The following is a 144179-nucleotide window of genomic DNA, read 5'->3' as shown; positions in this document are numbered from 1 at the left end:
CTTCCCGCCTTTTCTAGGGATAGAATTAACAATTAATGTATAAATTTAGATCATGCGAAGTCATTTACTACCACTATCTAATAATAAAATTCGATTTGATTGCTTATAAAACTAGGCTTTCAAAATATCTTTCTCTAATTCACTAAATGAATCTTTAATTGATAAAATATTACCATTGTTCATTTTAGAATCCTTTAATCCAGTATCCTAATAAGTATGTTCTTTATATTCTATGAATTACAGGCTTGATTTGAAACTTTCTGATAATTTTGAACTTGTCAGGAAAAGAGAGTATAATATTTATAATTTTTAATACATTATTTATTATATGTATTTATTAAACTCCCACATGAAGTTTTTCAGTTGAGTTTTATTTATAATTTTTTAAATCGAACGATATTGTGATTATTTGACAATAAATGCCTGTCATTTTCATTTTTAATAATGAAAAAAAAATTTAAAAACTATGAACGATAATTATAATTAAATAATAATACATTCACGAGCAATTATTTGTTATTTCCTTCTAATAAACACAGAGATTGTTCGTACAATTTTGAATGATTTTGGCATATTATAAATTAGGCTCATGCATATGATTTTCGTACTTTCTCTGGCTAATGAATGTCAATCTTAATTTCAAAAATAATTTTTTTAAAATTTAACACAGAAAATTTCACATTCCTTTTCAATAATCCAGTAATATATTTTTTTCTGTGATTGTTGAAAATCTGAAAAGATTTTCCAAATATACCAGACGCGCAAATGGCCGCGGCAGATAAGATATATTTAATGATTTATTAGGAATCAACAGATTGGGAATGGTTCCCATGATAATTGAAGATATTAGATTTAGTTAAATTATATTATAATCCCGTTTTGAAGTATCACAAGGACTCATTTGAATTGGAGCTTAATCGGAATATATTATTGAACCATGGATGAGACGATAAGGGTTGCATTTAAAATCAAGCAATATTATTTTTATTACTAGCATTTCAATGTGACATGAATCAAAACAGAACAAAAAAAAATAATACTGATTTCGCAATTCCTTTTTTCTTTGAGGTAATAATACCATGTGTGTAATTTCACGTAATTAAAATTGAAACAATAACGAAAATAAGTAAACAAATAGCAATGAAGTTTCAGCAAATGGAATGACTATGGAAAAGATAGATGATACGCGAAGTTAATAATAATCCAAAGACAAAAAAAAAAAGATCAGGGGTAGAAAAAGATCTTTGAGTCGATCAGCAAAACAGTCAATTAAAAAAAAACCCTTTTTCAACTATTCTTAGATTAGAGGGGGGGGGGGGAATAAAAGTTCCACTTATTTCAAAATAGTTTCAAAAAGATAACAAAATTTCTAGATGGATACAGGATGGATTATTGGATGCAGGACTTTTAGTTTTGCTTCGTAAAGTTCTTTAAAATAATTAATTATATTTTGCAAATTTCACAAAATTCAATCAATTGAAACAGAAGATTAAAGCAGATATCATTAGAACGACTATAATTTGTTCTAGATGATGATTCGTCGATTTTTTTCTATGGTTAAACTATTCTGTGTTAAACTATTAAAATATTTACAAATTTAAAAATTTTTACATTCAATTTTAAAATTGCATATGAAACTGCTAGGAGAATATTTTAAAAAATAGGCCAAGATGTCGATATCTGTAACATATTTACAACGCCTAATCCTTCCCCGGAAAGTAATTATTCTGTTGTTTGTTGTAATCGCTAAACTCTTCGGTAAATACACTTCTTGGACCGATTTCGAGATTCGGAAAATGACATTTATATTCTTCTACAATTAGGCCGGTGAAAAGATTACATGCAGCATAAATCGTCAGCAAAACCAAATGTCCCTAGTTGCCGAAATATATCATCTTTTAGAAAGCATATAAATGCGAACAAAGAATTTAATTTTCTTTCTAGGCATTCCAGTACTTCTCTGAGATATCTTTAATGTTCGGTTTCTCAAGTTTCTGTTTCCTTGTTTATAAAACTGGAGCTGCAAATGTCGACCAATCAAAGTGAATAATATTATACGCGAATAGCAAATTTCTTTGAGCCTATAATGATTGGATGATCTACAACTAAACAAATATTTGCGTTAGATAGTTTTTCTGCAATGAATAAATTTGCGTTTTAGAAATCAATATTATCATCTAAATTTATGATTAATCCCTTTAAATTGAAAAACAAGCATGTATTTGCAAATTTTGTAGACAGAAATGTGAAACTTAGTGAATTTATTGATGAATGCAAGAGAAACATTTTATGAATTGATACATTTCCACTAATCGGAACGTATAATTTTTTACTATCAACCTCCACAGAAACATAAGCCAAAGTGTTTTCATATAATTGCTCAATTTATTTAATGAAATTTTGTATTGAAAGTATATATCTAGGTGCAATACTTCAGAAAATAATACTTTTTTCCATTTTGAGGGAACATCTGTATATTGATTACTAACTGTTTCTGAGAAATGTAGTTTTAACTTTGATAAAGAGCATAAATCTAACGAAGAGAATTTTGAATTCGTTTTAAATTTAAACCATTTTAGAGTAAGTATTGTATTTAGATTTTAAAAAATAAAAGTGGAGGTTCATGGTTTAACAGTATAAATCGTAAACCGAAACAGGTTTATTTCGACTAATAGGGCATGTCGTGGTTTACAAACAATACTACATTAAAAAAAAATTTTTTTTAATTTCTGTACATGATGCTCTGAGGTTTAGGCTTTTAAAAAGAATTTCGTAGAGTTAAATACTAGTTGAAATATTACCACTTTTTAAAAGTTAATGATCATAATCCTTTTGTATCATCAAATGAACCGAATATTAAAGGATTCTTTAAAAATATATAATAATTTAAGGAAATAACTCAAACTATAATATCAATAAATATATCGTAAAAGCGCATGGCTATATTTTCAATGTGAATTAAAAGTTTTTAATTAGTAATAAAAAATATTTCACTTTTTTAAAATAATGGATTCTATTCAAACTAATATCAATAAAAAATTGTGTGCATATAGTATTAATTCTTCTATTTTCGTTTCAGATTAATTTTAATCCAACTTCCATTTAAAAACACAAAAAAATGTGTAGATATTTTTATTCTAAAAAACTCAATATATTCAAATATGATACACAAATATACTGGAATATACTTGAAGTAAGTATGAAATTATAGTTCCTTCTTTCTGGGGAGGGAGGGGGGATATTATTCTGCTGGTGGAGCGCTATCGTCAGTTGATAAGTGTTTTCTTAACTCTGGGTAACTGATAAGTCCGTCATTGTTATCGTCATAGGCGAAGAAACTGTCAACGATATCTGAAAGAAAAATATAATTATTATCTTTACATATGACTAAATAATTTTTAAAAAACTATACCATTCGCAAGGTAATAGTACGATTTTCATTTTGAGAGTTGAAAATTGTAATAAATTTTATTAATTTTAAATTTAAAAAAATAAATGAGTACTCAAAATAATTTTATATTCCTATTTTTTTAAGTACTTTCTTCTATGTGAAATATACAAAGAGAATGTTTTACAGTCGTCACAAAATTCCATCTCGAGATTTTGACAAATTTCCATGTTTCAGATCTCCCCGAATTTGAAATGCACATTTTTAGAATTATTTCATCTATATTTCGCTCTATTTGTCTGTGAACACAAATTAAAAACACCGATGCACTGAGGACTCACTGAGTGCTTAAATTAAATTATTCTAAACCTCGCTCATATCTACTGTTTGGAAAAAATATGGTACAATAATTCAAATACCTAAAAATATGAAAGTGTCTTTAATAATAATAATAAATACATAAAAAGAGATAAGCTTATTAAAGTCAGGTTCGTGAACCGATTCCACCGAAAAACGGTCGTTAAGCAGTCTGGTGCACGTTAAATCCGTCCGGGACAAACGACCTCCAGCTGGTGTGGTGTGGAGAAGGGGCTGCCAGCTCAGGTGTCGTCCTCATCATCTGACAGCGGTTCAAAATTACGAGGTTCGTCACAAAATAGCCCTACTGTTGCTTTAAAACGGGACGTTAATATAACTAAAATAAAACTAAAACTAAAAAAAAAAAAAAAAACTGAAATCTGATTTAAGTGCAATTTGTGAATGAGATAGAGAAATAAGTAATGCCTGTAACAATATGAATGTTTACTTAATGAGATCTTTAAGATAATTAAATTTCCACGGAACCATACTAATCAACCAGGAGGAGTGGTCTCCGAAAACTTTCTCACTAGGGATTGCAATATCGGACCAAAAGTTCAATACAGGTATTCGGTATTTTTTAGATCTCAATACCGGGATACCGGTTTTAATACCGGTATTAGAAATTTTAGAAAAAGAAAGAAAACACAGGTGTTTCTTTGTTTTATTTCCCAGTTTTATTAGAGAGTGTAAATATCACAAAAATATTATAGCAGTACATAAAGAATCACAAAAAAGTAAAGGAACATCTTATTTATTTAAATAAAAAGAAGTGTAAATATCATTACTCAGTCTGTGGTACTATTACAAATTTTTGAAATGTGATCTTAAAAAACATAATGCATCAATTATGCTGTCATTAAGCCTGAAAAGTAATTTTGTGTAAAAATTACCAGTAGTCGAAAACGCTGTTTCGGCATCTACGTTAGTTGGTAGTACTGTTAGCAATGCGCGATATACTTTTTCTAAGTATTTACCTCTAAATCCCTCAACTTCAAATAAATCGATTACTCGTCGGATGGTTTTCGATATAGCTGATTTCTGTATTGTATTTTCTTTTGTTGAATTTTTTTATCGCTAATTTTAATTTTTGTTCAAGAGACAATTCCTTTCACATTGGTGCCATCATAATCTCCGATAACTATTCCGAATTCTTCTGAATGTGGATAGGTTTGTGGGTAAAAAATTTTAAGAAAATTTACTATAAACGTGATCAGATTTGAATTGGTTAGTCTCTTCTTTTTCTTTTTTAAAATCATTATAATTATGTAAATACCGTAAGGCATTTTCGATTTCGATATGCCTTTCTTCTGTGTGATTTTTCAGTGTAATATATAATTCTTCAAATAGTGATGTGTTCGGTTGTTTCAGTGACTGCAACATGAAATTTATTGTTGCATTAACTGTTAATAAATTAGAATCTCTCCGGCATAATGCCTCAACAGTCAATTTTATTGGAAATAGAGTTGATGCAGGTATGGATATTAAATAGAATTCACTATCTGAAAAATTAATTTGCAGGTTTAAGTCAATTATTGCTTTTTGGATTGGTTTCCTCAGTTTCAAAAATCGTTCCATCATTAGGAGTAAACTGTTCCAACGTGTTTTAGAATCTAATATTAAGATATATTCTGGTTTTTTTCATTTATTCTTCATTATTTAATGTTTATATCCCTATATTAAATAAAAATTGCTCTGAAATATTTTACTGTACATTAGTACCTTTCTCCTTCTGTATTACTAATTACCTGTAATGTTTACGTCTCATAAAACCGCGAGTTTTCATTGTTAAATGTAAACATCTCCTCCTTTCATCTTTTCTCTCACTCCTATTTTGTCGAATTAAACCCATCCTAACGCATGCGTAAAAGCACGGAGGGTTTTACAATCCGTTGCCAAACAGTATTTTATCACTTGTCTTGACTGTATGATGCAACTTTGTATTCACAGTCTAATTAATTTCGCCCATTAGGGAGACGTAAAAACAAAAACGTATACTATTTTGCTATGGTGGCGATCCCTGAACATATAGTGGAGACAATTTAAAAAATTTCTAGTAAATACCGAAAAAACGGTATTTAAACTTATGAATACCGGTATTAAAAAATTGTACAAATGGCTTAAAATACCGGTATTCGGTATCCCGGTATTGCAATCCGTATTTCTCACCTATTCTCTAATAAAAGTGTTATCCTAGAGAACGGCTTGCATGACATTGGCATATAATATTTATTAAATATTTGGCATGAATTTAGCATTTTTACTGAATCCATCGTGGAATCCTTGGCGAGATTTTTGGCGATTAATCCTGTCATAATTATATCCGAAAACGGAATTTGCACGCTAAACGCGATTTTCACAGCCAATGGAAAAAAAATTACACACAGAACTATACTTGTAATCACAAATTCACATACCAAATTTGATATATTTAAGTCGTGTTTTCGAGTTATCGCGAGTTCGAGCTAGACTGATAGAATTCAGTGCACATATTTTGCATCTCTGGTGCAGATGCCAATCAAATTTTGAGCCAAATTTAATGAGGGTTGGCCGTGTAGTAATCTGTACTTTCAAAAGCATGTTAAACATGCGTGTAGTGATCTGTACTTTCAAAAGCATGTTAAACATGCGTGTAGTGATCTGTACTTTCAAAAGCATGTTAAACATGCGTGTAGTGATCTGTACTTTCAAAAGCATGTTTAACATGCTTTTGAAAGTACAGATCACTACACGGCCAACCCTCATTAAATTTGGCTCAAAATTTGATTGGCATCTGCACCAGAGATGCAAAATATGTGCACTGAATTCTATCAGTCTAGCTCTCTTCGTTTTGCTGTTATAGTTATATTAGAACAGCTGGGCAGACATACTTCCTTTGTATGGATTTTTCTGAAAACTTGATAGAAATCTATTAATTAGATGTAAAGGCCATATGCCAAATTTTTTGGTCTAGCTTAAAGCATGTTTGAGTTATCTTGGTCAAAGACAGAGAGACGGAAGACATTTTCCAAAAATATATTTTTTGAACTTGTGGAGGTTTAAAACATGGAAATTCATCAAAATCTCGATTTCGATGGTTTTTTTTTTTTTTTTTTTGACGATTACAATATTACATGAGAAAATAAAAATGCATTGACCCAGAGCGATGCAAATTCGATATATAGTCTTAATACTAAATTTATAGAATTCAGTCAAAATTCAGACGAGATACGTCAGAATGAATATCGGTCCTGCCTTTCTTTATACCAGTGATCTTCTTCCCGCGCTTTTGCGATTTTATTTCAATCATAAAACCAATTCTATATTTTTATATAAATGAATGGACATAAATCATTTCAGCTTTACAGGTCCTGAATCATGAATAGAAAATCTGAAGCAATTTATTATCTTAAATGCAATATCAAAAAGAACAATTAATTTTAAAAACAATATATCACCCTCAATATTTGAAAATGTTCAATGAAAATAAATACTTACTTTCCTTTTCCTCTATAGACATGGGCTTCTCAGTTTCGTGATGCTCAAGCGCATGAGTCATGGCTGCTAGCAGTTCGTGACCATCTAGTTTCCGGTTGTCATCGAAATCATGCATCCTATAATCAAAATTCATTTTATTAACAGAAAATCTTAGCTGCAGTTAAAGATCACTCAAGTAGACAGTGCGTAGAAAGCTTTATTCCTCTTTATATTTAAATTCAATTTCGTCCTAAACAGATTTCTTCGTATTTTCAACTAGTTTTTACTTGCTCACATATCGGGTATAAAGGAATCTCCACATTTTAGAAATCCTTGAGTTCTAAACACTTCTAAAATACAAAATCGTTTTTCGAGAACTACTATTAACGGCGTGCCAGGGATTAATCGCCAAAAAACTCGCCAAGAATCACACGATAGATTCAGTAACGATGCTAAATTCACGCCAAAGATGAATGTGTCATAACTGTTAAACGCCAATGCCATGCAAACTGTTTTCTGGGATAACATCTTTATCAGAGCGTATGCGAGAAAGTTTTGGGAAGACCACTTGTTCTAGTTGTAAGAACATGTCAAGACTCTTTTCTTCTAGCTCTGATAAACTTCAGAATTTTAGCTTCGTAATATCTAGACATGGAAAAATCACAAGATCTTTCATTTTCCTGTTTATAATTACTTCATATTATGTGCACAAAATCCCACTATTAGACAACAAACATTTTACTAATCTTATTCCATGAAAATGATTCGCTAGAACGTATATGAATTTTATAATTTTTGGTATTCCGTTTTAAATAGCAATTAATATTAAGAAATCTACACGTTTTATTACATCAAGCATTAAACCAAAGAAATATTAAATATTTAGGATCGACAAAATCTTTTAAATGTCTTCTCTTAAAATTAGTATATTCTTAAGTTAAAATTTAATCTTTTAATGGTTAACAGTATCTATTTGGAAATTTAATATTTCTATGTTTCCAAATTCTGGAGTGAGAACTTTAAGTAAACTTTACATATATGTTACAAATAGTGTGATTAAGAATGACTATTTATGCAAAATCTTTAATATTAATTAATTAATTCTCAATCAAATTATGGTTGGAAGTTCTAAAAAAAATCTTAAAGAGTTAAATATAAGGATTCCGAAAATGTACGACGTAAATTTATATCCTCTTTGCTTTCTTTATATACAAGAAATAAATACAGGCGGAACTGAGATTACAACAGCTATTATTAGAATAAAACCCAAACTTATCTCTGTGCTAAAAATACTGCAAAATCAAATCGGTGCTATGTATTTTTAATACTGCACTTCTAGTTGTTGTTTTTCTTTCACTGTCCGACTTTCATTTAATCATTTACCATTGAAAAAGTATTGATAATAACAAATACGCATTCATAATGCAAAAAAAAAAAAAAAAAAAAAAACGTGTTTCTAAAAACCAAAGATGCATTTAAAAAGGAAAAGCTATTTCTAAAGGAAAAAAAACTGAAAAAAAATAGGAAAAGAAGGTAAGAAAGAGTATAAAATAAGTTGTCTTACCTCAGAAAATAAAAAAGAGCTTCATTGGTCGAGATTTCTCCCGTATCCTGTAATTTAGTTATCTTTTGAACATCTTGTTTTATGTGGCTAAAAAAAATATAAAAAAGAACAAAGTTTTAGTAAAACACATTCACATAAAGTGTAAATCTTACTTTAATAAAATCACTTTCGCATTTAAAGCTACAAGAGAGATATTTTGAGACAGTCAACGCCATTTAAAGCTACGGTCAGATGACGAACTCCGGACGCAATACACTCACTCTCTTCAAATGTCCAGACCCGTAAGGATGTCTAGAATTAAGATTAACTTATTTTTTACCAGCCGCATTTGGCGACCAATTGGCTCGCCGGAATAACTGATTATATTTCGTTTCAATTAAATTGTTTAGATATAACTTATCATCATCCGTCAAATTTCTAAACATTAAGCTGTTAAAAGAAAGATAGATTAAAATAGATTTTAAATTGTCTCGCATACTTTTTTGTTCGTCGTGAATATGAATTTTTCTGATGGAGATTAATCCCAAGACTTCATAGTGTTATTAAAAATGTAAATATACGGTTCATGTACTTCTAAATTTCACAAGTATTGTAATTTCGCTTTTTCATTCGTCTTGTGAACTGCACGGATATTAAACAGAATTCTCTATCCTCAATATTCAAAAACGATTAAATATTTGATGAAAAACAAAAACGGTTTGAATTTTGGGGCAATAATGTAATCTATTGATGGGAACTAAGCAAAAAAAATTAAAAAATTAGCAAAATTTAGAAAAAACTTGCATGATTATTAAATTGATATAATTAAAAAGAATTTTTTTAATTCTAAAATAATGTAACATTATTTTGTGCAATAACTTTTCCTGAAGTTATCGAGGAAAATTACCAAAATTCATCTTAATTTTTATTAATTAAAATTTAAAAAAAAAATCGCTCCTGGGTACACATTTTTAAAGTATAAATATACCAAATCTGGAAATTCTAAATAAAATGTTATGGCTCTACAGAAAGACAATCATCATTAATATTAATAGAAAAAAGTAAAATAACCTAATTTAAATAATATCTCAGGAAAATATGACAATGAATGTAAAATCAATATGTTCTTATATGTCCTTATAATGTCAATTTGTTAACACTGTAATAAATATTATAAAAGGTTATTCTTATGCCTTGGATAACTATATTTCATTCATCTATGTGATGATAGTAACTTCGTAGATATAAGAAAGTGTTTCTTAACCAAAAAATTCACCCTCTCCTCTATGAATCCTTCAACAATCAATCTGTTTCTCTTCCATCAATCTTTTATAGTCTTTCCATTTACTCTTCAATTATTCCTTAATCGATTCTACAGTCACAAAGATTGACTCTCTGATTCTTAAGGAGGATGGAATTAGAGGGCTCCAGTATCCAGTGAGGCTCCTAGTGTCCCGTGAGATCCAGAAACTACTGAAATCTTTTATTGCCTTTTTCCTTTCTTCTTTCTCAAACTACTAATTAAAAAATTGAAAACATCCCACAATCTGGATTTAAAATTTCTGAAGCATGCTTTCAAGGGGAATTCTTCGAGAAAAATAGTCCAAACTTGTAGCAGTACCAGCTTTATTGTAGATCAAATACAGTCTGTTATGTTATAGGTGTACCCGCCTGAGATGGATACGTCTAGAGGACAATGCCCCTGTCTTTAAGCTGGCATTATCCGCAGATGGTTCGAAGAGCATGACACAGACTTTACCTCACTTAATTGGTCTGCACAATCAGCTGGGTCCTATACCATCAAATTATAAGGAAATGGAATGTGCAGTTCATCGGATATAGTTTCAAATTCCTCATACCTCTTACTAAAATCTTATAGAATCAATCCCAAAAAGACTCCATGCAATATTAAGGGAAAATGTGGTCCAACATTGTATTCAGAGGGTGGTCATAATAATTTGATGTAACGTTATAACTAAGCATATATAATTTAAGAAAATATTAATGCGCAAACATACTTTTTACATCATATTAAAATTTAAAAATTTATCTTTCCAAAGATATCGATTTCATTCCGTAAAATTATTTATCTAAATTTCCATTGACTTTTAAGATATTTTTATTTTCTCATATACGAAATATAGTGGAAGTATTGCAATCGTCAACAAATTTAAACTCAAGATTTTGATTAATCTTCACATTTCAAACTTTCGGAAAACAAATTGTTGGCTTCATGTCTGTCTGTCTGTAAACAAGATAACTCAAACACGGCCAAATACATTTTGATCGTAGATTTCTATCAAATTTTGAACTAAATTCATTCACCGGAAGACTTTCTGCCTGGCTGTTTGAGTGCAAGCGAACTCGATACCTACAAAACGCATGGAGCTAATTATATAAAATTTGGTACACAAGTTTAATGTAATAAACTTACAAATACTTATCAAATTACAAGCATAAATAACTACTTATCAAATTTTGAACCAAATCCATCAAACAGTTGACCATCTGTCGTACTGCATGCATTCAAAAGCAGATTTAAACCATGAAATCTAGTATATTGTCGTGTGACTACAACTGCGGTTTTTGTGTCCAATTTCTGTGTCAATCGACTACTGGAAAACTGCTGGATTTACGCCAAAAATCTATATTTCGTAACTATCGTTCACCAATGTTATGCAAGTTATTCGTAGTCTAACTCAAAGTCCACAATTTTATGCTGAAGAAGGACTTTATTAGAGAGTATGCCAGAAAGTTTCAGGGAAATCACTCCAACTGATTAAAATGCTTTAGTATAAAATTCGCCGACGTCCTGGCGTAGGGGTAGCGCGTCTTCCCCATCACCTGGGCGTCCTGGGTTAGAGTCCCGGTTCGTGCATGGTTGTTCTTCATCTGTTCTATGTGTGAATGTGCCCCCCTGTAAAAAGGGGTTGTCCAAGCGAATGTGATGTGTGAGTAGCTAAGACGTACTCTTGGCCCTAGTTGGCGCTCCTGAAAACAAGAGACGCTGCGTCTGCTTAAAATCGCTGACTTCGTCAGTGAGCTTCTTCATGGCAACTGCCATTATAAACAACAACAAATATAAAATTCACATTGTGGTAATGGAGCCAAATTGTTTTCTTTACTGCTCTTAATACTTCATTTTTTTTTTTTTTCATTTTGATGATTGTTACGAATTGGTATCAAAGGATTGAATGTATCAAAGGTGTATGTATTCACTTTTATCTGTATATATTCCATATTCTGACTTATACAATGGTCTCTTCTATTAATACTCGTACAAAAAGTAAATGCTTGAGATCTCTGGAGTTTTCTTTTAACAAGGACTAACATGATATGCAAGCACAGATGCAGGGTGAGAGTCCCCTACAATTATAAAAATATTCGGCTTATTTTTTCATATGGAACAGATTTTTATTTAGCGCATGCTTTTAACAAAATGTTTGAATGTTGTGACAGTTAGAATTAAAATTTAACTTAAGTAAGCTGTGATGATAGTTTTTTTAAAGTTCATATGTTTTTAAACACTGTTGATCTTTTTTGCAATATTATTGGTTGTGTAAATATACATTAGCACTCTTCTAGCTTGATTTTTTATTTTCTTATCATCGTACACTGAATATTTTTATTAAGTTAGAGAACTTTTTATTGAATACCCTGTGATATATATTACGTAAATCATAAAATATATTTTGTAGTGAGTACAAAGAAAACTTCAATGATGAATGATTGTTTTTTTTCTTTTTATGAACCTTTTTTCAAAAAGCATTATATTAGGTTTTTTGAGGTTTAATCGCTTACAGTTTAAAATTAAACTTCAAATCATAGGTGAAATAATAGAAAACAAGAGAAGCGTATAGCATAATGAAAACACCTGCGCAAGGCTTCTAAAGCAGAATAGTTATGTAACTATTAAAATTTGAATTTTAAAAATACTTTGCTGAAGAAGCAATTAAGATTAAATTACCTGCAAAATATTCAACTAAAATCTTTCGTCGTTAATAATTAAGACCTTATCGTTATAATAATTATACCTTAATTATATCTTACCTTAATAATAATAATTAATTAATTATTAATTATACCTTATTATCGTTAATAATAATCATGGAACTTAAAATCGGCCAATTAATAATAAAATTATAAATATAGTACATTCAATATAGAAAATATACAATTTTTATTCTAAATATTCTAAAATAGGACGAAAAATTCTCCTGACGATATTCCTCCTCCCCCTCTAAATTTTATTCTAATTAATATATATAAATTTCTTAGAGAGAAAAGACAAACTTATAAGTAAAACAGTGATAATATAGAACATTTTATAAAACATCGAAATGTACTGGCGAAATAAGACAAAATTTGGAACTGTCCAGAGTAATCATTGGCTCAGCTACATTAGTTAAAAACCATTAATAATAATTCACTAAAATTTTCTCAGAATAGACAACTCACACAATAGACAAATGCATTCATGATTCATTTCTGAAGTTAAAAGTTAACACAATACCTATATGAACGCAAACGCAAGTTTTTATAATTACTTTTGTACAATAATAATAACTTTTAAAAAGTTATAATGATTTATGACTTTCGAAAAGACAAAAATATTTTTCCCAGTACTTGTCTGAATAGACGTTTATCCTTTTTCTGAAACTACAGGAAAGATTGTAAAATTCTAGTAACTTAAAAGAACGCCATACTTCCTTTCATTGGAAAAGTAGCTGTTTTGAAGTTAACTTCGAAGCAATGCAATCATTTTGAATGACGTTCAACTATTCTTGAATGTATCGTATTTCTTTTGAAAGCATAACCAGCATTTAGTTCAAAACCATCGTATATGTTTGTTTTTCATCCCACACATGCATGCAGTTTGTCTAGTCAATAAATCAAAAAAATCCCGTGGAAAAAACATTCCTCAAACATTTTTTCAGAATGAATAATGGTAAAATCCTAGATGGACCCACCTCTTGGCGATTTATTTGAAATCTCGCCAAGTTGACTACTAAATGAATATTTGTTATTATTATTATTTTTCAATTAAAAAACGATACTTAAAGGCCAGAAATAATAAATAAAATAAAATAATATAATAAAAAATAAATAAAATAAAATAATGTAATAAAAAATAAATATAATAAATAAATAAATAATAAAAAAATAAAATAAAAAATAAATAAATAATAAAAATAAATAAATAAATATAATAAAAAATAAAATTAAATAAATAAAATAAAATAAATCCGTCTAGGTTGTCACATTGGCGACGTTATCGCCACTCGTTTGGCGAGAATTCAAAAAGACGCCAAGAGGTGGGCTGTGCTAGGATCCACCCTGAATGGTAATCAGAACACGCACTAGTGTAACAGTCAGCTTTCACTTCGTTTCTAATTTTGTCTTTGCACTATTTGTGATTTTGGTCCATTGAGTCAATAATCATAGTCATGTGAAAAAATTAGCTAAACATGAACTTACTCCATTTAATGTTATGTCACTTATCTTCGTTTTCGTCTATTTAACCAGCGTGAGTGATTCCTCCAAAACTTCCTCGCACACACTCTAATAAACGTGTTGCGAGATTTTGGAAATTTATCTTTGGCATGAGGTCAATAGTATCAGCAAATCAAATTTATGCTTCAGACGCGTTTTCCCCAACCGACTGAAATAATAATTAGACACAAAAGTACACTTGTAGTCGACAAAACCCCATACCAAATTTGAAATATTTGTCATTGTGTCTGAGTTACCACTGCGGCGAATTTGGGATGAGCGAGGATAGAACCTGGGACCTTGCGTTTCGCAGCCCAGTAACATGACTACGATACAAAAGCAATTGCTCGGATAGCGTAGCTGTTAACTGGTTTATAAGCTTTCACCACACCACGTTAACATGCTTCTTAAAGTACAGACCAACAGACGGTCAACTCCTCGTTGGATTATCTCAAAAGTTGGTAAGTGTAAAGACTAGATGTTTATTCTATGCATCGAAAATTTTATCTGTTTGACTCCTTTCGTTTTGTAGTTATTGTGTTAAATTATATTGGAACAGACAGACAAACAGACTTTCTCTGAGCAGATTTTGTTCAAAAATTTTCTTAGAAATCAAATTTGATGTAAAGACTGTATATCACATTTTATCCGTCTAGATGAAAACGTTTTTGAGTAATCTTTGTCACAGATAGACAGATGGACATTTTCCAAAATGGTGTTTCCCGAGCTCTGAGATGTCTAAAACGCGGAGATTCTTCAAACTGTCGAATTCGAATTTTTTTGGCGATTATTATACTTTCTCTATACTACGTATAATGAGAAAACAAAAATCTCTGCTTTAGATCAAGAATGAAAGAACTGCATGTTTGGCATATTCCATTCATCAAAGTTATTATAATGAAAGAAAATAAATGTTTAATAATTTTAATGAAAAACTTTTAATATCTAAACTTTGTATGAATGTGGGTTGGGTACTGTACTGACTTAAAAAGAAAGTAATAATAAAATCCAGCAGGGGTGCCTCTCGAAAATTTCTCACATACTTCCTAATTCCTTTCATCATAAAAACTGTCGACTTTCAGCAAGGTCATCAATACCAAAGTGCGCAGATTTTTATTTTCAATATCCCAATTATATAGCAGTTTTCAGTTTCAGAATGTAGTGAATAAAACCGAAGATGCTTTTGGGTGCCTGTTTGTGACCGATTAAAATCAGAATTTGACACAGAACTATGATTTTAGAAATGATTAAATTTCAAAATCTGTTTAAGTCAATTTGTTTTTGAGTTAGCTTGCATCTGGAAGTACTGATCGAAAAGTGCTCAACCCTTTGATAATTCAAATTTTGATAAAAATATGCTCTTTAAATACTAAAACTGTGCAACAAAATTCATTTATCCCGGTCATTGCGTTTTTAAACTATCATGTTTACAGACATAAGGAAGTACAGATCGGCAAATGGTCAGCCACTTGCCAGATTTGGCTTCTAACTGATACAAATCTTCTTTTTAAATGCTAAATCTATACACGGAATTTCATCCATCTAACTCTTTATACTTGTATTTATCATGTTTCTTTATACTTGGACAGCCAGACATACATACTTTCTGTGGATGGATTCCGTTCAAAATTAAGATAGGAATCTACAAATTTATTGTAAAGGTCAAATACCAGCTACAAATTTGAGCTAGATAAATTCAATTGTCTACATCAAAATGTTTTTGAGTTATCATATTCACAGATAGACAGACAAACATAAATCCAAAAATATGTTTTCTGAACTGGGGTAAGGTTGAAACAAGGAAATTCATCAAAATCTCGAATTCGAATTTTTTTGACGATCACAATACTTTCTCCTTTATATTTCAAAATATATAAAAGAAAGCAAAATAAGAATGTAACAATAAAAACTAATGAAGTCAAAATTAAAATTTCTAAATCCAGATAATTTGAAAAAAAAGGACGAAAAATTCTTAAATTTCACCTTAAAAGAAACAACATAGTAACCCTAGAAGGCGAGTGGAGACAACGTTTCTATGACAACGTGTTAAGATAACGTGTTACTAATAATCACGTGATTATTCTACAGCCTAACCCAACGAAAGGGGTTTCAACACTTTTTATATAGCAACATGTATCCCAATAGTTCATGCAAATATTCTGAAAAGTTAAATATATCTTCTAAATATTCATCAACCAAAAAATCATTCCTAATTCAATAGGAAATTATGTTGTAATCAGTAACATAAAATGGAACATAAATTAATTGTACTCATCCATTCATCATAAAAATATTTTAATTAAAATTAAGTCATATATAAAATCACAAATATGTTTTGAAAAAGGAAAATGTTTAAAATGACGAAAAATTATTATTTGATATCTAAATGTTAGGCACAAATCTAAAATTGTATTTAATTATTATAGAATATTTTATACATTATCATGCTTCACTTTTTAAAACAATAATATAAATTTGAAAAATGTTCACAAAATTTTATGCAGACACTACTCCATTTCTTAACTCATTTTTAAACAGATATTTATTCTATCATAGTAATAGCATATCATTTCAAATATTTTGAATAATGAAAATAATTATTATAAATTATAGTGAATTAAAAACTGGTTTTCTTAATTCAACACATATAGCTTCACTTCTTGATAACTATATCAAATAACAGTGGTAAATAGAAAAAAAATTTCAAAATCAAAGTTTTTTTTTAAAAAAAAAAAAAAAAGATCGAATCCTTTATTTTGCTTTTAGCTAAATTTTTTACATAGGTGGCAAAATTTGCAGTGAGTCTCTTATTAAAATTAATATTATGTCACCTATGTCAATTTTAATACCCAATTCGAAGAAAAAAAAATTTCATCTAAGTTTTTAAAAAATTTAAAGTTCAAAATGTGTTTCTTTAATTTGATAATAAACGAAACTTACTCACTCCAGATCTCTAATAATATCTGATGCGCCCCATCTTTTTCTAAGTTCTTGAAGTTCTGGTGCCACAGGTCGGCCAACATGACACATCACAGTACAACACAAAACGAAAACGAAAACGAAACATAATATGACGTGACCTCTATGAAAGGACATTTTTCTGAAGATGAACGTTACACAGAGACACCAAGGAAATGGCCACTAATAATGAACAAGAACAAGCTGATATGAAGAATGAACGCCGCCTTTCACCACATTGGAATTGTACAAAACAACACCCGCATGAAGACAGCGCAGGGAAGAAAATGAAGTCTACGTAGTGATGGCGTTATCTCCTTTTCGCTTGGGATGATAGAAAGTTAATGGAAACATGCATGATAAGATATTCCCCATCGAATAAGCAAACAGCAGCGTCATGGGTAAATAAAAAAAATGAAGCAAGTCGGTCTTCCGTTAACTTTCTACACCTGCTGATAGAATAGAACTGTGTTCGGATTCTTAAACGAATAGCGAACGCAATAGAATTCGTTTGTTTTAATTCTGTTAACTTCCTGCTCTTTAGTTCGTCGAGTTATTTATCTTCTCTTCTTACTCGAGTTTCACGGAGGATTTTTTATTTCATTTTCTACTTGTTAGAACTTTTTTTTTGACTCTGTAGAAACTTTGAACTTTGTATTTTCTTTCTTTTACTTACTGCTTAAAAAGCATGGAGCACTTTCATTTTATTTCTAGAGCGTTCTTGTTACATTCTTATCCAGAAGTTTTTCCATTCAATAGAAATAAAAAAAATATTCCCAGATTGCAGTTCTTTAAAATGGTTATTGAAGGAAAATTCTCCGTCCAAATATCTCCTTGAATGCATTTTAAAATAGCCAGTAAAAGGTATCTTGCTTTTAAAATCGTAGCAACTATTCACAAAAATAACAATAACTGTCCGATATGGTTATTATGAAATTTTTATCTCTATAAAACATCTTTTTCACGTTTTTATTAATTAATTTAAACTTAAAATGGAATTTAAGCTAACAATTTTTAGTTAGTATAAAGCTAAAACGACAAGTCAAATATAAAAATTATTTATTGGAAAAATCTTAGATTATTTATTAAATTATTCTCATTAATCTTAATAAATATTTTTAATAATTGTTAAATTAATTACTTTTATTAAATTTAACTATTTTATTAAATTTATTTATTAAACTACTCTATCAAAATCATTTTTTTGAACTATTCAAATGTCTGTTAACTATACACTTCAAGTACTAATCAGATTCTTGAAGTAAAAGCCACTTGACTGTTTCAAAATGTCTTACTGATCATTTTGAACTTTCTCTTGTGAACAAAGTAAAATGTTACAGTTCCTAGAGAAAATGTAAATGAGTCACTTTCAAAATTTCAAATCTAAATCGTATGGATTGTTGACTTCAGAGCACAATGAATTATTTGACGAAGTAAATAATGAATTATGTCACAAAATAATCTGCTAAACAACCTGGAAATTCCCAATTTGCCTGAACAATGTTGGTATTTTGCTCTTTGTGATAGCTTACAAGAACGCTCCAGATAGTTTCTTTTCTCTATCCGTGGAACAAATTCGAAAATGTGATAACTTATTCTTTGGGCTAACTCAATTACAATCAGTAATTGATGAAGCAATCCTTAAATTTATTTTTAATTTTTTTCTATCAACATAATTTTTTATCTTCTTCTCAGAATAAGGTGTTAGTAAATAACCTCTTTTCGGTTTATACCTCAGGTTTTATATTCCTGAGAGAGTCATAAATTAGTGCTTTGATCCTTTCTGTCATCATAATTTCATGGAATTAGAGTACGAATAATAATTTCGATGCTTTAAAATAATTATAAATCTGTCGCGCGACTCGCTGCAAATACTACCGGGTTTGTAAATCTGCTTTCTATTTTTGTAGATTCAGTGCGGCAAACAGAAGTGTAATTTATTTATTGAAGAACAATTCGTTAATCAAGAACAATTCGTTTTTCCATCATTTTACTTACAACTAGCTGGCTCACTGGGAATACTAATTGTGTTTAATTTCATTTAAATCTCTAATGCATAGTTTGATGGTCATGCTTCCCTTCAACAAAATGATTTTTAGCATCAAAGCGTCATAGGCATTAAAAAATATTATTTTAATAGCCTTATACCTGTTCCGTTTATCGGGTACATGAATCTTGTAAATAAAATAAAATCAAGATCCTATTAAAAACATAACTTTCCAAATAATCTGCCTTCTAATTATACATTGTTTTTTCGCGATATTATAACTCTACTCTGTACTTATAAATATAATATTTGTTCCTTGAATTTCAACAATGGAAGAAAATTAATGGGATTAAATATTTGATGAAAAATGAAATTTATTTGAATTTTATTGTTAAAATAAAATGTATTTAAAAAACTGTGCAAAAAATATTTTTCGACAATCAGAATTCAGGGTAAATGTCACAATTAAATTGTAATATTAAAAAGATATTTTTTTAATATTAAAATGGTTTTAAAAATAATTCTTATGCTGAAATTTTTCCTAAAGAAGTCACAGGAGAACGTCAAAAATTTGCTTCATTTTTAATAAGTTAAAATTTCAAAAAAAAAATCATTTCAAAGAGCACATTCCCATTTTCCACAGTATACTCGTACTAAATTTAGAAACTATAGGTCAAACAGTCTGGCTTGTAGAACTCCAACAGACACAAACACTCATTCTCTTTCATTTCAATTCCTACTATTAGCTCACACTCTCTCTATATGTATCTTGTTCAAATTTTCAATCGTTAATAAAATACTCTTTATTCATCCATTCAAGTTCAAATACATTTTTTTAAACTTGTAGTGGATGTCGATGTTAATACAGATTTTTTTTTCAAATATTAATTAATTAATTAAATTTGACCAGTAATTTCTATTTGGTCGCCAAAGTCGTAAAATCCTTCTCCATGTCGCCAAGTTTGTCGCCACTTAATATTGTAATTCTGTCATATGTGTATACATATTTATATTAATTGTTATTATTAAAAGGTAACTAAAATAAATTTTAATTTGTTGACCTAAGTAGAATAAGTACTACGAATATAAATGAAATGCATATTTATTCTTTCTTTTCTCGACTATTTGAATGAATATCTTTTTTACTTTTTACTTTTTTATACAATTAAAATTAAAATTAACTATCATTTGTTATACCTACTTTACTGCAATTTAAGCTTTACATTTATATAAATACAAGGGTATTGCGCATATTTTGAACTTTTATGTAATTCACTTTAATAATTCAGCAATTCAAATTTGAAAAAAAAAATTAATTTGTGGAAAATTAATTTTATTTAGTTTCTCTAAGCAAATGAAAGTCGGCTCTCTGCAAAGACGATGCATTTTTTAATCTTTAAAATATCTAACTGGAAACTTTTCTATCGATTGGCAGGTATATTTGACTTAGAATCTATGCAAAAGAGAAAAATGTTATGTTACACAGATGCGCAGTTAAAAGTTATTTACTACAACTATTCATATTTTCTCAAATATTTAAAGTATTTATTTCAAATCCAATGTGCTTGAATGTGGTGAGAAATAGCACATAATCTGGTTGGAAGTTGTTTATTATAAATTTAAAAAAAGTGATAAATCTGGTATTATTTTTAAAAACACAGTATTTTCTCGAATACATGTGCTAATTTTAAGAAAATGCATACAAATATGGCATACAGCAAACAAAAACAATGATAAAAATTGCAAGTCATTATCAACTTTGTAGGAAAATTGACTTGTAAATTATAGGACATGACTTGCAATTTAATGACGCTAATCATTTTCTTTTACTTCCTTTCTGTCGAATATTCTAAATAGTCTCGTTGCCAAAGAAAAGTGTGCATTCAAAAATATTACTATAAAATTCGACCAGTGGGTGTACAACAAATATAGTCTAGTAAGCTGGTTAATGAAAAGCAATGCATTATTCCCCAAATACTCCAAACAATATGAAACACATTGAACGAAACCAAAACTGAGGTACACACAAAAAACAGCATAAGAAGACATTAACAACATAAAACAGACAACAAATTATTGATTAAGTAACAATTGCAGAACTATCAACCAGTGCTCGACGTCAACATTAACTTGCACTACGAACTAAATTTCCGAGAGATATTAACTTATCCTCATACCTCAACTATTAAATTTTAGGCTTCCAAACAGCATGATGTCATATGAAATTCTTTAGAAGAATCTCCGGAACTCTGTTTCTAAGAGAAATTAGTTGTCATTCTTGCGTTTTCTAAAACCTTCATTTTTATTTCCCAAGTCTCACATCATTGACTTAGCATCCATTAAGAATCCCTGCAAATTCTTTTTCCAACTGCAGAACTAATATGACAAAGAAAGTGTATTACAATTTAGATTTATTATAATTGTATTGCAGTTTTTAATTTATTATTTATTCGCAACATTATTCTTTACATGGTATTGGCTCAAACACGTTTATCCAGCCTTTTGGAGGAAATTCGAGAAAACGTCCAAATCCCAGAATGTCCTAATGTTTTGATAATATAATGTACGTCCATTACTATTGATTCAATTGATCATAGTTTCTTTCTTATTGTCAACACGAAATTACCCTTGCAGACATTCTTATTGCTAACAAAAATTATGAAACCGAGAAAATATTAAACAAAAACGATGCGGCTTGAAATTGGCATGGGTAAATGATCGTTTGAAATAGAAAAAGGCTTCCAAACATCAGATAATTAACGATCTCGTGATTTGATGCTAATAAAAAATGCTTATTTATTTTTATGAGTTACATATCGAAAAAGCCTATAAATAATACTTATAATAATAACCCAGTCTTGTTATATGATATTTGGTATATAAGAAAGCAATTGTGACATTGTACTTTTTATAAATGCTGCATAATTTTTAATACAATATTAATAATATGGCATAATCTACTGCAATCAACTATAATTAACTAGTCACCTTTAGCGACCAGCCAGTAATTAATGCTCGTTAAAACTTTTAATTAAATATTTTATGTAATTTGTCTCTTAATTGATTGTTCAAAGAAATAATTTTAAGCTTCAAATTTTGATAGTTATATAATTCACTCATGCTATTATGGAGAACCTACGCCATACTGTTCATTGTATTATGCGTCTCTCTAATTTTCTCTCTATTTACCCCAAATTTGTAGATTTCTATCAAATTTTGAGTCAGACCTGTTCATAGGAAGTCCGTCTGTCCGGCTATTCGAATATTAGTTGACATGATAACTAAACGAAGAGAGATAAATAGATAAGATTCGGTACACATATTTAGATGTCAGTTTTACGCTAAAATGCGGCTGTAAAAATGGAAAAAGAAAGAAAAAAGCACATTGTTTAGTCACCTTTCACAAGGACCACCGCTTCTTGCATTAAGCGACAGTTTTCATTCAACCTTTCAGTGGGCATCAGCAATCATGAAAAATTTGAGCCGCTCTTGCAACCAGGCTGTGCAAATGGAAGGTTGTAAATTTGTAACATAAAATGTATTATTATATGCTTATTTTTATGAAAAAAAAAGCCTCGGTAACTTCTAGCAATTCTTCGCATGAGCAAATTTTTCCCTTTTTCTCTCTTTTTCTCACACATTTATTAGAAGGGGAGAACATACCATTTTATGCACAAGGGACCTCCAATCGCCTCGATAAGTTGAGAAACTAGCCAGTCCATCACTGGTATACTTCGATGATGCTTTCAATTTTAACATTTATGAAAAAGGGGTCTGAAGCAGATGAACCTTTAAACATATATGGTGGGGAAATTTAATTTAGAAACCTTTGAATTTTTACTAAACAAATATTTCGAACTATTACCAATGTCTGGAAAACGGATTAGAAAAAAGTAATTTCGTTTCAATACAGAAAGTGAGTTCAAGTTCAAAAAAAAAAAATTATACATATACAACAACTTTCACCAGAAAACTTGTCTTTAAAAGAGTGTGTCAAATTATTATTATTTCCATGCAGTTTGGCTAATTTGAATGTTTTTAACTCGTTGGCAGTTCGAATTTTTCTCTCCCCCCTTGAATTTCCTATCAATGTGATGGTCCATCTGTATAGGACCAATTCATTTTGGCTAGTTTAAAGTCAAGACTACAAATTTGTTATTCTCTGAAACGTCTAAGTTGTTTTCTTTAATTGCTTACAGCCGTACTTCATGTCCATAGCGATCATAATCAATAGCTTTTCAATGTAATTCCCTTCCGCATTTTACTACTATTCAACATATACAAAAAAAAAATTCTTCATTTCTAATTTCTTTTAAATAAAATAAATTTAATATAATTATTATCATAAGATTAATAAAAATTTTATCAATAAATCATAGTTTTTTTATTCGTTATGTAATATTTATTAAAATTCTTAAATATTATGAAGGAATTATTCTTTGCCAATTTTATTTTGAGGTTCATTGCCTTCTCCTGCTGCATTTTTAAAAAATTTTAATTTAAATCTTGAGATAAATTGAGTTCTTGTAGCAACTTCGAATTAGACAAGTTTCGTTCTGTCTATTATTTTGCATTGCCACCTTCTTCGTTCTTTTTTTTTTTTTTCTTTCATTATTGGTTTAGAAAAAGAAATGACATGTTTTAATAGACATACATAAATTAATAGACATGCATAAATACATACATACATATATACAGGCATAAATTACCGTTAATTGATTGCAATAAAACAAATAAATAAATAAACGAAATTATTTTTTTTTCAATTATTCGAATGAGTAATAAGATTTTTTTAATGCTATGAACGTAATAATGACGAATAGAAATTCAGTACGAGTTGAATCTAAAATAATTTTCCTAAAATGTCAAAATAATTATCCTTTTTTCCCTTTAAAGCAGTTTTGATTGTCTGAAATGACATGATTTAACTCTTTTCTACAGAGTCATTTAGATAATAATAATAACTCTAATTTATACCTGGAAGTTATTTATTTTTATAAATCATGCATTTGAATACACTACTGATTTTTCTTCCTAATATACTTTGCAAAGGAATTCTTAGTGGATGTAATTAATGAATTTTTTTTTTTTTTTTTTTTTTTTGTTGTTGTTGTTTTTGGTAATGGAATTTTTATTCACTTCTTGATGTAATAGAGTTTTAAAATTACATACATTTTTTTTTAATTCCTTGTGACTGTATAGAATTCATTTATGAAATGATCTATTAATTCATTTACATTTTAATTCCATATAAATAGCAATGTAGCATTTAAAATTTTTAATTCCAACTGAATAGTGCTGTAGCGTTTAAATTTTAATTCAAGAAGCAATGATAGCTGTGGAGCAAATGTGATAAGATATTAGTACGATTATGTTAAAAAAAAGTTTTTAAGTTATATGCTATGTGGAACAAGTAATAATAATTTCATTCCCCAGGCGCCATTTACCTTGCTAAACCCATGGTTATTACAAGAAGCGCTAAAATTATATTTTGCCTCATTTCTACACTGATTATGAATTATACCTAGAAGTGAATTTGAGAATGCACAAAATAATAAACAACAACTAAAAATTTAAAAACAATTAAAATTAATAAACACTTTTTAAAATTTTATTAAAATTATTTTTATATTCTGGTTGAAGGTTGACTAGTATTCAGTCACTATCGGATATTATTCCCATTAGTGCCTCATTCTTTCTAAGGAATAAATTATATGATGTAAGAAAAATACATTTCTCAGTGACAGTGTGTAATAGTTGAGAATCTAATTAATAAAATCGATATCTTTATTCACATGGTGAAGTTAAAAATTATTTCTCTTTGAAAGGCTTTTTCAAGAAATAACCCAGCATGCCTTCAACCATTTCGTCTCTGTTGACAGTTTGGTGGATTGTGATGCACGTGGATAGAACCTGGGACCTTGTGGTTCGCAGCCCAGTAACATGACCACGATACAAAAGCAATTGCTCGTGCAGCGTCGCTGTTAGCTGGCTTATAAGCTTTCACCACAGACTCTCCCTCCAGTGAGTCGGAGGTGAGACGAACGATATGGCTGTTGAGTGGTGATGTATTAGCTGTTGATACTAATACGCCTGTACCCATTTGAGTAGCGCCAAGCGTTATGGCGAGCGTGTGTGGGTGAGTGGTTGCTGATGCTGTTGCTGCGTCAAGTGAGTCTGACAACTTTGTGTTGCTGCGTCAAGTGAGTCTGACAACTTTGTGTTGCTGCGTCAAGTGAGTCTGACAACTTTGTGTTGCTGCGTCAAGTGAGTCTGACAACTTTGTGTTGCTGCGTCAAGTGAATCGGACGATTTTGGTTTGCTGTGGGTAGATGACGCCACAACAGTTGTACGAAGGTTGAAGGTTCATCGTCCGAGGTCACCAATGTAGCGAACTGGTGATCATAAGGTTGCGCGTTCAAATCACGTCCGGGTCACCACTGAAGAGGATTGATTAATCCATAATGTTATTTGTCATGACCTGACTCCATGTAAGGGTTGGAAAACAATCACTCTCCGATTATATCAAAAATATATCTTTATTCGACACACAACACCATCGCGCACTCTCTCCCTCGGAGCTACTCTGGTTGTATTTTACCGCGTTCCCCGAGAGGCGGAAAACTGAATCATGCTGCGCATTCAATGCCATTTTATGATTAATGGAGATGAAAAGCACATCACACTTTGGCGCGCTTTCTCCGAGAGAATTAGAACGATTACTACAACAGTTAAACGTATTTTTACAAGTTCTACATTTCTTTTTATATAATTTTGGAATTAGCTTAATCCCTTGAAATGTGGATATACTTTTCTGCCATTAACTTCCGAAATAATTGACTCTGATAAGGAAGTAAAGAAATTATTTAGCTATATTTACGTTTTGTTTTGAAGCAACAGTAATGTGGTGGCGCTTTATAAGTCAGATAACAGCGACGAGACATGAGAAATTTCTTTTGTCTTGTGGTCATGTTACTCGGCTACGAAATATAAGGTTGCGAGTTCGGTCCTCGCCTATCGCTAATAGCAATAAATCTCAGCCTCTGTATCAAAAGCCAACGGGATTGATCCACACTGATTTAAACTGGCGGATCTTTGATGGAATCGGATTTCGAACCTGGAATGGAAAAAAGTAGATTAAAAGAAAAGATTTAATAAGAAGTCTGATTTTGCTACTTCTCTCCTGAGTCCGAAGTAACATTCAGGATGGATGTTCTTCCAGCTCTTCTAATAGCATCACTTTTTAAAATGCGTTATTTGAATAAATGCATAAATATTAATATTATTCCTTCTAATATCATATTTAAATGTGCACCATTCTTCAGGGGGGGGGGGGTCGCGGTTTTTCCTCTCTAATTAAAAATTATATATTTTTTTAATGAATGGCAGCACTTCAGTTTGTTTTTGTTTACTATTGGCCGCATGAGAGTAATGGAACAGTTTCGGTTGTCTTCTTGTTGAAGAATTGATGCGATAGTTTTATAAAAGTCGTATAAAATTGATTATAGAAAATTATTGAAAAGTTAGTCTTTCTCTATTCAGTTAATATATCATTTCATTATATTTAAGCTTACTTTAAGTTAATATTCTACTATATGTAAATATATAAATCATACCGGTTATAGTCCTTTTCATATATTTGCTTAAGACACTTTTATAATACTAATCATGACTCTTTATTATAATAATAACGCTATAATATCATCTTTGCATGTATTTATAATAATTAAAGTTTTTCTTGAAATATTTTCAGATCATATTAACATATTAAATAGAAACTAATAAATCATTTTGATTGAATATATATATATATATATATATATGCAAATTATAAAGTGTAATTTTATAAATTTTTTCATAAAATGTTGAAAAATTTACAATATAAGTGTTGTATAGCTTCTTCAGTCACTTAATTTATCTTTAAGTAAAACTAAGAATAAAATGCTATTACATAATGTAAAGCAATCTTGATTAAAATTGAAGCATAAAAATATGATGCAATAAAATTTAGATTTTTATTTAATAAATTTTATTTAACATTTTTTGCATTATTTTCTTAGTTTGCTTATTTTCATCATATCAGATATTTGACAATATATTTTCTTTTAGTGAGGGTGATTTCTTTTTAGTTAAAGATTTAAATTTTTACTTCATTGTTAATTTCATTCATTGTTTTCAGTTTCTTATTCTCATGAATAAATTTATCTAAATTGGTACACTTTTATTAATGCTAATACATATTTTTATTTTCACTTGCAGATCATGAAATCTGCATACCATTATCACATATTCCATAGAAACTTTAAGCAGTTGTATCATATATTTTCAAGATATGCTAGCTCACAGACATCTCTCTATGATGTTATTGTTGTTGGTGGAGGACATGCTGGGACTGAAGCTGCTGCTGCAGCAGCTAGAATGGGTTGCAGCACTCTTCTTCTAACTCATAAATTGAATACTATTGGTAAATTGGTTTTCTTCTTTTATTATAACAAAATATGACAGCATTTATTATATGACTTTAAACGTATTTTAATTTTTATTCTTTGCCATATAATATATAGTATCCAATTTCTCTTAACTCTTTTCAGATAGCATAAGATTGCTTTTAAATCCCAATAATGTCTAGATTTTTCAGAAAATGAGACCTGAATTAGAATTGATAAATCTATACTCATTAATTTTAAACTGTGCAAAATTTTATATCTGGTATTTTCATCATTTATTTCCATGACTGGTTCTTCTTAAATCTTCAGCATTCAAATTCTCTTTTTGTAAATGCTGTGCTTTGTATTATCCGTTTATGACTGCTAAATAGGATATCTAGCTCCTGACATTGGTAACCACTTCATATGTATTCAAATTCCTACCGCTTCTGAAAACTAATAAAATGGATAGTTCAATCTTCATCATTATTGACTCTATCAATGCTGAAAGGCACCCAAACAGCCATTAAATAAAGCTACTGCAACCATCCGAATTCTTTCTGCAACCTTCGAATGCCTACTGCAACCATCTGCCTGGATATTACTGTAAAATTTTGTTCTCTTTTCATTGTGATTGATTAAATACCCATGGTGCATGCAAGGTTCCTTGACAAAAGGTTCCCCGAGATTTCTGAAAGAGTATCTGAATGTGCTTCATTTTCCCAAGCATTTGTTTCATAACCATCAGCAAAGTGGTGACTTGATACCTTAGGAAATGGACATTAATCAAAGTTTGCCAGACAAGGCTGCATTTTGTTCCATCATATTGCATAATTAACAGTATATCAACAATAAGATATAAGGCAAAAAATTTACCATTTTTAACACAATTGTACTTTTTACAACTCCATTGTTTCTTGATGACTCTCTACATTTCATACTTTCCTCATTCTTATTAAATGTGTTTGTTTGTCTAATATTGAAGACTGCTCACTCTGTAATTCAACTTCAATAAGTTTTTACAAGACATTAAATCTAAATTTGAGAAAATTTATCATTAAGAACATAGAATATTTTTATATGCTTAAAAGCATGATGTAAAAAGGATGCATAGTACTTTGAAATTGGTCAATAAAGTCATCACTGTGTCTGTCTCCATCCTGAAAATATCAAAATTTTTAAAGAAAACTAGAAATTAATGCTCTCAAAAGGGAAAAAAATTCAAAATTCAAAGCAGTAATAAATTAAAATATATGATGATGTTATGACTAAATTTAAATAAACTGTAGTTAGTGGTGGTGTTTTTTTATTAGAACTGCAGATTTATAGCATTTTTTGAAATGGTTTTAAAAGCTTGTTTATGTGCGTGTGTGCATGCATGTGTGTTGTTTGATTATATTTTCATACTGAGAGTTTGAAGAGCAAAGAAAATATTAAAAAATTATAAAAACAAATAAAATTCCATTTCTGGAAATTCTACTCCATTTTTTAGAAAATGAATCAATAAGTATGACATATGCAAATTGCAGTTACATGGATACTAGGCCCCAGTTGGCATCACAATTCACTTGTCATTCAATAATTAAAGAAGAAATTTTTTAAAAAAAATCCTCTTGTTGAGTTTAATGGTTGCTGGGCTGCTTTGGGTGCAGACTAGGCTTGAAATGCAGCTCACTATGTGATGTTTTTTTTTATCTGTCAACATTGATAGACTTGACTTTGATCTTCATTTCTAATTTGATTTTGCTATTGTTCTCAAGTTAATTTTGATAAAAAGAAATCTGTTTTAACACATATTCGTTTTCATTTTTTAGAAGTCATTCATCAAGAAAGAATTCATAAATAATTACAATATTTAGGCTGCTTTTTAAGAATTTTGTTCTAATTGATTTTGTTGTGAAATATTTTTGTATCTCTGTTCATTTCTGCATGTGATATTAACTGAAATGAATTTTAGCTGCTATCACATGAATGGAAATGTATCCTTTTAAAATAAAATGGAAAGTTTTTTTTAAAAGATAAATTTTAAGAAAGGAGGTGTGATAGGATAATTTACACTCAGTTCACTTTTATAACCAATTTAAAAGCTATGTGATAATGTGTATTAGCTCATTAATTGTATTTTTATCTTTGTCCCTAATGTGCAATTACTAAATTTCTTTTCATTGAAAATAGCATTCAGTTGTTTAAGTATCTTATATTTCAATGAAAGAAATTCATTAAATTATGTTTGTTAAAATAAGGATTTTGTATATCTGATTTTATTTAAATTATTCTTTTTTTATAACATTTATTTTCTCAGGTGAAATGTCTTGCAATCCATCATTTGGAGGGATTGGAAAAGGCCATTTAATGAAAGAAATTGATGCACTTGATGGTGTATGTTGTCGCATTTGTGGTAAATACGAGACAGCTTTTCTTTTTAAAAAAACATTTTAAATACTCTACCCTAATTACACAAAATGAAAAGTATCCACAAATTGTATTTATTTATGGCCATTTTTCTTTTGATGTTTTATGATATTTTTCATGAAATAAACTTTAAAATGTAACTTTATATAAAATTTCATTTGTCATTGTTTTCCCTTACTAAGCAGTCCCATAAATTAAATACTCAAGTATTTAATTTATGGGACTTAAGAAAATTATTAAAGATGCATGTATGATGTTGTTATTTTAATTTCTGAATGTTAATTAAGATGTCTTTTTATTTTAACAGATATAAGTGGTATTCATTATAGAGTACTTAATAAAGCCAAGGGTCCAGCTGTTTGGGTAATTTTTTTAAATTCTTATTAAATATTGCTCGTTATAATCATTATGTTATTGAAATTGCTGATTCTATCTTGTTGTACCATTAATTTTTAATAATGCTGAACTTACATACTTGGTTTCTTTCAAATAATAAATTTTGTAAACAATAAATTTGCCTACTGTAACATTAAAAGATGTGAAAAATTCATATTATATGATGAAACATGTAATAATGCAATTTAACATCTGTTTTATTTAACATCTCGTTTTAATATGATTTTATATTATTTTGTAATTTCATTATCCATCAATATGTAATCAATTTTGCATTAAGTAAAACAGAGTTCCCAAATATTTATAAATTGATTAGTGAATATCTGTTTCATTTAATAACCAGCAGATACTTGTTCCTTCTACTCACAGGAATTCTGCTATTATTTGCTCCGTTGTTATCTTTTTCTGAATAAGGCTTTTTTCAAATTATAGATTGCAATACAAAGTGAAGTCATGTACACAAATACTAGGATAGATAAAACTTGTGCCTTCTTCATTAAAGTTTTTATGTGCTTGTTAGCAAAATTAATTATAAAAATAATAATTTTTTTTAATCTGCTGTGTAAACTATTTGAGGTTAAGTTTTCATTCATTACTAACAAATATTTCATTTTCCAATTTATTATATCAATTATTATTAAGTAAATTTTTAATTGATTTATATGTCTCCTAATGACCTTCTAACATTAAATGAAATCATGGAAAGTATATAATAATTGCCTATTTTTCTTTCTGAAATGTCACTAAAAATTTTCAAACATGCAGTGAAATTGAATGTCAAATAATAACAATATGCTAAGAATGATACATAATAAAACATTCAATAAAATATTCAATTTGTACATCTCAAAGATATTAAATACCTTTGTTAAAAATTTTGTATTTTTAGTGCATTTGAAATGTTTTACATTTTACAATTTCTTTTAATATATTTTTATTACATACCTCTAGACAATATATTACATTTTTTAGTACTTTTTTGCATTTTTATTTGCTTTATCTTCATGTGTTTTAATGTTTTATATATATTTTTAGATTCATAATTTTTTCTTTTGATGTTGAGCCTAAAGCAACTTAGTTAAAATTGACTTTAGTTCAATAAAAATCAATTAAAGCAGTTCATTTTTTTAATTTGGTAAGCATGAAAAGTAAGAACTTGGTAGTATGTTAATCTATTTCTAAGCCAAATAAACTTATTAATGTGTATATTAGTGTGTATATGCTAATGATAATTAAATATATATATTTATTTAATTTAAATCCTAATTAATTTCTTAATTTTTTTTTTTACCTTAAGCCCATATCTCTTTATTCCATAATTTTCTCTTATTTCCTGATCCAAATACCACTTTTTTTTATTTTATTATTTCTAACATGCGTTCTAAAAAATTAATGTTCATTGCAGTTTCTAACACCTAACTGCAATTTTCCCTAATGCCTACACATTTCTTTCAAAGATATTTAAGATACCTTTCTTAAATTGATATATATCAAAGAATCCCTATTAGAATCTCTTTGTACCAATCACTAAGGGAAAAACTTATTTCACTTTGCCCTTGTATTCTGGTGTGAATGAGCATATTTTGACTTAGTCCCGGTGTACAAAACATGCCCTCCTATGGAAAAATAGATGTTTATTCGATATATATATATATGTTGTTACAGAAATTTTCAAAATTCGTTCACTATTTTGTAACATGCTGTAAAAATCTAAGAAGCATGAGAATTTCATTAACTGAACTCAGTGAGAATGTACATGGTGCCGTACTTACAAAAATCTACAACATGCAAACTGCAAATTATTATTTAAAACTTGAATAGCACACTTAACTATCTTAACTTAGGTACTAATTCATTTCTACAGCTCTTTTTTATAATTCCCATTTTAAGGTCTTGAATGTTTTAGGAGGAACGCTAAAACTCGAATCATAATGGTGCTTTCAATCAAGATTCTTAAATATTCTGGACCCTGGAGTCATTTACTTGGTAACCATTTGAGCTATCTCTAAAACCTTCTTCCTTATGAGAAAACTGACTGTGCAAGAAAGCAAGTTTGCATATTGATAACGATATTTAGTTTTTAATGACATTTTTTAAATATATATTTTAGTGAAATTTTCAGTTATATTGGGGGGGGGGAAATGCTTCCATACTGCAATTAACTTTATAAATAGCATTTATTACTCTTTTTTACTATGAATAATTTAATTCATATATCAATTGTTTATTAGTAAATTATTTTAAAATTATTATAGGTTAACTTAACAGAATGCTATAAGTTTTTTCTTTTATAACATAAGTTATGAATGTTATCAAATTAATATGGTGTACATAAAATAATATAAAGGATCATCAATTATGAAAGTGTGTGTTGTGTAGCTTCCATTCTTTACAAAGATTACTAATGTTTATCTTCTCTTATACATTGTTTTATATGCTTGATATAATGTTCTTTGCTTCTTATTATTTTATTTCTCCAAGCTTTTTTTTAAATTTTATTATTACAATGTGTTAACTATTTTTGTAACAGTTTGTTAATTTCTTTTATTTAATTAGGGTCCAAGGGCTCAGATTGATCGTTCATTATATAAAAAATATCTGCAGAAAGAATTGTTTAGTACACCTAATTTAAAGATTGTAAGTGGATCTGTAGAAGATTTAATTTTAAAATCAGAAGCAGAAAATGATAAATGTTTCCCTGCTGTTCATGGAATAAAATTAAGTAAGATGTTCCATAATAACTCTTTATTACATCCTTAAAATTATCTAATTCAAAATAAAATTACATTTTCTTAGTATATTTAGCAGCATAGTTGCATTTAAAAAATATTTCATATATTCATTATCAGTTTTTATAATTCCAATAAATTGTAAATACTCTATAATTTGAAATGTTTTCAAATTGCTGTCTGTCAAGTGTTTTAATATCAATAAATTGTGAGTTATTGTTGAATCATTTTTAAAGCATGCTATCATGCTGTGAACTGATCAATCATAAAAAATAAATATTATTATTTTTTAGCTATTATAGTATACTGGTTTTAAAAAAGTAAAGGTTGTTTCATAATTTAAATAAGTTCATATCTTTATTCCTTTAAAAAGCTAAAATTTCAACAGTTTTCCTTATACAAATTATTTTATTAAAAAAATTTAATCTTGCATAATGTACAATTTTTAGGTAATGGAAATTTAGTTTATGGAAAAACTGTTGTAATTACTACTGGCACATTTTTGCGTGGAACCATCAATATAGGATTGGAAAGTCGTCCAGCTGGCCGCATGGATGACGAGCCATCTATTGGATTAGCTGTGACTCTTGAAAGAGCAGGCTTTAAATTAGGAAGATTGAAAACAGGTGCATTTCTTAAAAATATTTTTATTATTATTAATATTTCTTCATATCAGCTTTAGGAAACTAAAATCAAACATATATATTTTATTCAAGGTTATTTTTAAGACATTGGTCCAAATCTAAAAGCACTTAGAAGGAACTAGGGTAAACAGTTGTTTTGGTTAAATAAGGGTGTAGAAATGCTGCTTTGATGTGGTTAAAAGTACTTTCACATATTATGGAATATCAGTGACCTATGTAATCATTCCAAGTGCAGATTTCATGGGTTCTTTTGAAAACATGCCTAGCTGACATGCAATTTATGTATAGAAGAAAAACATAAGTAGAAATTTATTGTATGTTCAGGCAGTCATATGACCAGTTCTACTAAATAATTTCTTGCTATACCAGCTCAAACATTAAGAGAAAACATTTCCTGATAGACCTGTGATTTTTTGCCACAAGAATCATTATGTATCCAAAAGGGAATATTTAACATGCTGTAAACATAGTCTCGCTAATAACTGCTTCATCTTCACCTTTTATCACATCAATGCATAATTTCAAACTACACATATCATTACAAAATCTGGTTGTTTTATCCCCCTCCTTCAATTTGTATTTAAATTTTTGAAAGAAACTTCAGAGTCATTCTGTGTATTAAAAAAAAATGTAACTATTTGCATTTCTATAAATAATCAATTTATTATATTGCAATTACAAGTAGCTTTTAAAAAACAGTATAATTGCAATAAATAAGTAGACAATAAAGAAAATAAGTAATATCATCAAGTAGTTTTCAAAATTCTGCAGTGACTTGTAACTAAAAGATTTAATGACTTATAAATAAGTAACAATTTAAATATCATTGTAATAAATTTTTATTATTACTTCAATAAATATGATCAGGCTTTACTATGTATTGGTTTATTTTAATTACACATATAATAGCTTAACTAACTGCTAGCTAGTATCTGATCAATTGTAATATCTTCATAACAATTATAATAATTATTATATTTTATGATTATATACATTTTAAGACCTTGCAAGAGGAGAGAGTATAGCTGTTATTTTTTATGATTTTCTTGATAATAATATGGGGGGAAAACTTAGCATTAGAATATTGCAGCTTTAAGTTATAATCTGTAAGATATTAAAGAGAAAATAGAATTCCATTATTCAGTTTTGAACTATTGTTATTACTTTCAAGAGTAATTCAATCAACAGTATTAGAGCTGTCCTCTTTTTATTGATGAACTAGTTATTCCAATCTTCAAATGAATTAACTATTCCAAATCTTCAGATTTTTTTTTCTGTATTTAATTATCATAATACTGACATTGAATGTTAACTAAATAAGCAATAACTCGCTGCTTGTTGTTCCATTTTACCAGTTACTTATAAATTTCTCTTTTATTTTCTGTTATCTGAACATTTGTTCTATTTAAAAATAGTGTAATAGTTCTGCAATATAATTACTGCAATGATTTTAAGTCATGTATTGAAAACATTTGAATGACTGTATTTAACAAAAGAAGACTTCTTATTTGTAATATCTTACTAATAAGAAGTAATTTGTAATTAGTAATATAATTATATTTAATATCTTAAAGTGAAACTTTACATTTTACAAATGTATGTAGCAAATTTTGCACCAATATTTGTTAATGAAATTTATGATTTAGAGTTATTGTAGTAAATTTATTGAAGGTATGTATTAACATTTATACACTTTGTTTTTAATATTGCAAATTCTCACAACATTATATATTCATTTTTAAATAGGTACTCCTCCAAGATTAAAAGCTTCCTCAGTAGAATATTCAGAGGTTGAGCCAACGTCACCTGATAACCCTCCTGTTCCATTTTCATTCTTGAATTCCAGAGTCTGGATAGAGGTATTTTTAATTATATTTGAATATTTAGTTGGATATTTTACAAATGCTAAATACTTTTTCAATTAATGATTAATTCATAATGTGAATATTCATATTATAAAAGTTTACAGTATTTTATTTTTTTAAAGTTATTTTTTATTTACTTTTTTTCAGTAAACTGTCATTGTGCAGTATTATTGGTAGCTATTATATATTATTTACATAAGAATTAAGATCTTAGAATTTAATATGTACACAAATGTTTAATGTAAAAATGTGTTATAAGAATTTTGAATTCCTGGATGTCTTATTTAAGTAACTCGTTTAATGTTAGACTTTTTTCACAAAAAAAAAAAAAAAAAAAAAAAAAATGGAGGGGGTTTGATCTTTATTCTGGAAGACAGACCATTTGACCTAAAGCTATAAAATTTGACACAACTATACTTTGGAAGATAGGTAATTGCATCTGTGTTTGATATCTTTTTTTGAATTTCAATTACTTAAATATTACACTTGATTTTAGGGATTTTCCGCAATAACTGAAATGTTGATGCCTAAAATAGATATCTATACCACTTTAAAATTTAAAAAATAATATTTTTAATGATACTGATTTATTTGTCATGTAAATTCTTTCAAGATTTCACCAATTTTTTCAAAATATTTTTCATAATTTGCAGTGATAGATTTTACTATTAAACGAAAATTCAAAACATTTCAATTTTTCTGTTAAATATTTATGATTCTATCCCATTGCTGAAAGCTATGGAAGAAAGGCTTTGTTTAATATCTGTGTGGTGTAAATGAGGATTAAGAAAGTGAGATTACAGTATTATGAGGAATATTAAAAGGTACATTGCCCAGATAGTTACATATTTAACAGCACTATAATATCATGGAGATTTATTAAGATGATACATAGACACAAAGAACAGAAAAAATGTAAAGATATTAAAATAACATGTTTTAATGTGAATCAATATTTGATGCCTAAAAATATTTTCATGAAAGAACCATGAATGTTAAGTTATGCATAAGAGATTTAATTGAAAATGAGACTAATAAATATTTCTGGTGAACCAGCTGTTCAAGTGCAACTAATAAATTATTTCTGCATATATATAAATATTTACCTATAAAGAATATGCAATAATTACAATATATATCAAATTACTCTTACAAATTCATTGGCCTATTATAAAAATTGGAAAACATGTCTGATGATAGAAACTTTTTTCTTTAATATATGTAAGTGCTTTATGCACTTATGTGTAATATTAAATATAACAAGCAATTCTTTTGTTTTGTTTTATACTTTATGGGTTGACATAATATTTGTGTGCCTATGATTTATCAAAATTTTAAGTCAGACAGGTTATTTTTTCATTGATTCAGAAGCAGCCAATGCTGAATATTAGTTATATGAAACAGAAATTTGGAATTCTTTTAACTGCTAAGTACAATCTTCTGTAATTAGTGAAATCATATGCAGTTTGGTAATTATTTCTCTCAACTCTGATCAAAAAGTGACTCAACTAGAAAATACTGCTCTTATATAATAAAGTTTGTTGTGAAAAAGTTTCATTAAATCTTTATTTTCGCTTTCCTCTCCAGCCTGAAAATCAAGTTCTTACCTATTTAACATTTACTACACCAGAGGTTGCAAAGTTAATTAAAGAGAACCAACATCTTAATCGCCATGTAATGGAAGAAACTCAAGGTCCAAGGTGAGTTGATTTAGATTTGATTCTTCAAAATCATGAATTTTATAAAAAAACAATTATTTGATTATTTTTTTAGATAATATAAAACTGTTTGTTTAAAGTATTTTTATATCCTACCATTTCAATTAACTGATTTTTTTTTCTTTCATATTGCATCAGATATTGCCCTTCCATTGAATCTAAAGTTTTAAAATTTGGGGATCTTTCTCATCAAATATGGCTTGAACCTGAAGGTATGTATCAATCCTTTATGAAAAAAACTGAAATATTATATTTTTTGAAATAATTGCCTTTTTGAAACTTCCAAGTGTCTGGTTATTTTGATATGATGGCTCTTGGATATAAGCAGAGAGCTTTTAATGAGAGTAAATGTATTTTTGGTGTAAGTTAAATATATTTGAGAACTAAAGGATATTTTGCTTTCTGATTTTTAAGAGAATCTGTAAATGCATCTAAATTATTTGGTTTTAAATTGAACATAAATGAATTTAATTAAAAATAATTTTTTAAACTCACTTTATTATTGTACTAAACAACATATTTTTGAATATTTTTTTTTTAGTTTTCAAATCCCTTGTTTTCAAACTCATTTCAAAGGAGAGTAAATGGTACAAAATTAAAATTTGGTTAATTAATGATTAACAAATAATTAAGATCTGAAAATGTTGTAATGCTTTAATTTTATTAAGATTACTGAAGTGCTTCAGATTTCAACCATCTTGCATATCAGGAAGTAAGTGGAAAATCAATTATACTTACATAAAAACTTTTTGGAGAATAATTTATGAATTAATAGTCCAAATGTATCTGACATACCTGAAATAAAATTTCTCTAATAATTCTCAATTTCTTTTACTCAAAGACAAGCTTTCTAATTTGTATAACTGACTAAAAAAATCCACATCTTTTCCAGTTCTTAAGATATATATTATTTTAATAAATGATAAAAATCCTATTTTGTTATTGAAGCTCACATCACATATTATTCTAAAAAATTTCGGTTCTATGAACAGCATTTTTTTACCTAATATAAGCTATTTTAAATCATTTGAATGAGTTTGCAAGTATTTTCATGTTTTTTTCTTTTCTCTCACACGCCCTTAAGGGGGAAAAAAAATGACAGCTTTTATAAGCTGAATTTCAAACCTTTAAATGAGTTTGATGCCTTTTTCCAAGAGCCTCATTTAAATATTGTAAAGAACTTACCAAGGTTCCTGCCTGCTAGTTTTTCTCTTTATGGTTGCAAGGGGTGGTTACTACCAAAATTATGGTGGTTATAGGGAAAAAAATTCTATTGTCTTCCTTATTCAATTAATATATATTCTTAAAAACGAAAAATTTAATTCAGTGCTATGTAACTGAATGTGCTGTTTTGTATAATAAAATTTAAATTGTCTCATGAGATGAATTTTTTACGAAATAAAAATTTAATATTTTAATCATTTTTTCTATATGTTTTTCCACTCTTATTATGAATTGTCTATAATAGGCTTGGATTCAGACCTTATTTATCCACAAGGACTATCATGCACACTTCCAGAGGATCTTCAACTTAAAATGTTGAAATTTATTCCAGGATTACACAATGTGATAATGACGAGGCCAGGTATTTGCTTAGTTGATATTGATATTAAAAACTTTAAAGCTATGCTATAATTATAAAAACTTTATGCTATAATTTTAAAAACCAGCATTTATATGTTGTTTCTTTCAAATGAGAGCTCTATTTTGTTCATTCAGCCTATTTTGCCATTCAGTTTGCTATTTTCGAATCCAAACCTTCTACTTCGAATCCAGTAAACGTCAAATCCTTTTAAAAACAAAAATAAGTTTATCCATTTAAGATTAACAAGACAAATTGGTTTTGGATTTAAAATTTCTGTTGAAATTTCTGTTATATTTAAATTTTTTGTAATGAGAAAATTTGTAATGTACGATAAAAATGGAAGAAAAAGCTCTTTTGAATTAATGGCAAAGAATAAATGACAAATAAAAAACTGCATGATTACGATTGTAATATACTGAAAATGTTAAGAATTGCATCACAATAGCATAAAGAATTATTGCAAATTATTTTTTTAAAAATTTTAAAATGTTAAAATTAGTAAATTAGAATTAATACAATTGGTATCAATGGAAAGAAAGTTTTCTGAATTTTAAGGCAATATATTTAACAATTTTATGCAGTATTATTTTAAAAAATTGCCCTCGGAAAAGAATTGATTAAGTTAAAGTCTACTTAAAATTTTTAAAAAGGTTTTTTTTTTTTTTTTGAAGTACTCATTTTTATTGCCTATACAATGCCATCTAACTCCATTGGACTACAGCTCAAGAGTGTTTAAAATTTATTATACAGATTTAATTTTAATTTTGGATAAAAAATATTTAAAATAGGTTAACAGTAAAAAGATGTTAAGGCTTATAATAAGAGACACAACTTACTGTTATATTAATATGTGTTCTAATTCCAAAAACATTATAAAGAGCCAATTTATGAATAAATTTTACATTTATAATGTAACCATTAAAAATGTCCTTGTGAATGAATAATGGTGGCAAAAGCTGGCTTATAAAGTCTTATTTAAAAAGAGATCAATATACAAAATTATTAAAGTGTTAATTAGAGATGACTGATTTTTTCTCTTCAATTATTTTATTAAATTATTTATTATTTGGATACTAATTTCTTATATTCTTAGTTACAGTTTCAATAAAACATCAAATTACTCTCACTCAAGTTGACCAAATTTATAATAGACCACTGTCACATATTCATGCTGAATTTAATATTTATAAATCTAATTGTCTGTGCTGTAAAAGGCAGTAGACAAAGCATTCATTCAGTTTTATTATTATTAAATATTTAAATTGCTATTTTTAGGCAGTGGGCGGATTTTTAAAATCAATGTGTGTTTGAGATTAAACAGCTCAATGTAGTTTTCTAATGTTTTTTATCTTAATTTTAAAAAAGTTTTATTTGTATATGAACTTAATGATAGATATAAATAGTAAAAACTATGATAATGGTTCTCTATTTTTTATATCTTAATAACTTAACAATATAGTAACTTGTATTTTAAAATGAAGCTTTTGTACAATGTTCATAATTAAATTTTATTAATGTTACCCCTGAATTATAGTTTATTTATGGAACTCAACTTTGCAATTTTAAATATATATTTCAATTTATTTTAAAGATTTCTAATTGGTATCTTATGAATTTTGGATTTTTGACTGTCTTTTTCTCATTAAGGTTATGGTGTTGAGTATGATTTCATTGATCCTCGACAGCTGAAACCTTCACTGGAAACTTTAAAAATAAAAAATCTGTTTCTTGCTGGACAAATAAATGGTACCACTGGCTATGAAGAAGCAGCTGCCCAGGTATTTGAATATTTTTTTATTACTTTCAAAAAAGAAAAATATTACACTTTTCTAAATGGAATATTAAACAGAAATAATCAACATTATAATACTTAAACTTTAAAAATCAGTCTCTACTAATAATAAAAGTTAATGTTGTTGGCTCTCTACAGGTCAGATAATTGGACTGAAAACTATCAAATTTGATTCATATATACTTTGGTGGATAGCAATGTATAGATAGGTATTTTTTCTAGCAATGTATAGATAGTTATTTTTGGCAATAATATAATTACACAAGCATCATTTTTACATCACCTTGAAATTATATATATATATATAATCGAACATATTGGTCGCCATAAGAATTTGTTTTTAAAAAAACCGTACTTTAAACCGTGTTTGTTTAATCTCACAACACTTAAGTTTGATTTTAATCAATTCACTTTATCTCATTTACTGATCGTATTCTCAATCGTTTTTATTTAATATAAATAATTATTATCTATACAATTGTCAGTGGCCTTATCTAGGACAAGTGCCATTAGAAACAACAAGTTTTTGGATTATAATCCATTATTTTGTGTCCTTCAATCCATTTTAATTAAATATAAAATTAGATATAGATTTTCATCATACATTCTATTATTTTTTGTTTTTTATAGGGCATTATTGCTGGAATCAATGCTGCATGCAGTGTTCAAGGCAAAGATCCTTTTATAATCAGTCGTACTGAAGGTTACATTGGAGTTTTAGTTGATGATCTCACCACACTGGGAGTTTCTGAACCATATCGTATGTTTACCAGTAGAGCTGAATTCAGAGTATATTTAAGGCCAGATAATGCTGACACACGTTTAACTGAAAAGGGTATGTTTGGAACAATTATGTTGTATAATTATAATCTTGGAATTATTATAAAATTGCTGTTCTGTGACTTTTGATGATACTATTCCATGAAGAGGCCTAATTATTGCCAAGCATAAATATTTCATTATTTCATAAATTATTGCTGAGGTTTTTGTGCTGTGCTCTGGTAGTAGAATAATACCATTTTAATACAAGTCTTTCTTTCTGTCATTCATTTTTTTTTTTTTTCATTTTAAACAAAGTATTGAAGGACTCAATTCAGAAAATTTAATTCATATATCTATCTTATGCCTGTGTTGATTGAAATAAAGAAATGGGTTATGAAATCTCTCTCTCTCTCTCTGTTCCTGCATTGGAGATTTTTTATTTTTTTATTTTTTACTATAAATACCATTGCCCTTCTTAGTGGCAATTTATTTTGAACTCTATAGCAACAACACAGGTATACTGGAACTGAAGTATTATTTGGAACAATAAACCTTTAAAAATGATGTGCCACTTTTTTTTAAGTAATTAAAACAATCCATTCAGAAAAAAAAATCATTTATATAGAGGTTTTTATAAGAAAAATCTCAAATAAATAAATAAAAAAGTAGCCTCTTGGAGCTAAATATTAAAAATATTAAACTCATTTTAGCTTCTTGGAGAATTAAATATCATTTAAAATTATCAATGAAAATTTATATTTATTGTGAAATATATTCTGTTAGGAATAAAACCTAGGTTCCAGTATAACAAAATTTTTTAAAAAGTATTAATTATTTGGTCACTAATGTAATTTCTAATCTGTGGATTAGTAAAGTATTTTATATATCTTTGAAGATGTTTTTAAGGTTAAATATTTTCAAACTCTTTATTGATTGTTGTGTTTCTTATTTGATGCTGATATGAAGTGTAAAGATTTTTTGTGTTTAAATTATTCATTATGTATTTTGCATATGTTCTTTTATTTATTTACTTACTTACTTGTATTACCATTTAGTTGCCTTTTCTTTGTCATGTAATACTGTAACTGGATTTTTTCAGTTGTGTTTATTCTTATACAAATTATTTGTTGTGCTTCTGATATTATTGATTGACCATTTTGATAGGTTTCAAAGTTGGCTGCGTTTCAGAAGATCGTTATGCAAAGTATGTTCAGTTTAGTAATTACTTGATGGATTCTATAGATGCTCTGAAACAAGTTATGAAAAGTGGAAAAGAATGGGAGATTGTTACAAAATGTCCCATTAAAAAAAGGTACTGATATTAATGTCTACTTTTCATTTTTATTACGTTTTATCTTGCAGTGGTTTATATCATCTTTGCAATATATTAATTTGATGTTAACATTTATTTTTTTATGCCTATTAGACAAATATTGATGTTTTTATTATAGTTGACTAGTGATTTGAATTTCTGTTGTGACTTTGCATCTAAGAAATTTAATAACTCTTGTTCCTTATAGTTTGCTAGTTCTCTCTTATTAGCATATGGATCTTATGCAATTAAAGATAATAAATATTTGATAATCACATCTACAAATTGATTGAATAAATTGATTGTTGTTCTTGTTCTCAATTTAGTTTGAAAAAACATTTTGTGCTGTTTCTTTGTGCAGTCCATAATAGTGTAAATGAATATTCAAATTCGCTTTGTGCATAGCAAAGTACTAAGAAGACATGAATATAGAGAAACCATGTTTGAATGTTTTGCAGAGACTAACAAGCTGCCCTTAATCATTGGGAAAATAAGAGATTTGAAGACTTTTTATCTCTTCCTATGTCTTCTTTCTTCTCAATAAAGCTGTTTTCTTTGGTTATATGAATATCCATATCTTACTGATTACCTATGATTTAAAAAAATTCTTTATCCATTCAGAGTAATAAGTTATTCAGTTTAAAAAAATTATTTTACTATGAGGAAAATAATAATTTTTTTTAAGTACATTATCAAATCAATATTCTTTTGTTCTTATGCATTGAAACAGATGAAGGCATTGCTCTTGCTTGTAGTAATATTAAAATGAAGAAAATATCAACTTCCGAGATTGAATATAAGGATTCTGGTTTAGAACTGAAATTGTTTAATTAAAATTGTTATTATTATTTAAATATATTTTTTCTCTGTTTTCATCGCATTATTCGCTCCTGAATTGCTGAGCCACTATTGCTGTTAACAATGAAAAGATTTTGATCCCATTACACAATTTTATATATCATTACTTTGTATTCTTTATGTATATTTAATGAAATTTGCTCAAAAGTCCATAATGACTCTTTAATTATATTTTTCATATTCATACCACATGTACGATAAACGAAGCTAGTAAGTGGAAATACTAGAACTGTTATAATTTTCTTTCATTTATTTATTTTAATTTTTTTTGGTGACGCTTTCTAACTCAATTATTTTTGTAGAATAAAATTAAGTTGACTGGAAAAAATCTTTTTGCGATTTTCCTTTTAATTGGATTTGAAATTATTATTCGAAACTTAAGGAATTGGATAACTTTCTTGATAGCAAGTTATACTGTAATTGCCAAAAGTATTAATTTTAAGATTCCTCATAAATCTACATATTAGTAGTGAATAAAAATGCAGAATATATATATATATATAATTTTATCTGTTTATGTGGGATTGAATAGAAGTGGTTAAGTAGCACGTAATTTTCTTTGTGATTTTGTCTGTAAAATTCAAAAATGGAAAAGGGTAAACACAGTGTGCTTGATGGATTAAATCCCGGACATGATATTTATACCAAAATTGCAGATTCCTGTCTAATTTTGAATGCAATTCTTGTAAAAGTCTGTCCATTTGTGATAGGACTTGGACAGATAAACAGAACTTTGATAGGATAGGACCATACTTGGACGTGATAGCTGTAAACGATAGAAATTAGGGATATAGTTTTATCACTAGAATCATAAACACCTATCAGATGTTAGACCCAAACCGCCGAACAATTACCTGTCTGTGTGCCTGTCTGTTCTTGAGTTATGTGAACATAAAAGGGAAAGAATCAAATGAATGAAATTTGATGTATGATCATGGGCATATTGGTAGATTTGTATCATGTTTTGGATGAAATCAGTCAGAATATATACTAGATTTTTTTTTTTTTTTTTTTCATTTTACTATAAGGTTTAAATGGGAAATATGCTGTATTTTGTAAGAAAATAAAAAGAGAGAGTGAGAGAAGCTTGCTTTATATAACCTTCAAAAGGTATCCTTTTAATTTTCATTTCCTGAATTTGATCCTTTGCCAATAGAATATCAGGAATTGAAAATTTTGTTAAATAGTACAAAATTAAATCAAACATTTTGCCTGCTTTTTTAAAGCATATTTTATACTTATTTTGGTTGTTCATTCATTACTGTAAGAAGCATTAATAAAAGTGCTTTATCTTCTTTATTTTAGCGCCTTTAATGTATTGACCATACCAGGATTCAATTCTGAAAAGATTTTACAATATTTACCTACAAATGTCAAAAAATCGGAGGAATTTCCTCAAGTCCTGTCACGTTTATATATAGAAGGTAAATAGCTCCTTTTCATTTTTCAATTGAATGTCTGTTTTTTTTTGTGCTTATCCTAAAAAAAAAAAATTAATTTTACAAAAATTTAAATTGGTTAAATTTCTTAATTGTATTATTTTTATATGTTAGCTAATAATGCCTGCTTTAAAAAGCTTACAATTAAAAAGAGATTCAAAATGTCATTACATGTTAATGTTTCAACTGCTATTGATCTGGTTTGATTTAATCTAGTTTGATTGCATCATTCGGCAACATTCTGCTTGTAATGCATTATCCAATTTACAGAAAAATGGAAGTTTTAAAAATGTTATCATGTTAAAAAAAAAAAAGAACCTTTAAACATTTTGAAATATATTAAAGCATTATTTACTAATAAACTAGAAAATTTTAGTCTTTACTTTTGCATAGTGGCAGCTACTAAAATATCCACTCTGTTTATACACAACCTTGCGATTTTGTGGCACTCTATTATATAAAAGCATTGTCACATACATATACAAAAAAAAAGTATTTAAAGCTAATTTTGGAAAATTTACTAAAATTAGTGAAAAAATTACTTGGAAATAAGATCTATAAAACTGAAAAGCTACATATATATTTTATTAGTTTTAAAGTGATGAAAAATCATTTATATATGTTTCAAAGTTTGGAGGAAAACAATTAACATTTCAATTAATTTTTAGTTAATTAAAAAATTAATTAAAATGTTTTAACTCTTTGTTTGTGAGCAACTGTCACCCAGTAAATGACGACAAATGAAATTATATAGCTCTAGTCTAGTGATCTGCTTTGTAGAGAGATTTGAATGATTTTTAAATCAAGCATGTTGCCTAATGCAATTTATCGATTGTGTCAGCTGTAAATCATATTAAAAATTTCTTTATGAATAACTTATTTATGAAAGGTTTCTCTCTAATCTTAAATTCAATTTATATGCTTGCAGCATTGTACCAACATTCTGTAGAGCAGCAACTAGAAGAAATAAGAAAACTGAAAGAAGATGAGGAACTTCAACTTCCAGAAGATATTGAGCATGTAGTGTAAGTTTCTATGTTATTTTTTAATCTTTTTAAAAGTATTTTATACTTTATCTTATACATCAAAAAATTAAATACTGTAATTCTACAGAAAGCTGGCATTAAAATTTTGATGGTCTTTGGTTTCCAAACTTCTTTGAATCTGGAATATCTATTTTTGGAATTATGTTTATCTGAGAACGAAGCTTAAAATCACATTGAGCTAGAGGAAAGAAATTTGGTATGTTGTCCTAATATCAAATTTATAGATTTTATCAAATTTTAGACAAAATAAATATAAATGAAGTCTTCTATTCATGTGCATGTAAACACTTTAATAATAAAGCAAATACCAAGAGAAAACCTGAAACTTAATACATAATTTTATCACCAAATATATATATGTATTGAATTTCAGGCCAAATCTGCCAATAGATTTTGTTGCCGGTTTTTACATTCATATGCATTTAAACACAATAACTTGGAAACACAATGAATTAAATAAATGAAATTTCTTAAGCTGTTTATTATCAAAATTGCATATCAATTGAAAAGAAATTCTTTGAAATTCATATTATTCTTCATTATTTTACAAACCAGGATATTGAGTCACTCCCCTTGGAGTATAGGGGGAAAGGAGGAGCAGTCGAGTCTGAGGACTTTGCTGTAACCTTTGAGGGTTTGCCACTGTCTCTCATTTTCCCACAATGTGTGGAAGGATTGTGACTAAAAAATAAAGTGCTACACTATTTAAATATATGAGAAAATGGCTTATTCATAAGCTTGTAAATGCATTTACTCAAATGTGTTTGATGTGTATTATCTAGAATGTTAGATCTACACCAAATTTGGTATTAATACATCAATTGGTTGATTCTCTCACCTTATCTGTCTGTATGTATATATGTAAATGCAATAAGGGATGTAAATGTGAGATGGTCACTGCAAATTATATACATGAATTTTAATATGCTGTTGTTTCTTGACAGTTATAGTCTATACTCATTTTTGGGCAAAATCCATTGGAAAGTAAACTGTCTGCCTTTTTTTGATTCTGTATGCGAACACAGTAATTCAAAAATGCAATGAGGCAGTGAAATAAAATTTGGAATGCTACTTTTACATTGTACTTGTAGAGGTGAACCAAATTTGGTATCTAATCAATCAAAGAAATGTCCAATATGCAAACTCAGTTCTTTTCAGTGTAGGATGAAACATAACATAAAGCTCCTTTTATTATAGAAATATTGCCAATTTGAGGGGAATATCTCAGAATTCTTGAACTCAAGTTTCTTAACCTCCGGACAAAAAAGGTGAATGTTAATGGCAATGAGATTATTTAGTAAGTGGTATATAGAAATATGCCCGGACGTTTAAACGAGAACATTACTACTTGTTAAAAGGTAAATAGTTGCAAAATACGAATAAATTTATATGTGGAGAAGGTTAAGATAACGTAAATGTTTTTTGTGGTTTTTAAATAAATAGGAGCCAACTTAAAAATGTCGTCCTTTCTGACTTACAAAATAATTGGTTAATTGATATTTTTTATCATAAAAAAAAGTTTCATAAATGAGAAAAGATATTTAAAATATGTCCAAGCCCTTTCAGCACATTGCTATTGATTGCATTTCAAACTAAATTTCAGAACAGACTGGTTTAATAAAACCTTGGATATTTTATTTCTGACAAAGTACTTATTAATAAAAAATTAATTGATTAATTATTGTTTTATTCTGTTTGGAAGTCTTGTTTTTTTTTTTTTTTTTTTTTTTTTTTTTTAAGTATGTATATATATAAATGTATCTCTAGAAAATGAAACTCTAGAAAAGTTCAAGTATCATCTATATTATTTTGATAATATTTATTCATCGCATTCTTCATAGGAATAATATTCAGCTTTCTATGGAGATAAAAGAAAAACTTCTTGAAGCTCGTCCTTCAACAGTAAGTATTGATGATTCTATTAAACTTTGGTAAGAATTGCAATGAGTTTTTTTCCTCCTCTTCCTAACATAATAACACATTATTATTTTTTTGTCTACAAAGTATACAAAGACAAAGTATTGTAAGCGTATTTGTGTCTCTGGCAAAGATAACTCAAGAGTGCTTTGAGCTAGATTGATGAAATTTGGTGTATGTGTTTTAACACGAAATTTGTGCATTTCTATCAAATTTTGAAGTTTGCATATCTGTTTGATCGATTGATACTTCAACATGCAAAGAGCTAGACTGATAAAATTTGGTACACAGTTTCAGCATCTCAAATGTATAAATTCTTATCAAATTTTGAACAAAATCTGTCAAGGATTTGGCCTATACAATCATGAGTTTATGTGCGATAACTCAAAAGGTAAATGGCATAGATAAATGAAATTTGGTATGTGATCTTTTGCAATAATTTAGTTTTATGTCAAACTTTTGTCCAAAATTCATTTTCCATTTTTTTTTTTTTTTTTTTTTTTTTTCTTTTTTAATATGCTATAGATCACACGACCCACCCCAAGGGCACCCATAAATTGAGAATGAAAAGCTTCCGATATAATGGTTGATTTTTTAACTCCACCTAGAGGGTAAAGTAATGGCTTAAGGTCGAGTTACTGTAATATTTGTAAATACTGTACATAAAGTTTCTTTCTTCTATTGTGACAGCAATGTATAGTATAGCCGCAAAAGCAGTGCTTGTACCATCATCTTGTATGTAAATTCATCTTAGAGATAACCTTGCCTCTTGTTTAATTGTATTTAAAGATGCTCATAAAATATTGTTGCAGCTACGAAAAAAGATTAAATAATATTTCCCATCAAAACGAATGAGAAAGCACAGGTAAGGAGTAAGAATTTCTTTAACGACGCCATCTTACCAGATTCCGGCTCCAGAATTTTTTTCATTCCAAAGTAAAGATTGGAATAAATGGATAGAAAAATTCAGAGTTGCATTTGGATTGATCAATAAGCTTGAATCTGAATATGTGAATTCTCTTTTATATTTGATGGGTTCACAATCCAAAGAAATATTTAACCTTTTCAGTTTGAAGCAAACAGAATTTGATTCTTACGAAGTTGTGTAAAACGAAATTCGAAAAATCGAAATATAACTTATGATCGTTACAAATTTAATATATGGATGTCAGAGGAAGACGAAGCAATAGAAGAATATATTACTGCACTCTTTAAGTTGGAGCAGAACTACAATTTATGTCTACTATACGTGCGTCAGCCACCGCACAAACACACACACGGCGAGTCTTCGGCCGGCGGGGTTTGAACTCATAACCTAGGGGATGCGAGTCGACCAGGCTATCCCGGCCACTGGTATTCAAAATTTAATATAAACAATAAGATAAAGATTTGCTTTCAATTTTTAAGAAAACATGTGCAATTTGTCATTTATTTACTACAGTGATAATTTAAATATATTATATGCAGCATTTTTCATGTAATTCATTAAAATATTATCTTTCAAGAATTCATCATTTCTGTTTATTATATTTGCAAAATTATAAGATTACTTAAAGCTGTATGAGGGAAAAATATCGAAAGGGAGTTTACGAAAGCAAGGGGGGGGGGAATAAAAAAAGAAAAATTAACAAAAATATGGTATGTTGTATAGTTTCGGTATTTTTTCAGATGCACTGGTTCAGTCATGATCCTATCACAAATATTTGATTATCAAATGCTGGTAAAACGAACTTATTTTTCTGAATTTCAATCTTTTATGCATTTAATTTTTAAATATTTAAATTATTAATTTTGAAAAATATGTCACTGTTTGTTATTAATTTTATCTCTTAATTTCTATTTTTATGTATTTCACAGTTGGGTGCTGCTAAATTGATTCCTGGCATCACGCCTTCTGCTCTTACCGCACTTTTGTATTTTGTTCGAAAACAAAAGGCTTCATATGATGTGTGATGATTTCTATTGTAATATATTTTAATAAATTATTTTTTATATAAGTCAGTTTTTTTTCTACTTGTAGTATATTTTTGCGATAAAATATGATATTTGGTATCTGATGATTCAAATGTTGTGAAAAAGAATTCATTAGAATAATACAGGAAATTATTTCTAATTGATTTCATCCAAAATGTATTATATTTTTATTTACTGCTAATGAATAGTATTTTAAAAAAGCTGATTCTGTTTTTTCCGTAGTGTGTGTCTAATTCGCCTTGGCGACAGAACTCTCCGCCAATTGGCACGCCTTTTTGTGTCACTCTCGGCAACGAGAGTGGAGTGCACTTCAACGCTGTAACGCATAACACTTCTTCTCAGTAAATGTATTTCGTGAAATTACAGTCCGCTAGTTTTACTTACAATTAAGCTATATATGCGATGTCTTACCGAAAATGAGAAGATATTATTTATATGAGGGAAATCTGTTCAAAGTAGTAGAAGTTGTATCTTTAGACTAATCAAAATTAATTTTAATTTCCAGTAACTCTTGTAATTACTGGGGTTTTATTATTATTATTTCGTGCAAGAGCAATCCTTGGCTATACTGCGCTATGTATATGGTTAAAAGTTAAAAGCTAATGACATAAAATGTTTAAAAAAAAAATCAACAATAATTGTTAAAAATAAGCGCTGAAGCAAGTACCAAAAGAAGTTAAGAACATTTAGATGGTATGTTTCATCTACCGAGTCCCACAAAGTTACAGATGAAGAATTAAAAAAGTTCTGACGATATGAATTAAAAGTAGGACATTCGATCAGAATGTGGAAAAATTACAAAGTTAAATTACAGAGAGTAGAATTGAATTACATTACTTGAAATTACAGAATGGAACACACAAAATTTCATAGAAATATTTATAACCTTGTGTTTGACACTTTTTGAATTGATTGAGTACCATGGTTTCTAGGAGATAGATGAGAAAGAATTTCTTGTCCATGATGAAACACTATTTTCTAATATATTTCGGCTCCCCAAAAGTCAGCTTAATAAACATTATGGTGACTCTACATCTTCGATTGGAATAATTTATTAGTGGTTTACTAACTTTTGAAGTTGCCACATGAAAATATGGAATGCTGAATGTTCAAGAGGTAATATGTAGATTTACTAATCAAAAATTTGTTAGGTGGGAGGTCATGATGTAGTGCTTAACATGGTTGCAGGAAGTTACTATTACTGCAGGCATCTCAAATAGCAGCGTGCGTAACATTTCACATATAAGAGAATTCTCTGCAAGATATATGTCACAGTTGCTCGCACTGCATCAAAAACTTTTTACCAGGAAAGTTTGAAATTATTTTAATAGGAACCAGAAGAAGTTTAGAGCTATTTTATAGTGGATAAAATCTAGATTCATCCCTATCAGCTTGAGAAAACAGAGAGAAATCAATAAAATGGTTTGCTAGCGCCGACTCCTCTTCACCCAAAAATTGTAACATAATCTTTTTAGACTTTTTTTTTAAAGAACAAAACAGTTGTACATTTGTCTGTCATTACATATACTTTTTTCTGGGTCATTTAAATAATAAAAGAAAATGAAAGTTATTTTACCCTAGCGATAAAGTTTCTTTTTAACTACGACAATGCAGCACAAAACTTCTATGACTTACACCACCAAATTCCTCTGTATCCTTCCCTTCCCGTATTCTCCTAATCTGGCTCCTTCAAATTACTATCTTTTCAAAAATATGGGGAAAAAATGAGAAGCAAGGAAGGAATTTTCATCAAACGGCAAGGTGATGTCGAAGCTACTGCCTATTTGAAAAGTTTGAACTGTTCATACAACCTGGAGACATAAAAATTTTTTAGAAAATTGAATATAAGCTCAAAAAAGATTGTGATGAAAACTAAATATTCTGTCTCCTTTACAAATTATGGTTTTTACTTTTTACTCGGGCTTATTGAATAACCCTCATATCAGGTGTACTTTTATAAAATGGCGCCCATGACAAATACCCACAACAGCGCCCCTTCTCAGTCCTCATAATCCTCCCAAAAATTGGTATGCCAAGTTGGAGAATTAAAGGCAAATAATTATACACAATAAAACATTTTAAAAGTAATGGGCCTATCAGCCGGTCACTATATTTTAATTATTAAAACAGGTTGATTATTAAAAACTTAATGCAGTAGTTATAAAAGCAATTATTAACATAATTAAAGTTAAAATATGTAAAAAATTAATGGCTAACAGATCGATTATTTCACAGGGGACTACCCAAGAATATCTAAATAGGATCAATGGAATGGACGATGATTTTATATTTTTCAAATATATCAAAATTTTGACTCAAATAACTATAATTTTCTTTCCTTTTTTGTAATTTCAACTATTATTATATCAAACATTTTCTCAGAAAGACTGAAAAATTTTCATTAAAAACTTTCGAAAGGATTTTGAATTTTTATAAAGACATTTTTTTGATATATCATGATAATGTTCACTATGCAGTTATATCTATTAATACCAAAATTGTAAATATTACGTGTTTCTTGTTTGTCTGTCTGTCCTTTCGACCATTAGAGGTTAAACTCTTGGAGTTACTACTACCAAAATTGGCACAAATATAATTCGGAGGATATCCATATCAAAACAGTTTTTGGATTACTTGAATTAATTCTGATTAATCAAAAGCGAAACTTCAATGGTTTTAGAGATAAGTTCTAAAAAAAATATTATCATTCACAAAAATAGTTGTCGAACATATAATCTTAAAATTCAAAAAAAAGAGAGAGAGAGCGAAAGAAAAAAGAGAAGAAAAAGAAACACCACTTTAAAGTTTGAAATCTCAATTTTTCAATTATATATTTCGTTATGCAATTTTCCCCCATTTTTAAATTTTTAGGATTATTTCTAGGTATGATTTACAACAATAGTTTCATTTGTTGAAATTGTTGTTGAAAATCAGACCTTCAAACATTTAAACCATTTGTTTTTTCTTGTGTTGAAAAATATTATTGTATCTCAGATAAATTTTTAAAACAAGAATTTTACTTTATTTTTAAGTTATTAAATTGTAGCAAGAGATCTTTATTACCAAACATAATATATTATATTCTCTTTCTGGTTTTAAATATAAGGTAACGTTTATTTCAAGAGTAGATTTTTTCATGCCATTTTACATGTGCATAAATTATTTAGGAGGTAGAAATAGATATTTTTAACTGTGCATTTCATAAGCAAATCGTGATTCTCTTTATTTCAAGACTTAAAAAAACACTGTAGTTTTTAATTTGAACACCTTTTAATTCAATGATCCCTTCCAACAAGTGACCCATTCTTTTAACATTTCTTATGTCATGACACAGTTTTATTAATTGACATGTATGAATTTAATTCCAGAAGTTTATTTTAAATAGATAAGCTGAAATAGAGAAATTCTTTTTAATATAAAGTACAGAAAATTTTAATGGAATTGAAAAATGTATAAGTCTAATTCAAAAGTGTATTTTTTAAAATTTACATTTTTAGTATTTTTTTAAACACAATTCTTTTTTATCAAATTAGAATCTGCAGTTGGTAATAACTGATTATTGGTTAATAATTTTTATTTTAATAGTGAGTTAATAATTTTAATTTGAGATACTTTGTTTCTAAAGAAAAGTATACTCCAAATATTCAGAAGCTTATTTTTCATCGAATTCGTTTAAAAAATAATAAAAATATTCAATTAAAACTCAATAATTTATTCTCTCATTTTTTTTTGTTATTAATTTCTACTCTTGAAGCTTATATTATTAATGAAAATTTATTCCCATTTCTCATTAAGTTTAACTATAGAACATTCTCTTTAACATTCTAAACAATCTATTAGACATTTAAACACACTTAACTTTTTTTTTTTTTTTTTTTTTGCTGTTTAATAAGAATGTCCATTGCTTGGTGAATACAAATATGACATTGTGAGCTTATTTATATTAAGTACGATTTCATATTGAGTCTAATTTAATCAAATACAGCATGGCGACAGAACCGGAAAATCAGGGGTATCAGAGAAAAGTCAGGGAACTTTATTAATCTGAAAAAAATAGGAGAAAGTCAAGGAAATTCGTAAAAAATATCGAAAAGTCAGAGAAAATTGCATGAGTATTATCATTCTGTACATAGGAACTTAATTTCATATTGCAACATGTAATTCTGGTATTTATGCATAGAGCACTAATCAGTTAGTGATTGTTTTAAAATTTTGTGCAAAGTTCATAATAGCCTTTACTGTTAAAATAATTTAATTTATATTGTAAAGAATAGTTTTAATACTTATTAGAATTCTTATACAGTTTTAGAAATAAATTATTTTGTCAAAATTTCTAGTATTTTTTTGCATATAAAAATATAATATACTGTTTTATTAATTTTTAGGATGCTCATTTCATTATTTAAAAATTAAATTTCGTAAATATATATATATATTAATTTTTCATTTTAAATAACTCATGAAAGGTGTTTCAATAATAAGGGTTTGAATTTTTTTTTTTAATTCAATTCATTTTTAGTTGCGATTTTATACCTTCTACTAATGGCTCCCAGGGCACTTGTCCTATTTGCCCACCCAATTTATGCCACTGTGCATTAGTAAAGTTAATTGTAAAGCACAATTTTTACATCTATATAACTATCGTTTATATTTAATACTACTTAATGTATTCCCATATTTTCTATAATTGTTATTATACTTATTCCTGGGTGGTTTATATCATTTCTTTGTTATTTGCTTATGTTACATCTTTTTACTTTGTGAAGGATCCAATAATGGAAGAATTTTTTTAAAACCTGAGAAATAAAATTATTCTGTTTGCTTCAGGAAACAGTGACATAAAGAGCAAAAATGAAAGCAAAATGAGTATTGATCTCATAGGTGTTAGACTTAAAGCAGTGACGAAGAAAGATAAGTAATATGTTTGTTTCACTTTTTTAAAACCAGCTGTTAGAGAAGTTTCAGAAGTGGTCAATGTTTTCTACGCTAGTTAACTTTCTGTGCCTAATACTGGGAAAAAGAGATTCTGCCAAATATCATATAATTGTTAATTTCTTAAAAATTATTTTAAGTTACTCCCATAACCATAATCATTCAATGGTGGATCTTGTGAATATTTCAATTGATATAAAAATAAGAAAATAAGTTATTATTTTTTATTCAAAAAAAAAAAAAAGGAAAGAAAAGAAAAGAAATTGACCATTCAAATTTGACTGAAGCAGAAAATGCTGATTTTTCCATCACAGGAGAGAAAATACAAAGAACTCTGTAAATTCACACGAATAAGTTTCACATCATAATATCTCACATGTAACGAATTTAATAGCTTTTGTAAAGATCACAAAACCGTAATAGATAGTTTAATTTTTCTCTCATAGTGAAATGGTAGAAAAATTACTATGGAATTCCAGAATTTATCGGACAAAAATTTTAAATTTCTGATGTTTTCTAAAATGTAGATTTGAAACACCCTAAAGAAATTTTTAACGCACTTTTTTTATAAATATCATAATTATTTATACTTAATATCTTGAATCTAGTGATAAGGTATGTTTATGATTTTGTAATTAAAATGAAGATAAAATTTGCAAATGATAAAAAGTCCCTATCTAATTGTATATGAGTTTCATAACAATAGTAAGTCTCGGCGAATTATATTACTACAACAATGAGCTAAATGGCTCTCAAGTGTAATGATTCTTTCTTTTTCCTGTAATCTAATGAATTTTTTCTGACAGAAGCGAGAAACTATACTAAAATTTTAAAAAAATACTGTATATGGAATTCTCCAAAACATAAACTTGCCACTCGCTCTTGCTATGTCAATGTATAACAAGTCTAATGAAAATAGCCGGTTTATCATCATGAAAGTGCCATATTGTAGGCGTACACATATGGACAAAAATAGAGGTTAAAAGTAATAATAAAATAAGGGTTATAAATAGTAAATAAAATAAGGGCTAAAAGTAATCCGAGCAAAACATGCTGCAGAAAATCATCAATGACTCTATGTTGATGAGGTTCATCAACGACTCTGTGTTGATCCTTTTCAACAAAGAGATCACGAATCTCTAAGTTGAAAAGGATCAAAATTTAAACATGGGTGGATTCTTTTTTTTTTCTCTCCCCCCCCCCTCCCCTGACTTTTTAAATTAACTGGATTCGGAAGATCAAGTCAGGTTCTTTTATCGTTTCTAATTTCTGATTAAAGAGTGGTAAGCGCAAAAGTCGTTTGCTTGAATTACACTTCTCCGACTGTGGTATTCAACACAGGTTCTTTTTTTGATATGATGCACAAAATTCTTCAGATATTTATTATTCCTAATGCAGAATATACAAATATCGAACATAATCGAAAGAATGGAAGATCGAAGATTAATTTTATCGATAGATTATTTACTTTTCCAGAGTGATATCTTCGAATACTTTATTAAATAGCATAATTGCTGCCTACTCCAGTGCGATAAAAATTCACTTAAGACTAACGTTGTGAAGAAAATGGAATTAAGAAATGCCGTATGTTTCCCTCCCTTTATCATGAAGAAGAACTGAAGTGAATTAAAATGAACGCGGCTATGCGTTTTCGTTTTTTACTATTTGTTTATATATCTGTCGCCTGCAGCGTTATAACGGGTTTTCGATTTTCCTTCTTCGATGAAGTAACGTCTTCGGCCTTCAAATTCGAAAGATCTTGAATGTTAATTTGAATTTTGGTATTAATTCTTTGTTTCAAATAATCAGTATTTTTTCGAATAGAAGTTTTGTTTTGTTGTTTAATATAGTTGTCATATATCCAAGGGGTGAAACGCTACAATACTACATAGAATTAAGTTTTGTGAAGATTCAAGTAATATTTTCACTATATTTGTTGGTTCTGTTATTTGAAAAAGAAAAATCATTCAACTGTCAAATAGTCGGAAAAAACTTATCTATGAAACTATGATAAGAATGGATTATAAACAAAAATTATTATAATAAAGTAAAGATTGTAAAATGCAATAAAAAATATAAATTTAGAATTCATTTTATTATTTGCTTAGAAGAATTAAAATTTATTTTATCTAATTTCAAAAAAAGAAAAGAAAGTAGAACCGGAATATTTGTTTTCTGACTTTTTTTTAGAATTCAGAACTAATACTTCCTTTTGAATCTCTTTCGTGGTAGATTGTTAATTTTGTGGCTTTGGAAGTTATTTTTAAAAAAATGTAGAGTGCTGATTAATGTAATATGGAGAGCTGTGTCTGTATTAAAACATGCATTTCATATAACGGCTAAGAACAATTATTCAATCTCTTGTAAATGAGGTTGAATAATACACTTAAAATACAAATTTCGAAGTTAGTGATTTATTAAATATTGAAGACCAAATGGAATATATTGAAAATATCTTATTTTTAATGCCAAATATAACAGATCATTTTTGCAATAGAATTAATAAATATAGATTCCTGCTGCAACAAAATTAAAATCAAATACATGTATGAATCTTTGATGACTTAAATTCAACTGAGTAAAACTTTTGCTGCTTTAAAAAAAGAATAGAGTGTATTTTGCTATACAAAACGAATTGATTGAGAAATAAGTACAGTGGAATCTTTCTTATCCAGCTATAGGAATTTGCAATGCTGTATGAGGTTTCTTAATGTATTTGAATTATGTAGAATTTGCCTGTTCTTCTTGGTTTGTAATATTTTCTGTTGAAATTATAGATTATTTATTTAATAATCGTAATAAATAAATAATAATGAAAATTTTATAGATTGCTTAAAATTGATATTCTAATACATAATTTTAGATTTCAGAAAAACAAAAACAGTATTTTAAGATTACAGGAAAAAAATTGAATGAAAGTTATGCATAACTTTATCAAAGATTTCTGTATTGCTCCTCCTCTTTTCATTCATTCCCCTCCTTATTACATGTTGAATATTCCTCTATCATGGAGAAAGAGTACGATGAAAATAAAATCAACTATATTTATTGAATTAGCAATTCCATTTCACTAATTTTTTTCTTCTATTTCCTAAGCTAAATTTTGGATTTAAATTTATGAGTGACATTATATATTATCATTTTATTGGGTCTTAGACATATAAGATTTTACTATTTTATAAAATTACAAGAAAATTATTCTTAATTATCATAATTATAATGAAAAGGTAATTTTCTAAATTTTAATTTGGTGTATTTATGCAAGAAATGTTTATTTCCAATAATTTTTCAATGGTTGTTAATGGAAAAGATAGGTATAATGCCAAAATTTTGCATAAACTAAAATGTATTTTTTTAAACACTTTTGGAGCTTTTGCTTCGTTTATTTTTCAGCTACAATGTTCAGAGGCATAGCCATTATTTTATTATTATAGAGCTTGAATCTTTATTGTTTTAAAATCATTAGGGTATTTTAATATACTGTGATTTTTATAAAAAGCAAAACACTTTCATATTTGACAATATTAATTAGAACTTGACATTCACACAATTTAGAAGAAATTCTTACAATATAAGCCTATAAATTTCATAAATCAAAGATTAAAGTTTCTGTTTTTATTTTTGCATATATGACAATGGTTACAATTGCATATATGACATTAATACAACATAAGAAGCCAGCATAAAATGAAAATTTCTCATTAATTTAAATTATTTTCACTTTAAGTACAGATCTGCAAGTCTGTTTATTTATTGTTATTTTTTTCAAAAATCATTCTCTGGTATATCACTGGCATTTTTATCACGCACAGTATATCTCAAATTCTAGAACATTTTGAATAATTATTATCAGAACAACCAATAACACACATCAAAATTCATTGCTTAAATTAATACTACTGCAGAATTTTGTCAATTGGAAATGTCTGATTTTTTAAAAAAATACTGCTGATAATGTAAATCTGAAATTAGAAAATTGTTTTTCATTTATAATTGTTTTATAGAAAGATGGAGGAAAAGCTGAAAACTGCATTAGGTCTTTCTGTTGTAAAATCAAAAGGATCAAAGGGTGGTGGCTGTATATCTGAAGGCAAAGTATTTGAGACTGAAAATGGTGACATTTTTGTGAAAGTAAATTCAGAAGCTAAGGCAAGTCATTGCTCGTTATTCTTATATTTTCATTATTGAATGATTTCTATTTGAAACATAGTTTACATAAAAATTCAATTTTTACAAGCTTTTACATTTTATTCAAATACTTTTTCAGCTTTTTTCCTTAAAATAATGGAAAAAATCATTAAATATTTTTGTAAATATGCTGTGAAATTGAAAGTATTTCTTTTTTTTTATATTGCACCTCATATATGTTATTTACAATGTAATAATATTATTTGATTTTTTATACTTACCATCTGACTGCAGAAAATTATTCAATTTAATATATAAAGTTTTTTTTATTATTTATTTATTAATGAATAAGTATTTAGAAGTCCCAAATTTAATTTTTTAATAGAAACTACTGTCTGTATATATTGATTTGATTTCCTTAACAAAATTTGTTGGGTTTTTTTTTTTTTTCCTTTAAAAGTTTTATTTCAGTTTAAGATTAAAAAATTTCTAAGACAATATGTGTCAAATATGATTATTTTTTTTAAATTATGTAATCTACTTTAGCATATTTCGTAAAAGTTATAATCTAATTCAGTGTAAAATTTTAAACTTTCTTATTAATGTATTATTAACAAATCTGCAAAATATTATATATATATATAATAACCTACATTCTTAATGCAGAACTTGCATTGTATCAATGAATAAAATATTTCATTATCCATTTTAGGCTGATGTTATGTTTGAAGGTGAGTTAGAAGGATTAAAAGCAATTAAGGAGACCAATACAGTACGAGTTCCTACTCCTATTAAAGTAAGCTTTATCCGATGCAAAATCTATAGGTCTTGATTTATTTTATTTATAAAAGCAATTTAACATACAAATAAAATTTCAGCCTAAATAATATAAACTTCATATAGAAAATGTTTTATTTCACTAACTTTGCAGTGTTAGAATGGTTATGTATATGATCATAAAAGTAGATAATCTACACTATGCTCAAGATAAATGTAACATCCAGAGCTATCATATTGCAAGCAGAAGAAATACACCATTTAATAAATATTAATTCATCTTTGCATTGAAATAAAAAAAGGTATTTGTATATTAACTGCATACCATTTTCTAACTTTGACTTTGCATACCAATAGCAAACAATAGGTTTTATTGCATATTATTGATGAACATAGTAGATAAATTAATATATCTTTAGAGATTAATTGCTAGTTGAAATAAGCATGGCAACTTTAATAATTTTTTTAGTGATTTGTCACTGGCATTCATTAATACACAAATACTAAAAAAAGAAAGAAAAGGGTAATTTGTAAATAAAGCACTGTCAAAAATTAACAACGTAAATAAAATAAAAAAATATCTCAAGATTTTCTTTTAATATACTGTTTTTGTCCTCTCTGTTCTGAAAATCAAATAGATTAAAATTTATATTTCAATCTTTTTCTCCCACCATAATCATACTGCTATACATGTTTCATTCAATCATAATAATAAATTTCTTGGTGCACATTTATTTGAAAAAATATTGCATTTAGAACAGATTTAATTTTTGATAATATATATATATAAAAAAGTAGATTTTATGCAAGAATTAATTTCATATTATTCCTTATATATATACTTTTATGTGATATTGAGATGGTTTTAAGCAATTAGTATTACAAAAAAAAAAAAAAAATCAACTAATGTTTGCCTTTTGATATATCAAATGTACCAAAGGCTAAAATACATAATAGAGAAAATATATTAAACTGAAAAAAAAAAGAGGCTAAGGTTCTCTCTCACAGATATAACTCTACTCAATCAACTTGTATGCTAAGTTATTAAAAAATCATATTTTCAAGCAGCACAATATTTGCCAACATTTATGCATGAGATACTTTATTTTAATTCCTATATATCTAATGTTTGGGTACCTCTCTGTTTCAAAGAGAATTTCATGTTATAATCCAGAATGGAGTAAAAATATCTGTTCTTGTTGGTTGATCTTCCTTCCATTTATTTTCTGACAAATAAATGATGTGGCTGCCAGCAATTTCAGTAACATTAATATTTTTTAAAAAGTATATTTAAGCATCATATGATCAGTATTATAAATATTCCACTCCATAAAGGTTGAGTTGAAGAGTTCAGTAGTATAAGAAAGTAGTTCATGAAAAGTTTCTGGATGAAATTTAAAGTATATTAATAAGAGGGAAATCACATTGCTGAAGTTGTCTAGATTTGTTGTGGCTGATAGCTTCCAGTAAATGTCTTAAAAGTGAAACTTATTAGAAAGATCGTTGTGAACATAATTTAAGCGTGAACTTGCTGACTTTATTGAAAAATTATATTACAGTACATTATACATAAAAATTATAATAACTTAAATGATTTTATTCTATTATGACAAAAAAAAAGTGAGTATTTATTTACAGGCATCCCATCTTAAAAAAAATTGATTATTAATTATAAAGTTTTTAAACAAATACATGAAAATCGTTTTGAAAATTTTAGATAGATAATAGTTTTATATCAATAGTTTAAAAATTTTGATTATCAATTTATGTCTTATTGTGCTTTGCAAAAAAAAAAAAAAAAAAACGAACCTATATGAAGAATGACACAGTCTGTTATTCATTATCTCTTATCCATGCTTCCTAAAGTATAGGTTGTGGCTCAAAGTTAAGGACAACACAACAGCTGTAAAAGCTTCCATTTCATCTTTTGATTCAATTTTTTAAAAAATTACACAATTTCACTAAAATAATGTAAGCTTATCAGTATGTGAAATACCCAGCATTGCTTAGGATGGAACTTTTATATATTTTACTAATGAAAAAGTTCATTAAAATTATGTTTATAATTCATTATTTGATAAAAAAAATATATTTAATATTAATACTTCACAGAATCCCAATATGTCCATAATCAAAATTGTTATATTCTTCATATCATCTGCAATTTCATTTTTTATAAATAAACTTCAAAATTCTTTTAAAGCCAGCAACAACAAAAAAATGTTAAAGGTTGTTTAATGCCATATTTTTGTTTACTTCAGAATTGTTTCATCTATTCAATTGTTTATTAAAATTTATTTGAAATAATTTTTGCATTAAGAAGCTGACAGCATTCTCTCTCTTATATTAACTATGCAAATTATTGAATTTAGTCCAGTTGTTTAGGAGATGTGAAACATACATGGCCACAATACTTTAATTTTAATATTAATTGATGTTTTGTTGGCCATAAAATATTCAAGTGAAATAAAAGAACATTAAGAGTTCTGAATTATTAGCCATTTAAATATTTATGCATAGTAATTATTAAGAACTAATGATCAGTACATTTGACTAGAATTTTCTAATTTCTCAGTTAATATTAACATGCTGGCATTTATAAATGTAGAAAGATATTAAGTTATTTGCAGTCTGTAGACATAACTGCATATTTATACATTTTTTAAATTTTAGGTTATTAACTTAAAGTCTTCTACATGTTTTGTAATGGAATATATTGAAATGTCGGGTTTATCCAAATATGCAGAACAATTAGGAGAGCAACTTGCCAGGTAAGTTTATTTAAATTTTAATCCTTTTGTCACTTAAAACACTATTCATCATCAGATAATACAAGATATAACTTCCAGGATGCATCTATTCAACATAAATTTGCAAGCATCTGGTAGCTCAATCAAGAAATCAAATGATGATGATGATGAACCTGTGTATGTAGATAAATTTGGATTTCACACAACTACATGTTGTGGTTACATTCCTCTTGTTAATTCATGGAAAAATGATTGGGTGGTCAGTATTTTTATCTTTTTTTTTTAAATTTATGATATCATGTATATAAATACCATTCTCACATTAAGCAGGCATTTTACTCTTATATTTGCTGTTTAAGATCGTTATATTATATATATATATTCTGCTATATAGGAATTTTATGCACAACAACGATTGGATCATCAAATAAAATTACTGACTTCATCTTATGGTGATAGAGAACTCACAGAGCTTTGGTCACAATTAAGCTTAAAGATTCCTAGTTTTTTTGAAGGCATTGAGATAAAGCCATCCTTATTACATGGTGACTTATGGAGTGGTAATGCTGCAGAAACAAAAACAGAACCTGGTATGTACGAGTGTTTTGATATTCAGAAATATCTTGTTTCTCTAGTCATAAATAGAATCAATTCTTGCACAATAATTTCATCTAAAAGGTAACACTGTACTGCATAACAAACATGTCCCATTACTTTGTATCTTATACTATAATGTAAGAGAAAGATGATTGTGATACAAAAGATTTTGAAAATTTGGAACAATTAATTTAGGCAAAGCTAATAACTAACGGAGAGGAAATACAGTTAATTTTTTTTTCAGTAAATTGAAATAGAAAAAATTTAGTAACTTAAAGGTGGGGGAGACAAAAACAAGAATTAAAACCGAAGAAAACCTCATTATTTCTACCATTGAGCAGTTATTAGAAAAATCTGTTATGGATTCCAAATTTAATTATATCAATGTATATATATCAAGCAACTATATAAATCTGTTTTTTAATATTAAAAACAAACTTTCAGTTTTTAAATGTAGATGTCTCTGGAAGAATAGCATTCTTGATATTTTATAATTTTTACTGATCTTATATCTTTAACTGTACATAAATTACAAGGCTTTGTTTTTCTTTCACCAGCATTATTAGGATACTTTATATATTATCAGAATGAAAAAATGTTGAAATTTTCTGTATCTTGTTAATTTAAAATTCATTGCAATTGATATGAAAGATGAAGAAATTTACTACACTGGGAAGAGAAAATGTTTATATTTATCTATTGGTATTAAATGTTCATACTTTGATTATGACTAATATCAAAACTCATATTTTAGGAGACCAAAGATGAAAAGCATTAATAGAAATGTTTGTAATATTTTTAAAATATCTAAAAAATATTAATATTGAAAACATTTTTCTTTTTAGTTATATTTGATGCTGCTGTATTTTATGGACATTCCGAGTTTGAATTGTCTATAGCCGATATGTTTGGTGGATTTCCACGATCATTTTACAATGCTTACCATAACATTCTGCCAAAAGAAGCAAACTTTGACAAAAGAAAAGATTTATACAAATTATTTCACTGCTTGAATCACTGGTATGTATTTTATCTATTAAAATGATCCATTTTCTTTGTACAGTATTCGCGTGCCAAAATTCTTAATTAAAATGTTATTTTCAGGAATCATTTTGGAGGTGGATATAGAAGTTCTTCTTTATCTATAATGAGGAGAATTTTAAAGAACTTGTGATATTTTACAAGTCAACATTTCTTAGAATAGCCATAGTAGAAGTTCAAACGGCAGCTGTAATTATGCTCAAAACATAGATGTATGATTTTATGATTTTGTTAACAGATTAAATGATTATTATTTTGTAATAAAAATTTCAGATTTATTGACTGTCCTTTAAGTGTCCACTGTGATTTTCTTATAAAGAACATACACAAATAAAAGTCTTTGCAACTTCATTTTTAACTTGCTAACAACAAATATACATAAAATAACAAAACTGAAAATCACAGAAATATTGCTGCACTTCTTTAAACAACCAGAATTTACACAAATTGTATCTAAACAAAAAAATTTTTCCCCCTTTATGAAAAAGCAACTTCAAAAATTGTTACGGTTCATAGAAGTTGTAAATAAAAGCTGTTTCTTTCCTTTCTTCTTCTTCTTGGATGAACTTTGGTTATTATCTGAAATTAAGAAAAATATTAATGTAAAACTTTTTTTTTTAAACATAATAAAAATTGATAGTTATATTTTAATTTTTATAAAACGTTATATAAATTTAAATAAAAAATTTAATATGCAATTTTTAGTATTTATTATGAACAGAAAAAGAAGTAACAAATAGGAATAGTTAAGAATAAACTACTATTTTAAAAAACAAAGACGTTTTAACTTGTCAGCACATGCATACGCTCTTTTTGCCCGCATCATTCCTCCTTTGTTTAGAAATTCTAAGAATTTACACCTGCTACTATACTTTCGGTGGACAGAAGAAGAGGATTGGTGACAAATTAACTTGCAAGTGTTTAGGATTTATTTAATGTTATATCCATGACAGTAGCAGAGATTTCCAGGAAAGTGACTACTAATAGTGAAAATGATGATAGCTCAAACTCATTAAATATTAATGAAACTTTGGAAAGTTGTTGTTAAACAGAATCAGAATCAAAACACAGATTCTGAATATTTTCGAAAATCAGATCACAAATCTTTATATAAAATGCATTCTCTTGTAATATGAACAAAGTATCTCGAAATTAATTTTATTCTAATGAGGAATGATAAAAAATGTTTTTTTAAGTATGTATGTTTAAGCATCTTTTTCCAAAAAAATTTCAAGTGTAAACCATATGCAAAATATTGATTTTTCTTAATATACTGAATTAATATATATATAATTTCTTTCATACAGAAAGAAATTATCTATATATTACTAATGTTATATAAATAGAATGGGGAAAAGGGAAATAACTTAATTCATGCCATTTCTGTGTTTAAGTTTAATTTTGGTTTTTATTATTACAAACCACATTTGTGTCTTAAGAAAAACATATTTGCCTGAAAAAATATTTATTTCTCATACAAATAGCCAATAAAATAAATAGTAAGTGCCCAATCATTTGGGGTCAAAATGATATCATGCATGTCCTAACGTGTGTGTGTTTTAAAGGCACATTTGCTGAAGATATAATTAATTGAACATTCATGACAGAAGTTTAAAATTTTAACACTGTAACACGACATGTTAGTGACAAAATCTGAAGTTATCAAATGTTCAAAATACTAAAATTTATTTTAAGCTGAAATTATAAGCACATGTAGCTGCTCCTTCAAAACATTTGGAATAACAGACACTGAAGTATAAATTCAGATAATTTTATATTAATCCTAAAAACATAATATATCTTTTAAACACATGAAATAATTTCAGCAAGCTTGTTTTACTTGCCTGATGGTTCTTTCAAAGTTACAGCATCAAGAGCAGCTTGAATTGCATCACTGAAAGATTGGTGATATTCAGGAGCTGGAGTGCATTCCTCCCCATCTGAATCCACACTTGCTTGTGATTGTGGAGAAACAAGTGTGCTTGCTTTGTTAAATTCCTTCGGTATACTTGTAAATGTCTTCGGTCCAGCTTTCAGCTTCTACAGAGGATGGAGTACACAATGGGTACAATAAATCAAATTTTTTAAAAATTAATAACTATTTAATTGTCCAGTCTTATCACTGGTAGCATCAGAAATAAATATACATATATTTACTTGAGCAAAAGAAGTGACAGGAGAACATATCGGTTCAGCAGCAGGGAACTCATCAGAATAGCCAGAGCTCAAAATATTGTCATCAGCATTTGATTCGGAGCCATTTCGATCTAAATGTAGTTGAAAATAATATAGCACACTAAACTGACGAGTAAATAAAAAGTTTTTATTTTTTTAGAATAACAAAAGCATCAGTTAAGTTTACACAAAATATTTTACAATACAGTAAAATATTGTAAAATTATAAGGTTTAAAAAATACATTATCATATTATATATATATATATATATATATATATATATATATATATATATATATATATTAGTATGCAATGTTCTGTTTTGCATACTAATGCAGTGCTTCAGAAAACAATATATTTTCTCTGCTGCAACATTATTGTGCGTTCGATTTCATATGTTCTCAAATTTTTTTCATAAAACACAATATTATGCTTTCTTTGTTGTTATAAATTATTGTGTGAGTGGACATTACCTTTTCAAAATCTTACATTCATAATAAATATGCTCATTATGTATTATAAAAATTCAACTAAAGCATAAGTTTTACAATCAGTGTACACCATTGATAGTTTGTAACTAACCTGTAGGCTATAAAATAAATTTAAAAAAAAAAAAAAAAAGCACAATCAACTAAAAAAAAAAATGTTTAAGACAGCTAAATAAAAATTAAAAAAATCACGCAATGACAAGTAAAAACTTAAAATACAAGGCAAATTACTCTAAATTCAACAATAATAGACAATAGGCCATCATATTACTGGTGAATGACGTAAAATATTTCTATTTGTTCTAGGAGTACAAAAACAGCAATGCAAAATTAAAACTTTTGTTTTATATGTAGACTTTATTATCCAAAATATTTGTTATTGATGGTTATATTTTATTCAAACATGTCAATTATAATGAAATATATCATCATGATTGTACTTTAAAACTTGGAAAGTTTGCAGAAAATGATTGAGAGATAAAAGAATTCAGAAAATATCTATTCATAAAAATAATAACCTTAATTCACAACTGAGAAACACTACAAAGTTATTCCTAACACAAAAGTTTGACATTGCCTATAAATTTTTATATAAAAAGCTAAATATATTTAGCTTAGCTTGCTGTTAGCTTATTTCCCTAAATAACAAACATATTCCTCATATACTTAAGTTAAAAGTTAAATGTATTTAAAATGAAGTTACTTAAATGAGAAACAAATATGAATTGATAATTCATGTACATTTAATATTATAGTTAATAAGATTTTTTCCAACGCTTAAAGCACATTAATGCATTTAACCCTATCATGTTTAAAATATATGCTTTAAAAAATTAACTTTTTTAAACATATTGATATGTATGCATAAAACAAGCAACAATAGATGTTAGCAATAAAACTTACCTGCAGTTGGTTTTATTCCATTAAAGCTAGTTTTCGGTGGTGAAAGAGATAAGAAGTCTTCAGGGCTAGGAAACTGATCAACGCTATTCAAATTATAGGTAGCTTTTGGATCTAAAACAGGAAAACAATTTAAGTTAAACAATTGATGTTCAGTAAATTTACTTGAGCATTTTTAAAAACATGTATTACATTACTAATATAAAAGCAGATATAGTATCTTAGCAGAAATAATCAAGTATACATAATATTTATTATTTCCAAAATTAGTATTAAAAATAGAAAAGAGGAATAAAAATACAGATATATTTCATTACATTTTCCAAGTTTTCTATTTTCTTCTTCTTCTATCATCTTTTCTCGCCTTCTTTCACTCCGCATTTTTTTAGCACGATTCAGTTTTCTTTTCCTGATTTCACCTTTAAAAAGTAAAAACATAAATTTTAACAAATAATTACCTACATTTTTAGCACAAGTCTCACATTAAGGCAATGATTAACTATATCCATATTACTCGAGACTTGAATATTCATACACTAAAGCTAATGTATTTTTAAGTTAAAAAGAGGGAACAAAAGTGCACTAAATTTCAAGAACAAACAGATGAAAACAGCATTTAAAATAAAGTCCATAACTAAAACAACAAATTTTAGAAATGCAAAAAAAAAAAAAAAAAAAAAAAAAGTTTCTGATGCATTTATACCTAAATTTCTTATGTTCCATTTAGAAATGAAATTACATAATCTTAAAGAAAGCCTTAGCCATCAAGTTTTAAAATTATAATTTATATTCTTAAAACTGATTTAAAATTCTACTTTGCTTTTAATACGACCATAAAGATTTATGACAATTACTTTATATCAACATCAATTGGTTTAATATCAAGTCTGTAGTGAATTCGATAAAACCATGACTTAGAACTTTATAAATTGAAAATTTCTACTCCCAGATTGTGGCTGCTTTGAATTCAATTTCAATCTGTGAGTGGGAACTGCCCGTACTAAATATATTAATATTTAATATAAAATTCAGACATTTAAGTAATTTGAAACCTAGATCTAACCTTCAAACTGCTGAACAGTTAATTCCGATACAAGATGGCTGAAGTCAAGTTCTACGACTTGGAATTCACAAGTCAAAGGCAAATGTTGTAGATACCGTAATCTCTTTCTTAATACCTAAAAAAGAAAAGCAGCTTAGAAAACACTTTCAGCGAAAATTTAATACATTATTTATATGAAGAGATTACATTTAAGATACAAATTTATAATTAATAGTAGTACAATTTAAATTGTAGTCTGATTTAAATAAATTAGCAATATTTTAGTTATTAAAAATACTTAATATAATTTTAGATATTTTGCGATAGATATCTCAAGAAATGAAATTTTGTGTCCGAAAAATGAGGAATCTTTTTTCCAAAAAAAAACCCCCAAACATTCAGAGTATAATTATTAAACTAGGATTTCTATAACTTTTTCTCAGAAAATCCAAATAAGAAAGGTAACTTAAAATTGAAGAATTAATAGTGGATTTAAAAAATCCAATTCATAATAAATAAAACATTTAGAAAATCTTTTTTTAATTGTAATTCCACCAATACAGAATTATCTGAAAGAAGTTGTCAAAACTCTATGAGACAAATATTGTTTCGTCAATCCATGTGGATTCATTACCCATTGTTTAAAAAAAACCAGTTTAACTTCTTGACATTTACAGAAACAATGTACCTTTCTTCAATTTTTTTTTTTTGGGGGGGGGTTAAAATATTTACTTATACAAATTTTGTTTTAAAAGAAGGCTTTATATTTCTGACAAATAACAAAATATAAGGTACATTTTGAAAGGGTGGTAATGGATTCCAAATCTTGAATGACTTAAGTTAATTTTACAATCATACCAAAGCTATGAACTAAACAACTGCTACAGGATTTTTATGAGACAATTCAAATAAAAGTCCAACCTCTAAGAAAAAAAAAAAAAAAAAAACCACCTTTGATTAATGACTTCTTTCCCTAGCCAAAACAATTAAATAATCATTTTCAAATAGCATTACCTCTGTCATTGTGACACTTTCTACTTCAACAAGTTTTGCAGTTAAGACAGGTGGAGCAAATTCAAGAGAACCATATTCTTTTAGAAGCATGCGTACATTTACATTGTGCAAATAAATATGCTGGCCATCTTCAGCTAAAAGAGGGAAAAATACAGTAAAATATATTCATATTACAATTTCCTAAATTCGATCAAATTAATAAAATGCACCATTACCAACAATGTTAATAAACCAAAATTCAATTTAATACAGTCAAATCAGAATTTACACCACAAAAAATAAATCAAATTAGCAGGAGTGAGTTACAGATAAAATAGCAACAATGATAGGTGAATTGGATACTACATTTCTTACATCCCTAATTTAATTATAAATATATGGCATTATCTAAAGTCATCCACTAAAAGGTTGCCATTGAAGTAAAGTTAATTATGAAAAGCTTAATTTCATTTCACAATATTAAAAAAATCATTTGGGAAGGGGCATCATGAATGTTTAAACAATACATTAAATCAGGAATAGGATATATATATATATATATATATACTTAAAGCAAATTCTCCAAGTATAAAAATGTTACGATTTTCATTAAAAAAAAGTATTAATGCTATGCATTATATAGATTAGGAAAGGTGATAAAATGAAACCTTTTTTGGGATAGTACCTGACTGATTAAACTACTATATTTTTAAAGCACTTTTGAAACTTTTCATTTAATAACTTAGTTATTATTAGTAGAAATATCAGTATTGCTTGATAAAATTATTATTAAAATCTTTGGCAATATATAAAATTTAATCTTTTACAATCAATTATAAAACACTGTCAAAAAATATTTTCAAAAAATTTAAACAGAAATATAAAAAAGAGTAATTCAAACTCTGGTCATTGCATAGTATTACAACATCTATGTCTTCTGATTTCAAAACTGACTGCATCTATTCAATTGTTTATCATATTTTGAAAAAATAATAAAAACTGAAGGAAAAACCATATGGATAAGAGAGAAAAAAGTAAAATATTGAATTCTAAGACAGTAAAAATATTTACTGTAGAATAATTTGCTCAATAATTATACAGAAAATAAAATTTTTGTTAATTAACTTTTGCATTGAAAAATTGATAGTATTCTTTCTGTTATCTTCAATAATAAGCGTGTGAAGAAAGTCTGAATTTGGCTATTTAGGGTGAGACATGGAACAAATACATACAAAGCATCAACGACTTATTTATATTAAGATTAAACTAAAGTAAAATCAAATCTTAATGAAAAGAAAGCAATTATTATTTTTTTGAAAAACTATACTTGACAAGCTTTCTAATAATACCTAACAATTAGAAATGCTACATTTTAAAAATTATTATTTTGTAGAGCCTCCTAATATTTAACTCAAAACTATCTTTTAAAATTCTTATTATTTTACTTTTTTAGGTTTTTTTTTTTTTTTGTTAATTTAACAGAACTGCATATATGAAGATAATTACAGATTCAAGAGTACAAATAACTTGCTATTTTGCATTATAGGAACTCAACCCTTGCAACACTTTATTGCAAAAGTAAATAAAATGTTTAAGACGGGAGAAAGGATGCACATAATGAAAATATTCATAAATAATAAGTAAAATAGATATTTTTTTTTACCTTGATAGAAAAAACAAATGCTCTTATTGCAAGAATCAATGGAAGTATTTTGCTGGTAATTATTTGGTGTAACACTTCCTGGCTTAAAAGAGTTTTCTTCATTTTCTAAGGGGGAGAAAATTATAAAATTAACAATCTGCATAACACTATTCTTCACAAGTCATTTCCACTGAAATGTAATAACTTAAAATAAAATAAGCATTAGCATAAGTTCAAAAGTCAGCTGACCTTCAAATTACATATAAGTTAATGCTTATTAACACAGATGTATATTTAAATTACAGAATTTGATTTATCTTAAATTTTAATTAAAAATGCTTAAAACATTACAAATTATTAAAAGAATTCTGTTAACACTTAATATATTACCAAGACTTTTTCAATAACACTACTAATATATCTGTAGCTTCACCTCGGTCTATTTTCTTAGTATATTTGTAAAAAAAAAAAAAAAGCCACATATTTTGATTATTATTCTGAAGAAACTGGATAAGTATTTTTATTGTCGGTATTTGATTTATAATTCCCACTCTACAATTTCGCTGTGGAAAGAACATACAAGTTTCTAAGTTCACAGTGCCTTTTTAAACAGGTGATAGGGGTTACATAGATTGTCAAATCTATTCAATAGAACAGGAATAACAACTAAGCATGTAATTAGTCTTGATATTACGTTCTATTATTTTTAAGCTGTGGAAAAAAGAAAAATCGGAACCACGAAACTTTTGATGACATAATGGTTGACGACATTTGTGGAACCTATTTTTAAAAGTTAGGCACATATTTTGAAATGACATTTCTTGATAATATATGATAATTTAAATGACAATCCACTTACAATAAATTTGGCCTCTATAACTGTTTTTTATTTATAGAAAAGAAGAAATATTTGAATATCATAGAATCCATACCAGCACTAGCTTTAGATTTAATTTTCCTGTACTTAGGAATTATTAACAAAGAAACTTATGTTTGTGCAGAATCCGCCTTCTTTTTATCCAAAAAAAAAAAAAAATTAGTAATAGACATGTGTGCTATGATTCAAATTATGTTTCACATTTTCAATATATGCAAATAAATGCTATTTGTGTTACAACGCCATCTATTGATGAATTTTTGTATTACATTTTTTAAATTAATAACTGTAAACTGCATCATCTGAATAATCTGTAGTTCAAATTTTATCTTATTTGGACCAATAGAACAGATTTTAGAGCCCACTGAAGAGGGTAACATTTCTTGCTAACCTTGTATTTTCCATTTTCAGTTACATTAAAATAACCATTAGACAGATTGGTTAGTTGTCTTTTAGAAAATCATCTTCATTTATATAATATTCCCTAAAAGAATTTTAAGCCAAATCACTCTATCTGAATACTTCAATAATGAATAACTATTTTCTGAGAGACAGTTTTGACACAAACTTACCTAAGTTAACAGATTCATCAGTGGAGTCCACAGAACTAATTGATGTAAGATGTTTTCGAGTAGCACCAATCATCTAAAATATTTAAAAGAATTTATTAAAAAAAGTAAATAATTGTTTCCTTTTTGATATAATACTAATTTTTTTACCTCCTACAATAAAATAATTTTATACTTATAGTTAATTAAAATAAGAACAAATTAAAGTTAAATTAAAATATTTAATATAATTAGGAAATTAATAAATGAAAAATATTCAAGAAAAAGCTCAATCACACTTAAATACAAATATTTTTTAAAAACATTTTTATAAATATAAAAATAAGGTAACTTAACATTCAGCTTAATATTCACCCCCTTCCTTTTTTAAAAATGAAAAAAAATTTCTTAAAATGAAAGAAACATCAATTAAAAATCTGTAACTTACACTGCAGAAATTGAAAAACAATTTTCATTAATTTTAGATAAATTTTTCTCGACAACACAACATTTAACATTCAGATTAAGCATAAATTGGTACTAAAACAATCAATAAGCATAACAATTTGTTTTGTAACAAGCAATGTTGTCATAATAAGCCTATTCCGCAGTACCATTTTGTAATATTTTGCTTATTGTTATAAAAGATTTCCATAAAATAAAAATATTTTAAAAAATATCCAAACCAAAATTCAATTAAATTTTCTATCGCCTATTTCAGTTAATCCATGTTATCTTTAAATAAAAAAAAAATAATAAAAATAAAATTAAATGCTTTAAACAGATTTAATTTGATAACACTGCTAATTTTTTTTATTTTTTTTTATCATAACTCAATCCTAAGCAAATTTTATAAAATAAATGTTTATGTAGTAAAATAATGTGATGTTAGCAAAATTTCTTTAAAATATTTTTCATAGAAAAATAAAATTCTGAACTAAAATTTATTTCAAATAATTTTCTTTTAAAATCTAAGCTTATGCAAATACAAGGAAATGGGTACAGAAACTGTCTCCTTGAGTAATGGTTTTTTTATTTTCTTTTTTATTCATTTCTTTAAATAAAAAAGGACAAAGATAAAATTTGTCTTGCAAGATATTTTAATAGCTATTCCTCAAATTTAATGCAGAAACACACAAAAAAGAATATATATTGTTTACTCACATTTTCTTCTTCCTTATGCAGCTCATTATCTAGGATTTGATTCAGGTTATGTTCCCTTTCATCCAAAAGCTATAAGTAGTGAAAAAAAAAAAAAAAAAAAAAAAAAAAAGATGGAAATAAGACTTAAAATGTCAAGGAATTCTAAAATTTGAGATTTAAAAAAAAAATTACAAAATCAACTAAATTTAATAAACAAAAACTATGATTTAAATGATATAGCTAAATATTTGAATTATAAAGCACACAATACAAATGGAATACATAAATTTCAACCACTAATGCACAAAAATTCTCAATATAAATTAAAATACTTAGCTTATGAATAATGCAATGATTTTAATCAAACAAGATAAAATATTTATAAGAAATAAATGCCTTTTTAATAATAAAAATAAAATCTTACTTTCATTGCAGCTTCAATAAAACAAACTTCTGGTGTATCTTTTTCTGCCTCATATGCTTGATTTAATTCCATGCGCTCTCTATTTATAATAACCTTTATACCTTTTGGACATGCTAGTAAGAGCTTTTGATAACGAGTCACTGAATCCACTATATAAAAAAATAGCAAAATATTTAAATAATCCAACAGTAACTAACACAAATATGTTAAAATGTCCGAGTTAATGAAGAAGGTGTGTTAAAGAAATGTTTATTAAAAGGAAATATTTAGAATTCAAGCACATTTATTTTTTTAAAAAAATTCTTTTCTTTATCAACTTGAAGCATTATAAAAATTTTACACCTAATTAAATATACACCAAATAAAATAACATATTTAGACAGTACCCTGCTTTACTGTTTAAGAATGCAAGTCTACCTGTGTAAGTAATTATGCAAATATTATGAGACAAAAGGCTTATACAGCTTAGCATTTCTTGAAACTAATAACATGTCATGGTTTTTTCTTTTTCTTTTCAAAGGGGGGGGAGTAGTATTGCTGGTTGCTTGGAATTTATCAAAAATTTTTTGAGGCTCAACATGGTTAAAACAAAATTTCAGACTGTTTGTATTTTTTGTTGAGTGGCCAAATGATCACATATTCGATCAATGATTGATACAATACTATATATAATTTAAATAAACTCATCACTTCAATGAACTAGAAAATTATCTACAATCTATAGAATGAAAAGTTAACATAAATGAGAAAATAAAGTTTTTACAAGCTTATATATAGATTCCATTTATTTTTCTATTTTCAAAACTTATGTAGCTAAGCTAAAATAGGAAATCGGACAAAATCTTAAATGTGTTCTTTTTTTTTTTTAAATGCAGAGTCAACATAAACTTCTACGAACCTTCATCAACATTACATAAGGTATTAGCATTTTTCTGTTCAATGACAGGAACTGAAAGTAAGGACCCTTTTTCTCTTTTCATAAGACACATGGTAATTTCATCACCAACAGCAAAAGATTTCTGAACTCGCAATGATACACTACAAAAATAAAAAAATTAAAAGATCATAAAAATTTTATAATATATTCAAATTTTAAACTAGCCAAAATATTTTCTTTTACAAGCTAGACATTTAACAATTAAAGAGTTATGATTTAAAATCATTTTGTACATAATATAAGACATACTTTCATTACATTTCTCTCAACTTTATATTTTTTGCGATAATATATTTTATGAAATAAAAATGTAACAAAGCTTCAAGTATACTCTCATTTAAAACAATCAACAAGTCACTGTCAATATAATATGATTAATAAAGAAAAATCTAACTTGCAGACAAATAAAATTATTCCATAACTATAATTTCCTAACAAAAATTATTTAAATAGATAATTTTTAATAATCAAATTAGTCAAAGTATATACAATTTATTAGTTAATATATCAGTCTGTTACCTCAATGTACATTATAAAAATTTCAAAATAATCGATTATTAAAATAACCTTTTCAACTCTGTCTTGTGAACAGCTTCAAAACAAATAGGACATTTTTGCCAAGTTTTATCTGTCAAGGATAGATAATGCAGTACACAAGGCCAACAATATATATGTCCGCAACGAGTAATTTTTGCAGCAACTGGCGCATACAGACATATGGGGCATAATGGCACTTCATGGCATGGTAAACGCTGTAATGGGAAATATATATTAATAAACCAAATTATTTAATTGAAAATGAATAGTTTGATAGTGAAACATACAATTATATATTCATGAAAATCTTAATAAGAAATTTTTAAAATGATACATTAAACTTTTTAAAACAGGATATTGTACATTTCTATACATCTAATTTTGCTATTAGACATACTATACTGATCAAAATATATTTTACTAAACCTTCAGAATTTTGTTGCCTTGAATTCATTTTTTTAAATAAAGTTTTTAATGCAAAAGAGACTTTTGTCACTTTAATTACTGATGATTTAATCTCCATTCTAGCATTGTTTTAATAATACACATAGAAAATCAAATGGACATTACAAGAATGTGATTATCTTCTATAAATGGAAAAATGTAACATGACAAGCATAGTAGAAATCCTTTATAAATTAATTTTGAGATCTAAACTGTTTCTAATTATGTTAACTTAAAAAGAAAAAAAAAAAAAAAAAAAGATTTAAATACACTTGATATGAAATTAAGCAAACCTAAGAATTAAAATAATTTTATATCAAATTCATCTGCATTTCCACAATAAAATAACTTTTGGATTTATTGTAATTTACAATAACCATTATATCATCAAATGCCAGAAACAATCTACATACTATTTCTTCAATCAGAGACCACTCAACAAGAATATCAGGATTCTTTTGGTGCACAGAATAATTTCCACTATCCCTTGCAATAAACTGGCAGCTGCAATAAAGATTTTAAAACTTTGATTTTATAATTAGATTTTTTAAAAATTGTAAGCATTAAATTTAATAATAAATTAAAACTACATTTTTCATAAAATATTAGTCTTTTCAAAATAATGCTTTGACTGAAGGGCAACCCAACCAAAATATTATAAATTACGATAATAGTCTCATCTTTATGTAAGGCTAAAATCTAGCTAACTACAGACAGTTTTTTGTCATGTAGTTTTTACTGAACCAAAAATTTTTTTGAAGGATTTTGTTAATGCTATAATTAAAATTAAAATAGTAAAAATTAAACTTAAAATGAACATTCCAAACTATCAGTGCTTAGAAATTTTGCTTTAGCTTGATTTCTCATGTAAATTTCTTTCAGGACAGATGTAAGAAATGTGTTTTAAGATTCCTTACAGTAAGAGGATGCTTAACTTGCCTGCTTTTATTTATTATTGTTGTAGTTTTGGAATACTGATTAAAAAGGCAGTAGTGAATATTCAATTCAAGCAGTTGATATTGTTTTTCATTGTTACTTGTCAGCAAAATTTCTTTATTCAAAATATGGTTTAAAGACTATTTGAACAGCAAAAGAATTTTTCATACCAAATCAAATTTATTTTCTGAGGGTTAGTTACTGTTGTAGAAATGTTTGAACCTTTATGCTCATATGAAATGATTTAATACTTTTGTAAAATTTCTAACAAATTCTTATAAGGTGCAATTAAAACAAATAAAAAGGGTATTAATTGTTAAAAATTTCATTCGTAAAATAACTTCACCATAGACAACTTTCAAAGAAGTTAAATTTAGTTTAATAAAACAACAGATATGTGTCAATATTTACATACTATTTCTCACAACTTTTCATATTATCAACAACTATTACACTAACAGTGAGAATTTAAAGAATAATCAGTAAATAATAATTCTTATACAATTTTCTTTACTGACTATATGTATTCATTTTAACCAAAAAAAGCACATGATATTTCTTACTTAACAATTAATTATATATTTTAATAAAATACACTAAACCAAATATCAATCCAATTTCATAAATAAGTTCAAATGTTTCAAGAAGTATTATTACCAAAAAGGTCAGAAACTAATAATGCGCAATACAGAATCTAGCTTTCATTACCAAGATAAGAAATAAAGCGAGCAACATAAGAATAAACCTAATTTAAAAGAGCATTTGAGTTTTCTATCTAGATTCTTGTCATCAATTATAATATTAAATTTTAAACTAGAACATATTCAAGTCGCCAATTTATTTAGATGCTGAAACATTTAGAACAATGGTTAATAAATATGGCAGAAATGACAAGAAAATATTTTATTTCCAGTAATTTTTAATATATTTTATTTCCAGTAATCTTTAATATATTTTATTTCCAGTAATTTTTTTTAATTGAGCTGAATTGAATCTTTAAACTTACTTAGCTTGTAAGAAAAGTTCTTTATTATATTTTGGTAATTTGTTTCTGTTATGAATAGGTCGTCTACCACTTCCTTCCCAGTTATCAAGCGGTGCTAAAGTAAAATTCAGTAAATGGTTCAAATTTGTTTTTTTGCATCCTTGTTTAGTAGATGGTTCCCCTACAGCTCCATCTGCTATCTGAAAACAAAATTAAAATAAATGTTTTGTTTATCACTTATAAAATAAACAAAGGTAAAATAATATTTATATATTAATATTCAGATAATAGAACAATATTAATTCTTTAACCAATAAAGCCATCTTACATAGCTTACTTTCTACTGCTACTTGATAACATTTTTGTCACATCCCTGATCATTTAAAATAAGGCATAAGCATGTTCTAGGTTAAGCAATGAATCTCAAGGGAGAATAAAAGATGCAATTATACAGTTAGCAGCAAATTACAGGAGATATTAGCAAAGCCTTTCATTATCAATAAAGCCAAAATTGTGCATACACTCTTTGTATTTACACACGATTATAAAGAGTACCCTACCTGCCAGTGATAGATAAAAAATATTTTTTTTTTTTTTTTTTTTTGCCACGGTACTTTCTTTAGAAGAAATTAAGAGTTTCACACTTAAAATTAGATAAATAAAAAAGGAAGACAGACAAATGTGTTTAAAGTTAAAATCAGGAAAGAAAACCAACTGAAATATATTTATTTTACAAAAAAGTTTAAGGGAATATGAATATTAACTTACTTAAATGAAATCTAAAATGCGGATTTCATTTTGTAATATCAATTAACAGATGGACCTAAGTAAATTTAATATTATATATATATATATATATATATATATATACGAATTCCTGCTCTGTTACGAATTTCCTGCGACGTGCTTAGAGTAAATTCAATAAGCAGAATCCTTTAAAAAAAAAAAAATAAAGCTATTTATTTAACGAAGACTACATGAATAACACTGCGCATTCAATAGCTCAGTCACCAGCCTACAGCTTGCTTGCTGTCTAAGGCTCCAATACAACTCCTAATCTTTCGTGCTTGTTTTTATATGCTCTCTGCCGGAAGTGACGTCACTAACAGGAAGTTATGTCATATTAGAAAAATCCAGAACCTTGGAGAGAATTCAAGAAATCAGGATCCCTCTAGAAAATTCTCTCTGTCGCCAAGGTTTCCAACTTCCGTCGCCAAATTTGGCGACAAAAATTAGTTGCCTAAAACATCGCCAATGAGCCAATATCTCGCCAATTTGGCGACTTGCTATTGAAATACAATGGGATACATATAACATTCATTATCATAAGACAAATTACACCAATTTACAGAATTCGTAACAATATATATATATATATAATGTAATTGAAATTAAAAACATTCTCTTGTATATAACTGTAAAAAATATAATTAATTCGTACAGTAAAATAAAATTCTATAGAAAAAAATATTAATGCAATTGCAAAAACAAAAAGACTGCACACAGCAATTCTATTTCATCATTCAAATTCATATATAGTACATTCCCGAGTATCCAGCCTAATGCGGCAGAAGGGCAGACCAGGAAACAAAAAAGCCAGCATTCTATGAATAAAAAAACAGACTCAAACACATTTTATTTTTCACTGATAAATGATTGTATTTCACGAAAATGCAACCCTAATTTAAGAGTCAAAACTTAGTTTTTAAAAAAGTCTTTAATAGATGACTGCTTCTGCAACATCTTGCTTTCATCACTTAATTACGATAAAACAAAACTAGGCCAGATAGTCATGAACTGGATGCTCAGAAGTGAGCTGTATAGAGAGGGAGATAAAATATTCTACTGCATTAAATATAAACTTAAATGTTTCAGACTTGTTCAATCCAGTTTTTGTTATACTTGTTTTTCATATAAAACATGCATATGTCTGTCAAACGAACTCCTCCTACACAGTGAATAATATTACTTAAGAATATTATATTTAAATTTCGTGCAATCTCCAGGTCAATAGCACAATTTTCATTTATTAATGATCCTAATTAATGCATCAAGTCATTTAGGTTTGTTATCTTATTCTTATTGAATATTTAAAAATATGGTACTGAAAAATTTCCTTTAATTTATTGAAAAATCTTGTCCAATTAGTAATTTTTAAAATATTAAAATTTTGTAAATTCAATTAAAAAAAAAAGTTAAATTCTTAATGCTGTGTGCGATTTGAGAGATTTTGCATGATGAAATGTTTTTCATGCCCACCAGAAACCAATAGAAGCACCTAGATTTAAAAAAAAAAAAAAAAAAACACTTTTAAGGTTTTTTTATTAAAAGAACAATACAAAATAAACAGTTCTTAAGGACTTTTAATGAGACTACATACCCTGTCAAAAGTTTTAACTTAAATAAAAAAAAAAAAAAAAAGTTGTGCATAATCTATTTAAGTTTAAAGAAGCATGCAAATTAAATTTTGAAATTTTAATCAGAAATTTGATTTTGTTAATATTTTAGTTGGAACACTGCAACTAGAGTGAGCAGTGCATTTAAGCAGGAAAATGAGTAAAATTTCTTGCACATGAATCCGAAAACAGTACTTGACACCAGTGTAGTAGATTTAGCAGGACCCAAGGTACACCAAAAGGAGGCTTGCTCAGATTTGCTATATGAGGGTATTTCTAGAAGCATTTCAGTGCTTCAGTACGACCTTTCTGCACCATTTACAATAAATTAATTTATTATAAAAATTAATTACAATCATATATAAAATTAAAAAGTCTATAATATATAATTTTATATATAATTAGAAAATTTTACACAAATATATAAAACAAACATTAGTAAAGGTTAAAATCAAGAACAAAACAACCCATGTAGCTCTCTAAGTAATGTGAACAAATCTATTGATATATATATATATATATAAATATAAACCTCACAAAACTTCAAAGACTTAGAGTAAGGTTCAGTCATTTCTAAGAATTCAAACGATCCCTCACAATATTCCTTGAAATGAGTTCATTTCCTATGAAAAGACAGAAGAATAGGAAACAAAAACACCACTGATCTCTTTCTGTCATGTAACATGACAGGTGCATTTCAAGTGGTATGGATAATATTACGTGTTTCTATTAATGGAACACATACTATTCAACATTTTTACATACACTCTCTCTTTTCTTTTTTTTTGATATAGAATAAATAGTTTCAAATACAGCCAATAAAACAATGTTGAAATTTTTTCCACAATTATCTTTGTGCAAGCAATATATTATATATACATATATATATAAAATTTCTTGAAAAAAAAAAGAAAAGAAAAGGTTATTAGCTAATGTATTAAAGCTGAAAATTATGAATCTGACCGACTTAAACTGTCATCTAATAATAAAAGAGAAAATTAAATGCGAGTCTTAAACATATTTTAAATTTAGAATTGAATTCAATGGTTTGAGAAGTAAGTAAAGTTAGATGTTCCATGAAGTGGAACACTGTGAAACAAAATATTAAACAAGTTGTGGTAGAAACTAGCTAAAATAGATAAATAAAACATCTGGACTGGATATAATTCAACAAGATGAAGACTGAAAAATTTATACTTGTAGTTTATAAAAAAAGATGCAATCAGCTATTGATTTTTCTTAAATTTTTAAAAATACTTATTTCATAAATGTCCAAAAGACACTCATTTATTCCTAATATGCAAAAAACAATCGTGGATCCGTGAACTGAAGAGAATTTAATAAGCCGAGGAAGTTAAACAATGATATTCTGGCAACCAACTACAGACATTAGTAGGAAGTAAAAATAAATCTTTTGACAAAAGATGCAAGTTCTACGCTTCAAATTACTAATGAATTAAAAATTCAAGAACTAGTAAAAGTACAGAGTAGCAATAGCAAAGGATTCATCTCAGGTACATACAAATCAGAGCTAAATATGGACTGAAATATTTGATATTATGGTTTAATAGACTTTAGATGAAAAGAATAAGACAAAACTCTTTAAGGGCAAGTAAATGGATTAGAAAACTTTTCAGTCTGATTGCAATTTGAAATACTTCAATTTTCTACATTCAGTCATTAGCAGTATATAGTCAAACTGCCCATTTTATGGAACTCTGAAATATAAAGCTGAAGTGTCAGAAAGTTTTATTCGTCAGTTTTTCTTCCTCAAAATCAACAAAAAGCTCAATGGAATATAATCATTTAAAGTCAAAAGATTTTTTAGCCCAATTTGCAAATAGAACAAGTTTTTAGATGACTTCTTTTTTAGTGTCATAATATATATTAGAATCCGAGATTAAAGCCAATTTTGAAAATTCAAGGTCAATTATATAAAGTAGTGTTTAATACTATATAACTAACAAATCATTTTGATTTAACCTTAGATAGTTCAATCTTACTCCTTCGATCATAAAATAGGCATCAAGTTTATATTGCTAAAGGAGTTTTTTCCCTTTAATATGTAACATGTTAAATTCATTACGAGTAGTAAACCAATAATAACATTACAACTGAGTAATTCTTAACATACTTTGCTGGCTCCCCCCATCGATGACGGGACGTACTTCCTTCGGGGAGGGTTGTACCGTGGCCGGTGGCGGCCCTTAGGACTCAACCACAGTTCCCGCCAATTGCTGTTGCGGCGGTCCGGTCATTCAGTTCTATGGTTTAAATCCGTGTGTCTTAGGGCGGTTCGGAGAGTTAGATGGTTGACTTAACATACTTTGCTAATCTCCCTTCTTCAATATGTTCTGTGCTATAATTTATTCACATTTTTTCATGAGTAAAAAGAAAAGCTTAGGGTCTGAACACTGGTGAAATCCTCTGTACTCAACTAGATAAATACAATAATGGTTTGCTGCCAGCTTTCCATTATCTCCAATAAAAATTGTAATTTTCCTCCTTCTGGCATAGTATCTTCTCATGTCTATTGAAGGATCCTCCATGAATATCATCTTTGCATCCTTTGAAGGCATATTTGGAATAATTCTCACATTTCCAAATAACACTGTGCAAAAGAATTTGTGCATTCAAGAAGATAATGAAATTTTACCATAACTTCATGGTTATAGTCAGCATTCAAACAATAAGGCCCATTTGACTTTTTTTTATTTCTTTTGCTTTAGCCTTCGCCAGATGTGAAGGCTAATGCAGCATTGTATTGTATCCAGTAATTACGAGATTCGGAGCATGACAGTTCGATTACACCAAAAATCATACTGTATATTTATTGGAAGCATTTCATTTTTCAAAAATTTCTGCCATCATTTCAGGGCAGATCACTTTGACATCAATGCTCTAGCAGTATACAATAAATAAACAATTGAAATTTAAACTGAAACAATTTGAAATTTATTTTTTTTCATCCACACTTCAAAGCTTTCTTCAATTAATTCATTTGTCCATTGAATTTATCGTTTCATTGTTTTGATAATACTTTACAGCACAGTTGAAATTTAAATTTCTGAATTAACAGCAAATTTAAAAAGAAAAAAAAAAAAAAACCTAAATCAAAGTTTATATTTGTCATAAGAGAAATCGCAAAATCAAGCCTGTGAATGTTGCCAAATCTTATAGATAAATAACATTTTTTAAGAACCATATGAGAGAATTATTTATACAATTCGTATAAAATTAAAGTATCATATTCAAATATATAAATGTATTAAAATATTAGCAAAACTAAGTAAAATCAAACAACTGAAAAATATGGAAATTTCAATTTTAGGAATAGTTCTACAAGCTTTTTCCAAATAAAAGCCCTTCTAAATCTTGGTGATAAATGCTAGTGCCAATATTTAAACTGGGAAAAGGATTGGAGCTTCAAATAAAACAATACAATTTTTAATTATTACAAGAAGCATTTCCTACCTCACTCCTGTATCTTTCACAAACTGCTCCAGTTTTATTTCTAGGTCTTTTATCGAACAATTCTCTATTTCTCTGAGGATTTGACTTGCGTCTAACATCAGGGCGGGGTGATATATTATCTTTGACTCGTGGCAAGCGAAAGTACTTATTTGGAACATCTAAATTAAAATTAAATGGAAAAATTTATAAGCACAACCTGTAGAAACTTCTCATAGTAAAATATTTTCAAATAATGAAATAAATGATGAACTGGGTGAAACAAGAATACCTATAAAATTGCATAAATATAAGAAATCAAACAATTAGACTAATTATGTTGCAAATTTTTACAATAACTAAAAAGAAAATTCTTTCTACAAAAAATATCCAGTGTTACTAGATTATCAAATAGTCAACATTTTAAACTGAAATGTTACACAATCAACAAATTCCACTGAAAAAGTGAAGCAATGCCATGGTTTCTGAACATCAATGTATTATATATAATAAATTGTTTACTTAATGACAAATTAGGTAAAATGCTTAACATTTGTATATCTTTATAGAACAAAAAAATGTTAAAAAATAGCATACATATCTTGTTACATTAATTTTAGTATGTTTTTAACAAAGATTAATACAATCCTCTTCATTCATTTCTTAAAACAATTCATTGATCCAATACATACTTTAATTTCATACACAAATAATTACGCATTTTGTTTGACATCATTTAATAAAATTTTTTATTTACTAATTATATATCTAATAAAACTTCTTATATTACATATTTAATTTAAGGAAAATTTCAAAATTCATTCAAATAAAAATTTTCTATGCTCTTAGGTTATGCAGAACAAAGTAAAGGTTATGTTTGTGTACAGAAGTGTTATAACTAATGATAAATTAAAGTTCTGTAAAAGTTCCCAAATTTTATAATTTGGATTGCTATGTCAAACTTAAATTCAATTCATTATCGCATAACAAACAAGTGTTTTTTAAGGGTAGTGATGCAAGGATATTTAAAACATATGGAAAGATTTGGCTAGAATAGTCAATTTAAAATTTTGGGAATTCAAACGAATGAAAAATCTAAAACAAAGCCAAGAATAAAGTTTGTACCATAAAAATTAATGATAGGAAATATCTTTCATCTATATTACAAACAAAGCCATAAAACTAGTAGAACACACAGATTCACTTACTATATGTTTAATAATATTGTAGAAATATATTTAATATTTTTATAATACATCAAAAATATGTAAATTAATTAAATAAAACTTTACAAAAACTATAATCACCCACATTTCAAAATGTTCCGATTTCAAATGTACTTTAATATGATGACGTAATTATATAATATAACCATAAATTTTGGATCTTAGACAGCATGTACGTTAGAAATTACCTTGTTTATTTTTTGAATCGCAATTGTTGGATTTAGATGAAGAAGAATTTTTGGCATTCCCCTTCTCCATTACGCCCACTTCCAAAATATTTGGTTCCAGATTTGATGACAATTTTAAAAAAGGTAGAATTAACTCCTGTTGGAGCTGAACAGCAGACTTGAGAATTCATGATAAATCTAATTTCAATATGCCATATTCAAGCTATAGAAGTAAGAACGACCAGACTTCGTTCAGATTAAAATAATTTTAAAGAGTAATAAAAAACTTGTAAGAAAACTCCAATTATTTTCCTCGAAAGGATTTGTCCTACAATTACTTAATATCTATCACACTTTGGTCAATTTTATTTTCGACTGTAAAATGGTAAAGAATAGCTTTAAAAAAATTTTAAGAAATTCGAATAGCCGCTCTATGCGACTGAAATATCAATTTAACCTTCGTCGCAATATGGCGACAAAATTGAAGTTGTAATACAAACAAAACGTTGTTGCCATATACAATAAATGTTTCGAACACAATTTTTTTTAAATTATAATTTAATATTTAAAAATATCCATATAAAATCACTATTTTTTTGGTTTTAAAAAATAAATTTAGAATTTCAATTTATTAAGAATATAATAAAACATTCATTTTAATAATTATTATTATAGATCAATAAATTAGTTCAAGCCTTAGCAACAGCTTACTCTTTCTTCTTTCTTCTACGCTGATTGGTGGTTAGCATTGGATTGCGTTGGTTTGTTTCTAGTTAGTAAATCCTGCCGGTGGTACACGTGCTATTGGATATTGAAAATCATAAATGAAGAATTAAAATTAATTCGTGTCGTAAGTTAAACACTTATGTATACAGAAGGTAAGTACAAAAAAATCAAAACTTATTTCTATCAATTTTTTCCATATATATATTAATAAAAACTATTTAAAACATAAAAATTTTTTTTGAATTGGTTTATTTCTTAATATAAATTTGTAATTCCTTATATTTTATCAAACTCGGTGATAAATTATAATATTCTGAAAATCTTCCTTCATACAGATGTTGGTGAGTCTCTTTAAAAAATTAAATTTAATACATTTTATTTGTCATTTAAACATGGAAGTCAGGATTAGCCATATATTTTCAAAATCTTATTATCATTGAAAAGATGTTAATAAATTTTTATTTTTGATTAAGTAGTGTTAACAGCTACACTATAACAATATGGATGCAAAACATATGTTTTATGTAAAGTATAAGATTGGACTGTATTGAAACATTAAAAAAAATGGAACTTGGTAAATAAGAACAATATATTTTATGCATCTACCATCAGTTGGTATTTAAAAGGGATATAACCATAATGTATCTCTTGGAATATTACTTTAACTGTAGGTTCATTTTTTTTTATAATGATTGACATTGAGTATGTGAAATAGTAAAGACAAGACAGAGACAGTATAAATTATAGAGAAGGATATGATAAATTTAAAAGTCAATTTATTTAATGTATATAAATAGAAATTAAAAAACAGGATTTAAATATGAGTTTTTTAAAACAATGCTGAAGATTTGAATTTAGATCTTCTTAATTGATAAATAATGTTTTATCCCCTTAGTGTTGCTATCTATCGCAGGCATAGCATGACTTGAAAAGGCACTCATCAATCACTGTCAAGGTTAGCGGATCCCACATAGTGAGCATATGGTGCGCTCATCCGGAAATACTTTTCACCCCTTAAATTCACCTAACCACCTCAAAGCCCTGTTAGGTCCCTGTTGAATGGATCGAGTTAGGGCTTATAGTGTTAAAACCATCCATTGTTTAATACAATAAGTCAGTTGATTGTTGATATTTTAAGGTTTGTGGAATGTTTTTGTAAGTCAGATTGTATGTGAAAATCAATTCAAGAAATTTTATTGAATTGACTCAGGCTATGAATGAGTTGTATAATTTAAAAGTATCCATAGTATTTGTTTTAGATTCTCTGTAGCTTGAGTAATGCAATTAGAAAAGCATAGAATATTTTCAGTGATGTAAATACTGACAAAATGATAAAATATCTTCTTATTTTTTTATTTTTACTTTTGTACAATAAAGAAAATTAAATAGGTGTTTGTCTAATTTCCTGTTGATGAATTTGCCATAAAATTTCTTATAACTTAAGATATCTTGTTGTATAGAAATTAAACAACAACAACAAAAAAAAAAAAAAAAAAAAAAAAAACTGGCATTTGTTTAAATTCAAAAATTAACTTATTACTTCTTTAACATATTATTTAAGATGATCAATGACTATATTAATATACTTTATAATAATTCAAATTAATCTGAGCTGTAATTTTAATTTTGTATGTAAATCTGTGTAAATTACTTGCAATATAATTGTGGCTCAAAGTATGCGCAAAAATACAATACAATATGCTCACAAAACTGGAAAATGCTAGATCAGTAATTTTCTAAACTAGTGCACAAGTTCTGTCGTAGAAAGTTACTGTTATTAGATTTTGAAATATATGAATAAAATTAATGTTCTAGATATAGTTTGTTATTATATTGGATTTCTACTTCTACATAAATAGATGTACCTTTCTTTGTTGATTCAGGAAGCTCTAAATCAAAGCCACCCAAATCTCTAGACTGAATTTTTATGCCACATGCATAACTTTTTACTGTATATTTAAATGCAAAAAAGTACATCTGATTTTAATGATTTTAAACTTTTGCAATATTTGATTTGTATTTGATACCAAATACAGTTCTAAATGGCATTTATTAAATATGAACTGAATTTATATAACTTGAATCAATTAGTCGTTTCAATAGGTAAGTGAATTAATATTGCATGAGATTAGATTTAAACCAACCAATATTTTACTATTTAGAGGAATTTTTTACATTATGCTTAGAATCTTCTAATAATTTTTGAGTTATTTTCTTACTTAATATTTTGATTTATATATCATTGCTTCCATTTCAGGAGCTTCATTTATGGAGGCTGTTGTTTCCCTTTTGGAAGAACCACATTTGTGGTGTTATGGGATTACATTATCTGTAGCTGGCATATCTGCTTACTTGATAGAAAAATTCTTATTCAAAGGAAAGCTTTTATGCCTGGTAAAATTATTATTTTCTTTGATTTATATGATTAATGTATTTGTTGACAAAAAAAAAAAAAGAATTATTTTGTGCTCTATTGCAGACTGGTGCTGGTTTGGATTCTGATTTTTCTTCTGGAGATGAAGAGGACGATGAGAATAGGTGCAATATTATTTTTGGGACACAGACAGGAAATGCTAAGGTTACTCTTACCACTAATATATAAATTATTATTTATAAAAATATCTAATGATGAAAAATTACAAAAATTTTCTAAAATTGACCTTTATCTATGAAAAGGTGGCAGTTCTTCTATGCTTATATATATATATATATATATATATATATATATATATATATATATATATATATATATATATGAAAAGTTAATATAAAAAAGTATTATATTTCATATTTTTGTTATTTTGGATGTTTTTCTTGTTATAGTTTAATTTCTGATGCCCGTAAAGAAAGAAACTATTATATAGAACTATAAAAGGATGCATAGCATCATGAAAAATGCTTTAAATTTGAAAATCATTTTTAAACTCCTTAAAAGTGCTTAATTTTGGGAAATGGACCGTAAAAAGTGCTTAATTTCCTCAAGAAGTGCAAAGAAACATTCCATTCCATTTACATTATATATGATAAATCAAAAGCATGGCCATAATGGTTTATATGTATCAAAAAAAAAAAAAAAAGGGAAGAATTCAGAGAAGGAATCCTGGGTGAAATAGATCCAGAATGCCAGCATTATTAAGATAACATTTATTGATTTTTTTCTCAGTCCCTCTTTCTTTGATGTGCATTAATATTTATTAAATTACTAGAAAGATTATCCTAAAGGGGCAGTATAAAATATGTACTTTGTCATGTTGTGACTATAAAAAGGTTTAAACTGCAGTGGAGAAGATGGCGAAGAATTTATTTTGGTTATACCTGATAAATGTAAGTTTAGTCTTTTTATGTATTGTAATGAGAAAAAAATTCTAACGAATTAAAAATAAGAATACATTTTACAGCAGGATGAATTTGGTATGCCAAAGAGATATATCTAACATGGAAGAAATTGCAAAAAAACATTTACAGTGAGACCTCTTTAGTCCATTACACATTCAATCATGTTCTCGTTAATATGTCAGTTTCAAAACATTGTAGCGTGTCTATTATGTTAATCTTTTGCATAAAATCTGGTATGGGGTTATTTTAATTTGAATTCATAGTTTTCGATGATCATGTTTTCTTGAAGTTGTGAAAAATAAATCAGCAGAATATCCCCCCCCCTTGACTTGGTATCATTGAGTTTCGGGGAGAGGGTCCAAAATTTTTATCACATGATATATTCTGGCATTAAAGATAGTAAATTTTGTTTGAATAATGTCAATTTATTTGATAAATAAGTTTGACTTCTACCAAAATTTTACTTTAGCTTAAAATGTTTTTTTTTTCTTTTTTTTCTCCATCTTAGATGTGATTTTGAATTTATTTCATAATTATGAATGCATGTTTTTAGTAAAAAAAAAAACTAATTGATTTGATGTTTTATTTTATGCAGAACTTTGCAGAAAAGTTGAAAAATATTTTAGCTGAATATGATTGCATAGTTGAAGTACAAGACATGAAAGATGTGAAGGATCCTGAAGAATATTTGACTACTCAAGTAAATTTATTTATATGAAATTTCCTCTGTATTGTTTGAAACGCTTATAAAATGTCATCCATGAATCTGAAATATTTCTGTAAATTTGTTATTCTCACCTATTTCTCCTTTTATAAGTCAGTTTTCTTACAAGATACTTATGCTTATCTTTTAACTGCATTTAAGCATTCATTTATTAATAAGGAGTTGAAATCTACCATTTCTAAAAATAAATTGACACTTTTGCTTTTAATTACAATCTACTTTCTCTTTCCATCCTAGAATAGTATGGAATTGAAACAAATCTTTCATTCCCCCTGTGATCTTGATAAAAGAATATAAAATTGTGTGTTCCATATGTAAGAAAAGAATTCTGCAAAACAGAAGAAATTCATCATTAGAAATGTGTTAGACTGCAACTGTTTCTATTAGTTGAAATTGCAAAGAATACTGTATCATTTTTCATATTATAACTAAGTTGAGAATAAACTGGGCTTTGTTACTAAAGATTTGTAACTTATCGAATCTGACATAGAAAAAGTTTTCCATGTTTCTGCAGAAGATTTGAAACCAGAGGAGCTCAGTTTTCCTCAGCACTTTACCCAATTTTTTCTATGAAAATTTTAAATAAATGTTTAAAAGAAAATTATATTTAATGATTCAGAAATTTAAATATTTAAATTAAATTTAGTAATTAACTGTGTACATAGAAAAAAGTGTGCAAGTGAGGAATGCTGTAATTCTGTGAACTGTAAACATAAGTGGTCCCATTATGTATTTGATCAGCAATTTTTGTAAAAGCAATAATAATAATAATAAAGGTAAGGTAGTTATTAAAAAATAATTACAAACATATTTCCATCAGGCATTTCATGATTTACATCATTGCAATCATCTATGACATTTTATCTACATATCATTTTTATGAAATGGTATGCTTGTATTTGTACATTATGAAATATATGAATTCAACATTTGTTTTCCTCTTATAAACATAAAAATATGAAAATTTCCATTTAAAGTGGATATATAAAGCTGCATTAATCCTTTGGCAATGTAATTCTTTAATATCACTATTTGCATGCGATGTTTGTTAATAAGTTCAAATATTTTTCAAAGAAAGTGAACTGATACTATATGTTACACGATAATAATATAATAAAATTCTGTAATTGTAAAAAGAAACACTAAACTGTAAAAAAATGAGGTATGCAATAGAAATTGGACTGATTGCTAATCCTCAGAAATCATAGGATACGTAGCTGAAGGGCTAAGTTTTGACTAAATATTTTCTAAAATTAAATTCTATTAGGTGCCACCTATTAAAATCTGATAATTTTCACTCATAAGAAATGAGATTTTGAAATGGATGGACAATAGTTTTTGAATTTCAATTTTTGATATTTATGTATTATATACTTATAGGATATAACCAAATATTTGTCCCCCCTTTAGGCTATGAGAGGAAGTTTGTGTCTTTTCATAATTTCGACATATAATGATGGACTCCCTCCTGAAGATTGCCAGTGGTTTTGCAAATGGTTGAAAGAGGCATCCTGTGATTTCCGGGTCTCTCGCACAGCATTGCAGGGATTAAGTTATGCTGTTTTTGGTCTGGGAAATTCGAGTTATGGTGAAAATTTTAACAAGGTATGAAAATTTTGTTCTTTTCTATCAGTACAACAGGCAAAATGCATTCTAAACATACCAAGCTCAGCAGCTATACTTATTAAAATATGGATTTTCTCCTACTTTGAAATGTAAGACTTGCATATAATAAGGCATTGATAAAGGCAAGTTGACTATTTTATGGATACAAAATATTTGAGAAGAGGAGTTGTGAAATAATTTGAAAAATGAAAATGTTCAAACCTGTTATAAAAAATATTCTTTTAAATACAATAATAAAAACTGTTTTGAAAGCAATTTCCAACATATAGAAACTTTATTTAGATTTTGAATATAAATTATCTGTTTTACTTCTCTGTGAATCAGAAGGAAAAATGCACTTTATGCAGCATTTTTTGAATCTTTAATGTACAGAATTCATTCAGCTTTAAACTTTGATGTTAATCTTATTAATCAACCAGTAACTTTGAAACTTTTTTTTTTTTTTTTGTTCTTAATAACACTCTTGGAAATCATCAAAAGTTATTTATAATTGCTAGATTATTTTTGATGATATAAAAAGTTTTTATAAGTGAATGATATCTTCATTCTTTGTGTCTCTTAATAATTACTTGGCATTTTCTATTATATTGTACCTTATTATTAAAGTTTTCATTTAGGTTGCAACTGAAATAAATGGTCAGCTTGTTAAATTGGGTGCTCTTCCTGTGCTTGAATTAGTAAAAGCAGATGAAAGTGATTCAGAATTAGGTAAATCTATAATTCCTAAATGCTCATTATATGTATGTGATTTAGTATATCTTGTAGCATATTTATTTTTGAGGATTGGAACATAAATAAAAGATATATTGAAATTTAATAATCAGCAACTTAATAAAATGCATGAATATTCTAACATTTTAAAATATACTTACAGTTATTCTTTTGCACAATACTTCACAAATATTTGTAATATTCTAAAATATTAAATGATGATGAATCATAAAATCATACAATTTTTTTAATGGTTATGATTTTAGATTGTGGTCCTTTCTTGCTCTATAAACTTGCAATGTTCTTTTATTCAGCTTAATATTTTTACAATGGTCAATAAATAAGTGAAAGCAAAAGAAATTTCTCTGCAGATTTTTAAATGTTGTTTTTCCTTTTTATGCATTTCATCATTTTTAGCACTATAGCTTTAAATAATTTAGAATGAAATTTTCTTAATTGTTTGTCAATTTTATTTTGTTGTCTACTTCCTTTTGAAAGAGGGAGATGAATGTTCTTGTATCATTTTTTTTATAGATTCTTTGAATATTTGTAAATTTTATTTAAATTAATCAAAGTTGAAAAAATTGTATTAAGATGGATCAATGTTAAATTTATTCAGCAATCTATCATATGTCTAATCTTAAGCAAACATATTATTATATGAATGCTTACATACTATGAAAAATATCTTGCAGTTCACCTAAAGAAGGAATAAGCAGCATTGATATTTTACTTTTATTTGTAATACCCCTATTATTTCCATTATTTGATAAAATTTTATTTCTTCATTGTTTATCTGAATGCTTATTTCACAGTTAAATTGTGAAGCAAGTATTGCCTTTTTATGTATTAATGATATGCCCTGATGAAATTTCAGTTAATGATCTTAAAATTTTTTAGTTTCCTTTCAACATTTAAGTTTGTACATTCTTACATTAGTTCATGATATTGGCAATGTAGTGAAAAAATATATAACTTTTATGCTTGTATTACTTCTAAAATCAATCATGGTACAGAAGAATCAAACATGATTTTTGTTTTATTAAATTGCATCAAATCAAATAATGAAATTTCTCACATATTAAAGATATTGAAATCACTGCAATAAAATGTTCAAACATATTCTTTTTAGCTGCATTTTATTTTCATTGGCTGTTGATAAAGAGATTTTGAGCAGATTGTTACTTAAGCTGAGTATCTTATATCAAGATAAGGTGCTGTAACATACACCATTATAATCTGCATTTAAAAAAGATTATTGTAACTTTTCTTGATAATTTATGTCTCTTTATATTATTATCATATTTTCTCGGAAAATCTAATTACTTTTTAAACTCTTTTAATCTGATTATCTTTGATGTTGGCTGCTGTCATTTTTAATAAAAATATTTTTGTATCTCTATGTCTTAATAAAAAAATTTCAATGTTTTAATTTTTTATTTTTTATTTTGTTATTTAAAAATAATGAAATAAACAGTGCCTAGATATATAAAGTATTATTTCTTATATAAAATATATTTTAAATGACTTCTTAGTTTCTATTATGAAAAAAATATTGATTTTGTAAGTTTACTTAAACATCCCACAGTAAAAAATTGACTTATTTCAATAGTTACATTTTTTTTTTTTTTTTGTTTTTATAGGTTTGGTTGGAAGTTTTTCAAAATGGCATACATCTTTGATCAGATTGTTAACTAAAAAAGATGATTTAAATCTAGATCTAGTAAGATTTAAAAGTTTTATTTAAGTATTTTCAATTGGTTCCTTAATACAATTGATTGATTTTTTTAATTTAAATCATTGTCTTAAATTTGCAGGAAGATGCTTACAAGAGTAATAGTGAAGAAGAAGAGGAGGAGGAGGAAGAAGGTATAGTGGATTTAGAGGACTTAGGAAATGCATGTGGTGTTTCAAATATCAAGGTATGTTGTATTTTTATTTAATTATTTTTTATATTTTGTCTTACCACTTTAGAGAATTATACTCTATGGCAATGAACATTTGTTTCCTCTCACTAACTTATTTGATTTTGTTACCAATCTGACAATTTGAAATATCAAATCAATTGAATAGTTTATGTTAGCAACCATCTTGTTTCTTTGTACTGATTGCATCTTTTGTAACCATACTGGAAATAGATTTTGGACATATTTTTTACAGTTCAAAGGTTTGTGGATTGGATAGGCTTTAATGAAAATGGCAGAAAGAGAAAATATTTTTATTTATAATATTTACAGTTGATAATAGTAAAAATAATCCAAACTTCAATAGACTACTATATTTCAAACTAACTTATTCCAGAGCTTAAAAAAGACAAAGACAAATAAATTCAGATTCTTGGATAGCACTGCAATTTCTTTTTGGTTAAAATTCCGTGCCAATCTATCTCAATGAAAGCGTAGAGAAAATTCGCTCTGCAGTTGCAGCAAAATTTTTAAATCTTTTGGAAAAGATTAGAAATTTTGTTTCACCAAGTTTCTTAACCTGATGTCCAAAGTTTTGTTAAGAACCCAAAATACTTTCAATTTACAGAGTTCATAACAATACTTTATAATTAATTAATTGCTTATAATTTTTTTATTGGGCTTATCCATTGTGCCTTTTGTTTTCCTAATATATTATCTTATTTGAAATATTGCTTTATCCTATTAATCTTGTATTCCTGTGGTTGCAAACATTGTGATTTTACTCTTGGGATAGTAACTTGTGGATTTATTTTTATTACTCTTAGTAGATTCTAGATCAAATTTTAAGCATGATTTTATTATATTTAACTTAGTTTTCTAGATTTACAAGGCAGATGTAATTGTATCAATTCATAGTTATGTGATAACTTAGATTAGTCCATACTATGTAATATCCATTGTATGTCATATGATTTCTGATCATAATGTAGTTCTGTTATAGCATGATCCAAGGTATAAAGTTAGAAATTTTATTGGCACTTATTGTATTGTGAAAGTATTGTTTGTAGGTTTAGAATCTTCAAGTTTGCAAATTTCATTTAAATCCCTGCTTAATATTGTGAAAAGAAATTCATTTATTACTCTCAAATAATTGCTTTTCTCCACTCTTCTTTTGTGCATTATCTTTTATTGGTAATATAATTCTGACCTTTATATTATAACTTAAATTCAATTTTTTTTATCATAATAATTTTTAAACTAGGTTTCATTTAGTTAATATTCATTTTCTGTTTAAAAAGAGTTGTTGATTTGTTTGTTTAAACAGTATTAATATTAAAAAAAAAATAGTATTATGCTTGTCTATGCTTAAATATGAGAAGCAATAGTTATAAAATAAATGTATACATATTTGCATCGATATGTTGTGGAAACTGTATACTTAAAAGAAAATTGTGAAAATAATAATCTAGGCTAAAAGTCTTTAAAAAAAATAATAACAGTTAAAATTGGTAAACTGAAAATTATAAAACATTTTTGTTGTGATAAGTGTTTTCCTGTTTTGAATTAAATTTTATGCTATTTTTACTGTACTGTATGACTGAATTTTCATAGATATATATTCTTTGTAGTTAATATACATATTTAAATATTAATTTATTTCTTATTGAATTATTATAGTTTTTTTTTATGTTATTAGGAAAAATCAACGCAAGAACCCAAAGAAATGATAACTCCTCTTCTGCGCAAATCTCTTACTAAACAGGGCTACAAGCTTTTAGGTAGTCATTCTGGAGTTAAAATGTGTCGTTGGACTAAATCCATGCTTCGAGGCAGAGGTGGATGTTATAAGCACACATTTTATGGAATTGAGAGTCACAGGTGCATGGAAACTACTCCAAGTCTTGCCTGTGCAAATAAATGTGTGTTTTGCTGGAGGTATGATCAATATTGCTATTTAGTAGGTTTTGTGTTGGAATTATATTATAAATTTAACATATAAAGAAATAATGCATCAAAATTTGAATAATTTTAGACACCATACTAATCCTGTTGGAACAGAATGGAAATGGAAAATGGATGATCCTAATGAAATTGTGGAAATGGCTTTACAAAATCACTATAATATGATTAATGAGTTTAAAGGTAAAATATGTCTTATTTATCAGAAAAATTGAACATTGCATGATTGATTTTAATTTAAAATATAGTCTTAATTTTATCAATCTTAGCATTAACAAAGAAAGAATGCTGGATAATTAAATATTTAAGAAAATAAGACATCAAAGAAAGCATAAAAATTTACATTTCTTAATACTTACAAACGATTTAGCAAAAACATTTCTCGTATTTCAAAAATATCATTGATATGGATAATTTAGATTTTGATATATTGAAAGTCCAAAACAAGTAAAGATCGCCCTAAATTCATAAATGTTGAATTTGAATTTCATTGTTTTAACTTGTCTATCAGGAAATCTCGTATCATTAAAGTGAATCTGAAAATTATTGAAAATGAAATTTCATATAGTACAAAAGATTTTTGCATTATAATATGTTATACAATATAAGATTTTGTATTAAAAATAATTTATTTAAAAAGTATTTGTTTAAGGATGTGCTGAGATTGATCACATAATTATCTTCAAAATTTTTACATTTTCAGATACAACACATAATTAACATTTTTCTAACAAATACTGCAGTATGAGAAAAGTTTAAATAAAATTTTTCTGGCAATTAATTAAACCATTAATTTTTCATTATTAAAAATCATGAAAATTTCATCGTGAGCAATGTTTTCTGTTTCAGCATATTAAAAGTAAAGGAACAGCATATGTTAGATCTAATTAAATCCAAAATAATTCCTAGCAGTCCTATTATTCTTATTTTCATTTCTCTATATCTAAAACAATTTCATTGCAATACAGTTATTATTAAGAAAACAGATTCAATCAAAATTGGGATGACTGTCAAACTTATAAACTATTCAAAACTTTTTATTCTACTGGTAAATTCAAGGAGGTTTAGCCAGTATTGTTGGGACCAATTACTTAATGCTTTAACCCTTTGAAGTGCACAAATATAAATTTTCTGAATTTTTAATAATTATGTAATTAATGTACATATTTAGGGTCTAAGGGAAGAGAAAATACTTTTAAAAAAAGTTTATAGGGGACTACCATGAGGGGGGGGGTCATTTGAGTATCACTGCTCACCTATGACATTTTCTTCATATGGTAATTAATACTTTTATAATTCGTTTTGTAGCATAATTATTCACTATTTGTTTATGGAAATACTAAAACACACAATATTATCAATGAAAACTACTTATACAACCTTACAACATGAAAAAAAATCATGAATGAAAAATAAACTATTTTAATAACAAGTTATCCTCAAATAAAGCTCACAGGAAAAGTTTTTTACATGGCATTTAGACCTTAAATACAATTCTCTATATTCAAATTATAAAGAAACATAATATTTAAATTAACCATTTAAAAATTATATTATATTAGAAAATATATTTAACATCCCCATAATATAGTTGCTTGCTAATACTAGAAGAACGCAACTGAAAAGGGAAAATTTCAAAAATCCTATTCGTATAACCTTACTTAAATTAAATAAATTCCTCACCCACAAACTCGTGGTAAAACTCCCATAAATTATCAGCCACTTCACTAAGAGAGTCAGAGGATGTCATAGGTGTGTGGTGGTTTGTCTCTGAAACCACTTAAAAAGATGTCAAGTATGAGAAACTTTTTTTTTTCGTGATTTTATTCAAAAGAAAAAAAAATATGTATGTTGTAGACAGCTTTCATACAACAAATTTATGAAGGCATTTTTTGCTCAATGAAAAATTTTTTAATTGAAAGTATTGAGAAAAAGCTTTAAAAATGACGCATTATTTTTGTACATTAGAGGGAAATTAACTAGTGTGCTGACATCTCTAGACAATTATTAAAGAACATTATTTTAGATCCTTTGGTTTTGATTAGAAACCACTGCACGTTTAGAAATAATTTTTAGAAAGCGATGGTTTTACTGTGACACCACCGTGCATCAAAGGGTTAAACTAGTAGGGTAAAAGTTATTCACGAAAATTTTGCTGCATTTCTTCAGTTTTGTATTTGTTTTTTGTTTATTTTTGTTGTATTGGCACTATATATTTGAAAAATAAGGTTCACAATAAAAAATGCTAGCACAGATATCAATCCTTTCTTTTTCTTTTGATAAAAATTGAAACATTCATTCCAATACAAAAAGCTGTTTTTAAAAAATGTTACATTATCGCTAAATCCTATTTATTTTGCAAATATTGTTGGGGAAAAAAACAAATCTAGGTTTTAATGAATTGTACAGCCAATCCTTTTAGAATTATCAATTAAAAAAAAAACAACTTATGATGGGAATTATGTTTAAACATTACTCTTCCATTTTTTTAAAATTTTATTTTTAGTATAAGAACTTTTGCTCATTTGCCTATTAAACTTACAGCTTATAAAATATTGAAGAAAATAAATTTTGGTATATCAGTATTATAATATACTCCTAGATGACTAAAGTTAATTATTTTTCTAGCAAGTATATATATTAATATACATTTATTTGATGAAAATTTATATAGGCAGCAGCCTGCGCAACAGAAAAGACCATTCATTTATGGTAAACTCTGTCTTTTACAAACAAAAATGCAGTTTAAAACAAAAACTCCTTTAAATTCAATAACATAAAAATATATTATATTTTCCCCTGATTTTATTCTAAAATTTTGATGAAAAATCTAAAATTACTTTCTTTTAATTCCAAATTTATTTTATTAATTGCAGCACTTTTGGTGCTTTGACCTACATTACATAATATACATCTGAGTTGAATCTTAAATTTAAATAAATTTTTAAATATTAGTATCATACTTAATTAGTCATATAAAGATTATAGTAGAAATAAATAGTAATAAAAATATTTAATTATAATCTGTTAGGGAAGAAATGTAATGTCAATTAGTTTACTTATTTGGCTTTTGAAATGCAATTTCTTAGTGGATTATGATATATTTCTAAAACTAATTTTATCAGAGTCTTATGAATTCATTTATTTGAGAACTTTAAAACTTGGAAAAATAAACACAAATCCCAAAAGTTTTTTTGACTTAAAAACACATATTTATTTTATTACATTTATTTAGTAATTGTTTACGATAATGAAATTTCTCCGCTTATAGACCAAAAATTATTGCAAAAAGTCATTTTCTAAAAACCCATTTGATGTAAAAATATGATAAAATTATTTTATGAGAATCCTACCAAATACTATGTAGAAATGGAAAAAAAAAAAAAAAAAAAAAAAATATAACAGAATTTAAGAACAATCAAAATTTTTTATTAATAATCTTTATCTCTTCTGAAAGTAGACTTTCCAAGGTGTCAAATAATCCAGCCTATGATAATAACATGAAGTCTGAATTAAATGCTATTGGTAATTATTTCTGCAATTGATTTTGAGCTGTGAGGCTTTCCGCAAAAGAGATGAAGGGAAGAACTTCTAAGTAAAGAATTGATTAGAGAAGCTATTGCCATTGGTTGATTTGGCATGGAGTTCTTTTTGTAAAGTATTCCTGATACAATCAAACGAAATTTATGACATCTGTTTTGTCAGTAAATTGTCTTGTCAGAGAGGCTGGAAATGGAAATATTTTTATACAAAGAAAATCACACTTGAACATCTTTCTAATCATCTTTTAATTCAGGCCAGTATGGTTTATTTTCAGTTAAAGATTATCAGTCAAGTAATGTTATTAATTGATAAATTTATTAATATGTAACATATTATAATTATTTTGAAAAAATATTATTCAAATTGTTCAGTAGCATTATATGCATATTACTATAATGAGTTTTACTTTATAATCTGTTTTAATAGGTGTTCCAGGTGTGCAGCCTAAGAAACTTGCTGAAGGAATGCAAGTGCGACATTGTGCCCTGTCATTAGTTGGTGAACCCATAATGTATCCAGAAATTAATACTTTAATCAAACTTCTACATGCTAAAGGAATATCTTCATTCCTTGTGACTAATGCTCAGTTTCCTGATGCCATACAAAAACTAGAACCTGTTACACAACTATATGTTTCAGTTGATGCCAACAGCGAACAAAGTCTGAAAAAAATAGACCGTCCTCTCTTCAGAGATTTCTGGCAACGTTTTCTTGACAGTTTAAAAGCTTTGGATTCAAAAGTTAGTTACTTTGCTTCATATGAATTTTATTTCAACTGAATATAAACATTAAATTTCAAATTTTGTAAATCAGTGACAAAATAATTTTCTTAAATATGTATTTGTTTTAATGCATAAATACAATGACTGGTTACAAAACCTTTCACAAAACATTAGTTTACTTTTAAATTCTTTTTTTAAAAAATACATAAATTATAAATATTAAACTATCATAGAATTGATAGAGTTCTTGGGGAATGCCATGTTATTTTCTTCACTGTGGCAATCTCATGCTTAAAACCACAATAAACTACCAATTGCAATTTAGGTTCCTTATTCAACATTTTAATGTATTTAGCTATGATAAATAATTTTCATAATTCTTCTTTTTACTTATGAACTACTCTGCACGCTTAACCAGATAATTCTGTGTAGTCTAGCCATCAAAGGAAAATAAACCTTTAATTTGTAATATACAATAAGACTGTAAAAATTGGTCATTTACAGTATTTAAATCTTGTTTGCAAATTTAATTTTACTTTTGTTATTGTCTTATTTGCATTCATCACAAAAATTGAAATTGATTTGAAATTCTAAGAGTTTTTCTTTTTATTTTGTTTCTCTTTTAATTCATGCACTAATCAATATTTTTGACATTATTTTTAATCCTCACTAACAATTTTTTATTTTTATATATTTCTTTTAGGGTCAACGTACTGTTTACAGATTAACCTTGGTCAAAGCATGGAATACTGATGAATTGGAAGGTTATGCTGATTTAGTTAAAATTGGAAATCCAGATTTCATTGAAATCAAAGTTAGTTTTTAATTTTATTTATTTAATTGAATTTTTGTAGTTACTTTTTTAATTGCCTGCATGAAAAATATTTTGGAATACTTTCTAGGGTGTTACATATTGTGGTACTTCATCTGCCAGCAAATTAACTATGCAGAATGTTCCATGGCATAATGAAGTTGTGGACTTCAGTAAAGAGCTGCTTAAATACCTGCCTGATTATGAATTGGCAGCTGAACATGAGCATTCCAACTGCATACTAATTTCAAATAAAAAGGTTTGCAAAAAATTTAATACCTTAAATTTATGCATTGTAATCATATTGATCAATTATAATTTTTTTATTTTATAATCTCATACAATAAAGGTTTGAGATTCTAATTTCAGAACACAGATCATTGTAAAATTTTTTTTTTTTTTTTTACGAAATTCTAAAATTAGGTAAGGTATTTTATTAAGAAATTAAGTGTAGTGATTTATTATCTTTGCTAATTTTCCTGTGAAATATTCTATTGTGCACTCTGATTCAAAATTAAAGCACTTGATAAGATCTGCAGTTGTACTTTGATTTTGTAATTAAATATATCATTTGGAATGGTTGTTCATTTTAAATTCTTTAGTTTGCTTGAAGTATAATTTCTTCCATTGGTTGGGTAATTTTATTAGTTGTAAAAATGCTTATTATTATTAGTTGTATTATATATCTAACAACTAGTGTAGAATTTCATTGAAACAGTAACATTTCATATCTTTCATAATTCTGATCTATCCATCTTCTAATAATCCTTTTAAATTTAGTCCCTCTGCCATTTTTCATCACTGTATTTGTAAATGTGCTTGATTTCTTCATAAAGAAAGAAAAGGATAACATGAGTAGTGAAAACAGGACCATAGATATTGTCTTTCATTCATTTGAAAAAAAAAAAAGAAAAATACGAACATATTCTTGTTCTATTACTGATATTCCCATCTTAAAAGGATATTTCAAAATTCTGTAATTGAAAAAATTAAATTGCATCTTAATATAGCATCTTCTACTATATTAAGAATAGGAGATTAATTCTTCATTTATCTTTATTCCCCTGTACCTCAACCTTTTTATTTCATTCTTCTCTCTTGGTGGAAATAAATAAGAAAGTTATGTTCATATTATTGATATGTTTCAACTTATTGAAGTTTGACCATTTTTAAGGATTTCCTTAACATTAACATTTTCTTCGGCTAATAATGTCTGATGACTACGTCTAAAAAATTATTCTTTACCTGTTGAATGTTAACTCAAGTATTTTAAAAAATAAAGTACTTTTAGCATTGTTTCTCTGTTATTTGAATTATTTCTTGAAGAATTTCAGTTCATGGGGCCTTAATATTTCTGTAGAAACGGCAAAGTTTATTTTCATTTCAAGTTAGGTATTCTCCATTGATTGGTGTTATATGAACTTTACACTGAATTGTGCACCAGTTTGAAACATAATATAAATTTTTGTTTTGTTTCTTTAAATTTTATATATATAAGAAGTGACAGCAAATATAGACATTACGCAAAATTATTTTAATTCACGGAAAAAAAGATTATAGTATTTTGTAGCCTAAATGAAATCTTTCGAACAGAATATATATTAAAACAGTTAATTAAATATAGTCTATTTGCAAATGAATGTTCAAAGGCATTAAATTTGTTGTAACTTCAATCCTTTTCAAAATTAGAAAAAGAAAAAAAATCATTGATGTGGAAATTTATAGACAGAGCTGAGGTCCTGTAATATTTTTCCTTCTGCCATTCCTGAACTATACTGCATTTTAGTTAAGGAAATTAAAATAATAGACATTTAAATTTTAAAGGCTATTCATCGATAATTTAAAAACTAAGTAATTATGGGGTTGTTTTTTTTAAAAAAATTAAATATGAATTAGAAGGCTAATTATAGCTGGCTTTTCAGAAAGTTAAAAATTTAGTATTTAAGCCCCTTAAAATTTTTAATGCATTACAAGTATGTCATGCATGTCTTAGTATTTTTTATCATTATTCCTTTCAAGAAATAACATCTATTAGTTTATTATGTTCATATGAACAGTTTAGTGAAAACATGAATTGATTGCAGATTTTTCCTCCTCTCTTCTTTAAGTTAGTCTGTCTAAAAGAAAGCTTAGGATGCTTTTATCTTAAATATATCGGGCATTATGAAGTGTAACTTTATTTTATGCCATTTAAATTAAAGAGGGGATGTACAATTAATGATTCTTCATAAACTGTTAATCAGGGGTGTTTGTGCTCCGGGGAAACCCCGGAATTCCGGGGATTTTGAACTTCGATACCCGGAAATTCCGGGGATCGTCGTTCAAAAGGAAGTAGGAATAATAATGAATTATTTATTTTGATCTGGGTAATTTTGTTTGCTTTGAAAGCAGAACACGCAAGGTCAGTGTGTATGGTGAAAACTTTTCCTTTCTCTCTCCAAAGGCAGTGATAATGCGTGAAAAGGGGGAAAAAAACTTCTTTTTTGTTCTTTCCTTATTGCGAGTTATGACTCATTCCCCCGGTTCTCGGACATTCTCTTCTGGTTTCTTTTTGGCAAGTAGGCGCGGCAGAAAAAAAAGGGAGAGACTTCGTTCGACCAGATGTGCGATAACGTGACTCTGGGTTCAAAGGTCTTATCTCTCCTGGCGTGGCGCCAATAAGTAGAGAAGGGGGATTTTTCGCCGTATTAGCTATTTGTCACTGATCGCTTCGCAACTTTTTTTTTCTCCGCTGTGTAAAATTTTCGTTTCATTTATTGATGCACGTGTAAATTTTTCGTTTCGCTTATTGAAATATTTTTTTATTTATGTACGCAAGAGAATTTCACTTTGAAATTTCAGCATATGAAACAGAAATTACCCCTTAAAAATTCATATCTAATTAGTTTTACAGCATTAGATCCAGAGCTAAGAGGTAAAACCAGTACAATATTAGCTTTTGAAAAATTATCATCTTTTATGTCCCTTATTTTTAGTGATAATGAAAAGTCAAAAGTAGAAGCTGAAATAAGGTTATACCAGAGTGATATTGATATCACCAAAGAAATGCTCTACACATCTGATGAAAGTGGAAATCAAGTCAAGTGTACAATTGATAAATATTGGTCTAAAGTTTTTAATTTAAAAGATGATTTCAGAAATGATTATAAGTATCCTACATTGGCTAAATTGGTCAAAGCCTGCCTTAGCTGCTTCCATGGCCCATTAGTGGAAAGTGTATTCAACTTAATGGATACACTTGTCACTGACTATAGAACCTCTCTTAAGATTGATTCCCTAGATGCAGTGCAGACTATTAAATATGATTTAATGGCTTCTAAAGAAACCTCATGTGAAAAATATGGCTCAAAAAATCCAATGACTGATCCAATTCACAAAGATCTCTTACTGAATATGAACAGAAGTTGGAAAACATATCAAGAGGACTTAAAAAATGTATTTCAGATGAGTCACCTATAAAAGTCTCTGAAAAACCTTCTACATTAGCAGAAAAGCAAACTGCTTCTACCTCTGCATGTGCTGTTCTCGAGGAAATCTCTTCAACTGTAAATGAGGAAAATAAAAGTCAATCTTCCTGCAATTATGAAGTTCACCACAAAAGAAAGACAAGCCCACAAACATCAGAAAATTAAAAAAAGCAGCAGAAATTAGATAATTTTTTTAAAAAGAATTAATTCAGGTAATTTAAAATATTTGCATAAAATGTAGTAGTTTATATGTTTGAAAATTTATGGTTATTAATTTTGCAAAAAAAGTAATTCATTGAACTTTTATAATTAGGTCATTCAATACTTCATAATTGTAATTTTTCATTTCTTCCCCCCCCCCCCACCTTCTCGAAACTCCAAAATGCCGGTAGTAAGTCCGTAAAAGTTTCAGGGGATTTTTTGGGGTCCCACAAACACCCCTGCTGTTAGGTACTTAAAATGAATGCTGCATCTCCAACAAAGATTAATTAAGTATATCAAATACATTATTTATAGAAAATTAAGAAGGCGAAACTGTTTTATCTATAAAAAAATTCTATTGCGTTCATATAACTTAATATTATAAATATTTTACTGTCCATAAATGTTTTTTTTTTCTTTTCTTTTTTTCAGTTTTATGTCAATGGAAGATGGCATACTTGGATTGATTACAGCAAGTTTCATTACTTAATAAAAAGGTATGAAGAATCGGAAGGTGCAGAAACATTTACCAGTTTAGATTATATATGCCCAACTCCTGAATGGGCTGTCTATGGTGCCAAAGAGAGAGGATTTGATCCAAAAGAAATTCGCTTTTTCAGAAAAACAAAGAAAGATATCTCTGGTTGCTAATTGTGCAAAAAAGAAAGGAAAAGAAAAGCAACATATTAATGCATTGATGTGAATGTATGCAAGTTTTTTTAGTCATGTGTGCCTTGTATGTTTTGTAGTCTTTTGCTATTTATCATGAATGTTTCATTGTCACCATGTAAAAATAACATTCATTTCACACATTAAAAGTCATAATTGTTGTTAATGAGCATTTCTTCAAGAAACAAGACTGCAGAGCCCCCTAATTTAAGGAATAATGAATTACGAAAGCAGTTGCTGAATTACTACAAAGAAAGATATCTTTGGTTGCTAATTGTGAAAAAAACATTGATGTGAATGTGTGTGACTTTTTATAGTAGGATGTGCTTGTGTATGTTTTGTTGTCTTTTGCTATTTATCATGAATGTTTCATTGTCACCATGCAAAAATAACATTCATTGCACTTGCACATTAAAAGTCATGATGTCACCATTGTTGTTACTGTGCATTTCTTCAAGAAATATGACAGCAGAGCTTTTTTCCCCCTAATTTAATAAAATAATAAATGAATTATGAAAGCAGTTGCTGATCTACTACAAACAAATATCTTTGGTTGCTAATTGTGCAAAAAACATTAATGCATTGATGTGAATGTGTGTAACTTTTTATAGTAGGGTGTGCTTGTGTATGTTTTGTTGTCTTTTGCTATTTATCATGAATGTTTCATTGTCACCATGCAAAAATAACATTCATTGCACTTGCACATTAAAAGTCATGATGTCACTATTGTTGTTACTGTGCATTTCTTCAAGAAATAAGACAGTGGAGCTTCCCCCCCCTCCCCATAATTTAAAAAAATTAATAAATTACGAAGGCAGTTGCTGAACTACTACAAAGAAAGATATCTTTGGTTGCTAATTGTGCAAAAACATTGATGTGAATGTGTGTGACTTTTTATAGTAGGATGTGCTTGTGTATGTTTTGTTGTCTTTTGCTATTTATCATGAATGTTTCATTGTCACCATGCAAAAATAACATTCATTGCACTTGCACATTAAAAGTCATGATGTCACTATTGTTGTTACTGTGCATTTCTTCAAGAAATAAGACAGTGGAGCTTCCCCCCACCCCATAATTTAAAAAAATTAATAAATTACGAAAGCAGTTGCTGAACTACTACAAAGAAAGATATCTTTGGTTGCTAATTGTGCAAAAACATTGATGTGAATGTGTATGTTCTGCTGTCTCTTGCTATTTATCATGAATGTTTTGATGTCACAATTGTTGTTACTGTGCATTTCTTCAAGAAATAAGACTGCAGAGATTCCCCTCTCCCTAATTTAAAAAAATAATGAATTATGAAAGCAGTTGCTGAACTACTACGAAGAAAGGTATCTTTAATTGCTAATTGTGCAAAAAACATATTAATGCATTGATGTGAATGTGTGTAAGTTTTTATAATCGGATGTGCTTTTGTATGTTTTGTAGTCTTTTACTATTTATCATGAATGTGTCATTGTCACGAAGCAAAACAACATTTATTGTACATTAAAAGTCATGGTGTTACAATTGTTGTTACTGTGCATTTCTACTGCAGAGATACTTTCTCTCCCACCCCTTCCTAATTTCAAAAAATACTAATTATGAAAGCAATAGCTGAACTACTACTGAAAATATCCAATCTTAATCTGTGGTCAAAACATTGAAAATGTATAGAGGAAAGCAAGCCCCAATTTCTTGTTAGAACTTTGATTAAATTTCTTAGACATTTTAAAATAGGGATTCAAAAATTTTGCAACATTTTTTCAATGTAACATGCTTAAAAAGCCCTGTTACAAAAAATGTGTTCTGTTATATATCAAAATCAATTCTATTTGGGAAAAAAGTTCGATCTCATGAAATAATATAATTAAAGACTTAATAATTGAAATAAGTCTTATATGCCAGTCTAGTCTGCATTCAATATTTTGAGTTTTCTTAAAATTAAATCAAATAGAATTACCTATCCAAAATCAATTCTTGAAAAATTTATTATGTTTCATTATTAATTTAAAAAATAATCTGCATCAAATTCTTTTACAAATACTTATTTCTTCTAAATATAAAGATTTTCTCAAAATTTCATTTGATAAATAATTGTTATTTACAGGATGCGTAATACGCTGAAAAATGAAGTACTTTGAAGGATCTTTGTAAAAATATGCATACTTAAACTGTGCATTTTCTAAGCATAAGATTTGTTTTTGTTTTATAATAATGCATAGTTTTTATTGAAAAGAATTTTAATTAATTTTAAATGCTTATCTTTAAATATTAATATTTATTTCTGTAATTGCACAACATGTTCTTTTTTTCTTTTTTGACAAAAACAGAAATGATTATAAAAATAAAACATAACACCAAAAAAATTAGATAAATTTTTATAAAATTAACTATAAAGATCTGTGATTATTTTTTATTTTTTTTTGACATTTCTTAAAATTAATAAATTATCAGTTCATTTAAATAGACTCGTACAACATTTCTGGAAATGTCGATAGTAATATAGCATGACAAAAACTTTTGCATTTGATTTTATATGAAACAACAAATCAGATTTAATATTGCTGGAATGGAAAGAGTAAATTTCCTACAGCACTAACTCATTCTATTTAATAATTTTATTTGAAGTCTTATAAAGTTACAACTAAAGCATTCCTATGACTAACATCGTAAGACTGGCAAAACTGCCATGAAATTTGTGGTAGAACAATGCCATGTTCAAAAAGTTTTTTAAGTCATTTTTAATAGAAAACAATAGCAGCATTCACAAATTATTAGACTAAAAAGAAATTGTCTAATAGCCTCTCACTTGTAAAGTTTAATAAAAGCCTTTTTTTTTTAACCTTTAACGCTCCTAAAATTTAATGAAAATCTGCTTTTTAAACTATAAGCAAAAATTTTCACTTAAAAAAAACTTACCGAAGAAATGTTATATATATATTATAAAAATGCTTTAACAAGTCATGTTTTTCATAGATAACGGAAACAAATTCATGAAGTCAAAAATGAGAAAACAGCTCTCTAGTTAGAAGCAAAGGGGAAAATAAAGCAGCAGGAGAGTCTTCCCCCAAGGCATTATCGCATAATGTCAGAAAATGCCTTGCATGGCATTAGTGTACAATAGTTGTGAAATATTAACCTTAACTTAATCCTGAATTTTAAGTTTAAGCATTTTTACTCATTCTATCATGTGATCCTTGGCAAGTGTTTTGGCGGTTAATCCCTGAGATGCCATTGAAGATATCCGAAAAGCGGATTTGAATTTTCGACGCATTCTTTCTAATTGATTAAAGCAAAAATTTAACTCCAAGCTATACTTGTAGTCACAAAATTACATATGAAACTTGATATATTTAAGTATATGTTGCATTCTGGAGTTATCGTGTTTACGTGCTGGAGGAAGCACAGGCAGGGAATCTCTTCAATTAGGTTCAAAATTTTACAGATGTCTATACTATAGATATTAAATCTGTGTAACGAATTTTACTTCGTTTTGTAATTACCATGCTAACTTATATTCGAACAGCTGGTAAACAAAGACTTTCTGTATGCAGATGATCAGTTTGAAAAAACTCTGCAAATTTGGTGTAAAGGTCGTGCACCTAATTTCACCCGTTTAGCTGAAATTGTTTTTGTGTTCTCTTTATCACAGACATTTCCGAAAATGTATTTTTCCAATTCAAGGAGATTTGAAATATGTAGATTTGTCAAAATTCGAATTTTTCGACAATTGCCATACTTTCTCTATTTCATATAAGAGAAATTAAAAAGGCAAATTAAAACATCGTTTTAAAAAGATTTTTTGAAGCCAGTATGAAACAATATACCACATTACTTCAAATTTAACAAAACTCTTCAAGTGAAGAATTTTATTCAATGAACTGCTTTAAAATTTTTAAGTATTAATAAAAGCATTTTCCTTTCTTTTATTGCAACTTTCAACAGTTGCGAAATAAAATATTACTGTGAATTTCATTATAATAATCAATGGGTGTGGTCCCCCTAAAAATTTCTCACACAATCTCTAATAAAGTGTGAGAAAGAGAACGCTTAAATGGCATTTGTGTACAATAGTTACGGAATATTAACTTTTGGCATGAATTAAGCATTTTTACTGAATCTATTCTGTTATTAGACGATTAATCCCTGGCATGCGTTAATATCCAAAAATCAAATTCGCGTTTCAGACACGTTTTTTCTCAACCGAATGAAATAAAAATTTGACTTGAAACTGCACTTGTCACAAAATAACATATCAAATTTGATTTATTTAAATTATTGCATTTACTTGTTTCTGAAAGTACAGACAGTCAACCATTAGTAGGATTTGGCTCACTATTTGACATGTGTCGACATTATAGATGTTCCGAATTTGATCTATCAAGTTCACTCCGTTTTGTAATTACCGTGTTGACTTACAATCGACTAAATGGACCCCCCCCCCTTTGAACATATTTCAGCTGTCTAGCTCTCAAAACGTTTTTGAGTTATCTGTTACAGAGAGACATTTTCCAAAAATGTGTTGAAATTAAAGAAAAATATTAAAACAAAATTTTTATAATTGAAGAAGTTATTTTTTTAGCCTATTAAATGGTGTTAAAATAATTTTTGTACAATATGCTTTGATGTTATAATGAAAATACATTTTTATAAAACATTTTTTTAAAAATTAAATTTCAAATTAAAAAAGTGTTAGAAATCTGTTCTTAGTGAGCCTCGAATGCCACCAAAATTACTTCCCAAATTTCATGCTTCTAACTTTAATGGCTTATGTTGACAATTGCTCAGGACTAACCTTTATATACAAAGAGAGATTTCACAAATAAAAAAATCATTATAAAACGATAGAATCTAAAACTCTGAAAAATAAAAGTTTTGAACTTCTTTTATTTCTTTAAAAATCTAGTAGTACCAGATCCAGCAGTTTACTAAAAGCAAAAGTCAAAACAAACTAAAATTTAACAAGATTGGCCCAAAGAATAAAAATTTCCAAATGGTTCGGGACATTAAAAAAACACAGTGAAAGATATCATAATCACTGAAAATTTAAAGCTTCAAGTTAAAATTTGATTACATTAGATTTTACATGATTGACTATAGTAATTACATATTACAATTCTATATAGCGCAGTGGAAAACCTGTAATAGGTTCAAGCAATTGCTCCAAAGCGACATATTAACGAGAAAGATGATTAAATATGTAAGAATTTTAGAGCAGTTTTTTTCCATGCTCGGTATACCTTTCGGGCACACTAAATTCATTCTGATGTTTTCTTATTTTCTGTTGATCAGACCAATCTGCATATTCTTCTTTACCAACACACGGAAATTTAAATATATATTTACGAGGCGTAACTTAAATTCAACATCCAAAACATTAAATATTGAAGTCCGAACGTTTGTCAAATCGCAGCAAATATGGTATACAGTATATATTTCATACTGCTCTACTTGGATAACTATTTTAATAAATGGCAATGCACATTGTTGAAGAAATAAAAAAATAGAAATCATTAAGCAGTATCTTAACATTTGCTGGAACCCTTGGAATTCTTCCACTCCATTGATTTTATATATATATATCCTGTAAACAAGCCTTTACAGCCATGATTTCGAATTATCATATTCAATTGGTGGAGAAACAAAACAAAAAGCTTTTTTTCCTTATTCACCAAAAAACTCAGCACTCTTTAAGGATCTTTTCTCAAAATTAAGCACTTTTAAGGTGTTTAAAAATGGTTTTCAAATTTAAGCACTATTTAAGCCCTTTTCATGACGCTACGCACCCTGATTTATATTTAGGACATTTTGTTTTTCATAAAATAAGAATACCTCTTAATAACAAAAACTATTTATTTAAATATGTACATGTAATCATCTTTTTTTCTGAGCTTTACTTTTAGAATTTCGTTTAAAAGACTTTTTATTTTTCTTTTCTTTTTTCATTGCAATTTTCTCTTTTCTTGTATCTTTCTTCATACGTGGATCAACAACTTTGAAGCGTCCTTTTACCCCAGCAGGGCGCGACACTCTTCTCCCAGCACCTTTTTTAGCCACAACATATGTCACTTTATGATCTTGTTTAGGGACAGCCCTTTTGTATATCCTACAGAAAATATAAATAAATTTGCTATTACAGAAAATATAATAAAATTCATCAACTATAACAATTTCTGCATTCTTATGTAGAATAGGCCAAAGCAATACTGATTGAATTTTCCCATAAAAAACATTTATTAAACAATATATGCGTATTAATAAATTAAAGAAAATAAAGTATATAAGAAATATTAAATTTTACTCATAATTCTATCTAACATTTTATATAAATACAAGCTTCAAATATTCTAGTAAAAAGTCAAAACAGTTAAATTTTAGCTACCTTCAGAATACAAAAAATGCAAAATGTATTATCTAAATTACCTCATATGATGAACAAGATGAATCGGAGATTTATTAGCCAATTAAGTTGAAGAGAAATGGTGAACATAAAATATATATAAAAAGGAACATCTTGAATATGCTATCAATTATTTCCTCAGAATATATTAGAAAATTAGTATTATACTTATGTTATCTCTATTATAAAAATAATGAGTTTAATACCCACTTTTTATATTTAAAAGAGTAAATTGAACATTTTCTTTAGTTCTTAATTTTTATACAACTAATGAATATCAGTGAATAAAACCAATAAAATATAATGACTAGAATGTAAACTTAATGACTAGAAGAATGTAAAAGATAAACTGAACTGGCGAATCTACGAGTAGAAGCAAGTAAAAACCATTGTAACAACTATTCACTTACTATTCTATAAAAACTTACTCTTTCAGTTGATCAGCTTTTTCAGATAAAGACATGTCTGGATGGTCTGTAACTTTCTCTGCACGTTTCTTTGCCTTTTCCATGCGTCTTATAGACTGAAAAAGAAGGTTAAATGTATATTTATTTCATTATTAATTGGAATTGAATATTTGTTCTATTGTGGATGATAACACTCAAAGATAACTAACTATATTAAAAACAATTACAATGGTAAATTTTTATCAAAGTATATAAATAGCTAATTTTGTTTCTAAAATGAAACAGGCAAAACAACTTTGTGCAGTATTGCCAACATAAAGATATTTATGTATATTTTATCCATTAATAGTTTGGAAACCATTACCTAGCTATTTGATTAAAATATATTCCAGGATGTAATAAAATTACCTTATTATGATATAATGTTATGATAATGTAGCAATAATCTCGTGCAAGTGAAAAGTTAAATTTACTGACAAATCAATTAATGAAATATGAAAAGAACATCATACTTCAGGTTATTACAAGTTAGAGTAGGCTTATTTACACTACCAGTTACATTTAACCAGTAGATGATTCATTGGGGATAAAAGTTTTAGTTGATTTAATTCTCATGTGGAAGATTTTATTTATTTCAGCATTTATCAACAAAGAATTCTTCATCTTCAAACTAAAATAGAAATTTCAAGTAGCATATTTTGATTAATTCGTACCCGTTCCATTCTTTGAAATTGGCATAGTGTCATATGTCAAAACCATAATTGCATTACATAACATCTAACTGCATGCTGCCTTGCATAGTGCTGTAACTTCATTTTGTTATTCCTCAAGAGCTATTGATTTGGACATTAAATTGCTGTGGATTAAGAACATACAGCAGCATTTTAATTGGATTAATAAACATGTTGTTAAAAATTAAAGAATAGCATAAACATCCAGCATATAATGTTTATTTCCTACTATACTTAATATCTTATTAGATAAGTTTACTGATTCTGTGACAAAAATGAAACAAAACAACAAGAGCAAAAATCTAATAGCATATTTTCAAATAGGAAAATATAAACAGAATTTTCATTACTTGGATTTAAGAAACAAAGAAGAATATTTCATGAAACAATGTAAATGGTTTTGAGTTTCACAGCAACAATGAAAAAAACTGCTGCACTACATGTAATTAAAAACATCTTGGTAATTGCAGAAAATATAAAACACAAGTGATGGAATTGGGGGGGGGGGAGAAATTGTTTCTCTATATTCATGTGACAAATGAATGACAGCTGTGAAAGTTTCAGAACCAATTCACAGGCTGCAGAATAAAAAATTCTCATCTTCAGCACAAACTTATAACAAATATCTCAGTAAGTTTGACTAGTAAGTTCTATAAATGAGATCATGACTGTCTTTATTTGAACCTAATTTTATAAAATTCAGCTCCATAAAACAAACTTGATGACTGAATTAACATTGTAGTTACTGATTGAAACTGTAGCAAGATGTTGGCATTCATTCGTCATAAATTAAAGGGAAAATTTTATTTTAATGGCATCTTCATCTTTTGACAATTATTATTTTTAAAAAATGGAATAAGATATAAAATTAATTATTCTACAAATATTGAGTTAATTTAAGTCATTTGACTCTTAAGTTAACTTAAATCCTTTACATCATAAATAAAAAAAACTTTTTAAAGATTACAGGAGAATATTATTAAATTCTTCTTCCTTTACTTTTAATATAAAAAATTACTTAATAAGAAACTAGAATTAAAAAATACATACTCTTCTCTTCTTTCTTGCCTTAGCTTCAACAATTTTTTTAATTGGTCTTGCATTAATTTCTTTTAACCTTTGTTTGTATTCAGCTACCAATTCCTGTAAATATTGCTTAGTTAATAACTAATTGAGTAATTCATTTGCATGATTTTAAATTCAGATGAAAATTATTCTTCACTTACAGCAGAAACGGGAAGCTGCTTTCTGTAGTGTTTCTTTTCATCTCGTACAAACCAGTCAGGAAGCTTTTCATCATTGGATGCATATCTGTGTAACATTTGCATCAAAATAAGTTAAATTCATGGAATATTAAGCACATGCCTTCTGTTTTAATAAATATAGGATGTAAAAAGTACTCACATTAAATCTCAGAAATTTTTTAACCGCTAAATTCTGAAAAGAATGGTATACATAATATACCACTAACAGTTGTTTTTAATCTTATCTGTGTTTAAGATTTAAAATAATTGGCATAGAGCATGCTGCATTTCATGAAAATCTGATTTTTAGCTTTTTATCAAATACATAGGCATATAAATTTAACAAATTTTTGCATGGTTTCTAACTACAACATTCAACAAAATGCCCACAAAAGATTTAGTCATCTAGAACATTAAAAACACAATAAATTTCTGCAGTTTCTGATTATGAAACTAAAGAAAAGAATCCCTGAACACTAATTAGTATTTAAAATTGATATAAACAACTAATTATGATATTTATAACAGCATTAATTTTCTGAAAATACATTGAATTTGCATTTGGAAGGAAAGAATATATTAAAAGTAAGTTATATACCTATTGTAACCACTTTCAATAATATCCCTCTTCATTTTCTTTGACTGAACAATGAGAGATCCTAATGCTAAGCCTTCTGGGTCCAGTTTCACCCTTTTTCTTTTCTTCTCTTTCTTATCTAAACAATAAATGCAAAGATATCTAAATTAATCTTTAAAAATATTAAACACTTTTCATTTTAGTAAATATGAGATTAAAAATGAGGGGGAAATTGATAAATTTTCCCCCCTACTGCATAAAATTAAATTCATCAGGGAACAGAAAAAGCAGGAATTTATTCCAAAATTATTCACACTACATAGAAGAAGAATATGAAGCATCTCAATAAGAACTGGGATGAGAACAAAATAAAACAAACACTTATGAAATTAAAAATTCAGTCATAATGAGTTGACCAAAGAGCACACTGAATATAAAATGATATAGATGTATACATGTAATTTGCAAGTATACAAGTAACACCAAAAAGAATAGGACCTTGTGCGTGACAGCTTATAGTTTTGAAAACATGGCTGGAAGCAAAATTTCAACACAAAAGTTTTTATTCCAAATATATGATAAATATTTAATACATTTTCAAGTCGAAAGATTCAAGAGGCCAGAGAAGATCATATGTACTTCGAATTATCAATGCATCTGGCTGTGTAGTTAAATGCAATGTTTCTTAAGGGAGGTGGGGTTCCAAATGTTAGTTATTTCAGTTGCAGAGATCCCGACAAAACACTATCACAATCATCTCTGTAAAGTCTGACAATGCATTATTTCCAGACAGTATGAAATATGCATGAAACACTTAGGTCAAGTGTTGAAGAAAAGCCTCTCCCCAAAACCACATTCACTATAAGGCCAATTTTAACATTAGGTGTAAAATATAACATATGCTTTCATAAGTATTTATTTTATTTTGAACCCTATTTGCACATATAAAATATAGAGAAAAACTGTAAAAACATTTCCCTTCTCTCATGGTAGAGTATATGTAGAATTTATGTAGCAATGTAAAAAAAAGATACATATCTGAAAATTTACAAATTCATGAAAGTATGAGATCCTTACTAATTACTATTTAAATATATATTTATTCACGTGAAACAGAAATTGGTTTTGAGGAAGTTTTAATTTACCTGTATTAGTTTCTTTTGCTGATTGACTCGTAGAATCATCTAAAAAAATAAGAAAGTGAGGAAAATTTCTAAGATTAAAAATATATGAACATGTCTGGATCAAATAAAAGAATATTGCTATTATATTATCATATAAGAAATTGAGCAAATTCCAATTCATTAATGATACCAATAGATAACGTGATATGCTTAACATACAATAAATTAATGCTTTATTGGTTTTAAAAATTCACACTTCCAGAGTATAAAAACCGTAACTATATTTTAAAAATAATAATTGAAAATATTATTATTCAAACACAACACATAAGGAATAAAAATTGTAAAAATTACTAAGAATAATTAAGAAAATGATAAACTCATTTTTAAAGAACACATAAAATTATAATTTTATTTAAATACAATTTGAAAGTAAAGAGAAAAAGCAATAATAATAAGGCTATTTTTCACTTATTTACTGGATGAATCTTAAGTAAAAATCGCTAGCTTTTTACATATTTCAATAAAGTCAGTAAATTAATCTACCATTAAAACCATTTAAACCATGCCTACCATTAAAACTTCAGTCTTTTGAATAAATGAAAAAAAAAAAAATCAAAGTAATACTTTGATCCACCCCTTCTTCCACATATTGAAAAGATTAAGATTCTAATCTTTTAAATATATGAAACATTAATAAATTAAAAAGATTGTTGATGACATAAAAAAGTAAAGTGTACAAAGGTAAGAAAAAAAAAAGGAAAAGAATTTAAAAAAATAAATTTTAAAATGATGAATGAATTAGAAAAGCACCTAGTAACAATATATGTTATTTGTACTTTTAAATAAGAGAAATTTTTTTAATGCAACTTTTAATATTGGCAAATTGCAATAACAATTCAATGTAAATTATTAAAGATATCTATACTTATAATAAAGCTCAATGTATGTGTGTGTGTGTTGGCGCACTACAGACCAGACCGTTTGACATACACTGACTTGGAGGTCGGGAATGTGCACCTGGGGTCCTTTTTTAAATTTTAAATTAGAATTTTTATTATTAATTAAAAACTAACTTTTTTGCCAAAAATATCTTCATTTCCCCACTGTCAAATGAGTAAGGCTCCAATTTATTCCCCCACACTAATGAGGTTAGGCTGAACATGTTTTTGCCCGATTATTTCAAATGATTCTGTTTATTTTCTTATGCATTTAAAACTAAACATTGTTAATTAATCGATCTGTTCATGATGAATCTGAGAAAATTTTGTTGAAAAATTCTTGAGATATTACATAAATTAAGAAAGATATTCTTTTACTGCCCATAAAGTTTAAATGCTCAGTGACTCTATTTTCAGTAATCATATTATAAAAAAAATGGTTTGTTTCAGTAAAAAGTACTATTATATTAATTGCAGTTTAATCATTTCCACTTTAATTTAAAGCTTAAATTCTATGGGAGCAAACAGAAAATTAGAGAGATACATATTACGTTATGGCTGAAGGCCTTTATAATATTACGAGTGAATTATATGACTATCATAATTTGAAGTTTTATAATATTTTGATGAAGAAGCTATTAAAATAGGAGTTACATAAAATATTTAATTATTAAAATTTTAACGAGTATTAAGATTGGCGAACCGGCTGGTCGCCAAAGGCGGCTAGTATACAATAAGATTTAAAATAGGAAGGAATAAAAAACCCATTTGAAAAACTAAAATATTGTATTACCTTTTTGTTCTTCACTGATGGGCTCTTTGTCCATTTCATCTGAAAGAAAAAACATAATTAAAACATATATTTGCATTCATTACAACTTAATACATAATAATAATTTTTAATTATATTAAATTAAAATAGAGTTTTAAAATTCGACAAAAATATATACCTTTCTTCGCTTTTTGTTTCTTCTCAAATTCTTCAGCCAGTAAATCTAATTCTAAATCACTATCATCATTTTCACTAGCGAAATCAGCCTTATCAAACCATCTATCTACAGTATCTTTAACTCTATCAGGTCTTTCCACTAAATCAACCATCAATGGGTTCTTTTTTCCTTCAAGAATAGTTTCAGTAACTTCTTTATCATCTTCTTGCTCAGACTCACTGTAAATATAATTTAGGCAATTGTTTAAACTTTCACTCATAATATACTACAAACTTTGTTATATACCTTATTGAAAAAAAATTTCAAAAAAAAAAAACTGACTTAGCAAAGAAAAAGATAAAAATCATTCGAGAAAGCTTGTCTTGCATTTTGCTTCATCTTAATTAGACTTTTAATTAATTTTAGAGGCATTATCTAATAGAATAACTTTACTCTAAAAAATTGACGAAATATCAAATATAAGTCTGGTAGTATCAGATATAAATTTTTCAAAATGTGACAAAAATATTTGAACAAAACTGGTAAATAATTCAGTTTATATTTCACTAGTCCTCTTTTGAATGTTTTCACTTTGTCAATTAAACTTGCTCCAATCAGTATTGAAAGAAAATATCAGTACATATATAATTTTATGAAAAATGCCTTGTGAAACCCGAAAGGCCAAAAAATAAATGGATCCAGGGTAATGGCTATACAACAAAATGGTTAGACAAACTCAATAACAATCTTTATTCAATTTGAACACATGAACACACAGATGATAAAACACAGTCGAAGTGAACAGTCGAATGAACAACATTTACAATAAACAGTAATACACAAGTAGCAAATTATTAATAATGAACCATAATAACATAAAGAACTCAGAGAGAACCCTGCTGGAAGAAAAATTTTACACAATTATTCACATTCCTCAAATATCCACTAATCTCTATGGTCTACTGGTTAGAGTTGAGCTTCACAGCTGATTCACTATTGATTTGGTTATACCACTGTAATTCAGCACATGACTCTATGCTGTCTCTATATCTGACCGCAAGACTTACCAGACAACTCTATACTTGATTCATGAATAACTTCAGCTCGGTCTCCCAGCTTTTTACAGTTTCCAAAGCAGGTCACAGAAATTTCTTTAAGAATAGCAATTATTTGCATTTTAATGATGTTATCACCAAAATTCCTGTTGATTTTGGAATCATCTATTTTGTTGCCAAATTCAATGTTTTCTACTTCACATCGCTAAAGGTTTGCCAAAGCTGGATTATTAATCTGGCATCCATCAGAACTCTATCAAATTATATTCCTTACAATGAAACTAGCTGCACTGAGAAGCAACATTATACATTCGCAACAATATCTAATTCAGCTTTGAAATTCAAATAACTATATGAGAAGTTTTATAGTTTCAACTGAAGAATTTCATTTTAGGAACATCTTGCTGCATATAGACAAAACATCAAGTTGACATTATTTCAGCTTTCAAATGTGAATTATTTGTTGACAATGATAATTCACAAAGTAATGAATGCAATTTATAAAAACTTTTCAGAAACATATGATAACCATAATGATAATAAACTGCCCCCACCTACTGCACGACAAAAGTGAAGAAAAATTATTTTCTGTACAAAAAAAAAAAAGTTACAGTTAAAAAAAAAATTAATTCGTATTGAATAAATGAAAAGGGAATTTCCTTTTGTTTCTAAATTTTGTAACAAAACAATAGAACTTCAATCATCTTCAGAGAAGATTTATAGAAATAAAATTTTGATAAAGAAAGCAATAAAAAATTACAAAAAAATTAGCACTATACTGGAATTGATTTTATAGTTAATATTTTTTCCCCCATTTAGATACATTTTTAAATAAAATTATTTTTTAAGATTGATGCCTTTTAATGATATCTGAATGCCATTAATAAAAAAACTAAGGTAATCAATTTCACAAATTTTAAAAGCCCACATTTTTTATTTAAATAATTTGCCTCATTAGAAACTTTAAAAATTTAAATTTCAGTAGAGTTTAAATTTCTCAGAAAAATTTTTTCTTCTATAATTAATATAATGAGAGATTGGGAATTTTATGAAAAAGTAATGTGGGATCCTAAAAAGAGGAAGGGTTTCTATTCATTATAACAGAAAGAACACAAAATTTGAAATATTTGCTAGAGACAATATTAAGACTTTCATATTGGATCATTAAACAAGTAGTATGAATTTTGTTGTAGTAACTCAAATGCCTATTCACAATCAAATTCAAGTTATTTTAACTATTTAATGCACCATTTGAAATAGCACAATAGATATTTTGGTACAGTATCATAATTTTGAATCTCAGCCAGATGAGAAAAATTACAAACTCTGCCTTTTGCATTACACCTGTAGAACAACTGATCCTTGGCATTTACTTTAATGTGAACCATGATTACATGCATGGCAATCTTTTATGGTATCAAGTTTTGAGCCTTGATCCTTTTCTACCCTGAAGCTGAGACTTTATCACTAAGTCACTATCTTATCAAATCACTACTTGGATTATTAGCAGTTTAGTTATTTAGCTTCAGAAAAAAAGTAAATTAATTATATCTCATAAGAAAATAAAAATTTCTCATGATTACAAAAACAGAGATCATTTATATTTATACATTATAAATTTCATGTAGTTTAGGAGATTTTCAAAAATATTTTACCTTTCAAATTCCAGTTCACTACTTAAACCCTCATCACTAGAATATTCACTTTCTTCTTTTTCAGGTTCTGCTTCAACTCGTGAATCATCTCGAACATCACGATTATAACTTATAAATGTACTCTTATAACCAGGTTGTAAAATATCCTCATCAGCAGGTTGAGGAGCTTCCAAACCAAATTCTAAGTTGGTTTCATCTTCTACTTGCAAAAGAGCCTTCAGAAAAAATAATAATAATAATAAAAGTCTTCCCCATTTTTAAGGAAACAATGGGGAAATTAAATGTGAATTTAAAGAAAAAAACAATTACTACGTTAAATTAATCTAAAAGAACTGACAAAATATGATGTAACAATGGGGAAATATTAAAGATGAGAACATAAACATGAGGTGAAAATGTATTTAAAAATATGATTCACCTACAAAATGAAAATCTTGAAATATTTTCAAGTTCAAATATCTTAAAAGAGGGATTTTTGAAATGGCTTAGTGAAAGTACCCATAAATAAAATATGCACATAATCAAAATTGAAGTAAAAAGTTATTTTCATAAACATATTTTATAAATTCATAAGTGTTTTTATCAAATAGAATAAAATTTAAAAACTAATGCTTTTTTTGAACATTAGTGCTCATTGTTCCTTTCCAATTATTGGAATATTAATATAAGCACTAAGTATTTTAAATTGGAAGCTACAGAAATAAAGTTTCAAAGCATAAATATATATATATATATAAAGAAAATTTCATGCAAACCTCCTTCTTTACATTAAAAAAAAAAAAAAACATAAATTGATAAAAGATTTAAAAATAAAATAAAAGATAATAAATAGAATAACTATAAATTGCTAAGGCATAGATATTGCCATTTTTTTTTCTTAACAAGAATACATTAAATTATAAACTATATTATATTTAATTCATAATTGCCTGTTTATACACTATGGCTTCATTTATTGTTTTGCCATCAGGTATTTTGATTCAATACTGTTCTGACTCGGGCAAATTCTTAGTTATTAGCTTTGAAGTTGTAACATAAAATAATAATAATAATTACTCTTATCTCACAAATTATGAAACATTTTTTTAATCCAAAACTAATGTATTTATAAACATTTACATGCATTTTAATGTCAAAAATTAACTGCATTCTTTTGTAAAAGGCAAACAAAAGTTTATAATAATAAATCCAATGCTATCTGATAAAATGCATAGTGTAGGTATGTTGTAAAGGTACAAAAATTAAACAAATATATCCATATCAGTTTCTTATTCAAAAGATGGTGAAGATAATGGTATATTTTCAGAAGGAAAAAAAAAAGTTATAGAAAAGGAATCATTTTAAGATGAGGAAATGACATTAGGAAGCTTACCATAAGTGCAGTCAATGCAATTTTCCAAAATTTAAACACAGTAACATTTTTAATTACTATGTTGATCATAAATTGTAACAATTTATATCTTATAAATAAAATTGCATAATTAATATATTACAAATGGATGCAATCATATATAAATATATGTTTAACAGAGAATGTTAAAATTCAGCACAAAATATCCAGAATACATAAGTCATTTTGTAATCAGAAGAAATCTAGTTTAAACAAGAAAATAAACTATTTAACTTACTAAGTAAAGAAGTTTTTTTTTTTGTTTGTTTTTTAAGTTCAATTCAAAACTAGGTAACTCATATTTATTTATATAATTTCTTTACAACTGAATGAATGAAATTTCAGTAACTTTTAAAAATCTGACTACATATTAAAAGAAATGACTCATTCATATTTTAAAAAGTTCATTTCTGAGAGTTTTAAATTATTTAATCCATATATTTAGCTGCCTATTTTTTTCCCCCTTTAATAAGCTTTCTTTTACAAAATTAAATTTTAACCTTACCAACTAATAAGAGCTGACTTAATTTTTGTGATTAATAGATATTGAATCAATAGGATTTTAACATCCTACCTGAAAATATAAATATCATTTCAAATTTTAAAAAAAATTAGATTAATACATTCACACAACTTTTCACTTTCATTTTTAGAACTCTCAATCTCTTATACTGTTCAATATTTTAAACAAAAAAATTAAAATTCATAAGATTTGATCAAAATAAATATTTATTACAAATGAACACAATTCTAAAACTTAGTTCAAAAAATAGTTTCTACAAGGGGAAACAAAATGTTAAAAATAGGCTATCAGAAACCTGTAGGATTGCAAATCAAAACCTATGTTAGAAATATTATATACAAAATTGTTATTCAGCAAAAATGTTACTTACATTTTTATTTTTGATTTGTGAAAGTTTAAACAGCTCTCTGTCTTCATCAATGATTGGTTCATCATCTTTTATGATCATTTTCAAATTCAATCTTTCATGCAACTTTTTACGTTCTTTCAAAATTTTCTTCTTTTTCCTCTTTGCTTCTTGCAATTTGGATAATTCTAATTCTTCAACTTCTTTCATAACACCATCCAGTTCTTCCTCTTCATCAGGAGCAACTTTTTCAACAGCCAAGCTGAATTTCAAAAGATATTTAGAGATTCAATACAAATATAATTTTAGAATGAACTTTATACTAGAATAAATATTAATATTTAAAAACAATCTATCCTAGGGTTCCAAACTTCTAAACATTGTGATCCATGTTTTATAAATTGAATCTACTTCAACCCAATCCATCCTTGGGGTATCAAGTTTTCTTACAAATGAATAGTACATATTCCTTCCAAAAGAGGCTTTGTGGATCCAAAAGGAAATTTGTGAAAAATTATATTTATTATTAAATATAATTTTACAAAAATACTTCTAATATGTGAAGTATTGTAAATTTTTAACTTGCATCACATTTTATATATATATATATATGGGAAAATACATATACAATCATCTGTCAAGACTCATCAAAAATTGACTCACAACTCAAAGTGTGAGAACTCTTGATCTACACAAATAAAACAAATTACAAATATAATTTACATAAAGCAAATACAATAATAATTTACATCATATTCCCAGTTACACATTTTTACTTTATTTTATTGTCTTTTTCATTGATACAACATTTTTTACAGCACTTTTTTAAAACATACCCCCATGACAAATTATAATTCATAAAAATAATCTTAGAATATTATGAAAACCTAACTTATTTAACATCTAAAGCAATATAAAATAATTAGAAATCAGATGGCCATAATTGTGAAATCAAGGAACTAATCATAATTTTAAAATTTTGGATCTATCATAAAAATATTACAAAAATTGATATAACACAATACAATATGGTACACAATCACTACTCATTCACAATTCATTTTATTTAATACTTTTCACTATACTTTTATAAAAAGTTTAAAATTTTAAAAAGCAGATTTGCTGTCACAACTTTTAAATATAAATTAAATTTTTGAGCCTAGTTATTACAAATTTTATAATTATAAATTTGAATTTCTGCATCTAGATGACATATAACACTAAATTTTGAAATTCAAATCACAAATGAAGTAGATTGATAAAAATGTTCAAAATATATAAGTAACAAATTCATATTAAATTTATATAAATGTACATTTTCTTTATCATTTATTATATATTAAAAATTCATCAATCTATGAATTTAAAAATAAGACATACGTCTTTTCTTCTTTCTTTGCAGCCTCTTCAAGAATAGTTCGCAACTGCTTCCTCCAGTTCAAAAGCATTCTTTAAAAAAAAAAAAAAAATCATATATTATAATAATTGCTTTAAGTTAAGAGAGTAAACTATGCCAGGTTTGATAGTAATATTAAATACATAATATCAAACAAGCAATAATCATTCTTTAACAGGATAACATAAGAAAACTAGTAAATAATAAATGTTCATTTTGTGAAATTATTCAAAATATTTTTTTTTTTCCATCCTAATATAAGGCTTAATTTTAAAAGATTTGCTGAAATCTGTCCATCACTATCAATCAAGCTTATAGAATAGCATAGTAACTTTATTTGATTACTTCATTACATCAGTAAATAAAACACAAAATAAGTTAAATTTCAACAAAATTCTTGTATTATACTACCTCTCAGAGGCAATAATTCCTTACCATATGCCAAAAAGTAAAGAATAATATAAAAGTATTCTATATAAAGCACTGTATGATTGTGTTCTCATCACAGAAATATGCCATTTTTGCCCAATCGTGATGAAAATTAGCAAAAGATCATCAATGTAAGAGGGAAAAACACTGCCAGCTTTTTATAGACCACAAATGAACAAAAATTTGATATTTTTCGAGAAAATCTTATAAATAATAGCTCATAAAAAAGATTTTTTGCATCAATTTTATAATTAAAAACCTTTTTATCTTAATTTAATTTTAATAAATATTAACACATTTGTTATTTGAATTGCACAAGACAAAATCTTATGTTTCATAAATATTGTCACAGGATATAACATACTATTTCCATATTTTATTTCATTATTTTTGCATTAATCTACCTTTTTACTTTGATGCTATATTTTCTAGCAATGTGATTCTTAAAATTATTTTTAAAAAAATAACATGATTAACAAATATAGAAGAAGTCAGCTTTCTTTGATACATTTTTTTAATATTCATTCCAAAGTTTATTCACATTTACACTACAATTCTATATTATTAACCTTTTAAAATAAGTTTCCTGGCTCAAACACACTGGATGAAGTGATTTTTATTTCCTATGACCAATTTCATATAGTGAAATATTTTCTTATGATCAAATCACTGTTTCATTATATGTTAATGAATATTTGCTTCATTTTCCAATTACAGATTTTTAGTTCCATTATAATTTTGCATTTACCATAATTCAGATTTTTTTTCTATTGAAAATTCTGACTAAAAAACAAAAATAAACTCTATAATAATAAAATACTCCATATTATTAATTATTTGGGAAACAGACAGACAATTTTGAAAAAAATTACTTTGATTAAACAGAACCACCATATATAAATATTTTTAAACAATAACTTCAAATTTGGCATTAAATTCAACTCAATCAGGATCTAAAAGTTATTTCAAAACAATCTGTTCTTAGTTAAATAATAAAATATTCCAATATGGCTAAAGCTATTTATAAACTGCAGAATGCACTATCTACAATGCTAAAGCAGTCGTAAACAATTATAGTTGCAATGGCACATACACAGCTTACTAATATACTTGCATTTTAATACATAAAATACATTTGCACTTTTATATAACAAGACTGGTAAAAAAAAAATGCATCAAATTTATATGGAAAAGAATACATACTTTAAATCTGCTTTTCCTAAAACTTTAATATCCTTACAACATTGTTTAATTTCTTCAGTTGTTAGCTTATGGTTTTTAATATCTTCATCATCAAACACAACCTGTAATAGAAGGAAATATCAAAAGACAAAATAAAACAAAGTGTTATTTTTAAAAAAATTATTTTATGAAAAATTAGTCTTTTCTAAAATATAAATGCACAAAACTTTATATAAATTGAAAAATGATACAAATAGAAAAAATAATGCTCATACAAAAGTAAAAGGTCATATAGATGCTCAAAAATGAATTGATATTGATCTTTCAAACATTAGTTAATATAAACCATTTGAGAATAGATTACTTCTTCCAATCATAGAGCAAGACCCACAAAATACTTATATACAATCAAACTAAAATTAATACTGGAAATGAATATAATTAGATCATGCAATCCATAATTAAGAAAAAAGGACCATTACAATATAGTATGGAAATGTACAAACCGGAGAATTGAAAGATGTTCTAATGTGTGTGTGTTTTTTTATGATAATAAAAATTCAAAATGATGATTTTTTTAAATGCAAATTATGATAATCTGTCAATGAAAGAATTTTGAAATAAAGGATATTATATTTTTATCCACAAAAAATTTATCATAAAATTGGAAACCCCACCAAAATATTTTAATTTCATGCAAGATGATATATTTTAAAAAAGAGCACGACAACTCCAAATTAAGTCAGGTTAATAAGTTTTATAAATCTTCTCAATTAAAATATTAAATTTAACACATTTATTCATACTGTTCAACAAACAGTAATTTTTATCACTCTTTCTTTTTGTCAGTTCTATTTGATATTTATTTAATCCTTTTTAAAGGGAAAACTCTTTGAAATAATAATTAAACAAAACATACTGCTGGCAGCATCAAATAATCTGATTAAGAAAAGGTCATTTGAAAGGGATTTCAAAGCTTTGTTAACATTATAAAAGTAAATAATAAATTCCATATAGAAATAAAGAAAAACTGTGAATAATAAGAAAAAATATGCAAATATAAGCAAAAATTTCTCTAAAAATGCAGCAAACTTAAATTATTTGGAATCATTTCATTATATTCATTAACTAACTACTCCCACCCCTTAAAAAAAAAAAAAAAAAAAAAAAAAAAATGTTAAATATATATCATATGAGAAAATTATTTACATTGATAATTCAATTACATAATTAATTTCAATAATAATTCAAATGACATTTCTATGATCAAAATCTAATATATATATCTGCACCTAGACTAAAAATATAAAAATACAATAACAAAATATTCCAGCTTAAAAATATTAGTCTGAACAAACAAGATTAATTTTTTTGAGTAATTAAATATAAGATATTTTATTTTTCCTAAGTTTACAATAAAGATATGTAGTCCATCATTAGAATGAGCATTACAATTAATCAAGCCAGTGTTTTACTTTAACTTAACATACCTCATTGCATTTGCTAAGTCTCTCTAAATGGTTTTCACAAAATATGAAATCAGTTGCATTAAGAGTTCTATACATGGGTGCATCATCTTCATAACCTTCAGCTTTTGGCTTTTTATTAGTAAGCTCAAGAAGTTTTGACTTTGTTTCTTCTTTAGATTGAACATCTTTAAACAAATAACCAGGATCTAAAAATCGGGGATCTAAGCGCTCAGGTGCAAGAAATCCTTGACACACAACAAATATCTCAGCTGATTCGTTTCGAGAAGCTTGAGGTTTAGTAACATGCACCTATAGAATGCAAAGAAAAAAAATTCAACAATTGAGAAACTTGACAAGCATTCAAATGTAGCAGACAAACTAAACACAATGTCTTCTTAACAAAGGTTATTGCCATGTGCTCTTAAATAATCTTTTTAGTAGTTGTTGTTATTTTTTATTTTGAGCTTAATTTTATAAAATGCAAGCCAGAATCTTGTTATAAACATCACTTTTTCAGAAAATATTAGAAATCGAAAAATTTAGTAGGTCTAAATGGTATATATATGATTATTTTTTAAACCAACAGAATTCTTAAAAATAATTTACACAAAAAAAATTAAGAAATTTGATTTTATTTATTATTACATGAGTCTCAACATTAAATTTCCATTTCTATTATTCAGAAAACAGCAGGAGTAATCTCCCCAAAAGTTTCTAATATATTCTTTAATTAAGATTCTGTCTCCCTCCTTTTGCATAAAATTATGCATCTTAGATAATGGCTGCATATGACTAGCATAGCATTAACAAACATTATTATGAAGTACAGATCTGTAGCATGGATTTAATATTTTTACTGAATCTATTGTGCAAAATATGTATTTAGAATTGCCAACTGAATGAAACCAAAATTTGACTTGGAAAACTACAGTTGTAGTCATAAAATAGCTTACTATATTTCATTGTTTTAAGTCATTCCTTTTGCAAGTGTGTTTACATGTATATGAAAGTACAGACTGACTGTTTCACAGAAATGGTTCAATATTTGATAAATATTTTTATTTAAGATGCTAAAATCTGTGGACCAAATTTTGTCAACCTAGTTTGCAGTGGTTTGAAGTTATTGAGCTCAAATATATTCAAACAGACATCCTGAGAATGGAGCTTGTTCAAAATTTAATAGAAATCTACAAAGTTGGTCATGAGTCCATATACAAGATTTCATCAGACAAGCTCAAAGCATTTTTTTAGCTATCACATTCACAGATAGATAGACATAATGCCAAACATGGTTTTTTTTTTAACTTAAGGAAGTTTGAAATATGGAGATTTGTTAAAATCTCAAATTCAAATTTTTTGACTTTCTTACAAGTACTTTGTACACAAGAAAGTAAAAACATAAACAACAGTAAAAAAATTAAATTAATACAGTTAGATGAATATTATATTCATTGTTAAAATATAAATACAGAAAATGACAATGAAACGAAAGCAGAAGCATCTTTGACAATTCTTTCATTCATATTACACAATAAAAATTTGTAGCTGAAAAATAATTTATTTCTATAATCTATTTGTTGGATGATAATGTATAATCTATACTGCAAAACTTTAAAAAAATTATTTTAAATAAATACAAAAAAAATTAAATATTTTATTTTAAAAATATACTTACATGTTTAAATAATTTTTTAAATATCCATACGAGTGACAAGTAATCTTTTGAACGGAATACTTTAGTAACAAACCATCCACCCTTCACAAGCATTTCTGTGGCTAATTTCAGTGCACTAAGAGTCAAACCATCTACAAAATATATATATATATATTATTTATTGAGATATTTTTTTTTTTCTTCTAATAAACATCTAAAACACTCCAGTAAGATACGTACTCTGTGTAAAAGCATCCTGTATCCAATTTTTACCAACATTAGGAGCTCCATCATGAAGCACTACGTCTGCTTTCCAGGTTTTCAATTGTCTTTTTAGTGACTAAAGTAAAATAAATTAGGTTAAATCTTCATTAAAACAAAACTTAACTTTTTTTAAAAGCTATAAAAAAATCACACTAAATTACTTTCTAATAACAAAAATGTCTTACCTGTCGACATTTGTCTGTTGTGATATCTTCTTGTAAAGTGATAACATTTGGTATTGTCTTGATAGGAACCAAATCCACTCCTAAATTATAAAATATACAAGAGCTATGATGATTACTATACTGGTAAAACATAACATCATCATATCATAGAAATTCAATAATAAACACACAATTTTTTTTTTATTCAATTGTTAAAATATTACCATAATGTAAATAATTCTTCAAAACAATAACATTATACCTCCAATTTATTCGTTTTTAATCCAAAGCATTACATTAAATGCACAAAGACATTGATAAATTGACTCTAATTAAACTAGAACTTTAATTCAATTTATAATAATATGATCATTCATTTTTTTAACAGTTGCAAGCTATTTAATCTGGACTAACACTTCTTCCCAAGAATAAGCCCAACTAAACCATCCAAAAGAGTTTCTTTCCTCTATAATCATATGGCACCATGTTGTGGGCCTTCTTCCATTCAATGCCTATATCAGCATAATTCTTGTATTATCATTTGGTGATATTCTAAATATATTGCTGCATTGAAAAGAAGCAGTCGACTCTCCATGGCCAAATGGTCATGGCACTGGTCTTACAATCAAGAGATCGTAAGTTCGAATCCCACTAGAGACAATGCAATTCACAGTTTGTGTAAATATTTAATTCCTTAATTTTATGTTTTCCTTTATTTCATGTTGGAGAGGATTCTGGAACTTTCTTTAGTTTACCATATAAGTGTTCTGGACTTTTCTTACTGTCTCCAGAAAAGTATTCTAGAATGTTCCCTGTTAGTATAAAAGCAGAAGATCTGTCAATCACTGTGTTCTGAGTCAGAGTTGAGTTAATAAATTGGTTTAGCTGTACCTCTTGTGTGTGTCATTGAGTTCCATACTAAAGTACCTACGTGAGACTATGTCCAATTCGAGCCCAGCACAGTTTTTTAATTTTGGCAGAAACAGGTTGGACAGAAGTTTTATTTACAATTCAATATTTGAAATTTTGTTCGGTCAATATATTAAAAAAAAATCTAAGGCAAATAATTTGAAAGGCTGTCCTTCTGACTGAGTAAGTTTCCAAGTTTGACTATCATAAAGCAGGACTGCTAATACAGTAGAATTAAATATACGTAATTTGAGTTAACTGCTTTTCTCCAATTTTATTTTGATCTATTAAAAGTGAATAAATACTTTTACTAATTAGTTTTACCACTTTATTTCATTTTCATTTACTTTCAAACCTATCTGTTTGGCAATATTCTTCAGCCTCTATGTCTTTTTAATCATGTCAGTAATAATTCAAGACAAATAATATCATCAACAAAATCTTTTTTCAGAGCGGAAAAAAAATCCTAATATATCTTTATTTTTTGATGCCTTAATGTTTATCTCATTATTCAATCTATAACATTTACAAAAAGTATTCCAGACATGATGCATCCTTTCCTTATTCCAGATTTGATATCTAACATCTCTAATGGTGACCATTTAAAATAATTTGTTCTCATTGTACACAATTTTTCAAAGCACACAGTATATTTGATGAAGTTATAGGAAGCATTTTGGACACTTAAGAATGGTCATGTTTTATAAAATCTTTTTAAATTACTTTAGGTTGCTATCAAATGTCAATAAAATTTGGGCCACATCAATCTCAGATTCATTCTAATATCATATATAGAAAGACTAAAACTTTCATTCAAATTTGCAGTCACTGTATTCTATTGTTAATTCAAAGAACAAGAATATATCAAATCATATGTCTCAAGCAGAATGGTTATTCAATTTAAAATGATTAACTATTAAATTTAATATAAATATCCTATTTTGAAATCATATCAGGTTTATATTTGGAAGTTTCTAATCTTGATACATAGCAAAATAGCACACTAGTCGCTTCTGCCATCTAATAAAAATAGCAGTCATTTTATAACACTAAATAAGTTAAAATGCCTACATAAACATTAAAAAGAAATCAAGTGAGATAACCAATTAATATAAATGCCAGCATAGAGAGAAGCTAAGCATTTTATTTTAAATTATCATTAATTATAAATTTTAAAAACTCTTACCAATGATAACACTGGAAACAGGCATGGCTTGCTGCGCAACTTGAAGCCATCCTCCTGGTGCAGCACATAAATCTATTAAAACTCGAGATTTTGGTAAGAACTCAAATTTTCTATTTAGTTGAAGCAACTTGAATGAGGCTCTTGATCTATAACCTAAAAGAAAATAGTGCAAAGATAAAAATATTTTTTGTTATCAACCATACATCCAAATTAAATATTAATCAAATACAGACAACATTATTAAATTATTTGTTGGAAATTCTATCCTTTAAAAAATGCACCATATTCACTGAGCCCAAATTTTTGATTAAATATTTTTTTAAACTTAATGATTCTTTTACAATTTATTACTCGAATCTTAAAATATTGTATTATAATGTTTGAAACAGAAATTTTTTAAGTAACAAATTGCATTTTTAATTTCATCTTCTAAAATTCTAAGAATGTGTGAATTATAAATTTAAAAAGCAATCTTAATAATTAACAAAGTCAGTATTTGTGATGTTGTACTTGCTTGAGATATGTACTTGCTCTTTATATGCTTTACTTCAAATTACCCTCAATTCCAACTTAAAATTAAAATTAAAAAAAAACAACAGAAGTTTATATATAAATATATACACTAATTTTTTTAAAAAAAAAGAAGGGCACAAGATTTCTGTTGTTGTTGTTTTTAGAAGAATTTAATGAGCAACACTTTAAAGGCCTGACTGGATAAATAACTGAATCTGAAAATTGAAATAAAAAAATACAAATTACGATAGAAAACTTAATTTTGACTGCCGATTAATATAGCCAATGAATCATGTTAGTGAATTAGTCTTTGTTTTCCAATATGCAACATTCTTATTAATAATAAGAAGAACTTTACTTTTTTTTCCCTTCTTATTTTGTAAAAACATTATTTTAATTCAAATATGCTATTCAGATATAGTTACATTACAAATTTAATTTTTACTTGTAAAATAAAAAAAAACCATTTACCAGTTTCTTTAGCTAACTTGTAGAATTTATCCTTTCGCTGTTTTCCAACTTTTGCTTTTTTAGGCATTTTGACTTAGTTTAGTATTAAACTTCACCTCGTGTTTTCAAATGTGCACGTCGGTGCACGGTAAATTAATAACAAAAGATAGCTGTTGCCATTTCAATGCATTAAAAGAACTTTCATTATTTATCAGAATAAGTAACTTCTTTTAACTTCTCTCTTTTATTTTCTTTAAATTATTTTCTTTTAAAGAAATTTTATTTTCAGAAGAGAAACTGTTTTCATTTTATAACTTTTTTCTTCAAATTTTAAATTGTTTACTGTAAATAAATGTTGTATTTAAATGATATTTAAATCACTTTCAGTGTCTCCAATATTGAAAAATTCTTTTTATTGACTCGCTGTCTTTCTATTGAAATTTTGAATTATAAGATTGAAATCATCGCTTAATTTAAAAATGATTGAAGCTAAAAGAATCTAAACTAAACTGGCAACATTGCCTTTATCGTCTGCTGCATTTAATCAAAACAGGTCAAAGTTTGAAAGTCATGCTGTGAGAATCGGAAATTAATTTTATTAAATATTTACATTATAAAGTGTAAGGTTGCGGCATTTGAAAAAAAAAAATGTACATATGTATTTGCGTAATGTTTTTCTCATCATAATAATATATATTTTTTATTGCATCATTACTTTTCTGTTTAATTTTTTTGTTTTAATAAATCGGAGAAAAATGTAATTTATCTTACTGATGATTTTTTTTTCTTTTTCTTTTCTAGAATGCCTATTGGTGTATTTTATACGAATGTTCCTGATAAAGATATGCCTGAAAATTTCGAAGTGGACTTATCAAAAATTTTAGCCGAGATACTTTCAAAACCTTTAGAGGTAGCATAATATTTGACTAGCGTAATTTGTAAAATAGTTGAAAGAAATTATTTGTATTTTCAGAGGAGAAAAAGATTTTTTTTTTTTTTTTAGATCATAAATGTGAGACTTGGAGAAGAGATTCTATAAACATGTGACAATGACATTTCGTATAAAAAAAGAATCTAACTTTTTGTAACCTCTACTATTTTAACATTCATTTATAAACTTAATTTGCATCATTTAATTTCGAATAGATGAAATAATATTTAAAGTTTTTACTAGAGTTTTATTACTTTTTGTTGAATTATCTTCCAAAAATATAAATAATTAATCATTTGTATAAATTTAATTAATGGAAAAAAGTAATGCAAAATTTCTGTGTAGAAATATTGTTATGAAATAATTCATTTGTTCACTTAAAATTAATATTTTTAATTTATTGATAACCCATCTCTATATTTTAGAGAATTCTTATTAATGTTATTCCTGGTCAAAGAATGGCTTATGGAGGAACATCAGAGCCAGCATGTTGGTTGAATTTGTGGTCAATAGGAGTTTTTGATAAGGAGAGAAATCCAAATTATGCCACAAAATTATATCCATTTATTACTGAATCTTTAGGCATAAAAAGTGAAAAGTAACTAGACTTTTTTATCTTTAATTTAATAATATAGTCTTATTGTTTTAAATTTATGTGTATTTTATAACTGTAGCTATAAGTATTCAAATTGGGAAGAAAAAATAGATTTAAGTAATTTGAAAAAATATGTGTTGAATTAATGCATATAATAATATTTGTGTTGAATTATGCACTATAATTTGAAAAATGCTATGAAATATAAACTTAATATGATAGATTATTATCTTTTGAACAGTATGTAAGTTAAAAATATGATGAAATCTACTTCTTAACTAGTATTGACTAGTATAAACCATATTGTTTACGAGTGAAATATATTTTTTAATCGACAAATAAAGCTTAAATGAAATATTTAAAAAAAGATCACTCTTATAGAATTATAATTATAGATAACAAATGAGCATTTGGAGATATAGAAATATGAGAACAAAGTTGAAGGAGAGATTGACAAATAGTGAGATAATAGAATTATCTGAGTATTTGTCATTAAACGTGAGCATAAATATGATTTTGTATATTATTGAAACTGCTTTAGCATTCCCTATGGATTTTGGCTGCATTAAGGTTATTATGGTTGCAAGTATTATAAAATGATAGGTATTGTGTGAGGAAAATTTCAATAGGATATTTTAGTCATAGTTTGTTCTTAATGATTCCTACAGAAAAGTCTTTTTACATTTCATATTTTGATAGATGTTAACTTGTACTATTTTAAAAACCTTCTACATATTCTAATTATTATATAATACAATTACCAGTGTGTCATATAATAATCTCTCCATCTGCCTCAAATTTTGCATATTATCTGAGCTGTTATCTGAAATGGGAAAAATTAAAATCCATCATTGACCTTAAGTAAACAAACTGTCTTTTTTGGTAAATAATCAAAACTTTGAAAAATGAATTTATTAACCTAGAAAATTTTAATAAATGTGTTGAATGGATATTAATTATTTCCTTTGATACATAAAAAGTTTTTTCAGCCATTTGGAGAATTAATTAGTTTCTTATAGAGGAACTTCAAGTAAACTCGTTGAGAAATTGTTGGTGAGCAGTATAAATCACAAGATTTTTTTTAATAAAATTTGAGCCTCATCCAATTAAAAAGTAATAAAAAATTTTATGGGAAAGTTTGAGAAAATATTAAATTAAACTGATAACAACTATTATGCAATTTTATATTTTTATTGAAAATTATAAATAATTAATTGTATAAAATGTAAGAAATTTTTATCTATTTTTAGAATTAAAATAAAAGAATCTCGGAAAATATAATTCTGATTTTTATTATTTTTAATTTAAGAAACATATCTGCTGAAGTAAACCATTATTGACTTTTGGGGGATGACAGGTCTAATAGTGTTTATATGTTTATAGTTATTTTTGTATATTAAATTATTTTTCTAATTTGTAATTTTACTTATTTATTTATTTTTCAGAATTGTTCTTCTATTTCATCCTATTGAAGCTTATCAAAAAGCTATGCCGTCATAGCTTTTAACTGATTAATCTGGAGCATTGCTTTTCAACTGTTTTAATTGAATGTGTAAATTGTTTCTTACATTGCTCTAGCATAATTGGAATGAACTTTTATCTTACTACTTATATAAATTCTTAACTTTTAATAAAATGCTAATGAATCATTCCATACTTCCAAATTAGAATATAGCTTTTTGTTTATTTGGAATATATATATATAGCTGAATAGAAATTTCATTTTAGGCTTTACTTGTAATGTATTATTATTAACTTTATATAGATTTTCTGTACTTTTCTCACTCATTTACATAAAACAGTGAAGTCATGAAGATTTTCTGTATTATAAAAACATTATTGTAGAATCTTATATTTTGTTTGCAATAACAGTTATGAATATGAAGTTTTAAGAATGACAAAAAGAAATTCTTATATTTATTTTATGCATTTTTTAAAAAATATTTTTGAAACTCTTTATGACTAAGTATTTTTCACAAATAAAAAGTATGTTACAAAGTTTTTAATTAATGTAAGAACATTAGTCTGAAATTCATAATACTTTATGAAAGTATCTACAAAAATATAGTATTAAATTATGTCTTTTTCATTGCTCAATGTCATAAAGAAAAAGTGCCATTATATGGGGAACTTATTCACTGTGCTTTAACAAATGTTAAAATCGTGCATGTTGTTATCCCTTGTTAATTTTTGCAAGACTTTAAACAATGTTCCTCAAAGTATGTGCAATAATATAAACTTGTTAATTGTTTTTTAAAAATAAAAATTTGTGAACTCCTTGGCTTTATTTGATTTTGATTATTTTTTTTATGTGTATAGGTATTTTATATATTAATCAGGGTGCATAGAAATCTGAAAAGTGCTTAAATTTGAAAAACATTTTTAAGCACCTTAAAAGTGCTTAATTTTCAGAAGAGGTCCTTAAAAAGTGTTTAATTTTCTCGTGAAGGTGAAGAAAAATTTTTGTTTTGGTTTGATTCCCCATAGGTTGAATATGATAATTCGAAATCATGGTCATGGAGGCTTGTTTTACCGGATGTATCAAAAAAGAAAACTAACAAAAGGGAAGAATGCGAAGAAATATTCCAGGGGTTCCAGCACATATTGAGATAACACTTAATAATACTTTTTCTTTTGCCTTTCGTTTAAAAAAAAAATCTTTGCTTCCTTTTTTAGTTTAAACTCTATAATTGTGCAAATCCCTGCTTGAAAGCCATGTGTATACGAGAAGGAATACGTCTGCGCATGCCCAGAATCTCTGATCGAATTTAGGCATTTATTTCTCATATATATCTTTATTTTGCAAATATTTTTCAATAAAATATTGAAATCTTTGTAACTTTTGGTCGAAATATTAGTACTTGACAAGAAAAATTATGATTTTCCCTAAACTTAAAAAAAAAAAAAAAAAAAAAAAAAAGAACTAAATAAAATGACAAAAAGTGAAAGCAAAACGAATGCGAAGAACGCGGATCGAACTTGCGGCCACGGCTTAGCAGACCGATACTCAACCGAGTAGATTACATACGACCCGTCGTGACAGTGAATTTACAGCCACATGTTTATTTTTTAGTTTAAACTCTACAATTGTGCAAATCCCTGCATGAAAGCCATATGTATACGAGAAGGAATACGTCTGCGCATGCCCAGAATCTCTGAACGAATTTAGGCTTTTATTTCTAAAATTCTTTAAATTGGAAGTATTTTTAAATAAAATATTGAAATCTTTGTCAATGTTGGTCGAAATATTAGTACTTGAAAAGAAAAATTATGATTTTCAGTAAACTTAAAGTAAAAAAGAATTAAATAATAGTAAAGCAAAACGAATGCGAACAACGCGGATCGAACCTGCGGCCACTGCTTGGGAGGCCGATACTCGGTTCACAAGGCTACATACGACCCGTCGTGACAGTGAATTTAAAGCCACATGTTTATTTATTAGTTTAAACTATAATTGTGCAAATCCCTGCTTGAAAGCCATGTGTATACGAGAAGGAATACGTCTGCGCATGCCCAGAATCTCTGAACGAATTTAGGCATTTATTTCTAATATATCTTTATTTTGCAAATATTTTTCAATAAAATATTGAAATCTTTGTAACTTTTGGTCGAAATATTAGTACTTGACAAGAAAAATTATGATTTTCCCTAAATTTAAAAAAAAAAAAAAAGAACTAAATAAAATGACAAAAAGTGAAAGCAAAACGAATGCGAAGAACGCGGATCGAACTTGCGGCCACGGCTTAGCACACCGATACTCAACCGAGTAGATTACAGACGACCCGTCGTGACAGTGAATTTAAAGCCACATGTTTATTTATTAGTTTAAACTATAATTGTGCAAATCCCTGCTTGAAAGCCATGTGTATACGAGAAGGAATACGTCTGCGCATGCCCAGAATCTCTGAACGAATTTAGGCATTTATTTCTAATATATCTTTATTTTGCAAATATTTTTCAATAAAATATTGAAATCTTTGTAACTTTTGGTCGAAATATTAGTACTTGACAAGAAAAATTATGATTTTCCCTAAATTTAAAAAAAAAAAAAAAAAAGAACTAAATAAAATGACAAAAAGTGAAAGCAAAACGAATGCGAAGAACGAGGATCGAACTTGCGGCCACGGCTTAGCAGACCGATACTCAACCGAGTAGATTACATACGACCCGTCGTGACAGTGAATTTACAGCCACATGTTTATTTTTTAGTTTAAACTCTACAATTGTGCAAATCCCTGCATGAAAGCCATATGTATACGAGAAGGAATACGTCTGCGCATGCCCAGAATCTCTGAACGAATTTAGGCTTTTATTTCTAAAATTCTTTAAATTGGAAGTATTTTTAAATAAAATATTGAAATCTTTGTCAATGTTGGTCGAAATATTAGTACTTGAAAAGAAAAATTATGATTTTCAGTAAACTTAAAGTAAAAAAGAATTAAATAATAGTAAAGCAAAACGAATGCGAACAACGCGGATCGAACCTGCAGCCACTGCTTGGGAGGCCGATACTCGGTTCACAAGGCTACATACGACCCGTCGTGACAGTGAATTTAAAGCCACATGTTTATTTATTAGTTTAAACTATAATTGTGCAAATCCCTGCTTGAAAGCCATGTGTATACGAGAAGGAATACGTCTGCGCATGCCCAGAATCTCTGAACGAATTTAGGCATTTATTTCTAATATATCTTTATTTTGCAAATATTTTTCAATAAAATATTGAAATCTTTGTAACTTTTGGTCGAAATATTAGTACTTGACAAGAAAAGTTATGATTTTCCCTAAATTTAAAAAAAAAAAAAAAGAACTAAATAAAATGACAAAAAGTGAAAGCAAAACGAATGCGAAGAACGCGGATCGAACTTGCGGCCACGGCTTAGCACACCGATACTCAACCGAGTAGATTACAGACGACCCGTCGTGACAGTGAATTTAAAGCCACATGTTTATTTATTAGTTTAAACTATAATTGTGCAAATCCCTGCTTGAAAGCCATGTGTATACGAGAAGGAATACGTCTGCGCATGCCCAGAATCTCTGAACGAATTTAGGCATTTATTTCTAATATATCTTTATTTTGCAAATATTTTTCAATAAAATATTGAAATCTTTGTAACTTTTGGTCGAAATATTAGTACTTGACAAGAAAAATTATGATTTTCCCTAAATTTTAAAAAAAAAAAAAAAAGAACTAAATAAAATGACAAAAAGTGAAAGCAAAACGAATGCGAAGAACGCGGATCGAACTTGCGGCCACGGCTTAGCACACCGATACTCAACCGAGTAGATTACAGACGACCCGTCGTGACAGTGAATTTAAAGCCACATGTTTATTTTTTAGTTTAAACTCTATAATTGTGCAAATCCCTGCATAAAAGCCATATGTATACGAGAAGGAATACGTCTGCGCATGCCCAGAATCTCTGAACGAATTTAGGCTTTTATTTCTAAAATTCTTTAATTTGGAAGTATTTTTAAATAAAATATTGAAATCTTTGTCGATGTTGGTCGAAATATTAGTACTTGAAAAGAAAAATTATGATTTTCACTAAACTTAAAGTAAAAAAGAATTAAATAATAGTAAAGCAAAACGTATGCGAACAACGCGGATCGAACCTGCGGCCACTGCTTGGGAGGACGATACTCGGTTCACAAGGCTACATACGACCCGTCGTGACAGTGAATTTAAAGCCACATGTTTATTTATTAGTTTAAACTATAATTGTGCAAATCCCTGCTTGAAAGCCATGTGTATACGAGAAGGAATACGTCTGCGCATGCCCAGAATCTCTGAACGAATTTAGGCATTTATTTCTAATATATCTTTATTTTGCAAATATTTTTCAATAAAATATTGAAATCTTTGTAACTTTTGGTCGAAATATTAGTACTTGACAAGAAAAATTATGATTTTCCCTAAATTTAAAAAAAAAAAAAAAGAACTAAATAAAATGACAAAAAGTGAAAGCAAAACGAATGCGAAGAACGCGGATCGAACTTGCGGCCACGGCTTAGCACACCGATACTCAACCGAGTAGATTACAGACGACCCGTCGTGACAGTGAATTTAAAGCCACATGTTTATTTATTAGTTTAAACTATAATTGTGCAAATCCCTGCTTGAAAGCCATGTGTATACGAGAAGGAATACGTCTGCGCATGCCCAGAATCTCTGAACGAATTTAGGCTTTTATTTCTAAAATTCTTTAATTTGGAAGTATTTTTAAATAAAATATTGAAATCTTTGTCAATGTTGGTCGAAATATTAGTACTTGAAAAGAAAAATTATGATTTTCACTAAACTTAAAGTAAAAAAGAATTAAATAAAATGACAAAAAGTGAAAGCAAAGCGAATGCGAAGAACACGGATCGAACTTGCGGCCACTGTTTAGCAGGCCGATTCTCAACCCAGAAGGCTACATACGATCCGTCGTGACAGAGAATTTAAAAACACATGGTTATTTATTAGTTTAAACTCTGTAATTGTGAAAATCCCTGCATGAAAGCCATGTGTATACGAGAAGGTATATGTCTGCGCATGCCCAAAATCTCGGAGCAAATTTAGGCTTTTATTCCTATAATTTCTTTAATTTGGAAGTACTTTTAAATAAAATATTGACATCTTTGTAAATTTTGGTAGAAATATTAGTACTTGAAAAGAAAAATTATGATTTTCACTAAACTTAAAAAAAAAGAATGAAATAAAATGACAAAAAGTGAAAGCAAAACTAATGCGAAGAACGCAGATCGAACTTGCGGCCACTGCTTAGCAGGCCGATACTCAACCCAGAAGGCTACATACGACTCGTCGTAACAGAGAATTTAAAAACACATGTTTATTTATTAGTTTAAACTCTATAATTGTGCAAATCACTGCATGAACGCCATGTGGATACGAGAAGGAATATGTCTGCGCATGCTCAGAATACTTGATCGAATTTAGGCTTTTATTTCTAATATATTTTTATTTTGCAAATGTTTTTCAATAAAATATTGAAATCTTTAAAACTTTTGGTCGAAATATTAGTACTTGAAAAGAAAAATTATGATTTTCACTAAACTTAGAAAAAAAAAAAAGAATTAAATAAAATTTCAAAAAGTGAAAGTAAAACGAATACGAAAAACGTGGATCGAACCTGCGGCTACTGGTCGGCAGCCCGATGGTTGGTCCAGAAGGCTACATACAATCCGTCGTGACAGAGAATTTAAAGCAACATGTTTATTTATTAGTTTAAACTCTATAATTGTGCGAATCCCTGCTTGAAGGCCATGTGTATACGAGAAGGAATACGTCTGCGCATGACCAGAATCTCTGAGCGAATTTAGGCATTTATTTCTAAAATTTCTTTTATTTGGAAGTATTTTTAAATAAAATATTGAAATCTTTGTAAATGTTGGTCGAAATATTAGTACTTGACAAGAAAAATTATGATTTTCCCTAAACTTAAAAAAAAAAAAAAAAAAAAGAACTAAATAAAATGACAAAAAGTGAAAGCAAAACGAATGCGAAGAACGCGGATCGAACTTGCGGCCACGGCTTAGCAGACCGATACGCAACCGAGTAGATTACATACGACCCGTCGTGACAGTGAATTTACAGCCACATGTTTATTTTTTAGTTTAAACTCTATAATTGTGCAAATCCCTGCATGAAAGCCATATGTATACGAGAAGGAATACGTCTGCGCATGCCCAGAATCTCTGAACGAATTTAGGCTTTTATTTCTAAAATTCTTTAAATTGGAAGTATTTTTAAATAAAATATTGAAATCTTTGTCAATGTTGGTCGAAATATTAGTACTTGAAAAGAAAAATTATGATTTTCAGTAAACTTAAAGTAAAAAAGAATTAAATAATAGTAAAGCAAAACGAATGCGAACAACGCGGATCGAACCTGCGGCCACTGCTTGGGAGGCCGATACTCGGTTCACAAAGCTACATACGACCCGTCGTGACAGTGAATTTAAAGCCACATGTTTATTTATTAGTTTAAACTATAATTGTGCAAATCCCTGCTTGAAAGCCATGTGTATACGAGAAGGAATACGTCTGCGCATGCCCAGAATCTCTGAACGAATTTAGGCATTTATTTCTAATATATCTTTATTTTGCAAATATTTTTCAATAAAATATTGAAATCTTTGTAACTTTTGGTCGAAATATTAGTACTTGACAAGAAAAATTATGATTTTCCCTAAATTTAAAAAAAAAAAAAAAAGAACTAAATAAAATGACAAAAAGTGAAAGCAAAACGAATGCGAAGAACGCGGATCGAACTTGCGGCCACGGCTTAGCACACCGATACTCAACCGAGTAGATTACAGACGACCCGTCATGACAGTGAATTTAAAGCCACATGTTTATTTATTAGTTTAAACTATAATTGTGCAAATCCCTGCTTGAAAGCCATGTGTATACGAGAAGGAATACGTCTGCGCATGCCCAGAATCTCTGAACGAATTTAGGCATTTATTTCTAATATATCTTTATTTTGCAAATATTTTTCAATAAAATATTGAAATCTTTGTAACTTTTGGTCGAAATATTAGTACTTGACAAGAAAAATTATGATTTTCCCTAAATTTAAAAAAAAAAAAAAAAAGAACTAAATAAAATGACAAAAAGTGAAAGCAAAACGAATGCGAAGAACGCGGATCGAACTTGCGGCCACGGCTTAGCACACCGATACTCAAACGAGTAGATTACAGACGACCCGTCGTGACAGTGAATTTAAAGCCACATGTTTATTTATTAGTTTAAACTATAATTGTGCAAATCCCTGCTTGAAAGCCATGTGTATACGAGAAGGAATACGTCTGCGCATGCCCAGAATCTCTGAACGAATTTAGGCATTTATTTCTAATATATCTTTATTTTGCAAATATTTTTCAATAAAATATTGAAATCTTTGTAACTTTTGGTCGAAATATTAGTACTTGACAAGAAAAATTATGATTTTCCCTAAATTTAAAAAAAAAAAAAAAGAACTAAATAAAATGACAAAAAGTGAAAGCAAAACGAATGCGAAGAACGCGGATCGAACTTGCGGCCACGGCTTAGCACACCGATACTCAACCGAGTAGATTACAGACGACCCGTCGTGACAGTGAATTTAAAGCCACATGTTTATTTTTTAGTTTAAACTCTATAATTGTGCAAATCCCTGCATAAAAGCCATATGTATACGAGAAGGAATACGTCTGCGCATGCCCAGAATCTCTGAACGAATTTAGGCTTTTATTTCTAAAATTCTTTAAATTGGAAGTATTTTTAAATAAAATATTGAAATCTTTGTCAATGTTGGTCGAAATATTAGTACTTGAAAAGAAAAATTATGATTTTCAGTAAACTTAAAGTAAAAAAGAATTAAATAATAGTAAAGCAAAACGAATGCGAACAACGCGGATCGAACCTGCGGCCACTGCTTGGGAGGCCGATACTCGGTTCACAAGGCTACATACGACCCGTCGTGACAGTGAATTTAAAGCCACATGTTTATTTATTAGTTTAAACTATAATTGTGCAAATCCCTGCTTGAAAGCCATGTGTATACGAGAAGGAATACGTCTGCGCATGCCCAGAATCTCTGAACGAATTTAGGCATTTATTTCTAATATATCTTTATTTTGCAAATATTTTTCAATAAAATATTGAAATCTTTGTAACTTTTGGTCGAAATATTAGTACTTGACAAGAAAAGTTATGATTTTCCCTAAATTTAAAAAAAAAAAAAAG

At 27.3% G+C, this 144179-nt stretch overlaps 7 protein-coding genes across 12 annotated transcripts; 4 read left to right on the top strand and 3 right to left on the bottom strand.

Annotated features, from left to right (window-relative positions):
* Positions 1 to 3115: 3115 nt before the first annotated feature.
* Positions 3116 to 17667, bottom strand: LOC129967151 (multiple coagulation factor deficiency protein 2 homolog). 2 transcript variants are annotated; one of them, XM_056081845.1, is made up of 4 exons: positions 17178 to 17667; positions 8766 to 8852; positions 7223 to 7338; positions 3116 to 3351 (listed from the first exon to the last, which is right to left on the bottom strand). In XM_056081845.1, the coding sequence occupies exons 1-4, from the start codon at positions 17258 to 17260 to the stop codon at positions 3242 to 3244; spliced, it is 396 nt and encodes a 131-aa protein (XP_055937820.1). In that variant the 5' UTR covers positions 17261 to 17667; the 3' UTR covers positions 3116 to 3241. The 2 variants fall into 2 exon arrangements, with proteins under 2 accessions (XP_055937820.1, XP_055937819.1); XM_056081844.1 differs by having other exon boundaries at positions 17182 to 17655.
* An 8923-nt stretch (positions 17668 to 26590) lies between these two features.
* On the top strand, positions 26591 to 50080 carry LOC129965675 (protein MTO1 homolog, mitochondrial-like). Of its 2 annotated transcripts, XR_008784229.1 has the most exons (18): positions 26591 to 26704; positions 27442 to 27646; positions 29911 to 30006; positions 30328 to 30383; positions 32973 to 33138; positions 33595 to 33771; positions 35536 to 35648; positions 37242 to 37354; positions 37511 to 37584; positions 38841 to 38957; positions 40605 to 40735; positions 41380 to 41584; positions 42676 to 42823; positions 44987 to 45105; positions 46049 to 46145; positions 46234 to 46362; positions 48008 to 48068; positions 49941 to 50080. XR_008784229.1 is itself a non-coding variant. In XM_056079775.1 (17 exons), exons 2-17 carry the CDS (start codon positions 27445 to 27447, stop codon positions 50034 to 50036), a joined length of 1971 nt encoding a protein of 656 aa, XP_055935750.1. In that variant the 5' UTR covers positions 26591 to 26704; positions 27442 to 27444; the 3' UTR covers positions 50037 to 50080. The 2 variants fall into 2 exon arrangements, 1 of the variants encoding a protein (XP_055935750.1); XM_056079775.1 differs by lacking the exon at positions 46234 to 46362.
* Positions 50081 to 56613: 6533 nt separating this feature from the next.
* Positions 56614 to 64569, top strand: LOC129965676 (fructosamine-3-kinase-like). 3 transcript variants are annotated; one of them, XM_056079776.1, is made up of 8 exons: positions 56614 to 56770; positions 58994 to 59138; positions 59830 to 59913; positions 62568 to 62665; positions 62744 to 62903; positions 63039 to 63234; positions 64087 to 64261; positions 64346 to 64569. In XM_056079776.1, the coding sequence occupies exons 2-8, from the start codon at positions 58998 to 59000 to the stop codon at positions 64413 to 64415; spliced, it is 924 nt and encodes a 307-aa protein (XP_055935751.1). In that variant the 5' UTR covers positions 56614 to 56770; positions 58994 to 58997; the 3' UTR covers positions 64416 to 64569. The 3 variants fall into 3 exon arrangements, with proteins under 3 accessions (XP_055935751.1, XP_055935752.1, XP_055935753.1); XM_056079777.1 differs by having other exon boundaries at positions 56615 to 56754; XM_056079778.1 differs by having other exon boundaries at positions 56765 to 56904.
* A 44-nt stretch (positions 64570 to 64613) lies between these two features.
* On the bottom strand, positions 64614 to 86079 carry LOC129965672 (RING finger protein 10-like). The gene is made up of 17 exons (XM_056079773.1): positions 85615 to 86079; positions 84225 to 84382; positions 78376 to 78554; positions 76847 to 76937; positions 76020 to 76204; positions 75414 to 75553; positions 74516 to 74664; positions 74113 to 74181; positions 72973 to 73045; positions 71545 to 71649; positions 69903 to 70036; positions 68910 to 69024; positions 68164 to 68265; positions 67850 to 67960; positions 66440 to 66549; positions 66127 to 66322; positions 64614 to 64861 (listed from the first exon to the last, which is right to left on the bottom strand). The coding sequence occupies exons 1-17, from the start codon at positions 85682 to 85684 to the stop codon at positions 64776 to 64778; spliced, it is 2073 nt and encodes a 690-aa protein (XP_055935748.1). The 5' UTR covers positions 85685 to 86079; the 3' UTR covers positions 64614 to 64775.
* Positions 86080 to 86329: 250 nt separating this feature from the next.
* Positions 86330 to 106719, top strand: LOC129965673 (S-adenosyl-L-methionine-dependent tRNA 4-demethylwyosine synthase TYW1-like). The gene is made up of 14 exons (XM_056079774.1): positions 86330 to 86471; positions 88577 to 88713; positions 88799 to 88897; positions 90251 to 90355; positions 91790 to 91984; positions 92623 to 92713; positions 94360 to 94439; positions 94534 to 94638; positions 96320 to 96558; positions 96656 to 96765; positions 100552 to 100865; positions 101551 to 101661; positions 101750 to 101917; positions 105759 to 106719. The coding sequence occupies exons 1-14, from the start codon at positions 86459 to 86461 to the stop codon at positions 105975 to 105977; spliced, it is 1986 nt and encodes a 661-aa protein (XP_055935749.1). The 5' UTR covers positions 86330 to 86458; the 3' UTR covers positions 105978 to 106719.
* Positions 106720 to 111812: 5093 nt separating this feature from the next.
* On the bottom strand, positions 111813 to 133091 carry LOC129965671 (pre-rRNA 2'-O-ribose RNA methyltransferase FTSJ3-like). Its single transcript, XM_056079772.1, has 18 exons — positions 132937 to 133091; positions 131953 to 132105; positions 129879 to 129958; positions 129670 to 129769; positions 129451 to 129581; positions 127797 to 128084; positions 126328 to 126428; positions 124680 to 124748; positions 123324 to 123561; positions 121041 to 121255; positions 118352 to 118569; positions 118195 to 118233; positions 116482 to 116520; positions 115358 to 115475; positions 114742 to 114826; positions 114566 to 114658; positions 112806 to 112900; positions 111813 to 112083 (listed from the first exon to the last, which is right to left on the bottom strand). Exons 1-18 carry the CDS (start codon positions 133001 to 133003, stop codon positions 111852 to 111854), a joined length of 2361 nt encoding a protein of 786 aa, XP_055935747.1. The 5' UTR covers positions 133004 to 133091; the 3' UTR covers positions 111813 to 111851.
* Positions 133092 to 133416: 325 nt separating this feature from the next.
* Positions 133417 to 136728, top strand: LOC129965677 (D-dopachrome decarboxylase-A-like). Of its 2 annotated transcripts, none has more exons than XM_056079781.1 (4): positions 133417 to 133565; positions 133717 to 133825; positions 134272 to 134444; positions 135887 to 136728. In XM_056079781.1, the coding sequence occupies exons 2-4, from the start codon at positions 133718 to 133720 to the stop codon at positions 135939 to 135941; spliced, it is 336 nt and encodes a 111-aa protein (XP_055935756.1). In that variant the 5' UTR covers positions 133417 to 133565; position 133717; the 3' UTR covers positions 135942 to 136728. The 2 variants fall into 2 exon arrangements, with proteins under 2 accessions (XP_055935756.1, XP_055935755.1); XM_056079780.1 differs by having other exon boundaries at positions 133471 to 133490.
* Positions 136729 to 144179: the final 7451 nt, after the last annotated feature.

This window comes from Argiope bruennichi, chromosome 4 (genome assembly GCF_947563725.1).
Source record: "Argiope bruennichi chromosome 4, qqArgBrue1.1, whole genome shotgun sequence".
In the NCBI taxonomy this organism is placed as follows: domain Eukaryota; kingdom Metazoa; phylum Arthropoda; class Arachnida; order Araneae; family Araneidae; genus Argiope; species Argiope bruennichi.
Note: the sequence above shows the minus strand (reverse complement) of the source record. Positions and strands in the feature narration are given on the sequence as shown.

Excerpts from the sequence above, each read along its gene's own strand:
- LOC129965673 (XM_056079774.1), top strand. Across the intron at positions 94,440-94,533 it reads ATGATTTAAATCTAGATCTA|GAAGATGCTTACAAGAGTAA; the intron begins GTAAGATTTAAA and ends TTAAATTTGCAG. Across the intron at positions 101,918-105,758 it reads TACTAATTTCAAATAAAAAG|TTTTATGTCAATGGAAGATG; the intron begins GTTTGCAAAAAA and ends TCTTTTTTTCAG.
- LOC129965676 (XM_056079776.1), top strand. The coding sequence starts at position 58,998 with ATGGAGGAAAAGCTGAAAACTGCATTAGGTCTTTCTGTTGTAAAATCA. Across the intron at positions 62,904-63,038 it reads CATGGAAAAATGATTGGGTG|GAATTTTATGCACAACAACG; the intron begins GTCAGTATTTTT and ends TCTGCTATATAG. Across the intron at positions 64,262-64,345 it reads TTTCACTGCTTGAATCACTG|GAATCATTTTGGAGGTGGAT; the intron begins GTATGTATTTTA and ends TGTTATTTTCAG.
- LOC129965672 (XM_056079773.1), bottom strand. The coding sequence starts at position 85,684 with ATGGAGAAGGGGAATGCCAAAAATTCTTCTTCATCTAAATCCAACAAT. Across the intron at positions 68,266-68,909 it reads AACTGTTCAGCAGTTTGAAG|GTGAAATCAGGAAAAGAAAA; the intron begins GTTAGATCTAGG and ends TACTTTTTAAAG. Across the intron at positions 66,323-66,439 it reads CTGTCACTTCTTTTGCTCAA|AAGCTGAAAGCTGGACCGAA; the intron begins GTAAATATATGT and ends CATCCTCTGTAG.
- LOC129965675 (XM_056079775.1), top strand. The coding sequence starts at position 27,445 with ATGAAATCTGCATACCATTATCACATATTCCATAGAAACTTTAAGCAG. Across the intron at positions 38,958-40,604 it reads TGTGATAATGACGAGGCCAG|GTTATGGTGTTGAGTATGAT; the intron begins GTATTTGCTTAG and ends TTTCTCATTAAG. Across the intron at positions 41,585-42,675 it reads CACACGTTTAACTGAAAAGG|GTTTCAAAGTTGGCTGCGTT; the intron begins GTATGTTTGGAA and ends CCATTTTGATAG.
- LOC129965671 (XM_056079772.1), bottom strand. The coding sequence starts at position 133,003 with ATGCCTAAAAAAGCAAAAGTTGGAAAACAGCGAAAGGATAAATTCTAC. Across the intron at positions 129,770-129,878 it reads CAACAGACAAATGTCGACAG|TCACTAAAAAGACAATTGAA; the intron begins GTAAGACATTTT and ends ATTTTACTTTAG. Across the intron at positions 121,256-123,323 it reads CACAAATCAAAAATAAAAAT|GCTCTTTTGCAAGTAGAAGA; the intron begins GTAAGTAACATT and ends TTTTTTCTGAAG.
- LOC129967151 (XM_056081844.1), bottom strand. The coding sequence starts at position 17,333 with ATGTCCTTTCATAGAGGTCACGTCATATTATGTTTCGTTTTCGTTTTC. Across the intron at positions 8,853-17,181 it reads GATATTATTAGAGATCTGGA|CCACATAAAACAAGATGTTC; the intron begins GTGAGTAAGTTT and ends TATTTTTTTTAG. Across the intron at positions 7,339-8,765 it reads GCTCTTTTTTATTTTCTGAG|GATGCATGATTTCGATGACA; the intron begins GTAAGACAACTT and ends TTTTGATTATAG.
- LOC129965677 (XM_056079780.1), top strand. Across the intron at positions 133,826-134,271 it reads TACTTTCAAAACCTTTAGAG|AGAATTCTTATTAATGTTAT; the intron begins GTAGCATAATAT and ends TCTATATTTTAG. Across the intron at positions 134,445-135,886 it reads TTAGGCATAAAAAGTGAAAA|AATTGTTCTTCTATTTCATC; the intron begins GTAACTAGACTT and ends TTTATTTTTCAG.